This window comes from Bufo gargarizans, chromosome 2 (genome assembly GCF_014858855.1).
Source record: "Bufo gargarizans isolate SCDJY-AF-19 chromosome 2, ASM1485885v1, whole genome shotgun sequence".
NCBI lineage: Eukaryota > Metazoa > Chordata > Amphibia > Anura > Bufonidae > Bufo > Bufo gargarizans.
In genome coordinates this window covers 639,315,687-639,459,865 of record NC_058081.1, presented here as the reverse complement: position 1 = coordinate 639,459,865, position 144,179 = coordinate 639,315,687, and positions in this window count along the sequence as shown.

Here is a 144,179-nt window from a genome sequence, read left to right as displayed (position 1 = left end):
TTGTCTGAAATTAGCCTTCCTTCTGCATATTTTAACAAAACTGGTAAATAAACAATTGGGGCTCCCTAGAATGAATGAAGATCCTTGGGTCTCTCCAGAGCACCAGTCTCTTCATTTCTTCCCCGTCCCATCCACTCATATTACAGATTTCTGTGGTCTCCTGTAGGTCAGATCCATAGTGATCACACATGATTGGTCTGTCCTAAGACTGTCAATGTTTTTTTACAAGTAAACCCATTAAAGTGCTGCCTGACAAATACTTATAGTATCTCCACTTTGGCATAAAAATCTGAATTATATTCTAGCTGTGAGAAGAAAGTTAGAGCTGATCATTACTTAATTTATCCAAGCACTGTTTGCAATCCTCTAGAAAGACAAAGTTTTGGTTGCCCACACACTTCCAATAATAGGCCCTCCAACAGTGAAAGGAAAATCGCCACATGTTAAAACAGTACGAGAAGGAGAAATTAACAGCACGATGAAGGCAGGCTGAGCAGTCATACAAAACAAAGGAGGTAGGAATGGAAAGTAGATGTTATTAGTTTGGATGCACTAATTTACAGGGCATGACAGAGAATTAGTCATCTTGTAGCAGAATTGACAGAGGATATTAAAGCGACACGGTGTGATTAATCATACATTTGCCTGTTGCTAATTATACTTTTACTATACCAGCTAGAGTCATAGGAACTGTAGTATCTAACCCCTGGAAGTATTTGCAAATAGCAGGAATCAGCTGTATCTGAAACAATGTAGAGGTGGCATTAGGACCCAGCCCTGTTACCTGAGTGCTCTCACAGGGTCTTTGGTTGTATAAAAAAACACCAGTATTATAAATGGCACACCGGAGATTGGGTTCTTGTTACAGATTTTTCACCATTGTGCAGGAGATTCAAGTAATGCCTCTAATAAGTTAATTATCACAGTTTACTAGCTCCAGTAAGCTATTGTAACGGGCAGTGGGTATGGACCCACTGTACCAACTAACTGGTTTGACTTTGGGCTCTAAGGACGTTATGCTGACAGTCCCCTGGTTTACACCCTTTAACCCCTATACTGGGATCTGGAGACTAACTCTTGAGCTAGTCCCAGTGTAATTGGTGGATGGCTCACCGGGGTCAGAAACACTGGTGCAAAGCATTGAGGGGTAAGGCACTATTCATAGTCAAGAGACTGGCCTAAGTAATGTCAGGCTGCATACATACATATCTGAGAAACAAGTCCGAGGTCATGGCAAGTAGCAGTTGTCAATATGAGGAAAAGGCTAAGATCAGCGAAGGTGGCAGAGAATCAGAGTTCGTTTTCAGAATTTCGGAACATGGGCAGTCAGACAGAATAACACTCTAGGAACCTAAGCTCAGGCACCCTTGCAGTAGGGAAGGTGCCTAATAATGCCAGGGATAGTCAGCCATAGGCTGGGATACAATTTGGATGCGCGCATGTTGGCCCTATAGAAAAGTCCTAGATGCCCTTAACAGAGCATGCAGGCCGTGGCCTGCAGAAGATGCTGACTGGGACCATCACTGACTGACTGGAGAGGGAAAGAAAGTGGAACTGGGCTGCTGATAGCGTGAACGGGTTGCATGAGTGTGTAGCAGAGCACCTGTGCCCGCAAGGAGGACATGGACAGTGGAAAGTACGGGATTCCAGAGCCATCAATCATAAAATTGAAGATTTCTGCCCCCGTCTTTTTTTTGTTGGCACTTGACTCTAGTGACTTGGTTGAAGGGGGTTGGCTTTATGAATCTGTAGAATAGCGAATAGCTTATCCAGCTGGACAACCACTTCAAGGTGTAATTAAAGGGAATGTGTCACCTACAATATATGTTTTTTCTCCCAGTTAAAACCAGATAACAATGTTTTTTTGTAATCGGTTTTTATTTTCTGATTGTAGATTTTTAAATTCTTCATATTCATAGAGCTGCCATCTTGCTTGAGCTGTTGTTAAGAACATTTAGAGATACTGTATGCATTACAGCAGCCACCATGGGTCATAGACACAATAATCTGGAGGGGGCTCATAGACTTCTATTCTAGACATGCTCTGTGACCTGTGCAGAGGTCAGGAAGGAAAAGATAAGCTGTGATGTCACCTATTGTAAGTTGATCCTACTTGTAATGATAATAAAATGAGGATTTTAAGATATATAAATATAGATAGTTACTTACAAATGTCCCTGAAGTTTGAAAAACTTTTTGTTATAGTGACATATGAAAGGTTTTGTTTGGTAGTAGTGCTGAGACCCTCGCCGATTGTTAGAATGAGGAGAGAAAAGCACTTACATAGAGCGAGTCCCTCCTCGCTGCATGAGACCACTCAATAGAAAGTCTATGAACCCTTCTTAATTCCATCTCCTGCAGTAAGAAGTGAGAGCGTGCTATGTGAGTATATCTCTCTCTTTGTTCGAGGAATCGGTGGGGGCTTCAGCACTCAGACCTCCACTAATGAAAAAATATATATAAATCTTTTGGTGCACTGCTGTGAAATAGCATTTTTTTTTTTTTCCAAAGTACGTGAGACTTTAGGTACATAACGTCAGTACGATGTGTGATTAAAAGTTCTTCAACTTAAATACCTCATACTTCAAAATCGCTGCTTGCTGTGAGTGAATGGGAACATATTTGTTTAAATATATAGTAATGATGAGTTAATCGATTCTAAACAAATCAGATTCATTACAAACTTCACAAAAATGTGTCTGTCAAATGAATCCGAAGCTCTTCTGATTCACCTTGGACAAATTGCATAAAAACTGTGGCTGTTTCAATATTAATGTTCATGTTGGCGGGCATAACCATGAAGAAGAACGATGATCACATGATGTTGGGAGGAAGTGGGGGGAGAGCTTGCCCCTGATTGGCTCAGAGGCTGACATACTGCCTGATCAGCCAATCTGGGACACTATTCAACAAGCGGCCTTCATAGTGCCAGAGGCTGTGTGAGAGTGCGCGCGCTGCATTAGTGACGCGCAACAATGCTCATTTGATACTAAATACTATTTCTCCATTCACTCCTGATGAGTTGCTAGCAATAAAACGCGTTGAGTAGCTAGGAGATGTGTTACATGTAGTTTAGCCTGTGAAGGTTATCAAGGGAAATAGACCTTATAGGACATCATAGAAATAGATGCAAGTTGTGCACCTCAGACCAGTACTGGGATCAAGTGATGCAGAACCTACAGTGGGTCTTTACATAATACTCTGCATGCATGTGTGTGTCTGTTGGATGCTGAATTGCTGCTAAGTGGGTGGATAAGTGTGTCTACCAGACCCAGAATATACAGCTAAATAGATGTGGGCTGTGCAGCAAAGCATGCAGGAGAGTTTGTAGCCATTCCCTACTCTTGTTCTTGTTTTTAATTACCTTGGTGCGCAGATAGCCTTTTATATCAGTTTTTGCATATGAATAAAGTTTTTTTTGTTTTTGCAACGCTATCTACTTTATAGTTAATCTACTCCTTTTGATAAGCGTAAATTCACTATAATTTTTTAAGTTAATTAAGGTTATGTTAAAGCCATCACAGAACACAATTCTGCATTGTACTTGCAACCTAAGGATGTTGTGCTGTTTCTCTGTCTGACATAAGCCACTGATATATTGTGATAGAAACAGTATACAGTAACAGTAAGAAGATTATAGGGAGAGAATTTGGGGTATATTATTGAGTTTGATCAGGGAAAGAGAGTGAGGGAGTGAAAGACTGGTCTGATCAGGTGTATCTGCTGGCAGGCTACTGTCAGCTCTACTTATATGACAACTGTTCACATGGTGCGGTTCTGCACGGGGGCCACTGTGCTGTTTATCTGGCGGGTTGGTGGGCCTAGTACTAGGTATGGCATAGTCAGGCAGTAGGGATGCTGTTGGGCTGCTGGGTCCCGTCGCCTGCCGGATTGGCGCCAAAACCTTTGTGGTCGCCGTGCAGCGCCGCGCCAATTTTACAGTAGGACCCACTCATAGAGGCATCCTTGGCGTGTCGAGTGGGCTTATGCCTTTTGATGAAAATGTACATTAATGTCTCATTTAGCATGTAGCATAGGAGGCTGTACGCATGCACTATTTAGTGCTGTTTTCTGCAAAAGTAGCAGGGATGAGATCAAAGCATAGCAGCTGGATGTGCGATTTATTAATTTTCTTTTCTTTTTTACATATACTGTCAGCTTTACTTCTGGTAACTAATTCAACAGTACAGATTCTTGCAAAAACAGTTTTTTTACACTTCATAGCCGGAGGCAGTTTCTATTTACTGTTTGTAATTTGGGCACCTCAGTGCATTATAGCTGTATTACTGAATACATTCTACAATGCTACTAGAGATGAGCGAATCGAAGTTAACGAAGTGGAATTCGATCCGAATTTCTGAAAAAATTCAATTTACACCAAATTTCCTCATGCTTTGTGGCAATGAATCTCATTTTTTTCCTAAAATGGCTGCTGCACGCGTGAGGACATGGAGCAAAGAACTCTGGAAAGGCGGGATCACCCATAATGCCATGCATGCAGCGAATCAGCAGCCAGCCAGTCCTCTGATGTCAAAGCCCTAAAAATAGCCTCAGCCATTTTGGGTTCTGACATTTTCCAGTGTACTTAGTGGCCTATTTGCCGTTCAGCTGTGCAGTTATATGTTCTAAAACCCTTTTTGTCATGTATAAGTGGCAAAAGTAAAATATATTTGCCGTTCAGCGGTGCGGTTATATGTTCTAAAGCACTTTTTGTCATGTAATAGTGGCAAAATAAAAATATATTTGCCATTCAGTGGCGTAGTTATGGGATCTAAAGCCTTTAGTGGCGTGTATAAGTGGAAAAAAAAGGGCCTATTTGCCATTCAACAGTGCAGTTATATGTTCTAAAGCACATTTTGGCATGTATTAGTGGCAAAAGTAAAATATATTTGCCGTTCAGCGGTGCAGTTATATGTTCTAAAGCCTTTTGTGGCGTGTATTAGTGGCAAAAGTAAAATATATTTGCAGTTCAGCGGTGCAGTTATATGTTCTAAAGCCCTTTCTGTTGTGTATTAGTGGCAAAATAAAAATATATATGCAGTTCAGTGGTGCAGTTATATGTTCTAAATCCTTCTGTGGCGTGCATAAGTAGGAAATAAGGGCCTATTTGCCGTTCAGCGGTGCAGTTATATGTTCTAAAGCCCTTTTTGTTGTGTATTAATGGCAAAATAAAAATATATTTGCCGTTCAGTGGTGCAGTTATATAATCTAAAGACCTTTTTGTTGTGTATTAGTGGCAAAATAAAAATATATTTGCTGTTCAGCGGTGCAGTTATATATTCTAAAGGCCTTTTTTGTGTGTATTACTGTGGGAAAAAAGGGCTTATTAGCCATTGTGTGGTGAAGTGAGAAAATTACAGACTTTTTTGAAGTGTTTTAATTTCCTTTTTATTTATTTACTAGCAGAAGGACCCAGCTTCACACGGGCATATTTAATTTATTGTTTGTGTGTGTCGTTGAAAGATATCGACAGTATCCCCCATAACAGTGACCTTTACAGCACCCCACAGTCCCCCACGCCTTAACACTGACCCCCCCACACTGCCCTGCCTCTTTAAAATGGGACCTCCACAGTAGCCCTTTAATGCTAGGGCTGCGCGAAGACACGTGTCGCACGACATTTTGTCTCAACAATTTTTATAATGATAGGCTATGGTGTCGCTTTGCGACATGTGACATGCTGCGACTGCGACACGACAGTTGCCAAAAATCTATGCAAGATGGATTTTTCTGCAACTGCCACATCAGTCGCAGCATGTCACATGTTACAGTGCAACATCATAGACTGTCATTATAAAAATTGTTGTGCGACATTGGTGCGACATCAATGTCACGTGACACACGTAGCAGTGTAGTTGTGCCCTATATGTCGTGCGACACATGTCGTCGTGTAGCCCTAGCTTAAAGCTGACCTACAGCAGTGAAGAAAAATGGCTGGGTTGTTATGGATACCTGGATTAAAACTGTGTGTATGTGGAGACTAAGGGCCTGCAAGCTTCTATTGGCTGATAAGGGACATGTGACTGTGTGTATGGCAGTTGGGATATGAAGAGAAAGACTTGCAGGCTTGTATTGGCTAGTGCAGGTAATTTTTTGGGGAATATCTCAGAAATGGTACATTCTAGAGAGCTGTGACCCTCACAATATTTCTTTCCAGGTAGCAAGGGATAGGTATACCAAGTTTCGCTAAAATCGATGGTTTCGTTTTTGAGTGATCGTGGAACATACATATATACAAACATATATACGTTCTTCTTTATATGTATAGATTTGATCTAACAGTATGTCAGACAGTGAAGTGCCAGGCTCTGCACAGGGAAGTGGCAGAGGCCTAAATGTTTCTGATGCCGGCAGAGGTCGCAGCAGAGTAAGGGACCATTGCAGCAGGAGTCACTTCGAGAGGCCTGAGCTCCCAGGGTCAGCTAGCAGTCATGTCTTGACCAGCAACCCAGCAGTTATTGAATAGTTGACTCGATCTTCGACTTCATCGCAAATAACTTCAAACACTACCAGCCAGGAGTCGATGGGTTCATCAGACACAACCCTTAGTTGTCATGGCCCGGGAGCAAGCCCTGTGCCCTCACCTGTCCTCAATGTGCCTCTGTCATTTTCTGTTCCCTCAGCCAGAGAATTAATGTATGCTGTGGGCTCAGCTCCACTATACAGTGAGGAAGAGCTACTAGAAGACAGTCAGCAGCTACTGGCAAGCCAAGATGTGGATGAGACATAAGCCACTTCCTCCACTAGGACGGCAAGTAGTGATGAGGAGATTGGCGTGGGAGCTGGTGTTGCGAGCGTTCAGGCTCCTGACCCAGAGACGGTTGAGGAGGACATCAGTGAAATGCAGACAGTACTCGATGATGATGATGTAGCAGATCGCGCTTGGGTGTCGGGTGACGAAGGAGCTTTATCATCTGGAGAAGAGGGTGGTAGTTTGCCTGTGATGCAGTGGTGGAGCCAGAAAGTCGCTAGCGTGTCTGGGAGTCAGCATGGTGACAGCAGTGGGGGGATGGTAACCAAACTTGCCCGGGGTAGAACACACGATTCATAGGAGCCTAACTGCAGCGGAAGTAGCAGTGCACGGGTTCACAGAGGCAGCAGCTGTAGCAGTCAGTCAGTGCGTAGTGTTGGGGGTAAAATCACCTACTCGGCGGTGTGGCAGTTTTTTGTTAAGCTGCAAGAGGAGGTGAACATGGCCATTATTGTTGAGCGAGCATGATCGGCCGAATACCAGTTCGGCTAGAGAATCGCTATACTCTGCACATGGCGGTACTCAGCCGAGTACCGCATGTGCTCGAGCACAATGCTCAAGTCTCCTTTACCACACGTTTCACGGCTGCTAAGTTGCCAATGTTGGCTACTGGCATTACAGTGATTGGCTTGCCAAAACGCGTCATAGCACGCGATGACTCGTGTTCGGCTAATTCAGTAAGTCAGGGAGAGCTGAGCATAGGAAGGGACAGAGAGTGTAGGGAATGTAACTGAATTAAATTTTTCTACAAAAACGTTTCATAGACTCAAAAGTCCTTGTAAAAACTATTGTGTGTGACAGCAGCAATATATGTTTGTAGTGCAACCTGCGCTAAATTGCTCAGTGTTAGGGAGAGCTGTGCATAGAAAGGGACAAACAGTGTAGGGAGTGTAATAGGAAGAGACCCAAAAGTACTTTTAAGGACTATTGTGTGTGAAAGCAGCAATATATATTTTTAGCTCATTCTGTGCAAAATACTGTGTAATAGGCTGCTGCAGACAGTTAAATTATTTGCGCCACAACTCCTGTGTAAATTGTGTGCATCCCTAAAATATCAGTGTCATCCAGTGCATTTTTTCGTAGACGGTATCCCGTGTGGACACTTAAATTGTCCGTGCCACATCTCCTGTTTAAAGTGTGTGCATCCCTAAAACATCAGTGACATCCAGTAAAAATTTTCCGTAGACACTACAAACTGTGACATTTCCTGTGGTACCTGTCCTGTATAACGTTTCCTCATCAAAAATACCTTTGTACATTGTTTTGCACATACACTTCCAGATCCTACGCTACTGTACGTGTGACATACTTTCAAGTATATATTACATTTAAAATGAAGAAGGTGAGCAGTAAGGGACGGGGAAGTGGCAGTGATGCTGATGGTGCACGCAGAGGCTGTGGCCCTGGGCACAGAGAAACAGTGCCTGCTGCCAGAGCACAAGAAAAACTCCACTGGCCTACAGTAAAATTGTTATTCAGTGACCGCCTAATGTACCTCCAGCTACATAATCACTTGTTCTTTTCTGTTAGGTGACTGCCTTATTTTTTAGGGGCTTGTACTGGCCTACTGTAAAATTGTTATCCACTGACCGTCTAATATACCTCCAGCCACATAATCACTTGTTCTTTTCTGTCAGGTGAATGCCTAATTTTTGGAGCCTGTACTCCTCTGGCCTACAGTAAAATTGTTATTCAGTGACCGTTTATTATACCTCTAGCCACATAATCACTTGTTCTTTTCTGTCAGGTGAATGCTTAATTTTTGGGGCCTGTACTCCACTGGCCTGCAGTAAAATAGTTTTTCAGTTACCACCAAATGTACCTCCAGCCACATCATCACAAGTTCTTTTCTATCAGGTGAATGCCTAATTTTTGGGGCCTGTAGTGGCCTATAGTAAAATTGTTATCCAGTGACCGTCTAATATACCTCCAGCCATATAATCACTTGTTCTTTTCTGTCAGGTGAATGCCTAATTTTTGGAGCCTGTACTCCTCTGGCCTACAGTAAAATTGTTATTCAGTGACCGTCAAATATGCCTCCAGCCACATAATCACTTGTTCTTTTCTATCAGATGAATGCCTAATTTTTGGGGCCTATACTCCCGTGGCCTTAAATAAAATTTTCCTAAGCTTGAGCAGGGCTATTTTTAAGATGCATAAAAATGGCCCCTGATTAAAATACATACTTTTTGTGGGAATGTTTGCCATTAATCCACCTTTGGTATATCTGTCACAACCAGACAGCTGAGAAGCTCTGACAGAGGCATTTTAGAACCTCCTCCTTGAGTTTTCTTTGTTGTGGTATTCAGTTCCTCATCTCGTTAGCCTCTCTCAGCTGTCATGTAGTTGGACTGATTGCTTTCCTTTAAATTCCTCCCTATAATGCTTTACTGGGCGGCTTATACTTCTTCCTGGAGTGTGTGTGCATGCTGATCCTGTTTCCCAGTCTGCTACAAAGCTAAGTGCTGTACATTTATCTGTTATTTTCTGTTTGCTGGATCCCAGGTGACCCTGACTCCCTCCGTGTCTGGTGTAGGGAGCCGGTGGTCGTGTCCCACCTTTGGGATCTTTGCATAGGCTGAGCAGCCAGGGAAAGTGCTAGGTCTTGTGCAGGGGTCTCCCTTTTGGTTCCTTAGCTTTGGATCCAGTGAGTCATATATGCATGTTGCTTTGTCTTGTTTCCTGTACACCGTCCGTGACAATATCACTGTCCTAGTTGTGAGTATTTTTCAGGTTCGCCTGACAGTAAAGTGGGGCTCGCCGCGAATGCGCGGTTCGCAAACATTTTTTTTGGGCATTAACAATACTGATGGATTACTGACCAAATGCTGACCGAGTGAAGGCGAATGCCCCACAGACAGGATCCTTTTTTGGGGGGTTATTGGTCTGACGGGTCAGAGGAAGGGCAAAATAATCAGTGACATCAACACAAACTTACTGCTGACACTGTCTTCCCTCTGTTGGGGGGCTCTACTTGTATAAGCATTTAATAGAACAGGTTCTGTAGGCATCTAGGTGGAATCAGCTGACAACGGTGCAAAAGGAGTGCACTTCTTCTTGGCACTAACATTGACCTGTAAGGCTGAGTTCATACTTGAGTTATTTGGTCAGTTTTGGCCCCGGTGACTGCCCAAATAAGTGAAGTGTGCAGTGATTCTAAGAGTGACGCCTGTCATCTGCATGTCATATGGACTCACAGTATTATTTCACTACCACAGCAGACTCCCTATGCGTGTTACTGCAAGGCACAGTGTTCTACACCACTATAAAGACTCTCTGAAGTCAGGAAATAGTCATTTTTTTATCGCAATTAACCGCAAATAAATTCGGATCGTACCGAATGTTTTCAAAAAAAATTGTGAACTGCGAATCAAATTTTTAAAAGATTTGCTCTTCTCTAATATCTACAAAAGAAGAGGTAGATACAGCAAACACATTTTACATCAGTTACACAAATTATAACTGTGTTATTGAAGGCATTAGTGCATTAGAGTGAAATGTTTCACTGCAAAAAAATTGCATTGTCAAACCTGTGTTTAACCCTTATGATACCAGCAGTATACAGTGGTAATACACTAACAGCCAATGCATTAAAATACAGAAGTATTGTAATGCATTGTAAATGGGATCAGACCCCAAAAAGCTGAAGTCCCAAAGAGGGTCAAAAAAGAAAGTGAATAGAAAAGTGGAAAGTATAAAAATGAAAAAATATTTTAACCCCCCCCCCCCCCAAAAAAAAGGGGGAAATTAAAATGTATTAAAAATGTGTTCCTGAAAATGATGAGTTCAGGTGTCCAAAGTTGTATCCAGTGTTATCTTTAGAGGAAAATATTCCAAATGTCTGTGGAAAGTTTGGTTTAAAGTCAAAAGTCTGTTCCTGCAACCCAATCCTCACCAAACGAACATGAGTCTAGAACAGAAATCCAACCAACATTCACCTAAAAGTGAGGAATTCTATCTAATTTTCTATTTAAAACAACTATAATATCCCACCCAGAATTACACCTATCTCAATGAGACATACAAGCTAGATTTTCTTCCAGAAAGAAAAAAGAACCAAAATGTATCAAGAAAAAATTACCTTGCTTAGCTGACTGACTCTTTGTGGTGCTGTCTATCATTAGAGAGGGCAAAAAATATTCACGAGTGTTGTATGCCAGGCAACAGCGCTCTCGCTTTCTGGGAAGAACAGACACAAATTCACATATCTTAACTCTGCTGGAATTAGACAGTATATCCTCTCTTTTAGTTAGGGAAGCTAATTTGCTTTCCTTTGGGTTTCGGAAAAAGATATTAAAATTAGCTTTTCTTTTTTTTTTTTTTATATATATTTTATTTTCCAAAAAAAAATTAATGTACAACAGTCTTCCATTTCAATATAAAAGCGATAAAGTGAGAGTGCAGTAATGGTTTCATCTAAACCTGTACTAAGTTTCCATTTTAATTATTTATAAACCCCCCCTATCCCTCCCTCCACCCCCCCCCCTTTTTCTTTCCGCGGGGCTGCCATATCTGCATCTTTAACATTGTTATTGTTTCCAATTGCCAGTGACCCCCCCTTCTCCTCCACAAAACCGCCGTGCCCACATAGACTGTCATTAGTTTCCAGTTACCCCAGATCCGCCACCAGACTGCCTCCTTCCGTGCTGTTTGGGCTAGGGTGTGTTCATACTGCCTAACTCTGTTCATCCACTCCAACCACTCCTGAAAACTGGGGTATTTCATGGTGCCCCAATGTTTCACAATTATTATTTTGGCTAGTGCAATGCCCCGAAACCACAGTATCTGCTCTGTTTTATTTTCGTCTGTCTCTGGGAGTGTACCCAGGATGGCATAATCAATGCATGCCTGGTATTTCATTGGGGAATGGTCCTGCAGTTTCCGAAATATTTTTATCCAATATTCATTTATCCCTGGGCATTCCCACAACAGATGTTTATAATCTCCTCTGTCTTTGTTACATTTATAGCAGTTCTGTTTCCTATCTTTATAAATGGTATGCAATAATGCTGGTGTATAATAGAGACGGTGTATAATTTTCAAGAGAATCCATGCATGAGCGGGTGAGACGGTCGATCTTTTAATGTTTCTGTACACAGTATTCCAGATAATAGGTTCCCCTTTATGTAAGTCTCTTTCCCATTTAGCTTCACCCCTAAATGTGATCGTTTTTGTGTGTTCATATTTTAACTTAGCGTATATATGTGATATAGAAGTGTTAAATGTCATGTCTAGACAAAAATCTAAAAAAGTATTCCTTACTATCTTCAAATAATTCTTATTCTCCGTGTATTGTATAGCGTGACGTAATTGTTCATATCGAAATTTATCAATAAATCCTAATGTAATGTCTGGTAATATTTCATTTAAGGGCTTAATCAGTCCCTGATGAAAAAATTGTGCAATGAGATATATCCCATTTTTTTCCCAATATTCAACGTGACCTAGTTGCATAACTTGTGGTAAGTGTGCGTTCCCCCACAGTGGGGTGTACTGAACTGCCTCAGATACGCCCGCCATATCTCTAATTTGTTGCCAGATATACCCGAGCATTCTACAAAACGGATTTGTTATTGTTTTCTTCTTAAAAATACCGGTTTCAAGAATATGAAAAAGATCCGACCATGGTCTACAATGCTCCCCAAAAAGAAGACAGATGCATGTATTCCTCCGATTCCTAACACACCATCTCAGTTGGGCAGCTAAATAATATCCTTTTAAAAAAGGGATGGACATTCCACCCTCTTCTTTATACAGATACTGAATCTTAATTCTGACTCGTTTGCGGCCCCAAATCAGTTCATTAAAGAGGGTCTCTAGCTTGTTGAAAAACTTGTCTTCTATCGTGATTGGACTGGCGTTGAGAACATATAGTAACATTGGTAATAATGTCATTTTAATAAGCGCTATTCGGTTAATTTGTGATAGAGGGAGCTTTAGCCATGTTCAAATTTTTTCCCTAACTTTATCTATTATTGGGATTATATTTAGTTTCAAATAGTGTTCCAATTTGGTCCCTATCTGGATACCCAGGTACAGTAGGGAGTCTGCTGGGGTCAATATACTAACCCTGAAAATTGTGGCCCCGTGGAACCGGGCGTCTCAGTGGAAGAAATTTAGATTTTTCCCAGTTTATGTCGTATCCAGATAGTGATCCAAACTCATCCAGACTATCCATAACCCTGGGCAAGTTTATATACCCCTTTCCCAGATAGAGCAGCATATCGTCCGCATATAAACTGATTTTATCAGCTTCCCCCTCGCACCCGAAGCCAGATATTTCCTCATCTGTTCTAATTTTGCATGCAATTGGCTCCAGGAATAGCGAGAAGAGCAAAGGGGAAAGGGGGCAGCCCTGACGTGTTCCTCGGGTCAGGGGAAAGGGGGCAGAGTACTCACCATTAATTCGGACCCTCGATACCGGGTTTTGGTACAGAATGCGAACCCATCTGGAGAAATACTCGCCCATCCTCACCCGTGATAATACTTTCCAAAGGAAGGGCCACTCCACCCTGTCAAAGGCCTTAGCGGCATCAAGGGACAGGATGGAGCAGTCCCCCCCGTCCCCCGTCTGGATGTTCAAGAACGCCCGCCTTATATTGTCCTGTATATTTCTTTTGGGAATAAACCCGGTTTGATCTACATGGACAACTTTATGTATGACAGTTTTTAATCTGTTGGCTAACAATTTGGCAAGAATTTTATAATCTGTATTCAACAGAGAGATAGGGCGGTAGGAAGCAGCTAACAGCGGATCCTTCCCCTTTTTGGGGATCAATGTGATGGTGGCTTCCATCCATGAGGGGGGTAGGGAACCCATTGTCCAAGATTGATTTAGTACCTCCAACATTGGGGGAAGGATCGTTCCCTCATGTTGCCGATATACTTCGAATGGGAAACCGTCCGCCCCTGGGGATGTATTGCCCTTGATGGAGTGCAACGTGGTCTGTAGCTCGGTCAGTTGTATAGGTCTATTTAACCAGTCAATGTCTTGTTGGTCAAATTCAGGGATATCGATGTTATCCAGATATTGATCTATTTTTCCTCCCTGATTTTGGGACCCGGCTTGATATAATATAGAAAAGTACCTAGTGAATTCCTTTAGGATGTCATCAGGGTCTCGTAAGATGTTCCCTGCCTCTGTCCTAATTCCAGTAATATTGGAACCTCCCCTTTGATTTTTTACTATCATAGATAATAATCTGCTTGGCTTGCCGGACTCGCTAAAACTCCTCAACCCTGAAAAAAACATTTTGTTTTGTGCTTTTTTGTATAAATTTTGTTTGTATTCCTCCTGTACCTTTTTAAGTTGGAGTTGTTTTTCTATGGTATTTACAAAGATAATCTAATTCATTATCCGGTTGAGCCTCCCTTCTATTTCTTTTTGGGTTTGGGCGAAAAGATTTTTCTGTTTCCTGATTTCATGAGAATATATACCCCGGAGGTATGCCTTAAGCGAGTCCCAAACCATATGAATATGTGTTGAATTAACATTATCCCTCCAAAAGAGTTTTATTTCTTCATTAATCTTATCTAGATCCCTTATCAATGTCATCCAATGGGGGTTAAGTTTAAAAATTCTATTTTGGTTTGGTTTCTTAGGGCTGTCCAGTATTACCATGACCGGGCTATGGTCAGAGATGCCATGACATTCGTAATTCATTTTTTTAACCCTATTAATGAGCTTAAATTAACCCTATTAATGACCTAAAATTAGCTTTTCTAAATACAAAAACGCCAATCTTATCTCATGCCAGCCGAATTAAGATATGTGAATTGCATGTATTATTCTTAGAAACCAACAGTAGTGTCACCTGGCATACAATACTCATTATACATATTTTGGTCTCCCTAATTGGAACAGTTTCAATGGACTCCAGGAGAAATGGGACTACTTAAAATTGGCACAATTGAAGACAACAGATAATTGCATTAGTCTTGTTAGTAAAAGCAAAAAAAGGAAGAGATCACTGTGGCACTCAACTTAAGTGGCCAAAATCAAAAATCATTAAAAACAAAAAGATAGCATTTAGTAATTATAAAAAAAAAGTATGACAGACAAATTTATAAGATTAGGCAGAGAGAGGCCAAACAAGTTATAAGAGCTTCTAAAGCACAAGCAGAAGAGATATTGGCTCAGTCATTTAAAAAAGGCAATAAGACATTCTTCAGATACATAAATGAAAAAAGGAAACTAAAACAAGGAATTACCAAATTAAAAACAAAAGAAGGAAGGTATATGGAAGAAGATAAAGAACTAGCTGACTGCCTCAATGAATACTTCTGTTCAGTTTTTACAAAGGAAAATGAAGGAAAGGCACCTCAGTTAGGAAGGAATACTAATGAATCTTTTGATGCATGTGTCTTTACAGAGGAAGAGGTTCTAATTCAGCTGTCTAAAATGAATACAAATAAGTCACATGGGCCTTATGGGATACACCCAAAGCTATTAAAAAAGCTTAGTGGTGAACTAGCAAAACAGATTTAATTAACCAATCACTGGTAGCAGGAGTCGTCCCAAAAGATTGGAAATTAGCAAATGTTGTGCCCATTCACAAGAAAGGTGGTAGGGAGGAATCGGGCAACCATAGGCCAGTAAGCCTGACATCAATAGTGGTGAAATTAATGGAAACCATACTTAAGGAGAGGATTGTGGAACATCTAAAATCCCATGGATTGAAAGATGAAAAACAGCATGGGTTTACTTCAGGGAGATCATGTCAAACTAATCTTATTGATTTTTTTGATTGGGTGACTAAAATAATAGATGGCGGAGGTGCAGTAGACATCGCTTATCTAGACTTTAGTAAGGCTTTTGATACTGTTTGTACAAAAAAAGAGCAAGGATTTAACAAGGTAAAAAAAATCTCATTTTATTCAATATAAATCACATGATCATTACAGGTGAGACTCAAAAGGGACAGAACATGGAGACGGGGCCACAAAAGGGCTCTACAATGTGGAGAATCACAATGGGGGATAATGTGACCATATACAGCAGGTAACAGACAATTGACAGAAGATGTAAATATTTGAGTAGTTGCGGGTGCAATTGCTGTTCCCTAGTGTTGAACAACTACCTGACTCTTATTCACAGCGTCCAAACAATGGATGCTGTAGGGTATACTAGGACAGTGCAATACTACTCATAAAGATGGCATATAACAATAACTGCAAACCACTAGTCCCACCCTAATACAGATACCATGTTACCTACCCATGTTGCTGCTAAAAAGTGGTGACACGGTTCCCCCACTGCTTCAACCTCGACACGTGTTTCGCCACCTCCTGACGAAGCCTACGTGGCGAAACACGTGTCAAGTTTGAAGCAGTGGGGGAACCGTGTCACCACTTTGCACGCATAGTACCATAGTACCAGGCAGAGGCAGGCCACCCCGCAGGGGCCGCCGTGGTCGTGGTGCTGTGATTTCCACTGGCCCTGGAATAATGCCCAGTGTTCAGAGGCCACGTACCCTGAACCCCCAAAATTCGGAGGAAATAGTTGACTGGCTTACACAGGACACCCAATCTTCAACAGCTTCCGCTAAGAACCTTGACGCACCATCCTCCTCCAGCTCAGCTTTTGTCACCTGCTCTCAAGTTACCACTCTCCCGCCCGCTCACTTGATCCCTCAGAGGAGTTATTTACACATCAGTTGGATGAAATTAGTGATGCGCAACCATTATTGCCAGGGGATGTAGATAACAGGGATATGTCTCAGTCAGGCAGCATTACACACATGGACGTACAGTGTGATGATGATGATGATGTTGTACCCGCTGCTGCTTCCTTTGCTGAGGTATCAGATACAAGTGAAGTGGTTGATGATGACGATGTGTCCGTGGATGCCAGGTGGGTGCCTGCTCGAAGAGAAGAAGAGAGGGGGAAAGTTCAGAATGGGAGACAGAGAGAAGGAGGAGACGAGTTGGAAGCAGGGGGAGGTCGTCGCAAGGAGTTAGTGGCACAGTCAGACAGCATGTATCGGCACCTGGGGTCAGCCAGACAGCAAGCCAATCAACGCATGCTGTTGCCACCATCAGAATGCCGTCATTGCAAAGCTCAGCAGTGTGGCATTTTTTTTGTGTGTCTGCCTCTGACAACAGCGATGCCATTTGCAACCTGTGCCAAAAGAAACTGAGTCGTGGGAAATCCAACACCCACCTAGGTACAACTGCTTTGCGAAGGCACATGATCGCACATCACAAACACCTATGGGATCAACACATGATGACGAGTAGAAGCAGCACACAAGCTCAAAGCCACCATCCTCCTCCTGGTCCAGCATCTTCAGCCACATCAACCACTGCTGTCCTCCTTGCCCCCTCTCAACCACCCGTCACTCCAACTCTCACCTTCAGCAGTTCCATCTCATCTGCCCACAGTCAGGTGTCTGTAAAGGAAATGTTTGAGCGTAAGAAGCCAATGTCACAGAGTCACCCCCTTGCCCGGCGTCTGACAGCTGGCTTGACGGAACTCTTAGCCCGCCAGCTTTTACCATACCAGCTGGTGGAGTCTGAGGCCTTCAAAAAAGTTGTCGCTATTGGGACACCACAGTGGAAGGTACCCGAACAATTTTTTTTTTTAAATAAGGCAATCCCAAACCTCTACTCAGTGATTGAAAAGGAAGTCATGGGATCTCTGGCATACAGTGTAGGGGCAAGGGTCCATCTGACCAATGATACCTGGTCTGCAAAGCACGGTCAGGGCCGGTATATCACCTACACTGCGCATTGGGTCAACCTGCTGATGGCTGCCAAGCATGGAATGCGTGGCTCTGCAGCGGAGTTGGTGACACCACCATGACTTGCAGGCAGGCCTACTGCCACCTCCTCTACTCCTCCTACTCCATCCTCTTCCTTAACCTCCTCGGCTGAGTCCTCTTCTGCTGCGGCGTCTGGCTGCACATCAACTGAATCCCCCCAGCTCGTCAGGGGCTATTCCACATCCCGGATACGACAGTGTCACGCTGTCTTGGGGTTGACTTGCCTGAAAGCAGAGAGCCACTCCTGTCCGCCCTGAACGCACAGGTGGATCCGTGGCTGACCCCGCACCAACTGGAGATCGGCAAAGTGGTGTGTGACAATGGAAGCAATTTGTTGGCGGCATTGAATTTGGGCAAGTTGTCATATGTGCCGTGCATGGCACATGTGTTGAATCTCATCGTACAACGCTTTGTGTCTAAGTACCCAGGCTTACAGGACGTCCTCAAGCAGGCACGGAAGGTGTGTGGCCATTTCAGGCGTTCCTATATGGCCATGGCGCACTTTTCAGACATTCAGCGGCAAAACAACATGCCAGTGAGGCGCTTGATTTGCGACAGCCCGACACGTTGGAATTCAACACTCCTAATGTTCGACCGCCTGCTCCAACAAGAAAAAGCCGTCAACGAGTATTTGTATGACCGGGGTGCTAGGACAGCCTCTGCGGAGCTGTGAATTTTTTTGCAACGTTACTGGACGCTCATGCGCAATGCCTGTAGGCTCATGCGTCCTTTTGAGGAGGTGACAAACCTAGTCAGTCGCACCGAAGGCACCATCAGCAACCTCATCCCATTTGTTTTCTTCCTGGAGCGTGCCCTGCGAAGAGTGCTGGATCAGGCTGTAGATGAGCGTGAAGAGGAAGAGGAAGAGTTGTGGTCACCATCACCACCAGAAACAGCCTTGTCATCATCGCTTGCCGGACCTGTGGCAACGCTGCAAGAGGAGTATGAGGAAGAGGAGTCAGAGAAGGAATGTGGCTATGAGGAGGAGGAAGACCAACCACAGCAGGCATCCCAGGGTGCTCAATGTTGTCACCTATCTGGGACCCGTGGTGTTGTACGTGGCTGGGGGGAAGAACAGACCGTCAATGACATCAGTTAGGAGGAGGAACGGGAAATGAGTAGCTCGGCATCCAACCTTGTGCAAATGGGGTCTTTCAAGCTGTCATGTCTGTTGAGGGACACTTGTATAAAAAGGATGAAGGAGAACAACCTGTACTGGGTGGCCACGCTACTAGACCCCCGGTATAAGAAGAAAGTGGCGGAAATGTTACCAAATTACCGGAAGTCAGAAAGGATGCAGCAGTTCAAAACCAAAAAAAAAAAAAATGCTTTGCACAGCTTATAAGGGGGATGTCACAGCACAACGGGAATCTAACAGGGGAAGAGGGGAAAGTAATCCTCCTCCTACCATGACCATGGCGGCAAGGACAGGATGCTTTACAGATGTGTTGTTGATGGAGGACATGCAGAGCTTTTTTAGTCCTACACCCAATCTTGGTTTCCCCAATTGCTAGAGCTGACAGTCGACACACCCTTCCTCCTGTCTTGCTTTCTGGATCTCTTACGAGGACCGTCGGGGCTTCAGCATCCTCTCATACTGGACGGCTCTCTTCGGCTCCTAGCATGCAAAATTTCGGGAACTCCTGGGAAATCCGTGGAATTTCGGAGACGACTCCACGTTTTTTGGAGGACGCATGGGCTCCCGGCACAAGAAGATCTTATAGAGCAGCCTGGAGCTCTTGGTCTAACTGGTGCCTGGCTCGGAACTTGGATCCCTTTTTGGCTCCTGTAGCGGAGATTTTGCAGTTCCTTACTTCCTTGTTCGAAGAGGGCAAGGCATACCGCACAATTACCTTGTTCAGGTCTGCTATCTCCTCTGCTCACCAAGGTCTCGACGGGCTTCCGGCAGGCCGGCACCCCTTGGTGTGTCGTCTACTCCATGGTTCGCGCCTGGCTAGGCTCCCGAGGCCTCGGTTCTTCACAACCTGGGATGTGTCTTGCGTTTTGTCTCTTTTCTCTACCTGGCCATCCAACTCGGATCTCTCCTTGCGTCAGTTGTCGGCCAAGTTAGTTACACTCCTGTGTCTTATCTCTTGTAAGGGAGTATCCGATGTCCGGGCTCTGGACTGTGATACCCGTTCTTTCACTCCCGAGGACGTTACCTTCAATATAACTCGACGCACCAAGACGCACATCCGCGCAGTACATTATCCCGCTTTCCCTTCGGCCCCAGCGCTCTGTCCAGTACTCTGCCTCAAGGAGTATGAGGTTTGTACGTTAGTGCATCTCTCTCCCGCATCTCCCCAGCTTTTTCTTTCGTTCCATCAGCCCATCTCCCCTGTCACAAGCACTACGTTGGCTCGATGGGTTAAGTGGGTCCTTAGCAGGAGTGGACACATCAGTCTTCACCAGAGGAGTGGCGGCCACTTCTATGGCGGTAGCAGGTGCAAAACTGGAAGACGTCATGGGGTTGGCGGATTGGTCCAGAGTATCCACCTTCAGGGAATTCTACTTTCGACCTCCACAACATGCATTCTCATCTGTTATGGGTCAACTTTGAACTCGCAATAGGAGCCTCCGTGTCTTGAAATAAAAGTGCATGATTTTCCTATTCTATGACGTAAAGTCATGATTTTATGAAAGACATGGAGGCGAGTATTGTCCCACCCTTCTGCCCGCCTTGGCAGTCCTTTTTGTTTAAATATGTGATTTTATTTTGCCTTGACTAGTTGCATTGATAATGATCTTTATCTTCAGGGACGTTTGCCCCTTTTTTAGGTGTAATTCCGCATTTTCTGTCTTTTCTTGTTTTTCAGGGTAGAATCATCGGGATCATTAGGAGCTTAACAGCGTGGCTACAGTGCTGAGTTTGCCAGGCCGTGGCGGTGTTTCCAGTTCCGGAGAGTTCAGCGGTTCGTGCCGCATCGGATGAAGAGGAATGTTACGAATTTTTTCCTGTTATTGAGTTGGTGTCACCTCGCTAAGAAAGAGGAAGAACTTGAGGATGTTGGGTCTATTATACTGGCACAAAAAGGGGAGGGACATATTGCCATGGTTTCTTTTCTTTATGTCATGGTTTCTTTGCTGCTATTGGTGGACAGTAAAGAAATGGTTAAGCAATACTCGCCTTTGCGTCTTTCATAAAATCATGACTTTACGTCATAGAATAGGAAAATCATGCAATTATACACTTTATGTCACCAGATATATGTGTTCGTTCTCCATGATGAGTTTGTTTCTGATTTATATACTATGTACTACTATATACTGTGATCCTTGCATCCAGCCATATTATCCTGTTTAGCAAACAATGTGGCAGGGCCATTATCTCTAATAACTTTCTGATTAAAAATGTATATAACAGACTATTTTTGTGACACATCACCCAAGAGACACATCAATCCTCCCTTCCCCCTTCTTTAATCCAATGACATTTATAGCTATGACTAAATGCATGGTTGAGGGTGTAAACAAGCAGGCTGTTTGAAAACATACTGTGTCATCGTATTTGTTATACTTATTTTAAATTAAAAAACACTCCATAAATTGGGGACAGATGCCTACCACTGTTTATGCACACATTAGTATCAGAAAAGCAGTAGCTTGTTCTCAGCAAGCTTTCCAAAATTCTCCCTTTTCTGGAAGCAGCAGCAATGCATTGTGGAACTTCATGGTATTAGCGGGAGCAGCAGCTGCAATACACTATTGAACATGATGAACAGACAGATAACAGCAGTTGTATAATTAGGCCACCAATAAGTAGCTACAGTCAGCAATGGCACATCTATTCATTGTCATCTGACAGAAGTGTGTGTGGTAATCCTCACGGATCCATGTGTTTGATTCATTTTGGCACAGGTAATGTTGTGAACACTTGCTCAGGACAATATTGTTTGCTTGTCTTTGAAGACACCACTTGCAGTGCTGAAAAACATTTCTGAGATGACACTAGAGACTGGACAAGTGGACCAGTTCCAGCAATTGTTCCAATCTGCCTCCCCAGATGTCCATGAGGTCAGGGAACAGGTTATTTGCAGGAAAAAGTGCTTAGTCATTTAGAAAATGAGACAATTTGAAACATTTTTTTCTAATTGACAGCTGACCAGAAATAATAAGGCCTGCAGAATTAAAGTTTGATGAAGGCGCAAAACTGCACCACATTTAAAGAATGATGAGACAAGTTTTAAGTACACCTAGAAACAAATGTCATATTAAAGAATAAAATTTGGGTAAAATAGTGGAATTGTGCCACATTAGGAGAACGATAAGACAACTTTTATGGAAAGCTGGCATTCTGAGATCTCCTAGAACCATATTTTTTTCTGTAGTCTCTCACTTTTTCATAATTTTTTTCTCTAGTTTAGAAATGATTTGCTCATCTCTAATAATTACATAATTGCCCAAAGTCATCAGTCATGACTCTAGAAAGCCAACACCTTTGGCCAATACAATGGTCCTCATATTGCTTGTTTCCAGTGATACAGATACATAAGAAAAAGCATAAAGAGTATTTGCACTTTTGCAACATTTTTTATTACTTCACTGCATCTAAAATAAAGAATGAAATTTATTTGCAAGTAACATTTATTTTTTGTGCATACAGCTACTTTGCAAAACTCCATGGTTACAGATAAAAAATTAAAAACAACTGTGTATAGTCTGATCCTGTCATTGTACTCTATTTCATCTTCTCTTTAAAGGAGGTAACATGTAGCAGGCCCTTCTATCTTGGGTAGCAAAACCAGCACCACAATGATGGGTTTAATTTGATCTTTCCTAAGGGATATCCTCTTTTCTGTGCATTCCATTGTTGTAAATGAGTTCTCCACCTTTTTAACAAATATTGTCAGCCCCTCCCCTTCTTCATGCCAGACCCTGGTGGAGGAACCATACTTATTTTCTCCCTGCGGCTGCATTCCAGCTCATTTGGTCCACCGCTGAGTTAGCCGGGCTCTAATTCTCTCTTGTAAACTTCCAGCAGGGATTGACCAAAGGAGCTGGAACCCAGTGGCAAGTAATTATGCTTCCCTCCACATGTATGGTGGGGAGAAAGGAGAACACAAATTTGTTAAAGAGGTGGGAAAACTCCTTTAAGTGGTATACAAAAAAGAGAGTGCCCAAAGGAAAGAACAAACTGACCCAATCATTATGGTGCTTGTAACGTAACAAGTTTAAAGATTTGAGAAGGAATAAGCTTACGCAGGATTAGTGAATACATATATTTACTAAGTGATTAAATATAAGATAACACAAATAAATCCCATACAGAATAATAAAAAGTTAATAAACATCACCAAAACAGCCTAAATGAGGTGGAGACTCCGTTAATCATGCTATAACCCATGGTTGTCTACCATGTTATAACACATGAACTACACTCCAGGGTAGACAAGAGATAGGGCAAGTCATACTGTACCTATATCCTACCTAGGATGAAGTCTTCAATGGAGTCTCTTAAGTCTTCTCTGTTAAGGCTGGGGGATAGAATCAGCCCACTACAGCCGTCAGTCCCCCTTTCCTGACTCTTCTCTCTCAAGGATTCAGCCAACTTTCCTGAGACTTCAGGAAAGGGATTATGGCTAGGTCTACACGACGACATTTGTCGCGCGACAATTTTTATAATGATAGTCTATGGTGTCGCACTGCAACATGCGACATGCTGCGACTGCGATGCGACAGTCGTAAAAAATCCATTCAAAATGGATTTTTCTGCGACTGTCGCGTCGCAGTCACAGTCGCAGCATGTCGCATGTCGCATTGCGACACTATGGACTATAATTATAAAAAGTGTTGCGCGACAAATTTGCAGTGTAGTTGTGCCCTATCTGTCGTGAGACAAATGTTGTGGTGTAGACCTAGCCTATAACAGAGCTAAACAATCAGAATAGAAGGGTGATGGGACTATAAAATACAATCCGTTTGTCTATATCCCCAGCCACACCAACCCTTGTATAAAGGTAAGGCATTCTTCAAGATTCAACTTTATTAAACCTTCTTAAAGCTTTTTCTACTTTATACATACAGCAGATAATATTTAATATTTCTGATCAACATATATTCTCACAGATAAGAAATCAGAACTGTTTCAACAGAGATATGTTTCTAGCACCTTCATCTTTATATTCTTAGTGCCGGCCACACATCTTTTGGCACATTATTATAATACACCTAGCTACACTACACACAATACACTATTCTCATTCCACCCCAAACACTTCCTATACACTCACCTAAAGAATTATTAGGAACACCATACTAATACGGTGTTGGACCCCCTTTTGCTTTCAGAACTGCTCAGGTAGCCCGTGGCATTTAAACGATGGCCAATTGGCACTAAGGGGCCTAAAGTGTGCCCAGAAAACATCCCCCACACCATTACACCACCACCACCAGCCTGCACAGTGGTAACAAGGCATGATGGATACATGTTCTCATTCTGTTTAAGCCAAATTCGGACTCTACCATTTGAATGTCTCAACAGAAATCGAGACTCATCAGACCAGGCAACATTTTTCCAGTCTTCAACAGTCCAATGTTGGTGACCTCGTGCAAATTGTAGCCTCTTTTTCCTATTTTGTAGTGGAGATGAGTGGTACACGGTGGGGTCTTCTGCTGTTGTAGCCCACCCGCCTCAAGGTTGTGCGTGTTGTGGCTTCACAAATGCTTTGCTGCATACCTCGGTTGTAACAAGTGGTTATTTCAGTCAACGTTGCTCTTCTATCAGCTTGAATCAGTCGGCCCATTCTCCTCTGACCTCTAGCATCAACAAGGCATTTTCGCCCACAGGACTGCCGCATACTAGATGTTTTTACCTTTTCACACCATTCTTTGTAAACCCTATAAATGGTTGTGCGTGAAAATCCCAGTAACTGAGCAGATTGTGAAATACTCAGACCGGGCCGTTTGGCACCAACAACCATGCCACGCTCAAAAATGATTAAATCACCTTTCTTTCCCATTCTGACATTCAGTTTAGAGTTCAGGAGATTATCTTGACTAGTGTTGAGCGCGATTATTCGAATATCGATTTGTTTTTGCGAATATCGGCTCTTTGCTAATTCGCAAATATTTTGAATATAGTGCTATAAATTCGATATTTCGAATATTCGTTATTTTTTTTGTTATATTTTTCTCTTTCCCACTTCCCTAAAGTTGTTCTTACCTGTTCTTAGGATTCCTTGCTTCCTGGCTGCTCCAGTCAGTGCCCGTTGCCGCTTCTGCCGACTTCCGTGCTAATGGAGCGTCCCCATCACCATGGGAACGTCTCTATATACTAGAATGTACTGTCGGATTTGAGAATTGCGATTTCAACTTAACACTTCTATATTCCATATTCATTATTTCTAGCCTAATATGGAATACAGCAGTGCTAAGTTGAAATCGCCATGCGATTACTTAGAGTTATATTAATCGCATTGCGATTTCAACTTGGACCTGGTTTACTATGGTTGGCTTGGTAGAATTAGCAAATATGACGAATGTATTCATCATATTCCACAAAACAAATATAATGAATGTATTTATCATATTCCACAAAACTAAGATAACAAAGTATTCTCCATCTCCGTTTTAGCTACCTATTCATCAACTTCGCTAATTCTAGCAATCATATAGGAAAGTTTAATATAGAGACAGCTAAGTTTAATTCGCTATGCGATTATATTACTTTGCTTTTTAAAAAAATAAATAGAATAATTATAATAATTATCAGGTATTATAATTATTATATTTTTTTTTAAAAAGCAAAGTAATATAATCACATAGCGAATTAAACTTAGCTGTCTCTATAGTAAACTTTCCTATATGATTGCTAGAATTACCGAAGTTGATGAATAGGTAGCTAAAACAAAGATGGAGAATACTTCGTTATCTTCGTTTTGTGGAATATAACGAAAACATTCGTCACATTCGCTAATTCTACCAAGCCAACCATAGTAAACCAGGTCCAAGTTGTAACTCGAAGTAATAGCATGGCGATTTCAACTTACCGTATTTTTCGCCCCATAAGACGCACTTTTTCTTCCCCCAAAACGGGGGAGAAATGCCCCTGCGTCTTATGGGGCGAATGCTTACCAATTTACATCGCTGGCAGCGATGTTGGAGCGAGCGGGAACTCGGGGAGGGACTGGGAGGAGGATCTGGGGGCTGGCAATAGCGGCGGGGCGGTGCAGTCAGTGTAGTATCCCCGCCCCGCCGCTCCAGTATACTAAAATAAGAGGTCATATCCAAGTAATACTTATTAAACATGCCCCCTCAGTCCATGGGCGCGAACATGGGCGCGATCTGTGGATGGCACAGTTATGGTGGGCTGGGGAGGTCTGTGGATGGCACTGTTATGGGCTGGGGGGGTCTGTGGATGGCACTGTTATGGGCTGGGGGGGTCTGTGAATGGCACATATATAACAGTGCCACCCACAGATCCCCCAGCCCATAACAGTGCCATCCACAGATCCCCCTGTAACAGTGCCAGCCACAGATCCCCCCCCCCTGTAACAGTGCTAGCCACAGATCCCCCTGAAACAGTGCAAGCCACAGATGCCCCCCATAACAGTGTCTGTCATCCACAGATGCCCCCCATAACAGTGTCCGTCATCCACAGATGCCGCCCATAACAGTGTCCGTGATCCACAGATGCCCCCCATAACAGTGTCTGTCATCCACAGATCCCCCCATAACAGTGTCTGTCATCCACAGATCCCCCCCATAACAGTGTCTGTCATCCACAGATCCCCCCATAACAGTGTCTGTCATCCACAGATCCCCCCATAACAGTGTCTGTCATCCACAGATCCCCCCATAACAGTGTCTGTCATCCACAGATCCCCCCCATAACAGTGTCTGTCATCCACAGATCCCCCCCATAACAGTGTCTGTCATCCACAGATCCCCCCATAAAAGTGTCAGTCATCCACAGATCCCCAGTAATGGTGCCATCCACAGACCACCATTAGTTCCAAACCCACCAAACACACAGCACACCTTTTGGTTAAAAATATTTTTTTTCTTATTTTCCTACCCAAAAACCTAGGTGCGTCTTATGGGCTGGTGCGTCTTATAGGGCGAAAAATACAGTAGTAATGCTATATTCCATATTTGTTAATTCTAGCCTAATATGGAATATAGCAGTGCTAAGTTGAAATCGCAATTTGATTAATTCAAGTTATAATAATCGAATTGTGATTTCAACTTAGCACTGCTATATTCCATATTAGGCTAGAATTAACTAATATGGAATATAGCATTACTAAGTTGAAATCGCCATGCGATTACTTAGAGTTATATTAATCGCATTGCGATTTTAACTTGGACCTGGTTTACTATGGTTGGCTTGGTAGAATTAGCGAATATGACGAATGTATTCGTTATATTCCACAAAACGAAGATAACAAATTATTCTCCATCTTCGTTTTAGCTACCTATTCATCAACTTCGCTAATTCTAGCAATCATATAGGAAAGTTTACTATAGAGACAGCTAAGTTTAATTCGCTATGCGATTATATTACTTTGCTTTTTTTTTAAAAATAAATAGAATAATTATAATACCTGATAATTATTATAATTATTCTATTTATTTTTAAAAAAAGCAAAGTAATATAATCGCATAGCGAATTAAACTTAGCTGTCTCTATAGTAAACTTTCCTATATGATTGCTAGAATTAGCGAAGTTGATGAATAGGTAGCTAAAACGAAGATGGAGAATAATTTGTTATCTTCGTTTTGTGGAATATAACGAATACATTTGTCATATTCGCTAATTCTACCAAGCCAACCATAGTAAACCAGGTCCAAGTTGAAATCGCAATGCGATTAATATAACTCAAAGTAATCGCATGGCGATTTCAACTCAGCACTGCTATATTCCATATTAGGCTAGAATTAACGAATATGAAATATAGCAGTGTTAAGTTGAAATCGCAATTCGATTATTATAACTTGAATTAATCGCATTGCTATTTCAATAGGAGAGTAGCCTTTAAGTTAAAATCGCAATCCGCGATTATTTAAATCGCATATTAATCGCGATAACTAGAATAATGCCGAATATTCGATTTCGACGAATATAAAACGAATATTCTATTGAATATTTGCAAATTTCGTCGAAATCGAATATGGCACCTGCCGCTCATCACTAATCTTGACCAGGACCACAACCCTACATGCATTGAAGCAACTGCCATGTGATTGGTTGACTAGATAATCGCATTAATGAGAAATAGAACAGGTGTTCCTAATAATTCTTTAGGTTAATGTACATTATACACATTACATCAGCACGTCATAGGGATTGGTGGAAAACAGGGCAGGGGAAATAAGGGTTAATATAGGGGCAGATTGATGGTTCAGGGAAAGCAGGGATTACACATTACACATCGTTGGTGTTATAGGGAGGTAAGAGTTAATGATACTTAGCCAGCTCATTGTCCAGGGGATGATCCTTCCATGTCAGGGGGCTGCACGGCTCAACTGCCCTCCTGAGCGCAGTGCTGCTGGGGTATTTAAACCCTACAACGCTGGCTACCGTTTCCCGTGCTGCAGGCGTGCGCACGCACGCCTGCAGCCAGGTCCACGTAGGCTGGCGATATCACATCACCGCACCATCCCACGCATCATGGTGCACGCTTACAGGCGGGGAGATCCTTTGATCCTCCTGCCTGTAGAGATATTGCATACCCCTGGAGCTGTAATTACAGCACTGGAGGTATGCAGCACACAGGGGCAGGGGAGCTTTTTGTTCTCCTGTCCCTGTTATGCATAACATATCTGGCGTCCCTGTTATGCATATCTTGACATAATTGTCCAGTTGTCGCCCCCTCCTCATCTGGGGGGGGGGGGGGGGCACCTGGGACTGGGGTGGAAATTTTGCCCGCATTATAAATATATATATATATATATATATATATATATGTGCATGATAAAACCTGAGGCACAATGATATAAGCATATACATACAGTACAGACCAAAAGCTTGGACAACACCTTCTCATTCAAAGAGTTTTCTTTATTTTCATGACTATGAAAATTGTAGATTCACACTGAAGGCATCAAAACGATGAATTAACACATGTGGAATTATATACATAACAAAAAAGTGTGAAACAACTGAAAATATGTCATATTCTAGTTTCTTCAAAGTAGCCACCTTTTGCTTTGATTACTGCTTTGCACACTCTTGGCATTCTCTTGATGAACTTCAAGAGGTAGTCACCTGAAATGGTCTTCCAACAGTCTTGAAGGAGTTCCCAGAGATGCTTAGCACTTGTTGGCCCTTTTGCCTTCACTCTGCGGTCCAGCTCACCCCAAACCATCTCGATTGGGTTCAGGTCCGGTGACTGTGGAGGCCAGGTCATCTGGCGCAGCACCCCATCACTCTCCTTCATGGTCAAATAGCCCTTACACAGCCTGGAGGTGTGTTTGTGGTCATTGTCCTGTTGAAAAATAAATGAATACGGCTTTGCACACTCTTGGCATTCTCTTGATGAGAATGGGTTTAGTTGATGGTCCAACTAAACCCCATCAACCATAAGCATATTCACTTCCTCAAATCCCACTCTTCTGACACAAAGTGTAACATAACATGAATTCTAAAGATTTGAGAATAAGTAAGCTTAAGCAGGCTTAGTGAATAAATATATTTACTAAGTGATTAAATATAAGATAACACAAATAAATCTCATACAGATTAATAAAAAGTAAATAAACATCACTAGCCTAATTAGGGTGGAGACTCTGTCAGTCATGCTATAAACCCATGGCTGTCTACCACTTTATAACACATAACCGACACTCCAGGGTGTACAAGAGATATGGCAAGTCATACCTACATCCTACCTAGGATGAAGTCTTCAATGGAGTCTCCTGAGGGAATATGTGTCACAGAGTTTAACCCCTTAAGGACTCAGCCCTATTTCACCTTGAGGACTTGCCCATTTTTTGCAAATCTGACTAGTGTCACTTTAAGTGCTGATAACTTTAAAACGCTTTGACTTATCCAGGCCATTTTTCGTCACATATTGTACTTCATGACACAGGTAAAATGAAGTAAAAAAAAATCATTTTTATTTTAAAAAAATACCAAATTTGCCCAAAATCTGTACAAAAAATGCAAACTTTGCGAGGCTTACACAATAGAAACCATCCAAAAATAACCCCATTCTATAAACTACCCCTCAAGGTATTCAAAACTGATTTTACAAACTTTTTTAACCCTTTAGGTGTTCCACAAGAATTAAATGAAAATAGAGATAATTTCCATTTTTTTATCCCGTTACAAAGCAAGGGTTAACAGCCAAACCAAACTCAATATTTATGGCCCTGATTCTGTAGTTTACAGAAACACCCCATATGTGGTCGTAAACTGCTGTACGGGCACATGGCAGGGCACAGAAAGAAAGGAATGCCATACGGTTTTTGGAAGGCAGGTTTTGCCGGGCTGGTTTTTTTAACACCATGTCCCATTTGAAGCCTCCCTGATGCACCCCTAGAGTAGAAACTCCCAAAATGTGACCCCATTTTAGAAACTACGGGATAGGGTGGCAGTTTTGTTGGTACTATTTTAGAGTACATATGTTTTTGGTTGCTCTAAATTACACTTTTTGTGAGGCAAGGTAACAAGAAATAGCTGTTTTGGCACCGTTTTTATTTTTTTATATTTACAACATTCGTCTGACAGGTTAGATCATGTGATATTTTTATAGACCAGGTTGTCACGGACGTTGCTATACCTAATATGTATAAAAAAAATTTATTTATGTAAGTTTTACACAATGATTTCATTTTTGAAGAAAAAAAAAACATGTTTTAGTGTTTCCATAGTCTGAGAGCCATAATTCTTTCAGTTTTTGAGCGATTATCTTGGGTAGGGTATGATTTTTGCAGGATGAGATGACGGTTTTATTAGCACTATTTTGGGGTGCGTGTGACTTTTGATTGCTTACTATTACACTTTTTGTGATGTAAGGTGACAAAAAATGGCTTTTTTTTTTACAGCGCTTTTATTTTAATTTTTTTACGGTATTCACCTGAGGGGTTAGGTCATGTGATATTTTTATATAGCAAGTTATTATAGACGCTGCGATACCTAATATTTTATTTATGTAAGTTTTGCACAATAATATCATTTTGAAACAAAAAAAATAATCATGTTTAAGTGTCTCCATATTCTAAGAGCCATAGTTTTTTTCAGTTTTTGGGCGATTATCTTAGGTAGGGTCCCATTTTTTGCGGGATGAGATGACTGTTTTATTGGCACTATTTTGGGGTGCATATGACTTTTTGATCGCTTGCTATTAATTTTTTTTTGATCGTATAAGATTGACAAAAAATTGTTTATTTAACACAGTTTTTATTTTCAATTTGTTTACGGTGTTCATCTGTGGGGTTAGGTCATGTGATATTTTTATAGAGCCGGTCGATACGGACACGGTGATACCTAATATGCATACTTTTTTTATTTATATAAGTTTTACACAATAACAGCTTTTTTAAAACAAAAAAATTTTTGGTGTCTCCATATTCTGAGCCATAGTTTTTTTTTTTTTTGGATGATTGTCTAAGGTATGGGCTCATTTTTTGCTGGATGAGGTGATGGTTAGATTGGTACTATTTTGGTGGGCAAACACCTTTTTGATCGCTTGCTGTTGTACTTTTTGTGATGTAAGGTGACAATTTTTTTTTTATTTAGCACAGTTTTTATTTTTATTTTTTACGGTGTTCATCTAATTTTTTACGGTGTTCATATGAGGGGTTAGGTCATGTGAAATGTTTATAGAGCAGGTCGAGACGGACACGGCGATACCTAATATGTATACTTTTTTTCCCTACTATTTTTTACCAATTCATTTTAACTTTATTTGGGAAAATTATGTTTTTGTTTATTTTTACTTGAAACTTTACATTTTTTTGGGGGGAAAACTTTATTTTTTCAACTTTATTTTTTGTCCCACTTTGGTACTTGAACTTTTGGGGGTCTAATCCCCTTTACAATGCATTCCAATGCTTCTGTATTGGAATGCATTGGCTGTATGAGTAATACTGTGTGTATTACTCATACAGCTTCCGGCCTGTGAGATTCAGGGGGCTGGATCTCACAGACTCGTCACCAGAAGGCAGCGCTGATGCCTAAGGAAGGCATTGCGCTGCCTTCCATGCCATCGGGGCCCCCTACAGCCGCATGGGGATCCGATGGCACCGCCGATCGCCGCAAACCTCAGGTAAAGCCGCAAACCGCAGGTCTGAATTGATCTGCGGTTTGCTGCGATCGCCGATGCGGGGGGTCACACGACCCCCCGGCGTTGTGACAGGATGCCCGCTGAATAATTTCAGCGGACATCCTGTTCCGATTAACCCCCGCCACGCCGCAATGTAGTTTTAAAGTTAGGACGTACCGGTACGTCCTGGATCCTTAAGGTCTCGGCAAACATGGCAAACCGGTACGTCCTACGTCCTTAAGGGGTTAAACCTCTTAGCCCCTCCTCCAGTGTGCAGCACGCATGTCTCTGAGATCACTCAGGAATGTTGTGTTATCAGCACGATGGGGAATGGGTGTTATCTCTACCCCACTTCATTACAAGGAAACATAAATTATTACACAGAGTATTTGTCACGAGGGTGTCAAGAGCCACGCCTGACTCTGTTGTACCCGGGGTCAGGAGGTCGCAGCGGTTGGCTGCACGCTCTATGTAAGATAGGGATGTTTCCTTATTGTAGCTTTCTGGGTTTGCTTTGCGAACCCTTTTGGCTCACTCAGGGATCCGTAGCTCCTTCTCTCAGCTGTTCCTTGTCCAGCACTCCCAATCCTCCTTATATTCCCCTCTCACGCTTCTCTGGTTGCCAGATATAGAGCTTCCTGCCTGGACATCTATTCTGACCCACTGGAGCTGTGTTGCTGCGTTATCTGGTAGTTGATCCAGAACGCTACCCTCCGGATCCCTGTTGGACCTTTGTGGACAGTTGTTGTCGTCCACCTGGGTGTTTGTGTTTGTCTGTGTTTGTCTGTCCTCTCCCTGGTGTTTCCCTCTTAGTGTCAGTGGTGAGGACTAGCGATCCCACCAGGCCCGTTCATTATCTAGGGTTAATTTCAGGGAAAGCCAGGGTTTAGGCACGTGATCGCCGCACGGGTGAGGAACCCGTCTAGGGACGTCAGGGCAGTCAGGTGCCAGCCGCAAGGAGAGTTAGGGGTCACCACCTTTCCCTCTCCCTTGGGCAGGACTTTCCCTTTTTCCTCCCTGTGCGTGTTGCCGGTCATTACATTATATCTGGCCCTTATTTTTGTGTAGGTAAAAAAAATATTTTTTTTTTTTTTTACCTACTTAGAATCCAGTATGGATCAAATTGCTGCTCTGTCTGAACAATCTCATGGCCTGTCTTTGGAGGTGGCAGGATTGAAGGCGTCGGTCCTCCAGCAACAGCAGCAATTACAACAGACCGCAAGTCCAGCGGTTGCTACTGGTAACCAGGTTGTTGCGGAACCCAAGGTCCCTCTCCCTGACAGATTTTCTGGGGAAGGGACAAGTTTTTGATTTTCCAGTGAGGCCTGTAAATTATACTTTAAACTGCGCCCTTACTCCTCCGGTAATGAAGAACAGCGGGTGGGGGTTGTTATTTCCCTGCTGCAGGGGGACCCGCAGTCCTGGGCGTTCTCTTTACCTACTGATTCTCAGGCGTTTCGGTCAGTGGATGAGTTTTTCGGGGCCTTGGGTCTCATATATGACGACCCTGACCGAGTCGCACTGGCTGAATCAAATTACGGAGACTCCTACAAGGAGAGCGGCCGGTAGAGGAGTATTGCTCTGACTTCCGTAGATGGGCTACGGATACCCAATGGAACGACCCGGCTCTCAGGAGTCAGTTCTGCTCTGGGTTATCCGAAAGGGTTAAGGATGCGCTTGCATTGTATGAGACCCCCTTTTCCCTTGATGCAGTTATGTCCCTTTCTATCCGTATAGATAGACGTCTTAGGGACAGGTTGAAAAAACCGGAGCCATTGGTAACCCCTCCCAAGCAGCAGTTAGTCTGTACGGACTTAGACGAGCCAATGCAGCTAGGAGGAACTACTCGTCAGGTCCGTCCTCCTGAGGTTCGCCGTAGGCGTGGGGTTTGTTTTTTTTGTGGGGAGAGGGGTCATTTCATTAATGTCTGTCCTTCTTTCCTCAGAAACAAAAAAAACGTCGGAAAACTACTAACCCCAGGCTGTGTGGAGGATGTCAGCCGGGGGGTATACGTTTCCTCCATACGTACATCACAATTTGTGTTGCCAGCGGTTATTGTTTTTGGTGATAAGACAGAGACTATTTCTTTCTTTCTAGACAGTGGAGCAGGGGTAAATTTGATAGATGCCCATTTTGCCTGCACTATGGGTTTGTCTCTCTGTACACTACAGAGACCTATTCCCATATTTGCTATAGATTCTGCTCCTCTGTCTCAGAGAAATCTCACCCACATTGTTCATAACTTACACCTTCGGGTAGGGGACCACCATAACGAGATGCTCTCATGTTATGTTCTGGAGGGGCTTCCCACTCCGGTAGTGCTGGGCCTTCCCTGGTTGGTAGCGCACAATCCAGTGGTGGATTGGCAGGCCAGGGAGATATCGGAGTGGAGTGAGCCGTGCAGAGAAAATTGCTTAAATAGCAATTGCTTAGTCGCCTCCATAGCTACCCTACCTACTTTTGTTTCGGACTTTGAGGACGTTTTTTCTGAAAAGGGTTGTCAGAAGTTACCACCTCATCGTCCTTATGATTGCCCGGTTAACCTTATTCCTGGCGCAAAATTACCCAAGACCAGGTTATATAATCTTTCAGGTCCAGAGAGACAAGCCATGAAGGATTATATCTCCGAGAGTTTGGCTAAGGGACACATCAGACCCTCTTCTTCACCCGTGGCTGCAGGGTTTTTCTTCGTTAAAAAGAAAGATGGGGGCCTGCGTCCTTGCCTAGATTTTCGTGAATTAAATCGGATAACCATCCGAGACCCATACCCTCTTCCTCTCATTCCTGACCTGTTTAACCAGATTGCGGGTGCTAGGTGGTTCTCCAAACTCGATCTTAGGGGGGCCTACAATCTGATTCGTATTAAAGAGGGGGATGAGTGGAAAACAGCTTTTAACACCCCTGAGGGGCATTATGAAAATCTAGTTATGCCTTTCGGCCTGACCAATGCTCCTGCCGTCTTCCAACATTTCGTTAATGACATTTTTAGTCATCTAATCGGCAGGTTTGTGGTAATATACCTAGATGATATCTTAATTTATTCGTCTGATCTGAGAACACATGAGGAGCATGTCAGACAAGTACTACAGGTCCTACGGACGAATGAATTATATGCTAAAATTGAAAAATGTGTTTTTGCCGTTCAGGAGATACAATTCCTAGGTTATTATTTATCTGCGTCAGGTTTCCGTATGGATCCTAGGAAGGTCCAGGCAATTTTAGATTGGGATCTTCCTGAGAACCTCAAAGCATTACAACGGTTCTTGGGCTTCGCGAATTTCTATAGGAAATTCATTAAAAATTATTCGGTGATCGTAAAACCCCTTACTGACATGACTAGGAAGGGGACTGATTTTTCTAAATGGTCTGACGCCGCTAAAGTTGCTTTTTCCTCTCTAAAAGAGAGGTTTACCTCAGCACCTGTACTAGTCCAACCTGATGTCTCTCAGCCTTTTATTGTTGAAGTCGATGCATCAGAGGTGGGAGTGGGGGCTGTACTGTCTCAGGGTCCGTCTCCTGGCAAATGGCGTCCTTGTGCTTTCTTTTCTAAAAAACTATCTGCAGCAGAACAGAACTACGATATTGGCAATAGGGAACTGTTAGCTATTAAACTTGCGTTTGAGGAGTGGCGTCACTTCTTAGAGGGGGCAGTCCACCCCGTCACTGTGTTTACGGACCACAAAAATCTGCTGTACCTCGAATCAGCTAAGCGTCTCACCCCTAGACAGGCTAGGTGGTCGCTATTTTTTACCAGGTTTAACTTTGTGATTACCTATCGTCCTGGGGCAAAGAATACCAAGGCTGATGCACTATCTCGTTGTTTCCCTTGGAGGGGGTAATGTGAGTGATCCGGTGCCCATTCTTCAAAGAGGAGTGGTTGTCTCTGCGGTACACTCTGCTTTGGAGGGGAAGGTGTTAGAGGCCCAGGGGGACGCCCCGGTCTCTTGCCCCTCAGAGAAATTGTTTGTACCGTTGAACCTACGTCTCGAATTATTAAAGGAACATCATAATTCGGCACTTGCTGGGCACCCGGGTGGTAAAGCAACCTTGGAGCTATTGTCTCGTCGTTTTTGGTGGCCAAGGTTGCGTCAGGATGTATTGGATTTTGTGTCTTCTTGTTCTACCTGTGCGCGCGCAAAAGTTTCACATACACGTCCTGCAGGGTCTCTATTACCACTCGTCATTCCCAATAGACCATGGACACATCTGTCTATGGATTTTATCACTGACTTACCTTTGTCTGCAGGTAAAACAGTTATTTTGGTAGTAGTGGACAGGTTTAGCAAAATGGCACACTTCATTGCGTTACCCGCACTACCTAATGCTAAAACTCTTGCTCAGGTATTCGTCAGTGAGATCGTGAAGCTTCACGGGGTCCCCTCCGATGTTGTTTCGGATCGGGGAACCCAGTTTATTTCTAAATTTTGGAAAGCTTTTTGTTCCCGTTTGGGGGTTCACTTGTCCTTTTCCTCAGCTTTCCATCCTCAGTCGAATGGACAGACTGAGCGTACCAACCAAAACCTGGAGACATATCTAAGATGTTTTGTGTCTGAAAACCAAGAGTTGTGGTCGTCATATTTACCCTTAGCTGAGTTTGCCATAAATAATCGCCGTCAGGAATCCACTGGCAAGTCACCATTTCTTGGTGCATATGGTTTTCATCCCCAATTTTGTACTTTCAAAGAGGGGGGGTCTTCTGGGGTTCCCGAAGAGGAACGGTTTTCGTCATCTCTTTCATCGGTATGGCAGAAGGTGCAAGCTAACTTGAAAAATATGGGAGGTAAATACAAATGCATGGCTGATAAGAGACGGTCGCCAGGTCCGGACCTAGGAGTGAATGACTATGTGTGGTTATCTACTAGGAATATCAAATTGAAGGTTCCCTCTTGGAAACTGGGTCCTAGGTTTATTGGTCCGTACAAGATTGTAGCCATCATCAACCCCGTGGCTTTTCGCCTGGAGTTGCCTCAGACTTTTAAAATCCATAATGTCTTTCATAAGTCGTTACTCAAAAAATATGTTCCACCTCTAGAACCGTCACCGCTGCCACCCCCTCCTGTTGTCGTGGATGGTAATTTAGAATTTCAGATATCCAAAATTATTAATTCTCGTCGGGTCCGCCGCTCTCTCCAATATCTGGTGCACTGGAGAGGTTACGGTCCCGAGGAAAGAATGTGGGTTCCTGCGTCTGAGGTAAACGCCGACAGGCTAGTTCGGATTTTTCATGCCTCTCATCCTGAGAGACCTGGTCCTGAGTGTCCAGAGGCCCCTCGTAGAGAGGGGGGTACTGTCACGAGGGTGTCAAGAGCCACGCCTGACTCCGTTGTACCCGGGGTCAGGAGGTCGCAGCGGTTGGCTGCACGCTCTATGTAAGATAGGGATGTTTCCTTATTGTAGCTTTCTGGGTTTGCTTTGCGAACCCTTTTGGCTCACTCAGGGATCCGTAGCTCCTTCTCTCAGCTGTTCCTTGTCCAGCACTCCCAATCCTCCTTATATTCCCCTCTCACACTTCTCTGGTTGCCAGATATAGAGCTTCCTGCCTGGACATCTATTCTGACCCACTGGAGCTGTGTTGCTGCGTTCTCTGGTAGTTGATCCAGAACGCTACCCTCCGGATCCCTGTTGGACCTTTGTGGACAGTTGTTGTCGTCCACCTGGGTGTTTGTGTTTGTCTGTGTTTGTCTGTCCTCTCCCTGGTGTTTCCCTCTTAGTGTCAGTGGTGAGGACTAGCGATCCCACCGGCCCGTTCATTATCTAGGGTTCATTTCAGGGAAAGCCAGGGTTTAGGCACGTGATCGCCGCACAGGTGAGGAACCCGTCTAGGGACGTCAGGGCAGTCAGGTGCCAGCCGCAAGGAGAGTTAGGGGTCACCACCTTTCCCTCTCCCTTGGGCAGGACTTTCCCTTTTTCCTCCCTGTGCGTGTTGCCGGTCATTACAGTATTAAATAGAATTAAAAGGGACAGAACCAATCAGTACTTAAAAATATCCTTGCTATACTCTGACTTTTCTCCCCGGAGTTTAAACATAAAGCACTAAAAAGTGAACAGATTTGGTGGTTGAAAGGACTCCTGTTGGCCAAGATATCAATTCTTAAGAATTGGATGTCAGATAGGGCCCCTACAATACAAGTATGGGAAAGACTAATGCAAAGAGTCAAAGAATTTGAGCTTATTAAATACAAAGGCGAGAAACGCTGGACATAGTGGTAAGTTATACTACTGGAGCGGAACTGATTGTCAAATAACCCCAAAGTTAAATTCAATCGTCAATACGTTAATTACTTTACAGGTACCCACGTACAATCGATTAAATTGCTTAAATTGTATAAAAGGCAAATATGGAGTCATCCTTTAGTACATCACCTAAATGAGGGCGAGATGCGCCAGTTTTCTCCGTGACAGCCGTGGCCCGGCTCGGGGGGAAAGGGGGGGGGTGTTATACGGGAGGGGGGAGGGGGGGGAATAGAGCTGTGTATGGGAGAAGATAAATTAGTATTATTTTGTTGGGTACTCTATTTTTATATGTTAATGGCTTTAGTAGAGAAATGTGCCATATTTATATATCTTGTTTTGTAATTGGATCTATATCGGGAGATATGAAAGATGTGTATATGTTTTGTTTCTTTCTTCCCATATATTTGTATACTGTGTATCATTGGAAAGAAAAAAAATAATTGGAAAAAAAAAAAATATCCTTGCAATATAGTGTTGGTTTTGGTCACCTAGGACAGAAGGGCTTGTATTATGTTTCCCCCTCCTAGCTCTTTCCAGGATTCTTGGGCCACTCCCATCTTGACTTGTGTGCTGAGACTGCATTTGTTTAGAATGGATGCACAAAGTATATAACTTTTTGTTATATAGAAAATTGCCTATTTTTCCTGAAACTGGAATATGTTAAAATGAGCCTCACCTTTAATTCTAAATCCTAAATATTAACACATCAATTAAAAGCATTTTATATATTCCTAAATTATCTATAGAAGCAGAAAAAAAAATCATATTAGTCAATAAATGTCTTGACGCTCATAAATATTTCGACGAGTTTTCAGCCACCTTAGTTTAATTAATCCTCTGCATTTCCCTGTCTTGTTGGCTTCTCTTTTTGCAACATTTTTTTTTATTAAACAGCATTAAATAATCATCTTAATTATCTGAAAATATGTCCTTAAGCAAGCCATAAATAAGATCAATGCCCCTATTTGGTTTGCAAGTTATGAAGCCTTGGTAACTATCGTATTAGATAATACATTGTAATGAAATGGAAATTATTTGTATATTCAGCAAGTAGACTGTTTACCAGATTGGTCATCATCCAGAGCTAATAAACTGCCGCCCACAGAAGCAAAATATATCATATCCATGCATGGCTGACAGACGCCAGGCACAAAGAGATGAATATTTTATGGATTTTAATTTTACCATCTATAAGCCTGATGTTCCAAGCCTGTATGAGCGCTTTTGTCTTCAACTTCATAAATTTTGAAAGGTTTATCATTCTCAGATCTCAGCTCTGGTTCCATTTTCTATAATCTCATTTTATTAAGACTGTAGCTGCAACACAACCAGCGTTACTTACTTCTTTATTTGTATTTTCTTTCATTTCCTAGCCCCCTTTTTCCAGTCTCTTTCCATATCAGTCTAGTGCTAAGAACTGCCATAAAATGTTTCTGTCTTAAAATTAAGTCTGCTTATTTCATATGTGATGATGATAAGTACCATATTAGCACACTATAACACGTTGTAATGGATAATTTCATCCATCCCTCAACATGCAAATAAAACAATACTGATAGATAGATAGATAGATAGATAGATAGATAGATAGATAGATAGATAGATAGTGTTGAGCGAGCATGCTCGGCCAAATACCAGTTCGGCTCGAGCATCGCTATGCTTGGCACATGGCAGTACTCGGACGAGTACTGCATGTGCTCGAGCGCAATCCTCGAGTCTCCTTCCCGCACGTTTCGCGCCTGTTAAGCAGCCAATAAACATGCAGTTAAGTACTGCCCTCACTGTAATGCCAGTAGCCATGTTGGTGATTGGCTGGCTGGAAAGTGTCATCAGGTGCTATATAGTCAGGGAGAGCTGAGCATAGGAAGGGACAGAGAGTGTAGAGAGTGTAATTGAATTGAATTTTTCTACAAAAACATTTCAGAGACCTAAAAGTCCTTGCAAAGACTATTGTGTGTGACAGCAGCAATATATGTTTGTAGCGCAACCTGCATTAAATTGCTCAGTGTTAGGGAGAGCTGTGCATAGGAAGGGACAGACAGTGTAGGGAGTGTAATAGGAAGATTTTTATACAACTTAAAAGTCTTTTTAAGAGCTATTGTGTGATTCAGCAGCAATATATATTTTTTGCGCATCCTGCACAAAATGCCATGTAATAGGCCGCTGCAGACAGTTAAATTATTTGCACTACATCTCCTGTGTAAATTGTGCGCATCCGTAATATATCAGTGACAACCAGTGCACTTTTCTGTAGACAGTGTCCACTGCGGACAGTTATTATCGGCGCCACATCTCCTGTTTAAAGTGTGCGCATCCCTAAAATATCAGTGACATCCAGTGCACTTTTTCCATAGACATTGTCTGTCGGCTGCGGACAGTTACATTTTCAGTGCCACATCTTCTGTTTAAAGCGTGCACATCCCTAAAATACCAGTGACATTTAGTGCACTTTTTCTATACACGGTGTCCCCTGCGGACACTTAAATTATCCGCACCACATCTCCTGTTTAAACTATGCGCACCCGTAAAATATCAATGACATCTAGTGCACTTTTTCCGTAGATGGTGTCCCCTAAGGACAGTTAAATTATCTGTGCCACATCTCCTGTTTAATGTGTGCTCATCCCTAAAATATCAGTGACATCCAGTGCACTTTTTGTATAGACAATGTTGGCTGCGGACAGTTAAATTTTCCTCGCCACATCTTCTGTTTAAAGTGTGCATATCCCTAAAATACCAGTGACATTCAGTGTACTTTTTCTATCGATAGTGTCCCCTGCGGACAGTTAAATTATCCGCCCAACATCTCCTGTTTAAAGTGTGCACTTACCAAAAATATCAATGACATCTAGTACACTTTTTCCGTAGACAATGTCCGCTGCGGACAGTAAAATTATCCACGCCATATCTCCTGTTTAAAGTGTGCGCATCTTTAAAATATCAGTGACATCCAGTGCACTTTTTCTGTAGGCACTGCGTACTGTGACATATACCGTTGTAAATATTTTTGCACATACACTTTCAAATCCTACGCTACTGTACGTGTAACATATTTTCAAGTATATAGCACATTTAAAATGAAGAAAGCGAGCAGTAAGGGATGGGGAAGTGGCCATGATGCTGATGGTGCATGCAGAGGCCGTGGCCCTGGGAGCGGAGAAACAGTATCTGCTGTCAGAGCACAAGAAAAACAATCATCCAAGATACCTAGCTTCATGTCCCAGTTTGAAGGGTGGTGCAGGACACCACTCTTGAAGTCAGACCAGTGCGACCAGGTGGTCCATTGGATTGTAGCAGATAATGCTTCCATTCAGTTAAGTACCACCTTGTTCTCCACCAAGTCCAGTCTAAGTAGCCAGTAGTCTGGTCAACACAATCTTTACCCTGATCCTCTTTCCTCCCACCATTTACACTCTGGCCAAACAAGTGATCCCACACTTGGATATTCCGTGCACCTCTTTTGATCGCCATTACTTGATTTGGGCCTTTTGCCAAGCATGCTTGAAGATGGACTTGAGATCTTGTGCCCTGATTCTCAACCTCTTAAACATCCACAGTCACAGGAACATGACTGTGGGGAACGGCAGTTAGTGTTTAAGGAAATGGATGATGGTGAGACACAGTTGCCAATGAGTCAACCGCAATTACTGTCTCAAGAGGTTGATGAAGAGGATGAGACACAGTTGTCAATCACTGAGGGTGTGGTTAGGTAAACAAATCAGGAGGATGATCAGAGTGAGAAACTGGAAGAGGAGGTGGTGGACGATGACGTCACTGACCCAACCTGGGAAGGTGGAAAGCCGAGCGAGGACAGCAGTACAGAGGGGGAGGGATCTTCAGTACCGCAACAGGCTGGAAGAGGCAGTGGGGTGGCAAAAGGGAGAAGGTGGTCCACACCACACAGATCAGCAACTGTTCCACGGAGCACCCTTTGCGGAAATCTCCCTTGCCAAGGGGTAGATGTTCCTCAGTATGGTGCTTTTTAAGGAAACTGCAGACGACAAAAGAATAGTAGTTTGCAACCTGTGCCATATGAAAATGAGCCGGAGCATGAACACTAACAACCTCACCATTACCAGCATGATCCCCCACATGGCATCCAAGCACCGTAATAAGTGTAATAAGTGGGACGAACGCCTGGGTCTACAATCTGTGTCTGCGGGTCACACCACTCCCTCCTCTTCCCCTGTGTTACGTGCTGGCCAATCCCCTGTCGAAAGTGCAGGCCCGGATGCATCCCACCATCAGTGACCACATCCACTTCCGTGTCCCAAAGCAGCTTACAAATGTCCTTACCCCAGGCATTTGAATGCAAGCTAAAATTCCCAGCCACCCACCCATAGGCCATAGCACTAAATGTGCAACTATCCAAATTACTGGCCCTGAAAATGTTGTCATTTAGGCTTGTGGACACTGAGGCCTTCCGCAGCCTGATGTCAGCAGCTGTCCCTCATTACGCAGTGCCCAGCCACTACTATTTTTCACAGTGTGCCATGCCTGCATTACACCAACATGTGTCCGTAACATCACATGTCCCCTGACCAACGCAGTTACTGGGAAGGTACACTTAACCATGGACACATGGACAAGTGCATTCGGCCAGGGACGCTACATTTCCCTGACGGCACACTGGGTGAATGTTGTGGAGGCCGGGAGCGAGTCATACCCTGGGATTGCACAGGTGCAACTGACGCCAAGGATTGCGGGCCCCACGTCGATCAGGGTTGCCGCCAGCACCTACGTTAGTGGCTCCAACCCCCACTTCTCCTCCTCTGCCTCCATTTCCACCTCCAAATTATCCGCGTGTAGCACCAGTTAGTCATCAGTTGGTAGCTGGAAGCAGTGTAGCACTGCAGTGGGGAAGCGGCAACAGGCCCAGCTGAATCTGATATGCTTAGGGGACAAACAGCACACCACCACAGAGCTGTAGCAGGGCATAAGAGACCAGACTGAGCTGTGGCTCTCGCCACTCAACCTAGAACCAGGCATGGTTGTGTCTGATAATGGCCATAACTTGGTGGTGGCTTTGGAGCTCGGCAAGCTCACACACATCCCATGCCTAGCCCAAGTCTTAAACTTTGTGGTTCAGCGGTTTCTCAAAACCTACACCAATTTGTCTGAGCTACTGGTGAATGTGCGCCATGTGTGTGCACATTTCCGTAAGTCACCGACAGCTTCAGCCGGCCTGTCAACCCTGCAGCAGCGCTTGAAATTGCCAGCTCATCGGCTGTTGTGCGATGTGAGCATGCGCTGAAACTCAACGTTCCACATGTTGGCCAGGCTTTGTGAGCAGCAGAGGACAGTAGTGGAATACCAGCTGCAACATGGTTGTCGCCTTTCCAGTCAGCTTCCACTATTCACAAGCGAGGAGTGATCATGGATGTCTGACCTCTGTGAGGTTTTAAAAGACTTTGAGGAATCAACACAGATGGTGAACGTCGATAATGCTATTATCAGCGTAACCATCCCACTTCTATGTCTACTCAAACGCTCGCTGCTCACAATTAAGGCCGATGCTTTGCATGTGAAAGAGGTGGAAATGGGGGAAAACATTACACAGGGTGATAGCCAGACCACCCTCAGTTCGTCTTCTCAGCGCAAATTGAACGATGAAGAGGAGAAGGAGGAGGAGCAGGAGACTGTTGCCTCTTCTACAGTAGGGTACTACCCATGGAAGCTTAATTTCATCTATTCAGCATGGATGGGCATAAGAGATGGAAGAGGATGAGTAGATTGAGAGTGATCCTCCTGATGATGACAGCGAAGTCTTGCCTGTTGGTACTCTGGCACACATGGCTGACTTCATGTTAGGCTGCCTTTCCCGCGACCCGTGCATTATACGCATTGTAGACAACACGGATTACTGGTTGTTCATCCTTCCTGACCCCCTCTACAAAGAGATCTTCTCATCTCTCATTCCTCTGGTGCAGAGGACGAGCAAAACAGTGCAATACCAATAGATCCTTGAAAAATGTCTCCAAAAATTTCCATCTGACAACGCTGGCAGCAAAGTCCGTAGTTCCTTAGCCAACCGAGGAGGGGAGACAAGGGGAACACACAGCAGTTCCAAAAGAGGCAGGGCAACACTCTCCAAAGCCTGGGACAGTTTCATGACACCCCGCCAGCACCCTCACCCTGATGCGCGGCCTAGTGTCACAAGGAGGGAAAAACTTTGGAAGATGGTAAAGGAGTACATAGCAGTCCGTGTCAGTGTCCTCAATGATACCTCAGTGCCTTACAACTACTGGGTGTCCAAGCTGGACATGTGGCACGAACTGGCGCTCTACGCCTTGGAGGTGCTGGCCTGCCGTGCCGCCAGCATTTTGTCTGAGCGGGTATTTAGTGCTGCTGGTGGCATTATAACAGATTAACTAAAAATGCTGACAGGCTGACTCTTATAAAAATTAACAAGGCCTGGATTGACCATGACTTTTTGATTTCACCAGAGGAAAGCTGATGAACATAAAGACACTTTAAAAGTGTTGTTTATAATGTACTGAATACACTGTATTCCCATGCACCCCTTCGACCACAAACAAGGGTATATGGTTGAATCTTCTTTTTCTCATCCTCCTCTTCCATCATATCAACATGCTTATTTGTCACATATAATGCCCTGGTATATATACAGTACAGACCAAAAGTTTGGACACACCTGCTCATTCAAAGAGTTTTCTTTATTTTCATTATGAAAATTGTAGATTCACACTGAAGGCATCAAAACTATGAATTAACACATGTGGAATTATATACATAAAATAAAATATACACAAAAAAGTGTGAAACAACTGAAAATATGTCATATTCTAGGTTCTTCAAAGTAGCCACCTTTTGCTTTGATTACGGGCTTTGCACACTCTTGGCATTCTCTTGATGAGCTTCAAGAGGTAGTTACCTCAAATGGTTTTCATTTCACAGGTGTGCCCTGTCAGGTTTAGTAAGTGGGATTTCTTGCCTTATAAATGGGGTTGCATTGTGGAGAAGTCAGGTGGATACACAGCTGATAGTCCTACTGAATAGACTGTTAGAATTTGTATTATGGCAAGAAAAAAGCAGCTAAGTAAAGAAAAACGAGTGGCCATCAATACTTTAAGAAATGAAGGTCAGTCAGTCCAAAAAATTGGGAAAACTTTGAAAGTGTCCCCAAGTGCAGTCACAAAAACCATCAAGCGTTACAAAGAAACTGGCTCACATGCGGACCGCCCCAGGAAAGGAAGACCAAGAGTCACCTCTGCTGCGGAGGATAAGTTCATCCGAGTCACCAGCCTCAGAAATCGCAGGTTAACAGCAGCTCAGATTAGAGACCAGGTCAATGCCACACAGAGTTCTAGCAGCAGACACATCTCTAGAACAACTGTTAAGAGGAGACTGTGTGAATCAGGCCTTCATGGTAGAATATCTTCTAGGAAACCACTGCTAAGGACAGGCAACAAGCAGAAGAGACTTGTTTGGGCTAAAGAACACAAGGAATGGACATTAGACCAGTGGAAATTTGTGCTTTGGTCTGATGAGTCCAAATTTGAGATCTTTGGTTCCAACCACCGTGTCTTTGTGCGACGCAGAAAAGGTGAACGGATGGACTCTACATGCCTGGTTCCCACTGTGAAGCATGGAGGAGGAGGAGGTGTGATGGTGTGGGGGTGCTTTGCTGGTGACACTGTTGGGGATTTACAAGAATGGGATTTGAATTATCAAATATTAGGTCGCACTACTATGTGGGGTGCCCCGGGATGGGTGCTCTCAGCCAACAGATTCACCTTATCTATAAGCTACAACAATATTTCAAAGAAAGGGCTGGGCACTCTCTATATCTAGAGTCAATGGTACTTTATTATATAGAATTTATTTTATTTATTGAATAATCACTATGTTAAAACTTGATTGATAATCACAATGTTAAAACTTAATTAAATACACAGGTCTGGCCAGACAAAAAGTACCTACAAACAATTTTAAAACCACAGGGTAAACACAACACAATCTTGTTGACCAGTCTTAAAATTTTCGTATAAATTCGAATAAATAATCGCAGGAAAAAGTATTAATGAATCCCAAAATTCGATCCAATGTCCAACACCTTTTGCATATAATCGCGAGTTATCCAATTTTCGCTATGAGCTTGGTCGATTTCTTTAGTCAGCTCAATACAACCTCAGTACATGTCTGTCGATTATATTTAATCTTTAATCGCAAGTGCTTATTCCGTCTATGATTATTTTGTCTACTCACGTAACAGGTATACGTAGGCGGCTCCGATCCGCAATCAGAATAAGATCTTCCGCTACTGCTTACAAATGTGAGTATCGACTTTGGCATGGAACAATAATATGCGATGTATCCAAAGATTTCAAAGGGATTTCAACAGATTGTCCTTTAGTTAAACTATGTAAGTTTTTCACTTACTGGCGCCAGTAGTTTCTTTATAATCCACGGCTCTGCAGATGCATACGGTATACCCTCAGTGGATTTCTTCCAAAGGGGTTTAAAGCTGCAAAGGTTGATGGTCCTTCTGTTGAATTGGGGGGGGGGGTCCAGTACCAGACGCGTTTTGGGGCTCTTAGTGGCCCTTTCCTCAGTGGTTGTTCCATGCTAAAGTCGATACTCACATTTGTAAGCAGTAGCGGAAGATCTTATTCGGACTGCGGATTGGAACCGCCTACGTATACCTGTTACGTGAGTAGACAAAAATAATCATAGACGGAATAAGCACTTGCGATTAAAGATTAAATATAATCGACAGACATGTACTAAGGTTGTATTGAGCTGACTAAAGAAATCGACCAAGCTCATAGCGAAAATTGGATAACTCGCGATTATATGCAAATGGTGTTGGACATTGGATTCATTAATACTTTTTTCCTGCGATTATTTATTTGAATTTTCACTTGAAAATGTATACGAAAATTTAAAGACTGGTCAACAAGATAACCATTGTGTTGTATTTACCCTGTGGTTTCAAAATTGTTTGTAGGTACTTTTTAGTCTGGCCAGACCTGTGTATTTAATTAAGTTTTAACATTGTGATTATCAATCAAGTTTTAACATTGTGATTATTATATAGAATTTATTTTATTTATTGAATAAAGTACCATTGACTCTAGATATAGAGAGTGCCCAGCCCTTTCTTTGACATACTGTTGGGGATTTATTCAAAATTGAAGGCATACTGAACCAGCATGGCTACCACAGCATCTTGCAGCGGCATGCTATTACATCCGGTTTGCGTTTAGTTGGACCATCATTTATTTTTCAACAGGACAATCACCCCAAGCACACCTCCAGGCTGTGTAAGGGCTATTTGACCATGAAGGAGAGTGATGGGGTGCTGCGCCAGATGACCTGGCCTCCACAGTCACCGGGCCTGAACCCAATCGAGATGGTTTGGGGTGAGCTGGACTGCAGAGTGAAGGCAAAAGGGCAAACAAGTGCTAAGCATCTCTGGGAACTCCTTCAAGACTGTTGGAAGACGATTTCAGGTGACTACCTCTTGAAGCTCATCAAGAGAATGCCAAGAGTGTGCAAAGCAGTAATCAAAGCAAAAGGTGGCTACTTTGAAGAACCTAGAATATGACATATTTTCAGTTGTTTCACACTTTTTTGTTATGTATATAATTCCACATGTGTTAATTAATAGTTTTGATGCCTTCAGTGCGAATCTACAATTTTCATAGTCATGAAAATAAAGAAAACTCTTTGAATGAGAAGGTGTGTCCAAACTTTTGGTCTGTACTGTATATATATGCGCTTTACATATGATGTTTTACAGGGTCAGTTCACATGCAGGCCCTCGCATATAATTTTCTAGAGGGTGAGCTGTCTAGCAGGCCCTCACCTATAATCTTTTTCAGGGTCAGCTCACCTTCAGGCTCTCGAATAAAATTTTTTAGAGGGTCAGCTCACCAGCATGCCTTCATCTACAATCTTTTACTGGGTCAGCTCACCAGCAGGCCCGCACCTCAAATCTTTTACAGGGTCAGCTCACCTGAAGGCATTCGCATTACATTTTTTAGAGGGTCGGCTCATCTGCAGTCCCGCACATAAAATCTTTTACAGGGTCAGCTCACCATCAGGCCGGCACTTCAAATCTTTCACAGGGTCAGCTCACCAGCAGACCTGCACTTCAAATCTTTTGCAGGGTCAGCTCACCTGAAGGCCCTCGCATAAGTTTTACAGGGTCAGCTCACCTGAAGACCCTCGCATATAATTTTTAGAGGGTCAGCTCACCAGCAGGCCTGAATCCAAAATTGTTAACAGGGTCAGCTCACCAGCAGGCCCTCGCATATAATCTTTTACAGGGTCAGATCACCAGCAGTCCTTCACCTACAATCTTTTACAGGGTCACCTGCAGGCCCTCACCTAATTATACCTAATAAGTAATTTGCGCGCATGCTGCCTTGCTTGGATGTGGTACCCATAACTTTTTCTCAGGCTCCCTCTCCGGAATCGAACCATGATTCCACTGTTGCCTATGGTCTACATGGTTTGGGCTGAAAACAACATCGAAAGTTGATAGGCCAGACATCCAAATGGATCGTTGCCATCACGGGGATGTGCAATCATCCCCAGTTTATCTAGAGTCACCAAAGCTGCAGCAGGCCCTTGCCAATAATGTTTTAGAAGGTCAGATCAGCAGGCCCTTGCCCCAAATGTTTTTGACGGTCACCAGCAGGCCATCAATCATATTTTTTCAGGGCTGTGTATGATGCCCTCCTTTATGTGTAACAAAGGGTGTATTTGAGTGCCTGTTACGTAATTTTTGGCAGCCCTTTCACTTAATGCATAGGCTTTATGAGTGTAGGAGTCCCACTACATGAACAATTGTACCAAAATGTGAATGAGGCCTTCCCTTATGTGATAGACAGGTTGTATCAGAGTGCCTCTTCCTTGTAATTTTTGGCAGCACTTGCACTTTATATACAAAGAGCAGCCAATCAACAAGCGTTTAACTGTGTGACCTTAGAAGCCATCACAGCCATGCCTACTAATGGCATGGCTGTGATTGGCCAGTGTAGCATGTGACGCACCCTCTATATAAGCTGGAGTCACGTAGCGCTGCACGTCACTCTGCTGTTACTAGTTTAAGGAGAGGATGCTGCTGGTAATTTCAGGTAGAGAATATGACAGAATCTGTGATCAGAACTCCAATTGAACTCAGCAATCTACATAGATTTAGTTGTGTGGATGCAGTGCACAATCTTTTTACCCTGCCCTGAGCCCATTGACAGAAAAAATTACTTTTATCCATTTGTTAGGTGGGCGGCGGTTGCCATTTTATGCAAGCTCAGTGAATTAGCATGGAATCTGAGCTTTTGTGACATTCAAATCCAAGCTTGAAATACTGCACTAATAATCTGGTTTTTAAAAAACACCCTTTTTTTGGCAATCTACAACATCTGGTGCATTTGCAGGAATAGTCAGTGTGCAATTTAAGCTACAAATACAGCCATAATTTTCTGGGTTTTTACAAACACCCTTTTTTGGCAAAATACACAATTTTACAGCCCTTGTTGCATCAGCACATGTGAAATGCAAACGTTATATACAGCTTTCATATTCTGTTAGTAAAAAAAAACAAAAAACTTTTTGGACAATATACAACATAGAAACATAGAATGTGTCAGCAGATAAGAACCATTTGGCCCATCTGGTCTGCCCAATATACTGAATACTATGCAATTTAAAAAAACTGCCTTTTTTTTGGCAATCTACAGCATCTGGTGCATTTGCAGGATTAGTCAGTGTGCAAATTAAGCTAGAAATACAGCCATCATTTTTTGGGGGTTTTAAAAACACCCTTTTTGTGCAAAATACTTAATATTGCAGCCCTTGTTGCATCTGTGATTGTTAAAACAAGTTTTACATTTTTTTAAATTATTTTCTGGCTTTGAAAAAACACCGATTTTTGGCAATATCCAACATCTGGTGCCTTTGCAGGATTAGCCAGTGTGCAATATAAGCTAGACATTCAGCCATACACCCTTTTTTTGCAAAATACACAATTTTACAGCCCTTGCAGCATCAGCACGTATGAAATTCAAGGGTTATATACTGCTGTCATATTCAGTTATTAAACAAACACTTGTTTTGGGCAAAAAACTTTAATTGCAGCCTAGTCTACATCTATACGTGTGAGATACACCCTTTACATACTGTGGTTCTATTCAGTTATTTTAAAAACAACCATTTTGGGCAGAAAACTTAAATTCCGGCCTAGTCTGGATCAGGACGTGTGAGATAAACCCTTTAGATACTGTGGTTCTATTAAGTTATTTGAAAAACAGCCATTTTGGGCAAAAAACTTAAATTCCGGGCTAGTCTGGATCAGTACGTGTGAGATACACCCTTTAGATACTGTGGTTCTATTCAGTTATTTGAAAAACAACCATTTTGGGCAAAAAACTTAAATTCCGGCCTAGTCTGGATCAGGACGTGTGAGATACACCCTTTAGATACTGTGGTTATATTATTCTATTAATAAAACACCCTTTTTGGGCAAAATACACAATTTTACAGCCCTTGCTGCATCCAAACGTGTGAAATTCAAGGTTTATCTACTGCTGTCATATTCTGTTATTAAACAAACACCAATTTTAGGCCAAAAACTTAATTTTTGCAGCCTTTGCTGCATATGTCATTGTGAGATTCACCCTTTAGATACTGTGGTTCTATTCAGTTATTTGAAAAACAGCCATTTTGTGCAAAAAAATTAAATTCCGGCCTAGTCTGGATCAGGTCGTGTGAGATACACCCTTTAGATACTGTGGTTATATTCTTCTATTAATACAACACAATTTTGGGGCAAAAAACTTTAATTACGGCCTAGTCTGCATTTGTACGTGTGAGATACAACCTTTACATACTGTTGTTCTATTCTGCTATTATTAAACACCCATTTAGGGCAAGATCCTAAATTTGAGAAATATTAGGAGAGCATCAAATAAGGGACGTGGCCCAGGTCGTGGAGCTGCTGGTGGAGCTCCTGTTGCAGGGAGAGGATGTGTTTGATCTGTGCCAGCTACACGCACAAATGAAACCCCTTCCTCAGGTGCGAGTAGGCGACAAAACCTGCAGCGATATTTGGTCGGGCCTAATGCAGCTCTACGAATGGTTAGGCCAGAACAAGTACAGGCAATAGTAGATTGGGTTGCTGACAGTGCCTCCAGTTCCTTCACATTGTCTCCCACAAGTCTCCTGCTGAAAGATCAGAGTTGGCACCTGCAGCCGATGTCCATCAGTCTTTCACATCGCAACCTTGCAAATCAGCCAATCAGTCTGAGCACCAAGTCAGGCAGCAGTCCCTTCTGCTTTTTGATGAATCTTTTAGCAGGGTTTCCCAGGGCCATCCACCTATCCCTGCCCCAGAAATGGAATGGATTGAGTGCTCCGATGCCCAACTACTTATTTTTCAAGATAAGATCATGGGAGGACCATGGCAGTAAGTCTCGGAAGATGATGAAACACAGGTGCCAACTGCTGGGGCTTTTGAAAGTGTGCAGACTGACAAGGAGGGCAGGGGTGAAGACTGGGTGGAAGATGATGTAGAGGACGATGAGGTCCTCGAACCCACATAGAATCACGGTCATGCGAGTGACCTGTGTAGTTCGGTGAAAGAGGCGGTGGTCGGACAGAGCCACCAGCACAACAGAAGAGGGAGCAGGGTGCAAAAACAGAGCGGCCGTTCCCTAGACAGTACGCCCACTGCAGCAAGAGACCGAGCACACCAAAGCCAGCTCCAAGGAGTTCCCTGGCATGGTAGTTCTTCAGACAATGTGCTGACGACAAGACACGAGTGGTTTGCAATCAGAGCCTGAAGCGAGGCATAAACGTTCTCAACCTGAGCACAACCTGCATGACCAGTCATTTAAGTGCAAAGCACGAGCTGCAGTGGAGTAGACACCTCAAAAAACAATAAAGGCCTTAGGCCCCTCCTGCTTCCTCTTCTGCTGCAGTCTCAGCCTCTTTATCCACCTCTGGAGTGACAGTGCCACCTGCCACCCCGCAAACAGAGGATCTGCCAGCAACAGCACCACCTGGGTCACCAAGCATCTCCACAATGTCCCACGGAAGCGTTCAGCTCTCCATTTCCCAAATACTGGAGAGGAAGAGGAAGTACCCCCTACCCACCCACGATCCCTAGTCCTGAATGCCTGCCTTTCTAAATTACTGGCCTTTGAAATGCTGTCATTTTGTCTGGTGGAGATAGAGAGTTTTAAAGGACTTATCGCGGTGGCTGTCCCACAGTACATCGTGCCCAGCCGCCACTACTTTTCCAGGCAAGCCATCTATTCCCTGCACGACCAAGTGAGGGACAAAATCAGGTGTGCACTGCGCAATGCCATCTGTGGCAAGGTGCACCTGACTACGGATATGTGGACCAGTAAGCACAGTAAGGGACGTTATAGCTTCATAACAGCACACTGGGTAAATGCAGTGGTGGTTGGGCCTGAGGCGGATAGCAGTTTGGTGCATGTCCTTCCAGCACCAAGGATTGCAGGGTGTTTCAGTTTGTCTCCTGTTGCTTCCTCCTCCTACTCCGCTTCCTCATCCTCTAACGGCTCCTCATCCGGTCAGCATAACACCTTCACCACCAACTTCAGCACAGCCAGGGGTAAATGACAGCAGGCAGTTTTAAAACGTATCTGTTTGGGGGACAAACCCCACACCACGCAGGAGCTGTGGACGGGCCTTGAACAACACACCGATGAGTGGTTGGTGCTATTGAGCCTCAAGCCCGGCGTGGTGGTGTGCGATAATGGGCGAAATCTCGTAGCAGCTCTGGGACTAGCCAGTTTGACGCACATCCCTTGCCTGGCATATGTGCTGAATTTGGTGGTGCAGAGATTCCTTGAAAATTACCCTGATATGTCAGAGCTGCTGCATAAAGTGCGGGCCGTCTGTGGGCGCTTCTGGCGTTCTCACCCTGCTGCTGCTCGCCTGTCATTGCTGCAGCGTAACTTTGGCCTTCCCACTCACCGCCTCATATGCGACATGCCCACAAGGTGGAACTCTACCTTGCACATGCTGGCCAGACTGTGCAAGCCGCAGCAGGCGATAGTGGAGTTTCAGCTGCAGCACGCACGGGTGAGTCGCTCTGCAGAACAGCACCACTTCACCACCAATGACTGGGCCTCCATGCGAGATCTGTGTTCCTTGTTGCGCTGTTTCGAGTACTCCACCAACATGGCCAGTGCCGATAACACTGTTCTCAGTGTTACTATCCCACTTCTATGCCTCCTTGAAAAAACGCTGCTGGCGATGATGGAAGAGGATGTGGCACAGGCGAAGGAGGAAGAGGGATCATTTCGTAGGGTTTCTGGCCAGTCATTCCCAAGTGGCTCCAAGGGTGGGTTCCTGCACCCACAAACGCCAGGTACACAATTGTCCAGCCAGGGCACAGTTCTGGAGGATGATGAGGTAGAGGATGAGGAGATGGAGGAGGAGGAACCATGTTCACAGCATGCTGGCACCCAGACCAGCTCATGGCCATCACTGCTGCATGGCCGGGGGAATACAGAGGACACAGACGATACACCTCCCACAGAGGACAGTTTTTTGTTGCCTCTGGGCAGCCTGGCACACATGAGCAATTACATGCTGCAGTGTCTCCGCATCGACCACGAATTGCCCACATTCTAACTTGTGCTGATTACTGGGTGGACACGCTGCTGGATCCCCTTTACAAAGACAACGTACCGTCCTTAATTCCCTCACTGGAGAGTGATCGTAAGATGCGCGAGTACTAGCGCACGCTGGTAGACGCGCTGCTGGTGGCATTTCCACCTGACAGCGAGGGCACTGTGGAAGCACAAGGCGAAGGAAGAGGTCGCCAACGTAACTGCCAGCACCTCAGAAGGCAGGGTTAGCACGGCCGAAATGTGGAAAAGCTTTGTCAGCACCCCACAACAACCAGCACCACTAGCTGATATGGAACGTCTTAGCAGGAGGCAGCATTTCACCAATATCGTGGAGCAGTATGTGTGCACACGCCTACACGTACTAAATGATGGGTCTGCCCCCTTCAACTTCTGGGTCTCCAAATTGGGCACATGGCCTGAGCTTGCCCTTTACGCCTTGGAGGTTCTGTCCTGCCCTGCAGCTAGTGTATTATCTGAATGTGTGGTTAGCAAGGCAGAGGGCGTCATCACAGACAAGTGCAGCCGCCTGTCCACAGCCAATGTGGACAAGCTCACGTTCATTAAAATAAACCAGGCATGGATCCCACAGGACTTGTCCGTACCTTGTGCAGAATAGACATATATGCTGGCTTTAACCAGACATTGTTATACTACAGCGCAATTGCTCATTCTTGTATTTTGGATATTTCACACTCTTTTGGAGTGTACCCTAATAAAAATAAATAATAATTAAACCAAAAACTATTGTTGGCTGCCTCGTCCTCCTCCACCGCTGCTTCCACCTACACCGCTACATCCACCGCTCCCTCAAACTCCTACTCCAAACGGACCTCCACCTCATAAGACAAGTTTTTATTTTTTATTTGTAACGACTACTTTGTCTGTTACATTTTCGGGTGAAATTCACCAGTTTTTTGATGTGATGTACTACTGCTATACCTAGTAGACAGGTTTAAAAAAAATCACTAATTTGTCTGTCACATCTTTGGATGAAATTCACCAATTTTTGGGTGTAATATACCTCTCCTCTACCTAGTTGACAGCCTAATAAATTTCACTAATTTTTCTTTTACATTTTTGGGTGAAATTCACCAATTTTTGGGTGTGATGTACCACTGCTATACCTAGTAGACAGGTTAAAAAAAATGCTAATTTGTCTGTTACAATTTCAGGTTATATTCACAAATTTTTGAGTGTGATGTACTACTGCTATACCGAGTAGACAGGTAAAAAATAAAAATAAAAAATCACTAATTTGTCTGTTACATTTCCAGGTGAAATTCACCAATTTTTGAGTGTAATATACCCCTTCTCTACCTAGTTGACAGCTTAATAAATTTCACAAATTTTTCTTTTACATTTTCAGGTGAAATTCACCAATTTTAGACCCCTGCTCTACCAAGTAGACAGATTAATAAATTTCAATAATTTTTCTGTTACATTCTTGGGTTGACATTTTACAATTTTGGACGTGAATAAACCCCTGCTCTGCATAGGGAATAAAATTTCAGAAATTCTTCTTTAATTGATGCGCTCCACATCCTTTCATTCAATGCTTAAACTTTAACAAGTTGTCCCACATTTGCACTTCAATAATTTGTCACACATTTGCTCTTCAATAATTTCTCACACATTTGCTCCTCAATAATTTGTCACACATTTGCGCTTCAATAATTTGTCCCACATTTGCGCTTTACAAATTTGTTCCACATTTGCGCTTCAATAATTTGTCCCACATTTGTGCTTTAATAACTTTTCCCATTATTCCGCTTGATCCCCAAAAAATTTAATCCATTGATCTCCCTTGGATGTGGTCTCTCTTTCTCACGGGGTGGAACCATGAATAGCCAATAACCGTGATAAACATGGTAGGCTCAGAAAAGAACATCGAAAGTTGAGGGAGAAGATATCCAAATGGATGGTGGACATCACGGGGGCACCTCTGCATAGGTGAGAGGAACATAAATTTCAAAAAATCGTCTGTTGCATTGTCAGGTGACATTTTACAAATTTTGCTGGATAGAAACCCCTGCTCTGCATAGGTGACAGGGAATAAAATTTCAGAAATTCTTCTTTAATTCATGCGCGCCACGCTTAAACTTTAACAAGTTGTCCCACATTTGCGCTTCAATAATTTGTCCCACATTTGCGCTTTAATAATTTGTCCCACATTTGCGCTTCAATAATATGTCCCACATTTGCGCTTTAAGAGCTTTTCCCACCCACATTTTCACTCGATAAAATATTTTTTTTATCCATTTATCTCCCTTGGATGTGTTCTCTCTTTCTCACGCTCCCTCTCCGGTGTGGAACCCTGATTCACCGATAACCGCGATCAACATGGTAGGCTCAGAAAAGAACATCAAAAGTTGATAGAGAAGATATCCAAATGGATGGTGGACGTCACAGGGATGTGCGATCAGGCAGAAGTTATCTAGAGTGAACAAAGCGGCAGCAGGGCCTCTCCTGGCTAACATTCCCTGTAATGTTTTATTAATCATTTCAATAACAGGGCATCTTAAGAGTCCTGTATTGTTATTTATCGTCACTACCTCCCGGGAGTGGGTAACTGCCGCGCACCTCCTCCTTTCCTTCAATTCTTCAGTTTTAACAGCTTTTCCCACATTTTCGCTCGATCACAATTAAATTCCATGCATTGATCTCCCTTGGATGTGGTCTCTCTTTTCAGGCTCCCTCTCCAGGGTGAACCCTGATTCGCCGCTAACTGTGATCAACATGGTAGGCATAGAAAAGAACATCGAAAGTTGATAGAGCAGATATCCAATTGGATCGTGAACATCACGTGGACGTGCCACATGGTGGGGCAGTATATTTGCAGACGCCTACACGAACTGACTGATGGTTCTGCCCCCTGCAACTTCTGGGTCTCCAAATTGGCCACATGGCCTGAGCTTTCCCTTTTTCGCCTTGCAGGTGCTGGCCTGCCCTGCAGCCAGTGTATTGTCTGAAAGCGTGTTTAGCACGACTGGAGGGGGTTATCACAGGTTATATTTCCCAATGTTTTGGGGTGTACCCGAATTTAAAAAAAGAAAAAAAAAATGTAAACAAAAAAGCTGTTTAGGCTACCTCCTCCTGCTCCACCGCCACATCCACAGCCTTCTCAACCTCCTACTCCATATGGACCTCGTCCTCCTAGATCAGGATTATTTTTAATCATTTTTAATTTTTATTAATTGTTATTTGAAGTCATATTCTTATTCGCATTTGTTTGCAGAGCACTTGCCATGCCCTTAAGCATATTTTGCTGGCATTTGCAGCCCTCTAGTCCTTTCCATGACATTTTTAGAGCCATTTTAGTGCTCAAAAGTTCGGGTCCCCATTGACTTCAATGGGGTTCGGGTTCGGGGTCAAATTTGGGTCCTAAACTCAAGAGGATGCAATTGCGGACAAGAATAGGCATATTCTATTAGTGCCGGCGATGTGCTATCCGCAAAATGCAGAACGCACATTGCCGTGTCCATGTTTTGCGGATCCGCATAACACGCTACGGACGTGTGAATGGAGCCTTAGGCCTTATTCACATGACAGTATAGATTTTTCAGTGTTTTGCGGTCCATTTTTAACGGATCCGTTGTTCTGTTTTTTGTTTCCGTTGTGTTTCTGTTTCGTTTTTCCGTATGTGATATACAGTATACATTAATTACATAGAAAGAATTGGGCTGGGCATAACATTTTTAAACATTTTTTAAAAAACCTCCTCCTTCTCGGCTTCCTCCTCCTCTTCTTCCACCTGCTCATCCAGTCAGCCACACACCTTCACCACCAACTTCAGCACAGCCCGGGGTAAACGTCAGCAGGCCATTCTGAAACTCATATGTTTGGGGGACAGGCCCCACACCGCACAGGAGTTGTGGCGGGGTATAGAACAACAGACCGACGAGTGGTTGCTGCCGGTGAGCCTCAAGCCCGGCCTGGTGGTGTGTGATAATGGGCGAAATCTCGTTGCAGCTCTGGGACTAGCCAATTTGACGCACATCCCTTGCTTGGCGCATGTGCTGAATTTGGTGGTGCAGAAGTTCATTCACAACTACCCCGACATGTCAGAGCTGCTGCATAAAGTGCGGGCCGTCTGTTCGCGCTTCCGGCGTTCACATCCTGCTGCTGCTCGCCTGTCTGCGCTACAGCGTAACTTCGGCCTTCCCGCTCACCGCCTCATATGCGACGTGCCCACCAGGTGGAACTCCACCTTGCACATGCTGGACAGACTGTGCGAGCAGCAGCAGGCCATAGTGGAGTTTCAGCTGCAGCACGCACGGGTCAGTCGCACTACAGAACAGCACCACTTCACCACCAATGACTGGGCCTCCATGCGAGACCTGTGTGCCCTGTTGCGCTGTTTCGAGTACTCCACCAACATGGCCAGTGGCGATGACACCGTTATCAGCGTTACAATACCACTTCTATGTCTCCTTGAGAAAACACTTAGGGCGATGATGGAAGAGGAGGTGGCCCAGGAGGAGGAGGAGGAGGAGGAGGAAGAGGGGTCATTTTTAGCACTTTCAGGCCAGTCTCTTCGAAGTGACTCAGAGGGAGGTTTTTGGCAACAGCAGAGGCCAGGTACAAATGTGGCCAGCCAGGGCCCACTACTGGAGGACGAGGAGGACGAGGATGAGGAGGAGGTGGAGGAGGATGAGGATGAAGCATGGTCACAGCGGGGTGGCACCCAACGCAGCTCGGGTCCATCACTGGTGCGTGGCTGGGGGGAAAGGCAGGACGATGACGATACGCCTCCCACAGAGGACAGCTTGTCCTTATCCCTGGGCAGCCTGGCACACATGAGCGACTACATGCTGCAGTGCCTGCGCAACGACAGCAGAGTTGCCCACATTTTAACCTGTGCGGACTACTGGGTTGCCACCCTGCTGGATCCACGCTACAAAGACAATGTGCCCACCTTACTTCCTGCACTGGAGCGTGATAGGAAGATGCGCGAGTACAAGCGCACGTTGGTAGACGCGCTACTGAGAGCATTCCCAAATGTCACAGGGGAACAAGTGGAAGCCCAAGGCCAAGGCAGAGGAGGAGCAAGAGGTCGCCAAGGCAGCTGTGTCACGGCCAGCTCCTCTGAGGGCAGGGTTAGCATGGCAGAGATGTGGAAAACTTTTGTCAACACGCCACAGCTAACTGCACCACCACCTGATACGCAACGTGTTAGCAGGAGGCAACATTTCACTAACATGGTGGAACAGTACGTGTGCACACCCCTCCACGTACTGACTGATGGTTCGGCCCCATTCAACTTCTGGGTCTCTAAATTGTCCACGTGGCCAGAGCTAGCCTTTTATGCCTTGGAGGTGCTGGCCTGCCCGGCAGCCAGCGTTTTGTCTGAACGTGTATTCAGCACGGCAGGGGGCGTCATTACAGACAAACGCAGCCGCCTGTCTACAGCCAATGTGGACAAGCTGACGTTCATAAAAATGAACCAGGCATGGATCCCACAGGACCTGTCCGTCCCTTGTCCAGATTAGACATTAACTACCTCCCCATAACCATATATTATTGGACTCCAGGGCACTTCCTCATTCAATCCTATTTTTATTTTCATTTTACCATTATATTGCGATGCTACCCAAAGTTGAATGAACCTCTCCTCTGCCTGTGTGCTAGGCCTAAATATATGCCAATGGACTGTTGCAGTGGTGGCTGACATGAAGCCTGATTCTCTGCTATGACATGCAGACTAATTCTCTGCTGACATGAAGCCAGATTGTCTGTTACGGGACCTCCCTCCTCTGCCTGGGTGCTGGGCCTAAATTTATGACAATGGACTGTTGCAGTGGTGGCTGACGTGAAGCCTCATTCTCTGCTATGACATGCAGACTGATTCTCTGCTGACATGAAGCCAGATTGTCTGTTACGGGACCTCTCTCCTCTGCCTGTGTGCTAGGCCTAAATATATGCCAATGGACTGTTGCAGTGGTGGCTGACGTGAAGCCTGATTCTCTGCTATGACATGCAGACTGATTCTCTGCTGACATGAAGCCAGATCCTCTGTTACGGGACCTCTCTCCTCTGCCTGTGTGTGTGCTGGGCCTAAATATATGCCAATGGACTGTTGCAGTGGTGGCTGACGTGAAGCCTCATTCTCTGCTATGACATGCAGACTAATTCTCTGCTGACATGAAGACAGATTCTCTGTTACGGGACCTCCCTCCTCTGCCTGGGTGCTGGGCCTAAATATATGCCAATGGACTGTTGCAGTGGTGGGTGACGTGAAGCCTCATTCTCTGCTATGACATGCAGACTAATTCTCTGCTGACATGAAGCCAGATTGTCTGTTACGGGACCTCTCTCCTCTGCCTGTGTGTGTGCTGGGCCTAAATATATGCCAATGGACTGTTGCAGTGGTGGCTGACGTGAAGCCTCATTCTCTGCTATGACATGCAGACTAATTCTCTGCTGACATGAAGACAGATTCTCTGTTACGGGACCTCTCTCCTCTGCCTGTGTGTGTGCTGGGCCTAAATATATGCCAATGGACTGTTGCAGTGGTGGCTGACGTGAAGCCTCATTCTCTGCTATGACATGCAGACTAATTCTCTGCTGACATGAAGACAGATTCTCTGTTACGGGACCTCCCTCCTCTGCCTGGGTGCTGGGCCTAAATATATGCCAATGGACTGTTGCAGTGGTGGCTGACGTGAAGCCTCATTCTCTGCTATGACATGCAGACTGATTCTCTGCTGACATGAAGCCAGATCGTCTGTTACGGGACCTCTCTGCTCTGCCTGTGTGCTAGGCCTAAATATATGCCAATGGACTGTTGCAGTGGTGGGTGACGTGAAGCCTCATTCTCTGCTATGACATGCAGACTGATTCTCTGCTGTCATGAAGCCAGATTGTCTGTTACGGGACCTCTCTGCTCTGCCTGTGTGCTAGGCCTAAATATATGCCAATGGACTGTTGCAGTGGTGGGTGACGTGAAGCCTCATTCTCTGCTATGACATGCAGACTGATTCTCTGCTGTCATGAAGCCAGATTGTCTGTTACGGGACCTCTCTGCTCTGCCTGTGTGCTAGGCCTAAATATATGCCAATGGACTGTTGCAGTGGTGGGTGACGTGAAGCCTCATTCTCTGCTATGACATGCAGACTGATTCTCTGCTGACATGAAGCCAGATTGTCTGTTACGGGACCTCTCTCCTCTGCCTGTGTGCTAGGCCTAAATATATGCCAATGGACTGTTGCAGTGGTGGCTGACGTGAAGCCTCATTCTCTGCTATGACATGCAGACTAATTCTCTGCTGACATGAAGCCAGATTGTCTGTTACGGGACCTCTCTCCTCTGCCTGTGTGTGTGCTGGGCCTAAATATATGCCAATGGACTGTTGCAGTGGTGGCTGACGTGAAGCCTCATTCTCTGCTATGACATGCAGACTAATTCTCTGCTGACATGAAGACAGATTCTCTGTTACGGGACCTCCCTCCTCTGCCTGGGTGCTGGGCCTAAATATATGCCAATGGACTGTTGCAGTGGTGGCTGACGTGAAGCCTCATTCTCTGCTATGACATGCAGACTGATTCTCTGCTGACATGAAGCCAGATCGTCTGTTACGGGACCTCTCTGCTCTGCCTGTGTGCTAGGCCTAAATATATGCCAATGGACTGTTGCAGTGGTGGGTGACGTGAAGCCTCATTCTCTGCTATGACATGCAGACTGATTCTCTGCTGTCATGAAGCCAGATTGTCTGTTACGGGACCTCTCTGCTCTGCCTGTGTGCTAGGCCTAAATATATGCCAATGGACTGTTGCAGTGGTGGGTGACGTGAAGCCTCATTCTCTGCTATGACATGCAGACTGATTCTCTGCTGTCATGAAGCCAGATTGTCTGTTACGGGACCTCTCTGCTCTGCCTGTGTGCTAGGCCTAAATATATGCCAATGGACTGTTGCAGTGGTGGGTGACGTGAAGCCTCATTCTCTGCTATGACATGCAGACTGATTCTCTGCTGACATGAAGCCAGATTGTCTGTTACGGGACCTCTCTCCTCTGCCTGTGTGCTAGGCCTAAATATATGCCAATGGACTGTTGCAGTGGTGGCTGACGTGAAGCCTCATTCTCTGCTATGACATGCAGACTAATTCTCTGCTGACATGAAGCCAGATTGTCTGTTACGGGACCTCTCTCCTCTGCCTGGGTGCTGGGCCTAAATTTATGACAATGGACTGTTGCAGTGGTGGCTGACGTGAAGCCTGATTCTCTGCTATGACATGCAGACTGATTCTCTGCTGACATGAAGCCAGATCCTCTGTTACGGGACCTCTCTCCTCTGCCTGTGTGTGTGCTGGGCCTAAATATATGCCAATGGACTGTTGCAGTGGTGGCTGACGTGAAGCCTCATTCTCTGCTATGACATGCAGACTGATTCTCTGCTGACATGAAGCCAGATTCTCTGTTACGGGACCTCTCTCCTCTGCCTGTGTGTGTGCTGGGCCTAAATATATGCCAATGGACTGTTGCAGTGGTGGCTGACGTGAAGCCTCATTCTCTGCTATGACATGCAGACTAATTCTCTGCTGACATGAAGACAGATTCTCTGTTACGGGACCTCCCTCCTCTGCCTGGGTGCTGGGCCTAAATATATGCCAATGGACTGTTGCAGTGGTGGCTGACGTGAAGCCTCATTCTCTGCTATGTCATGCAGACTAATTCTCTGCTGACATGAAGACAGATTCTCTGTTACGGGACCTCTCTCCTCTGCCTGGGTGCCGGGGCCTAAATATCTGAGAATGGACTGTTCCAGTGGTGGGTGACGGGAAGCCAGATTCTCTGCTATGGAACCTCTCTCCAATTGATTTTGGTTAATTTTTATTTATTTAATTTTTAATTTAATTCATTTCCCTATCCACATTTGTTTGCAGGGGATTTACCTACATGTTGCTGCCTTTTGCAGCCCTCTAGCTCTTTCCTGGGCTGTTTTACAGCCTTTTTAGTGCCGAAAAGTTCGGGTCCCCATTGACTTCAATGGGGTTCGGGTTCGGGACGAAGTTCGGATCGGGTTCGGATCCCGAACCCGAACATTTCCGGGATGTTCGGCCGAACTTCTCGAACCCGAACATCCAGGTGTTCGCTCAACTCTACTGTAAACCGAAAAAAAAGATCGTCATGTGAAAGAGGCCTTAGGGCTCATGCACATGAACATATTTTCTTTCCGCTTCCGTTCCGTTTTTTTTTTGCGGACCCATGCAGAACCATTCACTTCAATGGGGCTGTAGAAAATACTTAAGTTACTCCGTGTGCATTCCATTTCCGTTTGTCCGCATAGCAGTTTCCACAAAAAAGTAGTGCATGTCCTATTATTGTCCGCAAATCACGGTCCGAGGCCCCATTCAAGTCATTTGGTCTGTAAAAAATACAGAACACACACGGAACACATCTGTATGTCATTCGTATTTTCCGAATCCATACTGTAGAAATGCTGTGCCCTGCCCATATTGTTCATGTCTTTGGTGATTAATAAGTTACTGTTTCTGTTTCCGATCCGCAAAAAACGGATCAAATACGAAAACCATACGGATATGTTTTGTGGAATAACAGGACTTAAATCAGAGAAAAAAAACTCAAATGCGGACAAACGGATCAGTGAAAAAAGGACCGCAAAACAACAACGGTCGTGTGCATGCGCCCTTAGATACATGGCCAACCAAGACAACAAAGGAATAAAAATAGATAAGAGTGGGAGGCTGACGGCATGCTCGTTTCTAACTCACAATGCAGTAGAAATCGAACAAATTATGCTTTGTATTCAAATCCATTTCCGCTTTTCTCTAGAAAAATGTGAGTAGTAAATAAAGATCCACTACAATAGATTTAAAGTTCAGGAAAAGTCAGATTACCTCTGTTTTCTTGTATCTAACAATTATATTCATTCACTGTTATTTTATCTGCAAAAACATAAATGTTTCTGTAAAAGAAGATGTTTCAAGGGCAAATGAAAATGGCTGCATTATGTGAGGAATGAATTAAGGTTTTCCTGAATTATCGGCTAATTGCACTCATCTTTGTCTCTCAATCTTTGTTTTTGCATATATTTGTGGATGTGTACGTTCATAACATAAGAGAGGGCACATGCATGCTGGGACTTGTTAGATAAATGCTTACCAAGGCTGCATTCATATAGCTACAGTATATCTAAATATTGTCCGTTATCTATTGTCTGCTATCAATATGCAACTTTCTAGTAGTCTCGTTGGTTAAATCATTTCTAAATGGATGCTAAGGCCTGGCTGTGGTACTGCAGTTGGGCTTGTAGGAATACACCACTGACATGATAGCGCCACCTATAGGGCTATATTTATATTGGAATGAGCCTTAGGCCTCTTTCACACTACAGTATGTTGAATTCAGTGTTTTGCGTTCCGTTTTTCACGGATCCGTTGTTCCGTTTTTTGCTTCCGTTGTGGTTCCGTTTCCGTTCCGTTGTTCCGTTCCGTTTTTCAGTATGGCAAATACAGTATACAGTAATTTCATATAAAAAATTGGGCTGGGCATAACATTTTCAATAGATGGTTCCACAAAAAACGGAACGGAAACGGAAGACATACGGATGCATTTCCGTATGTGTTCCGTTTTTTTTGCGGACCCATTGACTTGAATGGAGCCACGGACTGTGATTTGCGGCCAAATATAGGACATGTTCTATCTTTTCAACGGAACGGAAAAACGGAAATACGGAAACGGAATGCATACGGAACACATTCTGTTTTTTTGCGGAACCATTGAAATGAATGGTTCCGTATACGGACCGTATACGGAACGCAAAAAACGGACCGTATACGGAACGCAAAATACTGTAGTGTGAAAGAGGCCTTAATCTTAAAAGTTATCTCTTATTACTAAAGGTGGTCCTACATATTAAATATTTGCGAACTTACTATCTGTTCTGCTGACTGCTATATTTTTACAGAATTCACTATAAGCATGCACATTAGGCATAGCAGAGCATTCATGTTTATTTTATTGTGTAGCGGGAATATGCAGCTGCCAGACATCCCTGGCAGCATGTAAGCGGGTCAGCTCTTACAAGATGTTTTCATCCCATGAGCGGTATAAGTGTTTCCCCACTCAAGGACGGCAGACACAGCTGCAATGTGAAACAGCTTTATTTAATCCATGTGGGGAAAAAAGCTTGGTGGTTAGGGTATAGCCACACATTCAGGTTTCTGCATGTAGTTCTGGAAACCAAAATCAGGAGTGGATCATAAAAGGAGAGAAAGTATAAAGGACAGATACAACTTTTTCGCTTTGTTGAATTCACTCCTGCTTTTGACCTCCAAAACTGCATGCAGAAATGTGACTGTGTGGCCGAACCCTTATTTTATTTTCACAAGAGGCAACTGACTTAATGGTTAGAATAGCCTGTGTTTGAGGGTGATGGCCTGGTTAGAAACAACACATGTAATGAACACACAGCAACAGATTTATTAATGAAAAAGCACCAGAATTCTACTGTGCATCACATTGCTACAAACAGTGGGCGTGGACCCACTGTGCCAACTAACTAGTCTGACTTAGGGATAAACCCATGGGCATTGTCCTGGTGGTTACCTGGTTTTTACCCTTTAAACCCTATACAAGGATCTGGCCTTCGCTGCAGGGAACCAACCAGGCTGCTACTTCCAGAAGTAGTGCTGGTGTAGTTGACGGATGACCTACAGGGTTAGAGACAACGGTGTGAAGCACCAATGGATCAGGTAGTACTTGTACTCAGGAAACAAGCTGAGGTTGGGACAGGCATAGTATGTGCATATCTGTAGGTGAAGTCCAAGGTCTGGGCAGGTAGCAATGAGAAAAAGCATAGAACAGGCTAGGGTCAGAGCATGCAGTGGAGTATCATAGACATATAACAGGCAGAAGTTTGGTACACAGGTAATAAGACTAAATATCACACCTTCCCATGTCAACTAAAAACCTAGGAACCTTAAATTCAGTCACCCTTTCCCTGGGGAGGGTGCCTTATGTACCCATGAACATTCAGACATTGACTGGGGAAACAGCCAATGCATACCCTATAGAACAGACCAGGAGATCTTACAGTAACACACAGGCCACAACCTGCTGGAACTATTTAGGAACTATCTAAGATGCCAGTTGCCAGGGGCGCCACCAGCACAGAGAGTGTAAAGCATGGCAAGTCATGCAGGAGCAGTGGGCAGCGGCAGGCATGGGCCATCAGCACCATACATATTTGTTTTAGATACCTTTGTGCTGCTTCTAAAAAGGGCTCATTGCTTTTCAGATAAATCAGTTGGACTTATCTGGAAAGGAGCAAGGCTTAAAGCGATCAAACTGGGGAATGGACAGGACACATATAGTGATCTCCTTTTCATCTTATCCCCAGATCTGCCAATTCTCTGGCTCCTCTTCTGTCATACATGATGGTAACGCAGTTTTTTAGACAACCTGATGTACAATGTGCCTTTAGTAGTCCAAGACACTTCCTGGTAATCCAGCTCTGCTTTTTGATTGGCCACCCAGCCTATATGAGCATTGCTGGCTAATCTGAGAGCAGCAGGAAGTGCCTTAGACTATCAAATGCACAGTATGCACTAGGTGGTCTGAGGAGCGGTGCAGCCATATTGGATGACAGTAGAGGAGCTAGCTAAAAATATAAAAAGGAGGTCACCAGGTAAATGTTCTGTCCATTTCCCTGTTAATGATTTTTTTCTATTGAATCAGAGAGTTGGTTTAAATTGTGACACTATGAGGCAAAATTGCACTAGTAAATAGAGAGTGTTATATCCAAATTGTTACCAAACATATTAAAAACCTGCAGGAATGTACTCAGCAGCAAAGTTTTTGTCCTAATCTGTCACATGATGAGAGACGGGCCTTTAAGGCATTGATGTCTAATGGAGACATCACTATCAAACCAGCCGACAAGGAGGGATCTGTGGTGATCATGGACACGGAGGGTTATATCCGGGAGATACGTAGACAGCTAAGTGATGGGGAGGTCTATGTTGAACTTCAACATGATTCCAAATGGGAGCTAGCCAGAGAAGTGGCGAACATTCTCAATACAGCAGTTGCACATGGAATCATTGATTTAGAGCTATGCCAGTTCCTCAAGATACCTTTCCCCATCACTCCGCTCATCTACGTTTTCCCCAAAATTCATAAACAGCTGATAGACCCCCCTGGCAGACCCATTGTGTCTGGCAGGGGATCCATTTTTAGCAACATTGCCATATTTCTTGACAAACTACTCCGTGCCCATGCTACTCAGCTCCCTCCTATGTCAGGGATACGGGACATTTTTTTAAGTAAGCTCAGCAGTATTAGTTTACCTACGCATTTCTATCTGGTAAGCTTTGATGTGGTGTCTCTATACACGTCTATTATGCATGACTATGGATTAAATGTCGTTAATGTGGCCCTGGCCGGCACGGGACTCACTAGTGATGCACGCCGCTTTGTCCTCGACCTCTTTGACTTGGTCCTCAAGAGGAACTACTTCCTCTTTGGCAACACCTATTATCAACAGTCACGCGGTGTGGCCATGAGGTCCAACGTCGCACCAACTTATGCCAACATTTTCATGGTGGAGGTCGAGGACAAATTGGTTTATGCGTCCCAGTATCGCCAAAATGGGTCCTGTGCTGGTGGCGCTACATCAACAACATTTTTATGATTTGGAGTGGCTCTATGGAGGATTTGAATGATTTTCACCAACACCTCAATCATGGAGTACCCGGGTTACAATTCACTGTGATTTGCTCGGCTGAGGAGTTGCAGTTTCTTGACGTCAGGGTATACCTAGAAGGAGGTCTACTAAAAACAGATCTGTTTAAAAAAATCTACAGACAGGAACAATTTACTAAGATACGACAGTAACCACCCAGCCGCTTGTTGGACGCCTTACCGTGGAGCAAGATGCTACGTGTGAGACGACTGGTTTCAGATGACAATGTGTTCACCAAACCTATTGATGAAATGTGCAATAAATTCGCCCAGAGAAAATATCCATCCAGACTGTTACACAGATCGAGGGCGCGGATCTCCTTGGCTGACAGGGTGTCCACTGTTCAGGTTCCCTCTAGGAACAAAAACAGGGGACGTATCCCATTTGTATCCACCTACGGTAACCACAGTGGGGATATTGCGCAGATCTTGAGAAAGGACTGGCATATCCTACACAGTGGCCTTCCTTCAATTAGTGAATTTGATAAACCACCATTGATGGCATAAAAAAGTGGAACCAATTTACATGACAAGTTGATCCACACAGATACAGGTGAAGTTAGCAAAGGCGGGCAGACATTTTTGAAACCCCAACATATGGGTAATTTCCCTTGTTTGGGATGCTGCAACTGTGGCAATATGCTGAAAGGCAATACCTTTGTTCACCCTTATAGTGGTAAGAAATTCAACATCAGAGAGTATTATACATGCCGCTTCAAGTACGTCGTCTACATGATCGTCTGCCCATGCATTTTAATCTATGTGGGCGAGACGACCATGGAGGTGAGGGAACGTATTAACAAACACAAAAGCACCATAAGGAAAAAAATGTTAGACAAGCCAGTGGCAAAACATTTCGCTGACTGTGGACACTCTGTCAGCCAACTGAGATTCCGGGTCATTGACTCGATGCCGATTCCCAAGAGAGGAGGTGACAGGGAACGTATGTTAAAGAAAAAAGAGCTGAAATGGATCTTTACCTTACAAGATGGCTCCCTGTATATAGCCCTCTGGTGTCCATATTATGTACCAGTGCTATATGGCTTGGTCAGGTTTCGACATATGGGGGATTGGTGACATTAATTTGCTGCCTCTGCCGTGTGTAGTCCTGGCCTAGTTACATATGGGACATATTTGCACCGTCTCTATGTTGTTTTTTATATATATAATTGTGGTTTACAGCAATGATTTGGTGCATCTTATTTTTTGTGGTGCTCTAGGACCTGTTGCGTGTCAGTCGACCGTCACATGGTCAATGATGCATCGGACATGTGACCCTGAATACTGATTTTCATTGGTCTACATGCAATGCTTGCTGGCTGAGGAAGCCAGCAGAGCCTGGCGATACGCGTTGGGCTTCTCTTTTCCTGACCACTACGCATACCCCCACTATGCTACTTCAATGATAACTATCACAGTCTTCCATTCTCGTTGATGGATCTCATGCACTTTAAATTGTAATATATTTACCTATGTGGGGGCATGTTTATGGCTTTGTGGTGAGCCAGGGTGGCGTGTGTACATGATTGGTCCACATAGCCCTGATTTATTGTATACAATGATTTTAAGCTACCTTTTGTCGTGTCTGTTGTCTTGAATAAATTTGATATATATTTTTAGATGTGCGGCTCCCATATCGGTATTCTTTTTCTTTGAACCAAATAACAAACTACACGTTGCCACAAGCAACGAGTCTGCACGGCAACCTCATCACGGTCAAACACTAAATTGACCATGACAGGCCCGCGATACACCTGCTTCCACCAAAAAATAATAAATTAAGGGGTTTTATATTCCTGCTTCTGCCAAATATTAATTAAGGGGTTCTATATACCTGCTTTCACAAAATAGAGATTGAGGGGTGCGTTATACCTGCTTCCACAAAATACTGATTAAGGGGTTTTCATATACATACTTCCACAAAATACTGGTTGAGGGGTGTGATATACCTGCTTTCACAAAATACTGATTAAGGGGTTCTATATACCTTTTTTCCCAAAATTCTGATTGAGGGGTGCGATATACCTGCTTCCACCAAATATTGATTAAGGGGTTCTATATACCTGCTTCCACAAAATACTGATATGCTTGATAGGCTGCTCCAGCAACAACGTGCTGTTAATGACTACAGTACCTGTACGAAGTATGCAATAAGACAGATTCTGGGCAGCTTGGTTTCTTTTCACCGTGCCAGTGGCTGTTCATACGCAACGCATACAGACTTCTGCTGCCATTTGATGAGATCACCAAACTGGTCAGTCGCAGCCAGGGCAACATCAGTGACATTTTACCTTCCACCTTGTTTCTGGAGCGTTCATTGTATTGTGTCATTGATCAAGCTGTTGAGGAGCATGAGCAGAAAGATGAGGAAGTTGCAATACTGAATGAATTCCCAGGGGGGCTACTCCACCTGAGACAAGTCAGCAGGAATGTGAAGATTAATCAGAGTAGGATGGTGGCTGGGGGGGGGGAGGAGGAGGAGGAAGAAGAGCAGGCTTTGAGAGGGACTTTAAACTTTTCGGGGATCACTGGTGTTGTCCGTGGCTGGGCGGAGGAGACCGAGGACGACATTCTCCTGGGCAATGATCAGGAGCCAGGGCGCTCCACCGCTTCCAATTTAATGCAAATGGGGGCCTTCATGCTTCCGGTGTTTGAAGAATGGATCCCTGTATAAAAAGCATAAAGGGCAAGGACCAGTACTGGGTGGCAATGTACTTAGACCCCAGAACAAACACAAAATGGCGGACATGTTATCAGCATCAAAGAAGGCTGTCAGAATGCAGCATTTCCAGGCATTTCTGCGAGAGATGCTGCATTCTGCTGTTGCGGGGCTGGCAGAGGAATTTCCACCCACAGCGAAACAGGTGCGGGTACCAATCCTACCGCGGCTGCAAGAAGAGGGCGGTTTGAAGATGTGTTGTTCACTTCGGATATGAAATCATTCTTGCAACCCATCGACAGCCGCCCTCAGGATCCAGCCTCAGGGAACGCCTAGTGGACAGGTGTCAGACGATGTGAACACTCTGAGAAGTGAGGAACCCCTGGACTACAGGGTGTGCAGGCTTGACCTGTGGCCAGAGCTGGCACAATTTGCCATGGAACTCTTGCCCCTCGTCGAGTGTCCTGTCCGAAAGGACATTCAGTGCAGCAAGGGGATCGTGACCGATAAGTGCACTCGCCTAACTTACGACAGTGTGGACTACCTCACATTTCTAAAAATGAATGAGGCATGGATCTCGGAGGAATTCAACACCTGTGACGACCATGGGTAATTGAATTTCCTCGTGCCAGCCCACACATATACACCACCACACAGAACAAAGAATGGTCCTTGTCTTATGTATATACAGCGGCATATAAGTTATTTTCTGTCAGGTAAATGCCTAATTTTTGGGTTCTCTGCTCCAGTGGCCTACACTAATATTGTTATCCAGTGACCGCCTATTATACCTCCAGCCACATAATCACTTGTTCTTTTCTGTCAGGTGAATGCCTAACTTTTGGGGCCTGTACTTCACTGGCCTACAGTAAAATTGTTATCCAGTGACCATCTAATATACCTCCAGCCACATAATCACTTGTTCTTTTCTGTCAGGTGAATGCCTAATTTTGGGGGCCTCTACTTCACTGGCCTACAGTAAAATTGCTCTTCAGTGACAGCCTAATGTACCTCCAGCCGCTTAATCACTTGTTCTTTTCTGTACGGTGAATGCATAATTTTTGGTGCCTGTACTCCACTAGCCTACAGTAAAATGGTTATTCAGTGACCGCCTAATATACCTCCAGCCACATAATCACTTTTTCTTTTCTGTCAGGTGAATGCCTAATTTTTGGGGCCTGTACTCACGTAGCCTAAAATAAACATTTTCTAGGCTCCAGCAGAGCACATTTCTGAGAGTTTTCCTTTAAGACGCATAAAAATGGCCCCTGATTAAAATACATATTTTTTGTGGGAATTTTTGCCATTGATCCCCCTCTTGTATGTCTCTGTCCATGTTGTGGGACTATTTGTGCACTTCTAGTAAGTATTTGGTGGCTGCAAATATGACCTGAAGGTTTTTCAGGTTCGCCTGCCATTAAAGTGAATGGGGCCTGCCTCGAACTCGCGGTTAACGAGCATTTGATCGCGAACGTGCGTTCACGAAATGTCCCGACCGATGTTTGTCTATCACTACTAGTAAATTTGCCTCACTGTCTCCTTAAAAGTCTACAGGCTGACTGTCTGCTTCAAGATTGCCCTTTCCTTTGGCAATATACTTCAAATATTGCACCCAGCTTAAATTTGAATTTTATGCTAGCTATTGCCTTCTCCCAGTCACTGGCATCTCTTTTTTATTCCCTAGACAGCTACCCATTCTAGTCTCTACCCTCTTCTCCTCTTACAGTAGTTTAAAGAAGGGTCGCCTTTTTGGCAACAGGCTAGAAACTACAGTAGTTTAATAATATTTGGATGGTGGCAAAGTGTAGGTTATAGTCTAGATCAGCAGGGGTCTGAGCCATTTATACCACGGGTGCATAACCTGAAGACTGGGGGACACAAACAGTCAGCGTTGGTACTCTGTTTGACCCCCACCCTTCTGATCACAATATAAGTTTGTCTTTGGTAACTGCTAACTTGTATTTTTCATGTCAAAGAAAGATGTGTGGCATATCTCTTCAGAACAGAAACAGCTAACTACTTATGGTCCACTGTGTAGCTGTCCCTGGGAGCTCCATATATTGGCAGAAAGGGGATTTCCTGATTTCTATGTGATACTCCAACATTCATTGTAGTTTCTATGATAAATTAAACATGTCAAATTCAGCAACTGACAAGCTACAACGGGCAAAGCTTTCTGGAGAAACTGGAGAGCAAGGAACACCCTTATCTCATTATAGGTGAGAGTCCTGGAAGTACAACTGGCACCTTTTAGATATTTTTGGCTTTTAACATTGATATTCCATAAATGTCTCACATGGTAGTACTGATTTTGTGGAGTTTTTAGTACACCTTATTAAGAGATGCAAGTCTCATATAATTTAGGTGCATCTCTGGACCTTCGTGCACCAGATAATCAAATATTTGTAAAATTTTGGCCTAAATTCCCAAATTAAAGCAATTTTGCTTGTTTGTGGTTGGTTACGCCCCTTTTCATTAAGCTCTTCCAGTGCCTCACCCACTTTTCAGAAAAACGCCAACTGTGGTGTAAAAGCTCAAAAAGTCATACATCTTTGCTTGAAATTGTGCATTTTTTATGTCAGATGAATGGCATATAACTTTTAGTTGGGCAGGGGTTTTCTAGGAGTAGAATACTGATGACCTATTTTCAGGATAAGTCCTCAAAATCTGTTTAGTAGTGGTCTGTCTCTCAGCTCCCCGACAAACAGCTGCTTGAAGAGGCCACAGCACTCCGGTCTCTTCATAGGCCGGTTATGTCACATTCATTTGTCACTTGGCCTATATGCAGCTCAGTGAATAGGCCTGGGCTGCCATACCAAGGGCTGTTATATACTGTAAAGTATGACACTGTGCTTGCTGAGCTGTGAGGAGGCTACAGTGCTTACCAGAGCGCCACAGCCTCTTCAAACAGCTGATCGGTGGTCATGCTGAGTGGTGAACTCCTACGATTAGATATTGATGACCTACTCTGAGGATAGGTCATCAAAATTCTACTCCCGGAAAACCCATTTAACTGAAGAGTCAAACTAATGTAAAATCTAAAATTATAGATCATAATATCATGAAAGTATTCTGGAATGACAAGCTACACTCTTCCATTATTTCCCCTGTCTTGTCTTTTTTTCTAATGTCATCAGTGTCAGCCTGGTCTACTTGACTCAATTGATGCTTGCCATTTGAGAAAAATATAGTAAGCCTGTGCGTCAGTAGTCACTGAAAGCAAAGGCCTTGTTCAATTAAAATATGAAGCAGCTACTCACGTAGATAGAACAGAAAGAGAGCATAATTGTAGATATCAGAAGGCAATTATAAAAATATCTGCATCCATTTCAATCTATCAAGTGACCAGAAAGATTAGGCAGAATGGTGTGTAGAGCGGAGACCATAAACCACCTGCATGTCAATTAAATAAAATTGAGATGGAGTAAAGACATATTATTTAGGCTCTTGCGTAAGGTACAACACGCACTGATTTCACGCCGGGCCGTCTTGTTGACCGAGCTGAGGTGACAACAATTTTGTAACCTGAGAAATTAATTAAGTTTTTTACTGTGCAAAAGAAAATTCAAATAGCATTTTTTTTTGTTTGCCCCTAATAAAATCAATACAATTCATAGAACTGTCTTTTATTAATCTGGACTTTCAATAAGTGAAGACAGCCAACAAGAAAGACACTGATATAGCAGTTTTAATGTGCAGCAAGCCCCTGAGCTGCCGTAGCAGAGGATGTGTAACGCCCCAGAGTGGCATTACCACTTCTGCACCCTGCTACTATCTCTAATGGGCTAGCAAACATCATCTTATGTATTTTGTTAAGGTCCTATAAACTGTGCATTTCTAATGTTTGTAACTGTTATGTTCCCATGTAATGTGCCTGGTTCACGGCAGAGCTGCAGTTAGGTAGAATGGAGCATCCCATTCCATTCTAACCCCCCCTTCCCCGGAGAGAAGTGGGCTAGTTCTACTTCCTGCAGGAAGGGTGGTTCCCAGTTTCTAGTCAGTCTAGCTTACCCCCTGCTAAGGTGTGCAGGGAGTATATCTCTGCTGTATGTACCCAAGCCAGCCAGAGCATCCTCTGCTCTGCTGGCCATGAAGGCCAAAGCTTAGAGCCTCATGAGCCAGGAAGAAAGTTCTCTTGCCTAATTTAGAGACAAACCATACAAAGATAAGTGCAGCAAGCAAGAAGAAGCAAAGTCATACAGTCATGTAAAATATAAGAGTGAAACTGGATCGCACATCCTCAATACTATGCTTTTATCTAATAACTGCTTCTCAGCATAATTAACATTGTTTCTCAGTGCAATTTATAGTATACCTACCCCTATGTTGCATACTGTACATGAGGCATTGGTATACAATTTGATAAAAAAAAAAATAGGCCCACTCACCGCGACAAGGTTGCCTCCTCGAGTGGGAACCTACTCTAAATTTGGTGCGGCGCTGTGCGGCGACCACCGGCGCTGCAGCACTGCACCAATATGCAGCGGGACCCAGCAGCCAAACAACGCCCCCACTGTCTGGCAGAGCCACCCTGGGACTGGGCCCCACCAACCCACCAGCACAGCACCAGAGCAACAATGGCTGCCGCACAGCACCACACTATATGAACAGTTGTCAAAGCTCACCTTATCACATGCTCTCAGGAACTCCATATGAGAGGTGGTAAGAATTTATACACCCTTATGCAGTCTCCAAATGGGGAGGAGTGCTGATACAAGAGGGGGAAAAAGCAAAGATTCTAAAAAACGTGTAAAATATAAGAGTGAAACTGGATCGCACATCCTCAATACCATGCTTTTATCTAATAACTGCTTCTCAGCATAATTAACATCGCTTCTCAGCACAATTTATCATATACCTACCCCTATGTTGCATGCTGTTCATGAGGCATTATTATACAATTTGATCAAAAAGCATAGGCGCACTCACCACGACAAGGTTGCCTCTTTGAATGGGATCCTACTCTATCCTGATCAAATTGTATACCAATGCCTCATGTACAGTATGCAACATAGGGGTAGGTATACTATAAATTGCACTGAGAAACAATGTTAATTATGCTGAGAAGCAGTTATTAGATAAAAGCATAGTATTGAGGATGTGCGATCCAGTTTCACTCATATTTTAAAAGTCATACAGTCAGCCTTGTCAGTACAGAAGAGCCAGAGAGAAACAGATTTTAGAGAGTTGAGTTTGCCTGCCAGTTTCATGCTAAAGCCTGCTGGGACCAAGAGAAGATCTGTAAACAGTTTTGGAGAACGTTTATGCAAAGTAAAGCTGCTGTTCAACTACACACTAGGTCTGGAAGTAATTTTTTAAAATGCCTCAATTATTCCTCCTATTTATTGCTTCAGAGCCAAAACCTGAGGTCCAGCCATATCCAGGTAGGAGCACAGTGACACACTTAAAAAGACCACACTACATTCCTACATCTGGGATACGTTTTTATATAGAGGGGCCTAGGGGGAGGCGCCCGTTGCAGATTGGAGTAGTAGTGGCCATGATGATGATGTGTCATGATGTACCCCCCAGGCTGTTGCTCCCTGGGGTTGTGAACAGTTATGAGCGGCAGAGGCAGTATTCGAATTTGCGATATTTCGCAAATATTTGGTAGAATATCCATCATATATTCGCAAATTTGCAAATTCAAGATAATTTTTTTGATTGGCAATGTAATATTTGCATAATGCACATGAAATAAAGGCGTGGGTCACTATAGCTACATTTTTCAAGCTGCTAGAATTTTCTTGAGACTGGAGAAAATGGTTGACACGGCAGAACATTACAATGGCTTTATATGCAGATAGAGTGCTCCAATATATTTGGATTGCAAAATTAGCACTAATGATGCAACTACTTTGGAGCAATACGTGCAACTTCACATTTTAACAGGTCTGACTACTTATTATTGATTGGTGCGCTAAGTATTGTTGTGAACTTGTGACATCATAGCACTATCTATGTATGTATGTATGTAGCACATACATACATACATACAGCACTATGATCCGACCCTTTTTGCATATGCAAATAAAGTGGGGACATGGTGTCATGACCCCTAGTTATTTGTGTGTACAAGTATTATAGCATGTGCATGTTCTTACCTGGTAGCAGATGCGAATGGTGCAGTCTGGAATCCTAAGAAAGGAGACTCTTCATCTTGATTGGAGGGCGTATCAACAGACGATCTCGAGGACACCTATAAAAGAAATGATTTGTCAGTTGCTGCGCACTCACATACATAAGTGGCAGCAGTTAATCCAGACCCATGCTTATAGAGTAGAATGGAAGATCTGCTCAAGCAACTTATAACAAAGGCAGAAGCTCAAGGAGGAGAAACCTGGCTTAAAAGATACCTCCAGGAAGATCATTCATGTGAAGATCCCAATCTGTTAGCTTCTCATCCGGTCTGTGCTTCCTATTTTTCTAGGAGCGCAGAGCCGGCACTTAGAGATGACGTCGCAGCTGCGCATACTTTCAGCGTAGCTCCAACTGTTCCCCCTCCTACAAAAAGATCCAGGAAAGAAAGAAGAAATTATTTTCCACCACAACTTCAGGTAAAACGCAGTAATATAAATTATTCTGTGCCACACAGCTCGAGAAGCAAGGAGAAGAAACAGAACACTTACCAACGGTCGTCTTCAGCAACAGCCAGGACACAAGAAACTGTCAATCAACCTCGGGATACTACAAGTATACAGGATGGTGAGAATTACGATGTATCAACACAAATTAATGAAGTTATTTTACAAGATACTGATTTAACTAATAGGAATTATTCCTTGAATACTGACACTTTCAGTTTTGATAAAGTTCAGTTATTTAAGGACTTTATTTCATTTATCTCTCAAACAGAGAACACTCTAAATGCAAATCCTGTCTGGTCTTCTCCAGAAACATCCGTAAAATAAAACATGCCCTGCCAGATATCACCCCTAGGTTTCCATTTATCCTTCCAAACAAAATACATTTTTGGGAAAAGAGTACCGTATTTTTCACCCCATAAGACGCACCCCCCCCTCCCCAAAATGGGGGAAAAATGCCCTTGCGTCTTATGGTGGCGAATGCTGAAATTTTTTACATCGCAGGCTGCGATGTATGAGCGAGCGGGGAGGGACTGGGAGGAGGAGCTGGGGGCTGGCAATTGCGGCCCCCGCTCTAGTGCTGCACTATACAAATATAAAATGTCTCATTAAATTAAAAGTGATTAAACATGCCCCCCCTCCCCACTTTTAATATTACCATACACCCTAACAGCTTCTGTAGAATGCAGGCAGGCAGGCCGGTCTGGCGGCAGCGTAACTCCCTGATGTCACGTGCCTGCACCGCCTTCTTTATAACTGAAGCAGGCAGCGCAGGCACGTGACGTCAGTGAGTGACGCACCGGCCGTCCGGCCTGCCTGCCTGCGTTGTACAGAAGCTGTTAGGATGTACAGTAATATAAGGAGTGATGGGGCATGTTTAATCACTTTTTATTGAATGAGACATTTTATATTTGTATACTGCAGCACTGGAGCGGTGTGGGTGGGGGGAGATCTGCTGATGACAGTTTTATGGGGGACATCTGTGGATGGCCCTGGTAAGGGCTGGGGGGTCTGTGGATGGCACTGTTATGGAGTGGGGGGTCTGTGGATGGCACATATATAACAGTGCCACCCACAGATCCCCCATAATAGTGCCACCCATAGATCCCCCATAACAGTGCCACCCATAGATCCCCATAACAGTGCCAGCCACAGATCCCCCCTATAACAGTGTGAGCCACAGATCCCCCCTGTAACAGTGTCAACCACAGATTCCCCCCTGTAACAGTGTCAGCCACAGATCCCCCCTGTAACAGTGTCAACCACAGATCCCCCCTGTAACAGTGTCCGTCACAGATCCCCCCATAACAGTGTCCGTCACAGATCCCCCATAACAGTGCGTCATCCACAGATCCCCCTATAACAGTGCGTCATCCACAGATCCCCCCATAACAGTGTGTCATCCACAGAGCCCCCATAACAGTGCCATTCCTAAATCCCCCTTAACAGTGTCCATTACAGATCCCCCATAATAGTGCCATCCACAGGTACCCAGTAATAGTGCCATCCACAGACCACCATTAGTTCCAAACCCACCAAAAGCACACCTTTTGGTTAAAAATATTTTTTTCTTATTTTTCACCCAAAAAACTTAGGTGCATCTTATGGACAGGTGTGTCTTATAGGGCGAAAAATACGGTATATATCAATATATTTTCTCTTCTTCCCTCTTCTAAAGAAATAGCAAAACTTGAAAAAAAAGAAATGGAAGAAAGAAAAAGAAGCCAAAATAAATCCCTTTTAAACTGGCTGCATTTATGCGACAGTTATGGGCAAAAAACAACCGTCACTTGTAGCTGATTATTCCACCATTTACATAGTATATTAGAAGTCTAAAAAAATATTGGTGGATCTTCTTGGATTACATATGACGAATCCTACCGCCCAAAATTATCTGTATATCTCGAATTGAATTGGGGATCCAAAGATGTAGGCCTTTGGATTAATCTTATGCTGCCCTAAAGGTCAAATTTTTGTCCCAACAATTTCACAAAAAAGGTATTTGTTTTGCCTTCAATGAATCTATCTGCAGATGGCAAAAGAACTAGACACAAGCACGAGTGCACTTTTTGCACTAGTAACCACCCAGCATCCAAATGTTTTAAAAAACATGGACAGCATCATTCAAACAAAGAACCCAATAGAGGAGGTGACTCCAATGATTCTGCCAAGACTCATTCATTTTTTAGGATCTACCCAGGCAAAATAAAAGCGCAAACATTAATTAAAGGATTCACTCACGGCTTCTACGTACCTACTTTTTCTGGGTCAGGACGTTCATTTGTTGAAAATTGTAAATCTGTTAATGTTAATAAAAATGTGGCCAGCCCCTTTTCTCATCCACCTTTTGATAATTTTAGATTATCTCCGTTAGCTTTAGTCCCAAAAAAGGAGTAAAATACTTACCGACTTATACACAATTTATCTTATCCAAAAGATGGATCCTTAAATGATTTAGTTGATACAAATTCTTCTTTGGTACATTATTTTTCTTTCGACCATGCCCTATCTTTACTTATAAAAGCCAGAAAAAATGCGCTTATGTCAAAAACAGACATTAAATCAGCATTTAGACTAATACCAATTACCCCTTCTGGTTATAATTTGAAGGTAAATTTTATTACGATAGAGCACTTCCCATGGGTTTTACATTATCATGCTACTATTTTGAAGCTTTTTCAACCTTTCTGCATTGGATGTTTGAAAAACATACCAACGGAGGTTATACAATCCATTATTTGGATGACTTTTTATACATTTTAAAAGATAAATCAGACGATTGTATTAATTTACTCAATGCATTTTAAAAATTTCTGATTATTTTAAAATCCCTCTAGCAGAAGAAAAAAACTGTTTATCCTACAAGAAATATAAAATTTTTGGGTATAGAGATTGATTCCAATCGAATGGAGTTCAAAATCCCTGAGGATAAAAAAAATTCTAGGATTTTGCTACACAATCTATTGAAGTCCAATAAAACTACACTGAAATATTTACAATCTGCTTTGGGATCTTTAAATTTTATATCTAGAGTTATTCCAATGGGTAGGATATTTTCAAAGCGGATATTTGAAGCTACTGCAGAAAAGAAACACCCATGCAACCATGTTTGTTTAGCTAAGCTAGAGGCTATGTTTCTTGGAGGATTTTAATGGTAGATCCATATGGCAACAGGATTTCATTGATTCCGACTCACTACAGCTATTTACAGACACAGCTGCATCAATAGGTCATGGTGCAATTTTTAGAAAACAGGGGTCTGCAGACAAAAATGCCCGAATGATTGGTTATATTCATTTTTGGGAACTTTTTCCAGTTTTAGTATCCTTAACGATCTGGCAAAGTGAATTCAGTAACAAAAACATCTTATTTTTTTCTGGTAATTAATGTATTAAGACAAATAGTCTTAATATGTTTAAAAAATAATATATGGATTAAAGCTAACTATTTGGAGGGAAGATCAAATATAATTGCTGACTCTTTATCTCACCAGAATTTTACATTATTCCAACAACTAGTACCGGATGCCGAGAAGGAAGAAATCCCATGCCCACAAAATCTATAGAAATTGATACAAAATGTATCAACGGTCTAATTAGAAATGCACTTGCTCCTTCTACATGGGCTGGTTATTCAGCCTCATGGCATACAGTCAGGTCCATAAATATTGGGACATCGACACAATTCTAATATTTTTGGCTCTATGCACCACCACATTGGATTCGAAATGAAACAAACAAGATGTGCTTTAACTGCAGATTGTCAGCTTTAATTTGAGGGTATTTACATTCAAATCAGGTGTATGGTGTAGGAATTACAACAGTTTGCATATGGGCCTCCCACTTGTTAAGGGACCAAAAGTAATAAGACAATTGGCTTCTCAGCTGTTCCATGGCCAGGTGTGTGTTATTCCCTCGTTATCCCAATTACAACGAGCAGATAAAAGGTCCAGAGTTCATTTCAAGTGTGCTATTTGCATTTGGAATCTGTTGCTGTCAACTCTCAAGATATGATCCAAAGAGCTGTCACTATCAGTAAAGCAATCCATCATTAAGCTGCAAAAACACAACAAACCCATCAGAGAGATAGCAAAACATTAGGCGTGGCCAAAACAACTGTTTGGAACATTCTTATAAAGAAGGAAAGCACCGGTGAGCTCAGCAACACCAAAAGACCCGGAAGACCACGGAAAACAACTGTGGTCGATGACCAAAGAATTCTTTCCCTGGTGAAGAAAACACCCTTTACAACAGTTGGCCAGATCAAGAACACTCTCCAGGAGGTAGGTGTATGTGTGTCAAAGTCAACAATCAAGAGAAGACTTCACCAGAGTGAATACAGAGGGTTCACCACAAGATGTAAACCATTGGTGAGCCTCAAAAACAGGAAGGCCAGATTAGAGTTTGCTAAACAACATCTAAAAAAGCCTTCACAGTTCTGGAACAACATCTTATGTAAAGATGAGACCAAGATCAACTTGTTCCAGAGTGATGGGAAGAGAAGAGTATGGAGAAGGAAAGGAATTGCTCATGATCCTAAGCATACCACCTCATCAGTGAAGCATGGTGGTGGTAGTGTCATGGAGTGGGCCTGTATGGCTGCCAATGGAACTGGTTCTCTTGTATTTATGGCTGATGTGACTGCTGACAAAAGCAGCAGGATGAATTCTGAAGTGTTTCAGGCAATATTATCTGCTCATATTCAGCCAAATGCTTCAGAACTCATTGGATGGCTCTTCACAGTGCAGATGCACAATGACTTACAGCATACTGCAAAAGCAACCAAAGAATTTTTTAAGGGAAAGAAGTGGAATGTCAAGCAATGGCCAAGTCAATCACCTGACCTGAATCCGATTGAGCATGCATTTCACTTGATGAAGACAGAACTGAAGGAAAAATGCACCAAGAACAAGCAGTTGCAGTAGAGGCCTGGCAGAGCATCACCAGGGATGAAACCCAGAGTCTGGTGATGTCTATGCGTTCCAGACTTCAGGCTGTAAGTGACTGCAAAGTATTTGCAACCAAGTATTAAAAAGTGAAAGTTTGATTTATGATTATTATTCTGTCCCATTACTTTTGGTTCCTCAACAAGTGGGAGGCACATATGCAAACTGTTGCAGTTCCTATAGCGTTCACCTGATTTGGATGTAAATACCCTCAAATTAAAGCTGACAGTCTGCAGTTAAAGCACATCTTGTTTGTTTCATTTCAAGTCCATTGTGGTGGTGTATAGAGCCAAAAATTTTAGAATTGCATCGATGTGCCAATATTTATGCACCTGACTGTATGTAGAGTAATTTTTGTTCATCCTATAATTTTAAGGAGATGGATGATACATTGTTTCCTATTATCCTTTTTATTCAGAACCTTTTTAAAACAGGAAAAAAAAGGAATATATATTCAAATTTTTTTATCTGGTAGATCTTTTTTAAAATAATTACTTAATATCCCTTCCTTTACGTCAAATTTTCTTATAAAACGAATTATCAAAGGATCTAAAAGAATTAACCCAGTTAAAATTTGAAGAAGACCATTATCTTTACAAATGTCACAAAAATTTATTGAATACTTACCGACCATCCTTATGAAACATCACGGTTTAAAGCTGCCTTTTTAATTTCATTTGCTTGGTGAGCTTCGTATTAGTGAATTTACTGCTGCAAATAGGTCATCAGAAGCACCCTTACTAATTGATGACATTCTTATTTATTCAAAAATAATTATTTTTTTCTTAAAAAGATCCAAAACTGATCAATAAGCAAAAGGTATATGTTTTAGTCTGAAGGATCTTAAATATTCAATGATATGTCCCTTTCTGGCATTAAAAGATTGGCTAAGTAAAAGGACTTAACTTCCGGGGCCACTTTTTATACATTCAGATAATACCCCATTAACCAGATTCCAGTTTAATTTTATACTTTCTAAATGCAAAAAACACTTTAATTTGCATACAGAAAAAATATCAGCACAATTCTTTAGAATTGGAGCCGCTAAGCTTGCTTACAAACTTGGACTTAAAGAGAATACCATAAAAAAGATTGGTAGATGGAACTCTAATAGATATAGGTTATACATTAGGCCTGATTTATTGTTTTAATCTCTTTTTCAGAATTAAAGGTTATATGGAGTATTGGAGACAAAATCATCACTTCGGCTAGTAATCTTTCAAGGATGAAATTCAAATCTGATAACAGGTTTCGGTAGTAATGTGATTATATTCTGGAGAGGCATTTTAGACCTTCATTTAAAAAACACTTATTTTATTTGTCTATCTTTGGCCAACCTCTAGCCAGTTCCTAATTTGATAATTTTACATGTTGGATTAAATCATTTGGGCAGAGTTTGTACACATCTATTCATAAATGAATTAAAAGATACCTTATTTAAAATTTGTATACTTTTCCCACATCACAAACTGTCTTTCTCCGAAATTGTACCCAAATGGGATTGGAACTCAAAAAGCGTGAGTTTTATGGAAATATACAAACCGGATTCCAAAAAAGTTGGGACACTATACAAATCGTGAATAAAAACTGAATGCAATGATGTGGAGGTGCCAACTTCTAATATTTTATTCAGAATAGAACATAAATCACGGAACAAAAGTTTAAACTGAGAAAATGTACCATTTAAGGGAAAAATATGTTGAATCAGAATTTCATGGTGTCAACAAATCCCAAAAAAGTTGGGACAAGGCCATTTTCACCACTGTGTGGCATCTCCCCTTCTTCTTACAACACTCAACAGACGTCTGGGGACCGAGGAGACCAGTTTCTCAAGTTTAGAAGTAGGAATGCTCTCCCATTCTTGTCTAATACAGGCCTCTAACTGTTCAATCGTCTTGGGCCTTCTTTGTTGCACCTTCCTCTTTATGATGCGCCAAATGTTCTCTATAGGTGAAAGATCTGGACTGCAGACTGGCCATTTCAGCACCCGGATCCTTCTCCTACGCAGCCATGATGTTGTGATTTATGCAGAATGTGGTCTGGCATTATCTTGTTGAAAAATGCAGGGTCTTCCCTGAAAGAGATGACGTCTGGATGGGAGCATATGTTGTTCTAGAACCTGAATATATTTTTCTGCATTGATGGTGCCTTTCCAGACATGCAAACTGCCCATGCCACACGCACTCATGCAACCCCATACCATCAGAGATGCAGGCTTTTGAACTGAGCGTTAATAACAACTTGGGTTGTCCTTGTCCTCTTTGGTCTGGATGACATGGCGTCCCAGATTTCCAAAAAGAACTTTGAATCGTGACTCGTCTGACCACAGAACAGTCTTCCATTTTGCCACACTCCATTTTAAATGATCCCTGGCCCAGTGAAAACGCCTGAGCTTGTGGATCTTGCTTAGAAATGGCTTCTTCTTTGCACTGTAGATTTTCAGCTGGCAACGGCAGATGGCACGGTGGATTGTGTTCACTGACAATGGTTTCTGGAAGTATTCCTGAGCCCATTCTGTGATTTCCTTTACAGTAGCATTCCTGTTTGTGGTGCAGTGTCGTTTAAGGGCCCGGAGATCATGGGCATCCAGTATGGTTTTACGGCCTTGACCCTTACGCACAGAGATTGTTCCAGATTCTCTGAATCTTCGGATGATGTTATGCACAATTGATGATGATAGATGCAAAGTCTTTGCAATTTTTCACTGGGTAACACCTTTCTTATATTGCTCCACTATCTTTCTGCGCAACATTGTGGGAATTGGTGATCCTCTACCCATTTTGGCTTCTGAGAGACACTGCCACTCTGAGAAGCTCTTTTTATACCCAATCATGTTGCCAATTGTCCTGATTAGTGTTAATTGGTCTTCCAGCTCTTCGTTATGCTCAAATTTACTTTTTCCAGCCTCTTATTGCTACTTGTCCCAACATTTTTGGGATTTGTTGACACCGTGAAAATTTGAATCAACTTATTTTTCCTTTAAAATGATACATTTACTCGGATTAAACGTTTGATCTGTCATCTACGTTCTATTACAAATAAAATATTGACCTTTGCCATCTCCACATCATTGCATTCAGTTTTTATTCACAATTTGTTTAGTGTCCCAACTTTTTGGGAATCCGGTATTTATGTATCAATAAGAATATGGAAAAATTAATGGCGGCTAACAAATTAACTGTTCGGAATTAGAAGGATTTGTATTGGATTTCTACAATTCATCAAAACAGTGATTATCTGACATAGGCTTGAGCATTTTCAATGTAGGACTACAGCACTTGATTGAAAGAGGCTAAGGTGTTTGTTAGCCATGTAGCTCTGCTATATGGCAGTTTAGGGGTAATAGTCACTCTTTGAGTGGACTAAGTGAATATTAATTAATTGGTTTGGTTTAAATTGGAAAAGTAATTTAGTATTGTTTACTATTGTTAATTTAAAGTAATATTAAGACACCGTGGCCTTTTTTATCCATTAATAAAACAATACTTTAAGAGTTGTTGTTTATTTATGAATTTAATATAATTGAGGTTTTGGAATGGATTATATGACACCATGTACAGTTGCAAGAAAAAGTATCTGAACCCTTTGGAATGATATGGATTTCTGCACAAATTGGTCATAAAATGTGATCTGATCTTCATCTAAGTCACAACAATAGACAATCACAGTCTGCTTAAACTAATAACACACAAATAATTAAATGTTACCATGTTTTCTATTGAACACACCATGTAAACATTCACAGTGCAGATGGAAAAAGTATGTAAACCCTTGGATTTAATAATTGGTTGAACCTCCTTTGGCAGCAATAACTAACCAAACATTTCCTGTAGTTGCAGATCAGACGTGCACAACGGTCAGAAGTAATTCTTGACCATTCCTCTTTACAGAAATGTTTCAGTTCAGCAATATTCTTGGGATGTCTGGTGTGAATCGCTTTCTTGAGGTCATGCCACAGCATCTCAATCGGGTTGAGGACAGGACTCTGACTGGGCCACTCCAGAAGGCATATTTTCTTCTGTTTAAGCCATTCTGTTGTTTATTTACTTCTATGCTTTTGGTCGTTGTCCTGTTGCAACAACCATCTTCTATTGAGCTTCAGCTGGTGGCGAGATGGCCTTAAGTTCTCCTGCAAAATGTCTTGATAAACTTGGGACTTCATTTTTCCTTCGATGATACCAATCTGTCCAGGCCCTGACGCAGCAAAGCAGACCCAAACCATGATGCCCCCACCACCATACTTCACAGTTGGGATGAGGTTTTGATGTTGGTGTGCTGTGCCTCTTTTTCTCCACACATAGTGTTGTGTGTTTCTTCCAAACAACTCAACTTTGGTTTCATCTGTCCACAGAATATGTTGCCAGTACTGCTGTGGAACATCCAGGTGCTCTTGTGCAAACTGTAAACGTGCAGCAATGTTTTTTTTGGACAGCAGTGACTTCTGCTGTGGTATTCTCCCATGAAATCCATTCTTGTTTAGTGTTTTACGTATCGTAGAGTCGCTAATAGGGATGTTAGCATATGTCAGAGACTTTTGTAAGTCTTTAACTGACACTTTAGGATTTTTCTTCACCTCATTAAGCAGTCTGCGCTGTGCTCTTGCAGTCATCTTTACAGGACAGCCACTCCTAGGGAGAGTAGCAGCAGTGCTGAACTTTCTCCATTTATAGACAATTTGTCTTACCGTGGACTGATAAACAGCAAGGCTTTTGGAGATACTTTTATAACCCTTTCCAGCTTTATGCAAGTCAACAATTCTTATTTGTAGGTCTTCTGAGAGCTCTTTTGTGCAAGGCATCATTCACATCAGGCAATGTTTCTTGTGAAAAGCAAACCCAGAACTGGAGTGTGTTTTTTATAGGGCAGGGCAGCTGTAACCAACACCTCCAATCTCATCTCATTGATTGGACTCCAGTTGGCTGACACCTCACTCCAATTAGCTCTTGGAGATGTCATTAGTCTAGGGGTTCACATACTTTTTCCACCTGCACTGTGAATGTTTAATTCTTTGTGTGTGTGATTGTCTTGTGTGACTGTGATTGTCTATTGTGACTTAGATGAAGATCAGATCACATTTTATGACCAATTTGTAAAGAAATCCAGACCATTCCAAAGGGTTCTCATACTTTTTCTTGCAACTGTATGTAGCATGTATGTATGGACAGCAAAACCATCTCCTACTAACTATCTGTAACATCAACATGCAACAAGAAGAAATGGGAGTGAGACAAAACATTTTTTGAGCATTCAATTTAATGATAACAACGAATAAACTGAAAAAGGCTGTTTTTCAGCTGATCAAAAGTTTAGGACCACACCTCCAAAAAAATAACTAAACCCCCCCCAAAACAGAAATCCAACTTCCAAACATGAGCTCAGTAATGAGTAGCTCCACCGTTATTGTTTATCACTTCAAAAATTCATTTTGCCATGCTTGATACAAACGTTTCCATGAGTTGAGTGGGAACATTTCTCCAAGTGGTGAAGACGGCCGCATGAAGGCCATCTACTGTCTGGAACTGTTGTCCATTTTTGTAAACTTCCCTTGCCATCCGTCCCCAAAGTTTCTCAATTGGATTTAGATAAGGGGAACTCGCAGGATGGGCCAAAAGCATGATGTTATTCTCCAGGAAGAAGTCCCTTGTCCTGCGGGCATTGTGTACTGTAGCGTTGTTCTGTTGAAAAACGCAGTCGTTACCACACAGGCGAGGGCCCTCAGTCATGAAGAATGCTCTCTGCAACATCTGGCCGTTTGACGCCCCTGCACTTCCTGAAGCTCCATTGTTCCACTGAAGGAAAAAGCACACCAGACCATTATGGCGCCCCCTCCACTGCGGCGCGTAGAAAACATCTCAGGTGGGATCTGCTTGTCATGCCAGTAACGTTGGAAACTATCAGGACCATCAAGGTTACATTTTTTCTCATCAGAGAATAAAACTTTCTTCCATCTTTGAATGTCCCATGTTTGGTGCTCTCTTGCAAAGTCAAAACGAGCATTTCTGTGGCGTTCAAAGAGACAAGGTCTTTGAAGACATTTTTTGTTTTTGAAGCCCTTCGGTCTCAGATGCCGTCTGATGATTATGGGGCTGCAGTCAGCACCAGTAAGGGCCTTAACTTGGGTCTTGACAGACAGCCAATTGGATCCTCTGGCTCAGTGCTGATGACATTTTTGGGGTCTTCCACTTGACTTTGTTGTTCCATAACCCTCAGGCTCATTTAAGAAATTCCAAATGACTGTCTTACTGCGTCCCCCCTCAGTAGCGATAGCACGCTGTGAGAGACTCTGCTAATACAGTTCAACAACCCGACCATGTTCAAAAAGGGAGAGTTTTTTTTCCTTTGCCATCACAACGTTGACTACCTGACAGAAAATGACAATGAATCCACATCTTTGCACAGATTTGGCCTTTTAAAGGCATGTGTTCCTAAAATTTTGATCAGCTGAAAAACAGCCGGTTTCAGTTTAATCGTTATTTTCAATTAATTGAATACTCAAAATATGTTTTGTCTCACTCTCATTTCTTCTTGTTGCATGTTGAAGCTCTACTTGGAATCTTGTTAAGATCCAACAAAATATGATTTTTTTGCCATTTTTCAAGTGGTCTTAAACTTTTGATCAGGACTGTATAAGCTAACTAAGTAACTATCTAATGTAATGACACAGGAAAGCAGAGAGCACAGCAATAACACTGCTGTCTCTCTCAGATCTGCAAAATACTGCATACAAGGGCTGCTGGGGAGGTTCTTATATAGTATGGGGTAGGCAACTTTCTTATTGGTTACTAGGTATATTGCTAAGCTAAGACAAAGACATTGCAGCCTTCTCATTGGCCCACAAGCAAGAAGGGAGGTTACTGATGAAAAAAACTAAACTAAAATATTCGAAATTACGAATATATATCACTATATTCTAAATATTTACGAATTCTCTAAGTGCCGATATTTCTGATTAATATTCTCTATTCGAATATACGCGCCCACCACTATTCCTTTAGGGTATTCCCTGTAGCTAGGGCTAATGCTAATTGCCTAATGGTAATTTTTATGTTAAATGTCCATGTGGTTGCAAGGCCGGGCTTGTAATGGAAATGCAATGGCCAGTGTACCGTATGTTGTTAGGAGAGTCAGTAACCAGACCAGATTTTACTCAACAAAAGTCTTTCTTTTCTGGGTACCTTGCTGACAAAAATGTTGTAGCTCTTGAATTCACTAATCTGGGGTGTATCAGGTGACTTATTTTCTTTCACCAAAGCAGCATCAAAGTCTGTAATGCTTTATGCTATTTATCTTGCTGACTCTCTCACTGTAGCCCTAAAAATTCTCCAACATCTTCTCTCTCTCTCTCTCTGTTTCTCTCTGATGGTAGCAGATAAAGCATTAAAGTTGATTGCTCGAGAAGAGGAGCATGTGCTGTTTGCTCCTGCATCCTCCAGGCCTGTCCTCACACATGCCATGCCTAGCACAACTACAGTCTTCTCGAGACTGGGCCAGGATAGTTAACTTTATCTCGAGTTGAAGACATCACATAGCCGTGTATAACATAACAGTACATTATATTACCAAACAATTGCAGATACAGTACCTCTGTCCAATGAGGTAATGCACACTTGCCTATTGAAAGGCAAGCCGTCCTTGGGTTGATGCTTGGATCCATCTGTTGCAATATGGTACTGATCTAGCAGTCTGAAGACTGTTTGTCCAGGTTTAGATGGTACGGGTCTGATGAAGTTCAGCAGGAAACAACCTCTTCACAGTAAACATGGGAGGAATTTATTAAACCTTGTACACAATTTTTCTGGGGTGTGAAACATAGAAAACTTGACGCAAGCCCCAGTTGTGCAAACATTCACAACTTTCTGGTCATTTTACACTGCACTAGCCACTTTTCAAAAAAGTGGGTAGAGTGAAGCAAGGAGTGGACCGTGCAGGCCAGTCCTAAGTGGGCCAGCTATTTTTTTAGAATTTGTGCCAGGAAACTCTTATAAATTACACTTGAATTCTACACCAGCTCCTCACCGGAGTAGATTTCAGTTCTGGTGTATGGGCAACTGGAGATGTGCAACAATTAGTAAGAGACATGCACATCTGACAAGACCAGTATAGAAAACACTGGTCTTAAAGTGGTTTATCAACACCTTTTTCTCAGTATAGGTCATCAATATCTGATTAGTGGTGGTTCAACTCTTGGCACCCCAGCCAATCAGCTGATAAAGGGGCTGTGATGTTCTGGGGGAGAGCTGTAGTCTATTCCTAGGCCAGTGACATCATGAGTCACATGGTCTATGTGCAGCTCATCCTCATTCAAGTGAATGGACCTGAGATGCAATACCAAGTTCAGCTGTACAATATGTACACATAATCGATGGTGCTGCGCTTGGTATGCTATGTGATAACCGCAGTGCTCACTGGAACACCACAATCTCTTCAAACAGCTCATATGTAGTGATGCCAGATTGATCAGATATTAATAACATATCCTGAGGAAATCCTATAATAAGTACCCCCCAAAGGTGTCTATTTCCCTGGTTTCTTCTACACTATTTTTTTGGGTTGTTTCAAGCATGTGAGCCCTTGGAAACAAAGTTTATTTCGGCATCTGCCACCCTGGCTTCACTACCATCAGCTTTAAGAATGTAGAGTGTGTTTACCCAGATTGCCATGGGCACCCCAAACCTAGCGCTCCTGTTGTTCTCTCAGGTTTGACTGATGACAAAAACCCTACTAATTTTAGACCTATTTCATGAAAACTCCTTAATCCTAAATGATGACATGCACAACTACCCCCTCCAATTAGAGGGGTTGTCCAATCTCGCCTTTTCCATGGCCCAAGAAGACTGAGCTTGCAGAGTGGGCTGGTTTCCTTAACTGTTTCTTTAAATGCCTTTGTAGTGAATGGGAGTTATGCAAAGTATATCAGAAAGGACAACCTTTCTTCAAGCTACCTCTAAAAGAAAGAAGTATTGAATTTATCCGTATAGTAAAGATAACACACGCTTATGATTTTTTACTTTACTGCTTGTGGTCTGGGTTTATTCATTCTGGCGCCCGCCACACTTCTGAGATGGACTGGCTATCAATTGAGGGTCTGTACTCTGCAACTAGGAACTGCAGAAAGTTTGAGTAATTGCAAGCCTGCGGTCAATTTGGGAAGATTTCATAATAATTTAGAGAGAGACTTAGATGCACTGTCTACCCCTGATACAAAACCTTCTGGAGTATTACTACCTTGTGAACTACTTGAAACAGTGCCTACTGCTTATGTTTGTACTGTAACTCTCATCGTCTATTTAGTAAAGAGAGACTTTGTTTATTCTAACTAAGCAGGCCTGGTCCGTGACTCTACCATCCTTCTGCCCCTACTCTTCTCCTCCTTCCTTGCACCCTGCCTCCACCAGGAAATATTAAATGGGTTGTCATATCACATTCTTTCAGGGCTGAGACTGAATAACCCACAGCAACAGTCAACCAGGAGACAAAATTACTAGAGTTGAGCGAACACCTGGATGTTCGGGTTCGAGAAGTTCGGCCGAACATCCCGGAAATGTTCGGGTTCGGGATCCGAACCCGATCCGAACTTCGTCCCGAACCCGAACCCCATTGAAGTCAATGGGGACCCGAACTTTTCGGCACTAAAAAGGCTGTAAAACAGCCCAGGAAAGAGCTAGAGGGCTGCAAAAGGCAGCAACATGTAGGTAAATCCCCTGCAAACAAATGTGGATAGGGAAATGAATTAAATTAAAAATTAAATAAATAAAAATTAACCAAAATCAATTGGAGAGAGGTTCCATAGCAGAGAATCTGGCTTCCCGTCACCCACCACTGGAACAGTCCATTCTCAGATATTTAGGCCCCGGCACCCAGGCAGAGGAGAGAGGTCCCGTAACAGAGAATCTGTCTTCATGTCAGCAGAGAATTAGTCTGCATGTCATAGCAGAGAATGAGGCTTCACGTCAGCCACCACTGCAACAGTCCATTGGCATATATTTAGGCCCAGCACCCAGGCAGAGGAGGGAGGTCCCGTAACAGAGAATCTGTCTTCATGTCAGCAGAGAATTAGTCTGCATGTCATAGCAGAGAATGAGGCTTCACGTCAGCCACCACTGCAACAGTCCATTGGCATATATTTAGGCCCAGCACACACACAGGCAGAGGAGAGAGGTCCCGTAACAGAGAATCTGGCTTCATGTCAGCAGAGAATCAGTCTGCATGTCATAGCAGAGAATGAGGCTTCACGTCAGCCACCACTGCAACAGTCCATTGGCATATATTTAGGCCCAGCACACACACAGGCAGAGGAGAGAGGTCCCGTAACAGAGGATCTGGCTTCATGTCAGCAGAGAATCAGTCTGCATGTCATAGCAGAGAATCAGGCTTCACGTCAGCCACCACTGCAACAGTCCATTGTCATAAATTTAGGCCCAGCACCCAGGCAGAGGAGAGAGGTCCCGTAACAGACAATCTGGCTTCATGTCAGCAGAGAATTAGTCTGCATGTCATAGCAGAGAATGAGGCTTCACGTCAGCCACCACTGCAACAGTCCATTGGCATATATTTAGGCCTAGCACACAGGCAGAGGAGAGAGGTCCCATAACAGACAATCTGGCTTCATGTCAGCAGAGAATCAGTCTGCATGTCATAGCAGAGAATGAGGCTTCACGTCACCCACCACTGCAACAGTCCATTGGCATATATTTAGGCCTAGCACACAGGCAGAGCAGAGAGGTCCCGTAACAGACAATCTGGCTTCATGACAGCAGAGAATCAGTCTGCATGTCATAGCAGAGAATGAGGCTTCACGTCACCCACCACTGCAACAGTCCATTGGCATATATTTAGGCCTAGCACACAGGCAGAGCAGAGAGGTCCCGTAACAGACAATCTGGCTTCATGACAGCAGAGAATCAGTCTGCATGTCATAGCAGAGAATGAGGCTTCACGTCACCCACCACTGCAACAGTCCATTGGCATATATTTAGGCCTAGCACACAGGCAGAGCAGAGAGGTCCCGTAACAGACGATCTGGCTTCATGTCAGCAGAGAATCAGTCTGCATGTCATAGCAGAGAATGAGGCTTCACGTCAGCCACCACTGCAACAGTCCATTGGCATATATTTAGGCCCAGCACCCAGGCAGAGGAGGGAGGTCCCGTAACAGAGAATCTGTCTTCATGTCAGCAGAGAATTAGTCTGCATGTCATAGCAGAGAATGAGGCTTCACGTCAGCCACCACTGCAACAGTCCATTGGCATATATTTAGGCCCAGCACACACACAGGCAGAGGAGAGAGGTCCCGTAACAGAGAATCTGTCTTCATGTCAGCAGAGAATTAGTCTGCATGTCATAGCAGAGAATCAGGCTTCACGTCACCCACCACTGCAACAGTCCATTGGCATATATTTAGGCCCAGCACCCAGGCAGAGGAGGGAGGTCCCGTAACAGAGAATCTGTCTTCATGTCAGCAGAGAATTAGTCTGCATGTCATAGCAGAGAATGAGGCTTCACGTCAGCCACCACTGCAACAGTCCATTGGCATATATTTAGGCCCAGCACACACACAGGCAGAGGAGAGAGGTCCCGTAACAGACAATCTGGCTTCATGTCAGCAGAGAATTAGTCTGCATGTCATAGCAGAGAATGAGGCTTCACGTCACCCACCACTGCAACAGTCCATTGGCATATATTTAGGCCCAGCACCCAGGCAGAGGAGGGAGGTCCCGTAACAGAGAATCTGTCTTCATGTCAGCAGAGAATTAGTCTGCATGTCATAGCAGAGAATGAGGCTTCACGTCACCCACCACTGCAACAGTCCATTGGCATATATTTAGGCCTAGCACACAGGCAGAGCAGAGAGGTCCCGTAACAGACAATCTGGCTTCATGACAGCAGAGAATCAGTCTGCATGTCATAGCAGAGAATGAGGCTTCACGTCACCCACCACTGCAACAGTCCATTGGCATATATTTAGGCCTAGCACACAGGCAGAGCAGAGAGGTCCCGTAACAGACGATCTGGCTTCATGTCAGCAGAGAATCAGTCTGCATGTCATAGCAGAGAATGAGGCTTCACGTCAGCCACCACTGCAACAGTCCATTGGCATATATTTAGGCCCAGCACCCAGGCAGAGGAGGGAGGTCCCGTAACAGAGAATCTGTCTTCATGTCAGCAGAGAATTAGTCTGCATGTCATAGCAGAGAATGAGGCTTCACGTCAGCCACCACTGCAACAGTCCATTGGCATATATTTAGGCCCAGCACACACACAGGCAGAGGAGAGAGGTCCCGTAACAGAGAATCTGTCTTCATGTCAGCAGAGAATTAGTCTGCATGTCATAGCAGAGAATCAGGCTTCACGTCACCCACCACTGCAACAGTCCATTGGCATATATTTAGGCCCAGCACCCAGGCAGAGGAGGGAGGTCCCGTAACAGAGAATCTGTCTTCATGTCAGCAGAGAATTAGTCTGCATGTCATAGCAGAGAATGAGGCTTCACGTCAGCCACCACTGCAACAGTCCATTGGCATATATTTAGGCCCAGCACACACACAGGCAGAGGAGAGAGGTCCCGTAACAGAGAATCTGTCTTCATGTCAGCAGAGAATTAGTCTGCATGTCATAGCAGAGAATGAGGCTTCACGTCAGCCACCACTGCAACAGTCCATTGGCATATATTTAGGCCCAGCACACACACAGGCAGAGGAGAGAGGTCCCGTAACAGACAATCTGGCTTCATGTCAGCAGAGAATTAGTCTGCATGTCATAGCAGAGAATGAGGCTTCACGTCACCCACCACTGCAACAGTCCATTGGCATATATTTAGGCCCAGCACCCAGGCAGAGGAGGGAGGTCCCGTAACAGAGAATCTGTCTTCATGTCAGCAGAGAATTAGTCTGCATGTCATAGCAGAGAATGAGGCTTCACGTCAGCCACCACTGCAACAGTCCATTGGCATATATTTAGGCCCAGCACACACACAGGCAGAGGAGAGAGGTCCCGTAACAGAGGATCTGGCTTCATGTCAGCAGAGAATCAGTCTGCATGTCATAGCAGAGAATCAGGCTTCACGTCAGCCACCACTGCAACAGTCCATTGGCATATATTTAGGCCTAGCACACAGGCAGAGGAGAGAGGTCCCGTAACAGACAATCTGGCTTCATGTCAGCAGAGAATCAGTCTGCATGTCATAGCAGAGAATGAGGCTTCACGTCAGCCACCACTGCAACAGTCCATTGTCATAAATTTAGGCCCAGCACCCAGGCAGAGGAGGGAGGTCCCGTAACAGACAATCTGGCTTCATGTCAGCAGAGAATTAGTCTGCATGTCATAGCAGAGAATCAGGCTTCATGTCAGCCACCACTGCAACAGTCCATTGGCATATATTTAGGCCTAGCACACAGGCAGAGGAGAGGTTCATTCAACTTTGGGTAGCATCGCAATATAATGGTAAAATGAAAATAAAAATAGGATTGAATGAGGAAGTGCCCTGGAGTCCAATAATATATGGTTATGGGGAGGTAGTTAATGTCTAATCTGGACAAGGGACGGACAGGTCCTGTGGGATCCATGCCTGGTTCATTTTTATGAACGTCAGCTTGTCCACATTGGCTGTAGACAGGCGGCTGCGTTTGTCTGTAATGACGCCCCCTGCCGTGCTGAATACACGTTCAGACAAAACGCTGGCTGCCGGGCAGGCCAGCACCTCCAAGGCATAAAAGGCTAGCTCTGGCCACGTGGACAATTTAGAGACCCAGAAGTTGAATGGGGCCGAACCATCAGTCAGTACGTGGAGGGGTGTGCACACGTACTGTTCCACCATGTTAGTGAAATGTTGCCTCCTGCTAACACGTTGCGTATCAGGTGGTGGTGCAGTTAGCTGTGGCGTGTTGACAAAAGTTTTCCACATCTCTGCCATGCTAACCCTGCCCTCAGAGGAGCTGGCCGTGACACAGCTGCCTTGGCGACCTCTTGCTCCTCCTCTGCCTTGGCCTTGGGCTTCCACTTGTTCCCCTGTGACATTTGGGAATGCTCTCAGTAGCGCGTCTACCAACGTGCGCTTGTACTCGCGCATCTTCCTATCACGCTCCAGTGCAGGAAGTAAGGTGGGCACATTGTCTTTGTAGCGTGGATCCAGCAGGGTGGCAACCCAGTAGTCCGCACAGGTTAAAATGTGGGCAACTCTGCTTTCGTTGCGCAGGCACTGCAGCATGTAGTCGCTCATGTGTGCCAGGCTGCCCAGGGATAAGGACAAGCTGTCCTCTGTGGGAGGCGTATCGTCATCGTCCTGCCTTTCCCCCCAGCCACGCACCAGTGATGGACCCGAGCTGCGTTGGGTGCCACCCCGCTGTGACCATGCTTCATCCTCATCCTCCTCCACCTCCTCCTCATCCTCGTCCTCCTCGTCCTCCAGTAGTGGGCCCTGGCTGGCCACATTTGTACCTGGCCTCTGCTGTTGCCAAAAACCTCCCTCTGAGTCACTTCGAAGAGACTGGCCTGAAAGTGCTAAAAATGACCCCTCTTCCTCCTCCTCCTCCTCCTCCTCCTGGGCCACCTCCTCTTCCATCATCGCCCTAAGTGTTTTCTCAAGGAGACATAGAAGTGGTATTGTAACGCTGATAACGGTGTCATCGCCACTGGCCATGTTGGTGGAGTACTCGAAACAGCGCAACAGGGCACACAGGTCTCGCATGGAGGCCCAGTCATTGGTGGTGAAGTGGTGCTGTTCTGTAGTGCGACTGACCCGTGCGTGCTGCAGCTGAAACTCCACTATGGCCTGCTGCTGCTCGCACAGTCTGTCCAGCATGTGCAAGGTGGAGTTCCACCTGGTGGGCACGTCGCATATGAGGCGGTGAGCGGGAAGGCCGAAGTTACGCTGTAGCGCAGACAGGCGAGCAGCAGCAGGATGTGAACGCCGGAAGCGCGAACAGACGGCCCGCACTTTATGCAGCAGCTCTGACATGTCGGGGTAGTTGTGAATGAACTTCTGCACCACCAAATTCAGCACATGCGCCAAGCAAGGGATGTGCGTCAAATTGGCTAGTCCCAGAGCTGCAACGAGATTTCGCCCATTATCACACACCACCAGGCCGGGCTTGAGGCTCACCGGCAGCAACCACTCGTCGGTCTGTTGTTCTATACCCCGCCACAACTCCTGTGCGGTGTGGGGCCTGTCCCCCAAACATATGAGTTTCAGAATGGCCTGCTGACGTTTACCCCGGGCTGTGCTGAAGTTGGTGGTGAAGGTGTGTGGCTGACTGGATGAGCAGGTGGAAGAAGAGGAGGAGGAAGCCGAGAAGGAGGAGGTGGCAACAGGAGGCAAAGAATGTTGCCCTGCGATCCTTGGCGGCGGAAGGACGTGCGCCAAACAGCTCTCCGCCTGGGGCCCAGCTGCCACTACATTTACCCAGTGTGCAGTTAGGGAGATATAGCGTCCCTGGCCGTGCTTACTGGTCCACGTATCTGTGGTTAGGTGGACCTTGCCACAGATGGCGTTGCGCAGTGCACACTTGATTTTATCGGATACTTGGTTGTGCAGGGAAGGCACGGCTCTCTTGGAGAAGTAGTGCCGGCTGGGAACAACATACTGTGGGACAGCAAGCGACATGAGCTGTTTGAAGCTGTCTGTGTCCACCAGCCTAAATGACAGCATTTCATAGGCCAGTAGTTTAGAAATGCTGGCATTCAGGGCCAGGGATCGAGGGTGGCTAGGTGGGAATTTACACTTTCTATCAAATGTTTGTGAGATGGAGAGCTGAACGCTGGCGTGTGACATGGTTGAGACGCTTGGTGACGGAGGTGGTGGTGGTGGTGTTGGTGGTACATCCCCTGTTTGCTGGGCGGCAGGTGCCAACGTTCCTCCAGAGGCGGAGGAAGAGGCCGAGGCGGCAGCAGCAGAATAGGCCGAGGCGGCAGCAGCAGAAGAGGTAGCAGGGGGAGCCTGAGTGACTTCCTTGGTTTTAAGGTGTTTACTCCACTGCAGTTCATGCTTTGCATGCAGGTGCCTGGTCATGCAGGTTGTGCTCAGGTTCAGAACGTTAATGCCTCGCTTCAGGCTCTGATGGCACAGCGTGCAAACCACTCGGGTCTTGTCGTCAGCACATTGTTTGAAGAAGTGCCATGCCAGGGAACTCCTTGAAGCTGCCTTTGGGGTGCTCGGTCCCAGATGGCGGCGGTCAGTAGCAGGCGGAGTCTCTTGGCGGCGGGTGTTCTGCTTTTGCCCACTGCTCCCTCTTTTGCTACGCTGTTGGCTCGGTCTCACCACTGCCTCTTCCTCTGAACTGTGAAAGTCAGTGGCACGACCTTCATTCCATGTGGGGTCTAGGACCTCATCGTCCCCTGCATCGTCTTCCACCCAGTCTTGATCCCTGACCTCCTGTTCAGTCTGCACACTGCAGAAAGACGCAGCAGTTGGCACCTGTGTTTCGTCATCATCAGAGACATGCTGAGGTGGTATTCCCATGTCCTCATCATCAGGAAACATAAGTGGTTGTGCGTCAGTGCATTCTATGTCTTTCACCGCTGGGGAAGGGCTAGGTGGATGCCCTTGGGAAACCCTGCCAGCGGAGTCTTCAAACAGCATAAGAGACTGCTGCATAACTTGAGGCTGAGACAGTTTCCCTGGTATGCATGGGGGTGATGTGACAGACTGATGGGGTTGGTTTTCAGGCGCCATCTGTGCGCTTTCTGCAGAAGACTGGGTGGGAGATAATGTGAACGTGCTGGATCCACTGTCGGCCACCCAATTGACTAATGCCTGTACCTGCTCAGGCCTTACCATCCTTAGAACGGCATTGGGCCCCACCATATATCGCTGTAAATTCTGGCGGCTACTGGGACCTGAGGTAGTTGGTACACTAGGACGTGTGGATGTGGCAGAACGGCCACGTCCTCTCCCAGCACCAGAGGGTCCACTAACACCACCACGACCATGTCCACGTCCGCGTCCCTTACTAGATGTTTTTCTCATTGTTATGGTTCACCACAACAACAAATATATTATTTGGCCCAATGTATTGTATTCAAATTCAGCGGGATATAAATTTGAGGCCTAGTATTTAGGCGCTGGGTGACCGGTATGGATTTAGTGACAGAATTAGACTTGGAAATGCACAGAAGCGTGTGTGTGAAGTTATTCTGAATGACCCTATGTGCACCTTCAATATGATCTACCCTTTTAGGGATAGATTTCAAATAGCTCTGATATAGCAGAAACGACTAAATTATGAAATTGCTAAATTGGGAATTGTATTTCAACCCAGAACAAAAAATGTGCTTTGACGGACACTAAATAACTTTCCCAGCCACAACAGGACAGCGGTAACGAGAGATTTAGCGGGATATAAATTTGAGGCCTAGTATTTAGGCGCTGGGTGACAGGTATGGGTTTAGTGACAGAATTAGATTTGGAAATGCACAGTAGCGGGTGTGTGAAGTTATTCTGAATGACCCTATGTGCACCTTGAATATTATATACCCTTTTAGGGATAGATTTCAAATAGCTCTGATATAGCAGAAACCACTAAATTATGAAATTGCTAAATTGGGAATTGTATTTCAACCCAGAACAAGAAATGTGCTTGAACGGACACTAAATAACTCGCCCAGCTACAGCACTAGGGACAGATTTAGCTGGATATAAATTTGAGGCCTAGTATTTAGGCGCTGGGTGACCGGTATGGATTTAGTGACAGAATTAGACTTGGAAATGCACAGAAGCGTGTGTGTGAAGTTATTCTGAATGACCCTATGTGCACCTTGAATATTATATACCCTTTTAGGGATAGATTTCAAATAGCTCTGATATAGCAGAAACCACTAAATTATGAAATTGCTAAATTGGGAATTGTATTTCAACCCAGAACAAAAAATGTGCTTTGACGGACACTAAATAACTTTCCCAGCCACAACAGGACAGCGTTAACGAGAGATTTAGCAGGATATAAATTTGAGGCCTAGTATTTAGGCGCTGGGTGACAGGTATGGGTTTAGTGACAGAATTAGACTTGGAAATACACAGTAGCGGGTGTGTGTGAAGTTATTCTGAATGACCCAATGTGCACCTTGAATATTATATACCCTTTTAGGGATAGATTTCAAATAGCTCTGATATAGCAGAAACCACTAAATTATGAAATTGTTAAATTGGGAATTGTATTTAAACCCAGAACAAAAAATGTGCTTTGACGGACACTAAATAACTTTCCCAGCCACAACAGGACAGCGTTAACGAGAGATTTAGCAGGATATAAATTTGAGGCCTAGTATTTAGGCGCTGGGTGACAGGTATGGGTTTAGTGACAGAATTAGACTTAGAAATACACAGTAGCGGGTGTGTGTGAAGTTATTCTGAATGACCCAATGTGCACCTTGAATATTATATACCCTTTTAGGGATAGATTTCAAATAGCTCTGATATAGCAGAAACCACTAAATTATGAAATTGCTAAATTGGGAATTGTATTTCAACCCAGAACAAGAAATGTGCTTGAACGGACACTAAATAACTCGCCCAGCTACAGCACTAAGGACAGATTTAGCGGGATATAAATTTGAGGCCTAGTATTTAGGCGCTGGGTGACAGGTATGGGTTTAGTGCCAGAATTAGACTTGGAAATACACAGTAGCGGGTGTGTGTGAAGTTATTCTGAATGACCCAATGTGCACCTTGAATATTATATACCCTTTTAGGGATAGATTTCAAATAGCTCTGATATAGCAGAAACCACTAAATTATGAAATTGCTAAATTGGGAATTGTATTTCAACCCAGAACAAGAAATGTGCTTGAACGGACACTAAATAACTCGCCCAGCTACAGCACTAAGGACAGATTTAGCGGGATATAAATTTGAGGCCTAGTATTTAGGCGCTGGGTGACAGGTATGGGTTTAGTGCCAGAATTAGACTTGGAAATACACAGTAGCGGGTGTGTGTGAAGTTATTCTGAATGACCCAATGTGCACCTTGAATATTATATACCCTTTTAGGGATAGATTTCAAATAGCTCTGATATAGCAGAAACCACTAAATTATGAAATTGCTAAATTGGGAATTGTATTTCAACCCAGAACAAGAAATGTGCTTGAACGGACACTAAATAACTCGCCCAGCTACAGCACTAAGGACAGATTTAGCGGGATATAAATTTGAGGCCTAGTATTTAGGCGCTGGGTGACAGGTATGGGTTTAGTGCCAGAATTAGACTTGGAAATACACAGTAGCGGGTGTGTGTGAAGTTATTCTGAATGACCCAATGTGCACCTTGAATATTATATACCCTTTTAGGGATAGATTTCAAATAGCTCTGATATAGCAGAAACCACTAAATTATGAAATTGCTAAATTGGGAATTGTATTTCAACCCAGAACAAGAAATGTGCTTGAACGGACACTAAATAACTCGCCCAGCTACAGCACTAAGGACAGATTTAGCGGGATATAAATTTGAGGCCTAGTATTTAGGCGCTGGGTGACAGGTATGGGTTTAGTGCCAGAATTAGACTTGGAAATACACAGTAGCGGGTGTGTGTGAAGTTATTCTGAATGACCCAATGTGCACCTTGAATATTATATACCCTTTTAGGGATAGATTTCAAATAGCTCTGATATAGCAGAAACCACTAAATTATGAAATTGCTAAATTGGGAATTGTATTTCAACCCAGAACAAGAAATGTGCTTGAACGGACACTAAATAACTCGCCCAGCTACAGCACTAGGGACAGATTTAGCTGGATATAAATTTGAGGCCTAGTATTTAGGCGCTGCGTGACAGGTATGGGTTTAGTGACAGAATTAGACTTGGAAATACACAGTAGCGGGTGTGTGTGAAGTTATTCTGAATGACCCAATGTGCACCTTGAATATTATATACCCTTTTAGGGATAGATTTCAAATAGTTCTGATATAGCAGAAACCACTAAATTATGAAATTGCTAAATTGGGAATTGTATTTCAACCCAGAACAAGAAATGTGCTTGAACGGACACTAAATAACTCGCCCAGCTACAGCACTAGGGACAGATTTAGCTGGATATAAATTTGAGGCCTAGTATTTAGGCGCTGGGTGACCGGTATGGATTTAGTGACAGAATTAGACTGGGATATGGCCAAAAAATAAACAGACTATTGCTGGTTAAATGCACTTGGTGTGACAGCTTCACCCTGATGTAGGCTTTAGCCAAAAAACAACCACACCATTGAGGGTTAAATGCACTTGGTGACAGGCGCAGCTTGCCCCTGATTTAGTATATGGCCAAAAAATGAACAGACTATTGCTGGTTAAATGCACTTGGTGTGACAGCTTCACCCTGATGTAGGCTTTAGCCAAAAAACAACCACACCATTGAGGGTTAAATGCACTTGGTGACAGGCGCAGCTTGCCCCTGATTTTGTATATGGCCAAAAAATGAACAGACTATTGCTGGTTAAATGCACTTGGTGTGACAGCTTCACCCTGATGTAGGCTTTAGCCAAAAAACAACCACACCATTGAGGGTTAAATGCACTTGGTCGCAGCTTGTGCTGGCGCACCACAAGACACAAAATGGCCGCCGATCACCCCAGAAAAATGTGACTGACAAACGGTCTGTGCAGCCTAAAAACAGTGAGCAATTGAGGATCAGCAGCTCAATGATCCACAGCTGCAGATCGATCAGTTAATCAAGTCCTTTGGAGGAGTTAATCTGCCTAATCTCGCCCTACTGTCGCAGCCGCAACCTCTCCCTACGCTAATCAGAGCAGAGTGACGGGCGGCGCTATGTGACTCCAGCTTAAATAGAGGCTGGGTCACATGGTGCTCTGGCCAATCACAGCCATGCCAATAGTAGGCATGGCTGTGATGGCCTCTTGGGGCAAGTAGTATGACGCTTGTTGATTGGCTGCTTTGCAGCCTTTCAAAAAGCGCCAAGAAAGCGTCACAAAAGCGCGAAGAAAGCGACGAACACCGAACCCGAACCCGGACTTTTACGAAAATGTATAAAACTATACAGTTCGAGTTCGCTCATCCCTAAAAATTACCCATATGGACAAGCAACAGCAGAGTAGCGTGCCGCGCTAGGCTGTTTGAGTAGTTCCAATTCACTGTTATAGGACTTATGGAAAGAGTAGAGAAGCTCTATAATTTCCGGGTCACTCGTATACATTATACTTACCTGCTACCTGGCACTCGCCTTGCTCCAGATCCCTGCATGGCCACCGCTGCATCTCCCCGTCATGCAGATGAAAACATCCAGCGACGGGGGAGCAGCCAATAGCAGGCCACGATGGGGACGAACCTCTCTAGTATCATGGGTGACACTAGGGGGGCTCATGCAGGGATCCGGAGTGGCACAACCAGGGAGCAGGTAAGTATAATGTATACGAGTGGCCCGGGCATTGGGGGAGGGGTCATTATAGACACACCATGAAAGGTCGATATGGGGCAACTGCTTTAATGTATAAGTAGGCACAGTTAACTTCAAGGAAAAGCTGAATTTTAAATCCCCCTCCCTAATTTACACTAATACGTGCCTCCATTCTGCATATTGAACCTAAAGATGTTTTATTGTGCTATTCTTAAAGAGTAAGAGCAGTCTAGAATTCTGAAGTAAACATTGTTTTGCCTCCAGATTCTCATATTACCTCCATATCAGGTTTATCAAGAACTTTAGTAAACTTTGAAGGTTGTTTGTCTCTGCTGTTCATAAATTAGCGAGTTATTTAGGAGGAATATATTGTATAGATTTAGTTTATTAAAGCCAAACTACATTTGTAAGATAAATGATAAAGCTTCTTTAATCTTCATTTTTAATCTTGCACTGGTAAACTAGGGCATACATTCCGGCTTGGGAACCAAATAAAAAATGCTCTCAGCCTTTCATCCTTTAAAAGCAAACAAACAAAATAAAATAGATCAATAAAGAAAGATTTCAAAAAGTTAATAACTTTAGATATAATTGCACACACTGCGCAGCAGAACCGCTAAGAAACTGCTGAACTGGGGTACACAATCTAAAAATAAAAACTGTGATACAGCGTTCTCCCTATATTAAAAGTAGCTACAAACACCCCCCCCCCCCCCCCCCCCCCCGCTGGAAAGCTCCCCATAGAGATATGATCAGTCCAAGTTACCTTATCAATGACTTCACATTCCACAGGATCCTCAATCTTTTATAGCACAGTGTAGGGTTGTTACAGGTACGGGTCTAATATCTAGAGTTATGATTCGTGCCCCGTCCAGTGGTGCGGCTTTGTCAATGCAAAGTTGAGGTTCGTGCTCACACGAAGCAGGAGTGACGTCACCAGTGATGGTCAGTTTGCAGTGTTCGCCAGTGAACACATGCAGGCTGCCATCTTTAGTAAGGTAGACTCACCTGTCTGGCGATGCACAGGTAAGCCCTTACCTTACTAAAGATGGCAGCCTGTCTACCTTACTAAAGATGGCAGCCTGCATGTGTTCGCTGGCGAACACTGCGAACTGACCATTACTGGACGTCACTTCTGTAACCACAAATAGTCACAGGTACCACTATGCTTCTTAACGCGTTTCGGATAGATCGCTATCCTTTGTCAGGAAAACTGGTAGGTGTTACTAGATACTCCCCTTTATCTATGCCTACTATTACCTTCACTGATTTAACCTATTGTTTGCTGCTTCCTAATATATTATGATCTTTCTGATGCCTATTGCTGTGGACCTATTGCTGTGCTCTCAATCAAATGCAAATAATTTTATTTTCATGTTTACACCAGATGGGGCTAATGTGTCCATATTAAAAATCCATTTTGTTTCCAATCTCGACATAACTTTGATGAAGTCTCCACTTTTTATATATTTTTTTTTACTACATCTATCCTGCAGAATGTGGATCCTATACATTTTCCTTGATGTTTCTCCCTGTAATGGTGCGATAATGGGTGCCCTTCAAACTTTCTTTCATATGATGATGTACCAAGTGTTTCTGAAAAACGTATCCGGTTTCCCGGTCTGTGCATGCACAGACCTTTAAATCTGTGAAAAAGATAAATATTGGATCCGTTTTTCCGGATGACACTGGAGATACGGATCCAGTATTGCAATGCATTTGTCATATGGATCCACATCCAGATCCGGAAACAAATGATATCCGGATCAGGCAGGCAGTACCGGCAACGGAACAACCTACCGGATTCTTCTAATGCTAGTGTGAAAGTACCCTTATATCGCTTCTCTGGCTTTCTTTTTATTTTGATGTTCTCTTTGTGTAGTTCCCTGGAGCAGGGACACTCTGAAGTCTGAACATTTGTGGACATTTGCCTGTTCCCCTTTGCAAAGTTATAAACTTCTTACTTTGTCACTTGAAAGGGTTAACGTGCACTGTTTAATACTATGTAAATGCATTTTATATGGGTGTTATGATATCTCTTGTTCATTTGCACTGTATTTGCGAGGCTCTGTGGAAAGGGTTAATGAATGCTGAAAGATTTTTGGGACTTTCAATAAGAAGCTAATAATTTTCCACAGCTGTGATAGTCTTTAAAGAGGATCATGTTTTTGAGGGAAAAAGCCAGACATTGTTTACCACCAAAACCAGACAGACTGACCTTCTGAATGTCTCATTTAGCTCTGTTGTTATGTCTGGAACTTGTTTTTGTCTGGAAATTGTGTGATTGCCATTCTGTATCATTGAAGCTCTAAGGTAAGTCTATGACATATGGAAAGTGTTGCAATGTATCTGTTTGTGCTGATCTTCTTCACTCCACCGCTCCCACTTGAAGGTTCCAGTCTAGCTAGAGATGGTATATAAGGGGAGCAGTCAGAGGCCCTAGTTTTATGCAGTTCATGGCCAGTGCTTGGAGGGGAAAACTCTGCCATTCTGCATGAGTGACCTGAACAAGACACTGAGATGAGGACCCTGAGCCACAAACCAAGGAGCCACCTGGACTACTGAGCTACAGACCGTGGGCCTCTGACCAGTATACCAACCTTCTAAGAGAGAGAGGGACAGCTAGCTTAGGCCTTTCCTCAGCGTCAAACCCTTCTTCTGCCAGGGAGGAGACTGGAGAAGCCAGCCCTATGCCTTGCTTGTATTGTTTTGCACCTGAAGTCCTCCAGTAAAGAATGCACATTGGTTAACTTCAGACCCTGACTCTCTGGACTTATTTCCCATTAGGGTGCACTACACCTTACCTACCCTTCTGGAGAGCAGCAACACGTGGCGACAACTTGACGGTGTCCCAGGGACTCATCGTATCATTGGGGCCACTCCAAACCCAGCCACTGCATTTGCCCCTGGTACTTCTACTAGTGGTGAACACAGAGCTTATGCCCCTTTCAATGAGTTGTGTGACATTTTTTTTTTATAAAGTTGAAAGATTTTTATAATAATTTTAAAAAGACAAACTTCACCTTACCCAATTTAGCAAACTTTTATTTTGGAAAAAGTGGAACAGGTAAGCCTCAGATTCCCCTTATATAATACATAATAAAACTACCTGCCAGCAGCCACCATTAGATAAAGCGCAGTGCAAAGGAATGAAATTTAAAGTTACCACTGAAATTAATGCAAACTGCAAAATTATCAGTGCACTTAGTTCCCCCAATTGCTGGCTGCAGAAAAATTTGCTGCTCTGGCCCTCTTATTCACTGGGACACATAGCAGTCGTGTGGTCTTCCTTCATACTAGGTATGCCACTAATAGTGTTGATCACAAATAATCGAATTGCGAATTTTAATCACGAATATTGCAAAATATATTCGTAATTGTGAATATTCGATTTTTGTGAAAATACCAGTTCATGCAAATTTATATGCGAAAATTTGTATGCGAATTTTATGCGAAATCAAGAAAATAATGCCTGAAGAACATGAATTCGAGAATATATGGCGAATATTTGCCCAAATATTCGCGAAATATTGCGAATTTGAATATTGCCCCTGCCGCTCACCACTAGCCACTAACTGCTCACCTCCTGTAGCTAACTTCTGCCTGTTACTAGACTACATTTGCTACTGCTACATTGTTGCCATCAATCCAAGGCTACCTTAGGTGAGTATAACCTGGGAATTCACTGTAAAAATGTACATCCCTTCTTATCGGGTACACCCAAGTTTATCCAGTGCTGGATTAAAGTTTAGGGGATCAAAAGATACACCAGCATTCTAGCAAAAGAGCTGACACCTCTGGGGGCTAATCTCCTTCAATAAAATGGTTTTGTGGTTAAAATTCAACTTGCCCAATCCTTCTTTCCCCAATATCATCTGACAAAGGTTAAAATCACCTTGTTTCAATTTCATATATCAAAGCAAAAAGAGTGGCTTGTTCTGAGTGAGCCTGGAAAAATTATCCCTTTCAATTGTGAGCAGCACCAGTACAGTGTGGATGTGGAATGGGTAGGGTAATAGAGGAATGTGGCTGCAACAATAGAGTCAGCAGCATGGAACAGACAAGGCAGTGGATTTATGTGTATTGCTGTGTAGGGGCAGTAGTAGTAATATTGGAGTAAAATGTGCTAATGGTAGTAAAACCAGCAATCCAAATTATTGGATCGCTGCAAGCATGTGTGTCTATGGATCAATACTCACATTAATATATAGATAGAAGACATGACTCCTCAACAAATTAATTATATTATATTTCATATATAAAATTGGTGTATATTCCATAGCAGCAAAAACCATTAATGTGCAAATATGCAGTTTCCACATACTTATCAGTCTATATATGGAGACCGTTCATTCAGAGATGAAGGATTATAGTGCTTGGACTTGAGAAAGGGGACTTGTTCCCCGAAACATCACCGAACATCCGAGCATGCTATTCCTCCACCTCTGAATGAATTATCTCCGTACACGGACTGATTAGTATTTGGATCCTGCATCTTTGCACATTTATGTTTTTTGCTGCTATAGTGTATATACTGCTATGGAATATATGCCAATTTTGGATATTAAATATAATTGAATGCATTCATTGAAGAGTCGTGTCTTCTGTCTATATATTGTGGTAATGGACCTTGCAGTCGGGTAATGGAATTGGCAGTGGGGATTAACAGCACTGAATAGCAGCCCTGATAGTTGTGGCAGCAGTAGCCATACAGTATGCAACATGATGGAAGGTAGGCAGACAGTGGCAGTAGCATGAAGGTAAAAGCAACAGCCGTACAGTACTGAACATTATTGTAGTCAGGCGGACAGCTACAGTGGTATGATAGCAGCAGCAGCAATACGGTATGGAACATAATAGTAGGCAGACAGTGGAAAAGGAATGATGGTGTAACGGACGTTCCCGTGACAGGTGGCAGGAGATCTGTGAGACTGGCAACACGTGGTTTGATCTGACATGTTTTCCTTTTGGCCACAGCTTCTTTCCCCAGGTTTGGCTATTGTGGTAATTTTACCTTCCCTATTTATTATTGTTTTTCCCACTATGCATTGCGGTTTATAGCTTCTGTCAGACTTGTGGTTAACTTCATTGAAGATAAGTGTTTCCTTTCCCTTTTGTATTTTGTTTTTGTTTGTGTGTGATGCCTTTCCCTGTTGTTTTTGTTATTAGGCTTGAGTGAGACTCCTTTTCATCCTTCCCTTTGGAGAAACAGGTAGACTCAGTCCTGACATTAGTTCCAGGGTCCTATAGGGTGAGATAGGATTCTAGGTATCCAGCAAATGAACTTGCCTACCTTAGGGGCCTGCTCATACTGGTAGTCTGTCAGGACTGGAGTTAGGGTTTTCTCTAGGAAGTCTCCATCTACCTTCCTTAGTTTCCAGGCCTTATTCCGGTATCCCCTTTCCCTCCTATACTCGGTGTGGTGTTTTCCTCCAACACACAAGCGTGACAGATGGTGGCAGCAGCAGCCATAAGGTACAAACATGATAGCAGGTAGGCAGACAGTGGCATGAGTGGACACCGGCAGCAAGGGCAGATCTATTTATTGACCTTAGCTGGAGTAATGTGAAAATCTTCACAGATCCATGCCTAAATCATTTTTATAAAAGTGATGTACACTAGTGGAGAACAACTTTATCTATTTGCGTGTCACAATGCCCACTGGCTTGCTGAAAACCCACTGACTCTGGAGGCTGGGCAAGAGAGAACAGAAAGAGAATACTGGTCCAGTTTGGGCCATTGTTCCCAGTCTGCCTGCCCAGAAGTCCAGGGCACATGATATGCAATGGAGAAAGGCCAGAGCCCGGGTCAGACTGAACCTGTGTGTTAAGGCGGTAATTCTATGTTAGCTGATTTGCATCAGCCTATTGCGGCAACAATTGTTCATCATGTTAATGATAGTGAACTGGCTGTAGTATCTTTTCCTGCTTTTGATAGCAGAAACTATGAAGGATTATGCCTTTGCAGGGGCATAGAGGGGCCTCCCAGTCAGACTGCATCAGTACCGCCATTTTTTAACAGTCCGTGCAAAACTGGAGCCTGCAATGCATCATGCCACTGCCACTAATGCCTGAGGGTCAGTTCTGTGTACTCACTTTCCACACGTTTGAAATTCTAAAGCTTCAAAAACAAGCATTAGTGGCAGTGGTATGATTAACTGTGAGAAAGTGTTACTGTTGATACAATGATTACTTACATCTATGCTGCAACCCCCCCCCCCCCCCCCCCCCCAAAAAAAAAAAATCAAATTTCAACCATGTGGAAAGTGAACACATGTAAACTGACTATTGAGAGGCAATAGTAGCATGATTGCAGACTGCAGCAGCAGCCATACAGAATGGGATAACAGGCAGACAGACAACAACAGTGGCATGATGGGTCACCACCAGCAAGGCGAGATGGGTGAGGTCTATACACCGGAATCAGTCGGAGGAGTGTAAAAAAATCCTCATGAATCCAGGCTTGGTTAATTTGACAAAAATTATGTTTTGGACACTTGTGGAGTACAACTTGGTCCATTTGAGTGTACCCTTGCCCCTGGAGGGGGGCCTCCCTTTCATACATGCTGGCCTCAGCATTCTGCTCACCATAAGCTGTGGCAAGCTGCATGCACAGTGTTTCCTGTTAGTATTTTAATTTTTCCTCCTTTTCTGTCAGAGCAAAACATTCCCCCATTTTCCCTTGGAAGCAAGGGTCTACAAGCATGGCTATCTGGTAATCATCAGACTTCTTGATTACAATGATAAGCCTAGTCAAGCCAGCAATACAGGTGGTCATTTTGTCCACCGTGCCCGAAGAGCCACTCCTTTCCGGCTTCGCCCCCTACTAAGATGATTGGGTGTGTTGGCCCCTTCCATCCTCATCATCGTCCTCTTGCTCCTCCACTTCCTCTTGCAGTGGCAGCTCGTCATCCTCATACTCCTCATCCTCATATTCGGCATCCTCCTCCTCCATAGCAGATTCCCTTTGTGTGTCCCCAACAGCAATAGGGAGGACAGCAAGATGTGTCAGCTGCTCTTCTTCTGCTGTGGTACCCTGCTGCATGAGTATTTATATAAGGATGATGTTGTTTATGCTGCAGTTGTCCCTGCTGACAAACTTTGTGACCTCTTTGAAAGGCTTCAGCACCCGACAGGCGTCTCGGATGAGTTGCCACTGTCTAACCTCGAAGCAACACATGCTCCCTGCTGCTGAGGTTGTCTGATGCATGACAAAATTGTTCTCAGCTTTCCACTGGTCATACAGACGCTCAAGCATGCTCAATGTCAAATTCCAGCATGCTTGATTCGTGTGACAGGGAGATGCAGCATCAGCCGTGTGGGCATCAGAAGTGATATGGGCCGGGGAGTTGGGAAAGTATAATCAGTATGAGGGGCCCAGGCATTTTGAGGGGCATTATAGGGTTGGATAGCCCCTTTAAGTTTACGCAACGTCGGATTGATAGGTTTGTAGAGTTGTTTCTGGCCACACATTCCATTATGGCTAATAGTAGAGTGGAGGAGGAAGAGTCTGAACAGGAGAAGAGGAAAGGGATGATGACGATGTAAAAGACACTGTACTGCTCATGGATGCTGCCTGGTTGTCTCAAGCTGGACCAGGATAAGGAGGGAACTCCTGCTGTGGTGGATGGCTGCCACCTCTGTTTGCTCACGGAATGGAGTCATGGCACTTCATGTGGTTTAATAGAGCTGTAGTGCATACATTTGGGTTTGTCTGTCCACATTTCCTCTTGCACAGCTTGTACAAAGCAATGCTCTTGTTTTCAGCAGCATGGAGAAAAAATGCCAGATAGGAGATACTCACACAGGGATAGAGGCAGCCGAGTTGGTCTTAGCTCTGGCATGTTTTGGGCCTAACCCACCCACTGCATCAGCGGCATCAGCAAATCCAGAAGCAGGAGTGACCTTGGCTGTTATTTGGGAGGTATGTGGCCTCTGCTGTTTATTTCTGCCACCATCACTCTCCTCTGATGTTGCCTCCTCCTCAGCACCCTGATCTGGATCCCAGGTTTTGTCCAGCACGTACCGTATTTTTCGCCCTATAAGAGGCACTCCCCCCCCCCCAAAAGTGGGGGGGAAATAGCAGTGCGTCTTATGGGGCGAATGCTGCTGATTTTGCTGAATTTGCCGATGCCGTGCGGCGGGTGTATCAGGTGTGAAGGAGGAGGGGCTGGGGGCCGGCATCTGCTTTTATAATGACAGCGGGGCCCGTGCAGTGACTGTATTCTACTACACAGGCCCCGCTCACTGTATAATCGTATCAGTAATAGCTAATTGTTATGTATATAATCGGGTAATCAGCGCCTGTATACTTACAACTACAAGCGCTCGGTAGGTAGCAGAGAGGAGGGAGGAGGCAGGCCTGGAGAACGGGCGCTGGCAGCGTGAGTCACTATGTCACGCGTCTGCGCCGCCCACTTTATGAATGAAGTAGGCGGCGTGGGCGCATGACGTAGTGACTCACGCTGCCAGCGCCCGTCCTCCCGGCCTCCCTCCTCCCTCCTCTCTGCTACCGAGCACTTGTAGTTGTAAGTATACAGGCGCTGATTACCCGATTATATACATAACAATTAACTATTACAGATACGATTATATACAGTGAGCGAGGCCCGTGTAGTAGAATACAGTTACTGCACGGGGTAGGCAACTTTCCTATTGGTTGCTAGTGATATTGCTAAGTTTAGACAAAGACATTGCAGTCTTCTCATTGGCCCACAAGTGAGAAGGGAGATTACTGATAGGAGGTTACTAAAAAAAAATCTAGAAAATTCGAAATTACGAATATACCGTATATCACTATATTCTAAATATTCACAAATTCTCGAAGTGAATATTTGTGCCCCACACTAATTATATTGTTTATTTACTATACAAGGTGGACTCCCCAATAACATTAAAATTAGAAAGCTTATTCACTCCAATTTGAAAATCAAGGCCTAATAGAATTGCTTATCTGTTAAACAAGGTGGACACCCCAATAACAGCAAAATTAGAAAGCTTATTCACCCCAATTTGAGAATCAATGCCTAATTGAATTGCTTATCTATTAAACAAGGTGTATAGCCCAAAAACAGTAGAACTTGTCCTAACTGAATTGCTTATCTATTAAACAAGGTTGGCATCCCAATAACAGTAAAGTTAGACAGTTTAGTCACCCCAATTTGAGAATCAAGGCCTAAAAGAAGACACTATTTAATTAGATAGCTCCTCTCCTATGGATCCCTTCAGCTTCAGATTATAGTCCCTGCACTGTCTTTGCAGTATCCCTTTGCTCTTCCTATGCTCTCCTTACAGTGTGTAAAAACTCTCCCTACGATCTCCCTACACTGTCCCTGCTCTCTCGCTATTCAATATTTTCCAAATAAAAGCTTTTAGCAAAATTGTCTGTAGCTCTTGCCATATCTTTCCCTATGCTTAGCTCACAGTGAAATGGTGGAGACTGTGCGAGATAAGACTTTTAAAGGGCTGTGACATCACATTGGCTGGCTAGCTGCTGACTGGCTGTTTGCGCCACATTATGGCTGATCTCTCATTCCCAAGTGTATTACTTTCACTTTGTAAAATGTGTAGCTGCCATTTTAGGGAAAAAAGTGATTTGTGAAGAAATTCAAATTTACCTAAACTTCGTATTGAATTCCACATTGAATGTTTTGATTCGCTCATGGCTACTTTTCAGTTTCCACACAGTCACAATAGATATTATTATTTTTTTGCACAGTACTTTGAATTTATTTAAAGAGGACCTTTCACAGGTGTTGACATTACAATATAAGTATCTTGCACCGTAGTACATTATTAGTACAGGTCATCGCTGTAATTTTATTTTCAGCTCGATTGCTCTGTTGCCCCGCTGTGTCGTCGCCCCCCCCCCCCCCCCGTTCTGGTTCTGCGCCCTGTATACTAATAGATAGCATTGGTATAGGGAGGAGAAGACACCAGATTTTCTCAGCAAGATGACGTGAAGATGACTTCAGAGTCCGACAATGTGCCATGGAACAATAGGTCATAGTGCTCCTCCTGGTCCTCCTCCTTGCATCCCCAAAAAAGGCTTTCAGTGGAGTTCTCCCAGTGTTTCCTAGAGGGATGCCTTTCTATTTCCTAAGAAGTGGCAAGAATACTCCACCACACCCTACAGCTGGCAGTCAAGAGAGTCTCCCTGTTCATGATTTTTGTGACAGCAGTCAGTGTTTGTACTGCCCTGAGAAGGAGGTGGAGGAGGAGGTTGCAGACCCAAGACTTAGCCGTGTTAGTGGTGGTAATAATAGTGGCCACCGTAGCTTTGCTATTGGCATTAAGGCACCAACAGTGGCAGTCAAGGAAGAGCAGGAGAGGGGGACCAAAGAATCCACCATGATATCCCACAGTCTGATAGAAGCAAAGGGAGGGTAAGAACTCCAATGATGATTACCGTATTTTTCGCCCTATAAGACGCACCGGCCCATAAGACGCACCTAGGTTTTTGAGGAGGAAAATAGTGACTCACGCTGCCAGCGCCCATCCTCCCGGTCTGCCTCCTCCCTCCTCTCTGCTACCGAGCGCTTGTAGTTGTAAGTATACAGGCGCTGATTACCCGATTATATACATAACAATTAACTATTACAGATACGATTATATACAGTGAGCGGGGCCCGTGTAGTAGAATACAGTCACTGCACGGGCCCCATTATAAAAGCAGATGCGACCCCCACCCCCTGTATGGAGGGTCATTCACTACAGGGACACTGTTATGGAGGGGATCTGTGGATGACACATAGCATAAGATGCTATATATGTGTCATCCACAGATCCCCCCCATAACTGTCATATACAGATCCCCATAACAGTGCCATCCAGAGACCCCAATAAGAGCCACCCACAGATCTCCCATAAGTGTCACCCACAGATCCCCCATAACAGTGCACCATCCACAGATTCCCCCATAACAGAGCACCATCCACAGACCACAATTAGTTCAAAACCCACCAAAAGCACACCTTTTGGTTCAAAATATATATTTTCTTATTTTCCTCCTCAAAAACCTAGGTGTGTCTTATGGGCCGGTGCGTCTTATAGGGCAAAAAATACGGTATATTCGTAATTTTGAATTTTCTAGATTTTTTTTGTAACCTCCTATCAGTAATCTCCCTTCTCACTTGTGGGCCAATGAGAAGGCTGCAATGTCTTTGTCTAAACTTAGCAACATCACTAGCAACCAATAGGAAAGTTGCCTACCCCTTACTATATAAGAACCACCCCAGCAGCCCTTGTATGCAATATTTTGCAGATCTGAGAGAGACAGCAGTGTTATTGCTGTGCTCTCTGCTTTAAGGTGTTATTACATTAGATAGTTAGTTAATTAGCATATATATATATTACTGATAGTTAATGGGAGCTAGTCAGTGTAGGATATAGTGATTATGGTTGAGAACTGTAAAGTTTGGGTTCGTACCGAACTTTATGATTTTTGGACCCCGAACCCGAACATTTCTGTAAAAGTTTGGGTTCGGTGTTGGGCGATTTCTTAGCACTTTTTGAAAGGCTGCAGAGCGTTTAACTGTCTGACCTTAGAAGCCATCACAGCCATGCACGTCACTCACTTACTAGTGTAGGGAGAGGATGCTGCTAGTGATTTTTAGGGAGAGAATAGGAGAGAATCTTTGTTCAGAACTGGAATCTAACTCAGTGATCTACATACATTTAGTTGTGTGGGTGCAGGGCACAATCTTTTTACCCTGCACTGAGCCCAGTGACAGAAAAAAATAACTTGTATCCGTCTGTTAGTTAGGTGGGCGGCGGCAGTGCCAATTTTATTCAAGCTCAGTGCACCAGCACTGCATCTGAGTTTTTGTGACATTGAAATCCAAGTTTGAAATACTGTACTAATAATCTGGTAATAAAAAAAATCACAGTTTTTTGGCAATATACAACATCTGGTGCATTTGCAGGATTAGTCAGTGTGCAATTTAAGCTAGAAATACAGCCATAATTTTCTGGGTTTTTAAAAACACCCTTTTTTGGCAAAATCCACTATTTTACAGATCTGCACGTGTGAAATTCAAATTTAATATACACAGCTTTCATATTCTGTTACTAAAAAAAACACACTTTTTGGCAATATACCACATCTGGATTAGTCAGTGTGCAATTTAAGCTAGAAATACAGCCATAATTTTCTAGGTTTTAAAAAACACCCTTTTTGGCAAAATCCACTATTTTGCAGCTCTTGCAGCATCAGCACGTGTGAAATTCAAGGGTTATATACAGCTTTCATATTCAGTCATTAAACAAACACCCGTTTTGGGCAAAAAAGTTTATTTTGCAGCCTTTGCTGCATATGTCATTGTGAGATACACCCTTTACATACTGTGGTTCTATTCAGTTATTTGAAATACAGCCATTTTGGTCAACAAACTTTAATCGCGGCCTAGTCTGTATCAGGACGTGTCAGAGACACCCTTTACATACTGTGGTTCTATTCAGTTATTAAACAAACACCCATTCAGGGCAAGATCCTAAATTTGAGAAATATGAGGAGCGCATCTAATAAGGGACGTGGCCCAGGTTGTGGTGCTGCTGGTGGAGCTCCTGTTGCAGGGAGAGGACGTGGTCGATCTGTGCCAGCTACACTTACAAGTGAAACCCCTTCCTCGGGTGCGAGTAGGTGACAGAACCTGCAGCGGTATTTAGTCAGGTCTGATGCGGCTCTACGAATGGTGAGGCCTGAACAAGTACAGGCAATAGTAGATTGGGTTACTGACAGCGCCTCCAGTTCCTTCACATTGTTTCCAACCCAGTCTCCTGCTGAAAGATCAGAGTTGGCACCTGCAGCCAATGTCCATCAGTCTTTCACATCACCCCCTTGCAAATCAGCCAAGCAGTCTGAGCCCTCTGAGCAGTCTCTTCTGCTTTTTGATGACTCTGTTAGCAGGGTTTCCCAGGGCCATTCACCTATCCCTGCCCCAGAAGTGGAAGAGATTGAGTGCACCGATGCCCAACCACTTATGTTTCAAGATTAGTACATGGGAGGTCATCACAGCACGTCTCGGATGATGACGAAACACAGGTGCCAACTGCTGGGGCCTTTGAAAGTGTAAAGGGCAGGGGTGAAGACTGGGTGCAATCAGAGCCTGAAGCGAGGCATAAACGTTCTCAACCTGAACACAACCTGCATGACCAGGCATTTAAGTGCTAAGAATGAGCTGCAGTGGAGTAGACCCCTCAATAACCAAGAAAGGTCTCTGGCTCTTCCTGCTTCCTCTTCTGCTGCAGTCTCGGCCTCTTCATCCACCTCTGGAGTGACAGTGCCACCTGCCCCGCAAACAGAGGATCTTCCAGCAACACCACCACCTGGGTCACCAAGCATCTCCACAATGTCCCACGGAAGCATTAGGCTCTCCATCTCCCAAACACTGGAGTGGAAGAGGAAGTACCCCCCTACACCCGCGATCCCTGGCCCTGAATGCCAGCATTTAAAAATACTGTCCTTTGAAATGCTGTCATTCCATCTGGTGGCGACAAAAGTTTTAAAAGCCTTATGGTGGTGGCTGTCCCACAGTACGTTGTGCCCAGCCGCCTCTACTTTTCCAGGTGTGCCGTCCCTTTCCTGCACAACCAAGTGGGGGACAAAATCAGGTGTGCACTGCACAACGCCCTTTGTGGCAAAGTCCACCTAACTTTGGAAAAGTGGACCAGTAAGCACGGTCACTGACGTTATAGCTCGATAACAGCATGCTGAGTAAATGCAGCGGCGGCTGGGCCTGAGGCAGATAGCAGTTTGGCGCATGTCCTTCCACCACCAAGGATTGGAGGGCCCTTCAGTTTGACTCCTATTGCTTCCTCCTCCTACTCCGTTGCTTTCTCCTCCTACTCCGCTTCCTCATCCTCTACCAACTCCTCATTCGGTCAGTGTAACATCTTCACCACCAACTTCAGCACAGCCGGGGTAAACGACAGCAGGCAGTGTTAAAACTTGTCTGTTTGGGGGACAAACCCCACACTGCGCAGAAGCTGTGTACGGGCCTTGAACAACAGACCGATGTGCTGAATTTGGTGGTGCAGAGATTCCTTAAAAATTACCCGATATGTCAGAGCTGCTGCATAAAGTGTGGGCTGTCTGTGCACGCTTTCGGCGTTCTCACCCTGCTGCTGCTTGCCTGTCAGCGCTGCAGTGTAACTTCGGCCTTCCCGCTCACCGCCACAAATGCGACGTGCCCACCAGGTGGAACTCCACCTTGCACATGCTGACCAGACTGTGTGAGCAGCAGCAGGCGATAGTGGAGTTTCAGCTGCAGCACACACGGGGCAGTCTCTCTGCTGAACAGCACCACTTAACAACCAATGACTAGGCCTCCATGCGAGACCTGTGTTCCTTATTGCGCTGTTTCGAGTACTCCACCAACATGGCCAATAACGCCATTCTAAGCGTTACTATCCCACTTCTATGCCTCCTTGAAAAAACGCTGCGGGCGATGATGGAAGAAGATGTGGCACAGGAGGAGGAAGAGGGATCATTTCATAGGGTTTCCGGCCAGTCATTCACAAGTGGCTCCGAAGGTGGGTTCCTGCACCCACAAACGCCAGGTACACAATTGTCCAGTCATGGCACAGTTCTGGAGGATGAAGAAGTGGAGGATGAAGAGGAGGAGATGGAGGAGGAGGAGGAACCTTGTTCACAGCAGGGTGGCACCCAGACCAGCTCATGGCCATCACTGGTGCGTGGTTGGGGGGATACAGAGGACACAGACTATACACCTCCCACAGAGGACAGCTTTTTGTTGCCTCTGGGCAGCCTGGCACACATGAGCGATTACATGCTGCAGTGTCTACGCAACGACCGCCGAGTTGCCCACATTCTAACTTGTGCTGATTACTGAGTGGCCACGCTGCTGGATCTCTGTAACAAGGCGAACATACCATCCTTAATTCACTCACTGGAGCGTGATCGTAAGATGCGCGAGTACAAGCGCATGCTGGTAGACGCGCTGCTGGTGCTATTCCCACCTGACAGCGGGGGCACAGTGGAAGCACAAGGCGAAGGCAGAGGAAGAGGTCGCCAACACAGCTGGGGCACCGCCAGCACCTCAGAAGGGAGGGTTAGCATGGCCAAAATCTGGAAAAGCTTTGTCAGCACGCCACAACAACCAGCACCACCAGCTGATATGGAACGTCTTAACAGGAGGCAGCATTTCACCAACATGGTAGAACAGTATGTGTGCACACGCCTACACGCACTGAATGACGGGTCTGCCGCGTTCAACTTCTGTGTCTCCAAATTGGGCACATGGCCTGAGCTTGCCCTTTACGCCTTGGAGGTGCTGGCCTGCCCTGCAGCCAGTGTATTATCTGAACATGTGTTTAGCACAGCAGGGGGCGTCACAGACAAGCGCAGCCGGCTGTCCATAGCCAATGTGGAAAAGTTCATGTTCATTAAAATGAACCAGGCATGGATCCCACAGGACTTGTCTGTACAGTACCTTGTGCAGAATAGACATGTATTCCAGCCTTAACCAGCCATTGTTATACTGCAGCGCAATTGCTCATTCTTTTATTTTGGATATTTGACACTCTTTTGACGTGTACCCTAATAAAAAATTATAATAATAAATTAAAACCAAAAACCATTGTTGGCTACCTCGTCCTCCACCGCCGCTTCCACCTACACAGCTACGTCGACTGCCTCCTCAAACTCCTACTCCCTATGGAACTCCACCTCATAAATCAATATTTTTTTAATTTATTTTTACGTATTTTATTTTATGTAATTTCACTACTTTGTTACATTTTCCAGTGCTATTCACCAATTTTTGGGTGTGATGTGCCACTACTATACCTACTAGACAGGTAAACAAAAATAAAAAAATTGTCAGTTACAGTTTCGGGTGAAATTCAGATTTTTGGGTGTGGTGTACCACTGCTATACCTAGTAGACTGGTAAAACAATAAAATAAATGGTCTATTATATTTTTGGGTGGAATTCACCAATTTCTGTGTGTGATGTGCCACTGCTATACCTAGTAGACATGTTAAACAAAAATAAAAATGTGTCTGGTACATTTTCAGGTGAAATTCACCTATTTTTGGGTGTGATGTACCACTGCTATACCTAGTAGACAGGTACAAATTTTTGGGTGTAATATATCTCTACCTAGTTGACAGCTTAATAAATTTCAATAATTTTTATTTTACATTTTCGGGTGTCAATAAGCAATTTTTTCTGTCATAGACCCCTGCTCTACCAAGCCTGTCTAGACAGGTTAATAAATTTCAGTAATTTTTCTGTTACATTCTTTGGTTGAGATTTAACAATTTTGGACGTAAATAAACCTCTGCTCTTCTTGGGTGACAGGGAATACAATTTCAGAAATTCTTCTTTAATTAATGCGCGCCACCTCCTTTCATTCAATGCCTAAACTTTAACAAGTTGTCCCACATTTGCGCTTCAGTAATTTGTCCTACATTTGCGCCTCAGTAACTTTTCCCATATGTCCACTCCATCCCCAAAAAAATGTAATCCATTTATCTCCCTTGGATGTGTTCTCTCATTCTCACGCTCCCTCTCCGGCGTGGAACCCTGATTCGCCGATAACTGTGATCAACATGGTAGGCTCAGAAAAGAACATAGAAAGTTGATAGAGAAGATATCCAAATGGATGGTGGATGTCACTGGGGCACCTCTGCATAGGTGACAGGAACATAAATTTAAAAAAATCGTCTGTTACATTGTCAGGTGACATTTTTCAAATTTTGCCGGATAGAAACCCCTGCTCTGAATAGTTGACAGGGAATAAAATTTAAGAAATTCTTCCTTAATTGATGCTCGCCACATCCTTTTAATGAATGCTTAAACTTAAAAAAGTTGTCCCACATTTACGCTTTAATACTTTGTCCCATATTTCCGCTCTATCATTTTTAATTTGAAACAATTAATCCTCCCTTGGATGTGGTGTCTCTTTCTCACGCTCCCTCTCCGGTGTGGAACCCTGATTCGCCGATAACCATGTTCAACCTGGTAGGCTCAGAAAAGAACATCGAAAGTTGATAGAGAAGACAACCAAATGGATGGTGGACGTCACAGGGACGTGCGATCAGGCATAAGTTAGCTGGAGTCAACAAAGCGGTAGCAGGGCCTCTCCTGGCTAATGTTTACAAATCAAAAATACCACAGTGACATCCCCTATAATGTTTTATTAATCATTCCAATAACAGAGCATCTTAAGAGTCCTGTATTTTTATTTATCGTCACTACCTCCACAAGTTGGGCGTGGGTAATTTCCGCATGCCCCCTCCTTAACCGCCTCCGGACCGCCTAACGCAGGATCGCGTTCCAGAGGCGGCAGCTCTGCGCACAGTCATGCATATACGCGTCATCTCGCGAGACGCGAGATTTCCTGTGAACGCGCGAACACAGGCACGTGCGTTCACAGGATTGAAAGGTAAGCAAGTGGATCTCCAGCCTGCCAGCGGCGATCGTTCGCTGGCGATGCAATTTTTTTAACCCCTAACAGGTATATTAGACGCTGTTTTGATAACAGCGTCTAATATACCTGCTACCTGGTCCTCTGGTGGTCCCTTTTGCTTGGATCGACCACAAGAGGACACAGGCAGCTCAGTAATAAGTAGCACCAAACACCACTACACTACACCCCCCCGTCACTTATTAACCCCTTATTAACCCCTGATCACCCCTGATCACCCCATATAGACTCCCTGATCAACCCCCCTGTCATTGATCACCCCCTGTCATTGATCACCCCCTTGTAAGGCTCAATTCAGACGTCTGTATGATTTTTACGGATCCACGGATACAGGGATCGGATCCGCAAAACAAATACGGATGTTTGAATGGAGCCTTACTGGGGGGTGATCAATGACAGGGGGGTGATCACGCCATATAGACTCCCTGATCACCCCCCTGTCATTGATCACCCCCTGTAAGGCTCCATTCAGACGTCCGTATGATTTTTACGGATCCACGGATACATGGATCGGATCCGCAAAACACATACGGACGTCTGAATGGAGCCTTACAGGGGGGTGATCAATGACAGGGGGGTGATCACCCATATAGACTCCCTGATCACCCCCCTGTCATTGATCACCCCCCTGTAAGGCTCCATTCAGACATTTTTTTGGCCCAAGTTAGCGGAATTTTTTTTGGGGGGGTTTTGTTTTTTTCTTTCAAAGTCTCATATTCCAATAACTTGTGTCAAAAAATAAAATCTCACATGAACTCACCATACCCCTCACGGAATCCAAATGCGTACAATTTTTTAGACATTTATATTCCAGACTTCTTCTCACGCTTTAGGGCCCCTAAAATGCCAGGGCAGTATAAATACCCCACATGTGACCCCATTTCGGAAAGAAGACACCCCAAGGTATTCCGGGAGAGGCATATTGAGTCCATGAAAGATTGAAATTTTTGCCCCAAGTTAGCGGAAAGGGAGACTTTGTGAGAAAATACAAAAAAATCGATTTCCGCTAACTTGTGCCAAAAAAAAATAATTCTATGAACTCGCCATGCCACTCGTTGGGGTGTCTTCTTTCCAAAATGGGGTCACATGTGGGGTATTTATACCGCCCTGACATTTTAGGGGCCCGAAAGCATGAGAAGAAGTCTGGGATCCAAATGTCTAAAAATGCCCTCCTAAAATGAATTTGGGCCCTTTGCGCATCTAGGCTGCAAAAAAGTGTCACACATGTGGTATCGCCGTACTCAGGAGAAGTTGGGGAATGTGTTTTGGGGTGTAATTTTACATATACCCATGCTTGGTGAGATAAATATCTTGGTCAAATGCCAACTTTGTATAAAAAAAATGGGAAAAGTTGTCTTTTGCCAAGATATTTCTCTCACCCAGCATGGGTATATGTAAAATGACACCCCAAAACACATTCCCCAACTTCTCCTGAGTACGGCGATACCACATGTGTGACACTTTTTTGCAGCCTAGGTGGGCAAAGGGGCACACATTCCAAAGAGCACCTTTCGGATTTCACCGGTCAGTTTTTACAGATTTTGATTTCAAACGACTTTGCACGCATTTGGGCCCCTAAAATGCCAGGGCAGTATAACTACCCCACAAGTGACCCCATTTTGGAAAGAAGACACCCCAAGGTATTTCTTGATGGGCATAGTCAGTTCATGGAAGTTTTTATTTTTTGTCACAAGTTAGTGGAATATGAGACTTTGTAAGAAAGAAAAATCATCATTTTCCGCTAACTTGTGACAAAAAATAAAAAGTTCTATGAAATCACTATGCCCATCAGTGAATACCTTAGGGTTTCTACTTTCCAAAATGGGGTCATTTGTGGGGTGTTTGTACTTTCTGGCCATTGAAGAACCTCAGGAAACATGACAGGTGCTCAGAAAGTCAGAGCTGCTTCAAAAAGCTGAAATTCACATTTTTGTACCATAGTTTGTAAACGCTATAACTTTTACCCAAACCAGTTTTTTTTTTACCCAAACATTTTATCAAAGACATGTAGAACAATAAATTTAGTGAAAAATGTATATATGGTTGTCGTTTTTTTTTGCAAGATTTTACAACTGAAAAATGTCATTTTTTTGCAAAAAAATCATTACATTTCGATTAATAACAAAAAAAGTAAAAATGTCAGCAGCAATGAAATACCACCAAATGAAAGCTCTATTAGTGAGAAGAAAAGGAGGTAAAATTCATTTGGGTGGTAAGTTGCATGACCGAGCAATAAACAGTGAAAATAGTGTAGTGCAGAAGTGTAAAAAGTGGCCTGGTCATTAAGGGTGTTTCAGCTAGGGGGGTTGAAGTGGTTAACTTGGAAGCTTATGCTTTAATACTTTGTCCCATATTTTCTCTCAATTACATTTAATTTCATCCATTGACCTCTCTTGCATGTGGTATCCTTTTCTCAGGCTCCCTCTCCGGCCTGGAACCCTGATTCTTTCCACCCGTGATCACCATGGTAGGCGCTTAAAAGAACATCGAAAGTTGATAGAGCAGATATCAAATTGGATCGTGAACATCACGGGGACGTGCGATATGGTGGGGCAGTAAGTGTGCACACGCCTACACGAACTGACTGACAGGGGTCACCCCCTACAACTTCTGGGTCTCCAAATTGGGCACATGGCTTGAGCTTGCCCTTTACCCCTTTGAGGTGCTGTCCTGCCCTGCAGCCAGTGTATTGTCTGAACATGTGCTTAGCATGACTGGAGGGGGATATCACAGTCATGTTTGGGGTGTACCCTAATTTTAAAAAAAAATTTCAAACCAAAAAGCAGCGTAGGCTACCTCCTACTCCTCCACCGCCGCTTCCACATCCACAGCCTCCTCAACCTCCCACTCCATATTTTTACGTATTTTATGTTATTTAAAGGTATTTCCTTATCCACATTTGTTGGAAGAGCACTTGCCATGCTCTTAACCACATTTTGATGCCATTTGCAGCCCTCTAGCCCTTTTCATGAAATGTTTACAGCCATTTTAGTGCTTGAAAGTTCGGGTCCCCATTGACTACAATGGGGTTTGGGTTCAGGGTCAAGTTCCGGTCAAGTTTGGGTCCCAAACTCGATCTTTTTTGTCAAGTTCGGCCAAACCCATCGAACCAGAACATACAGGTGTCCGCTCAAATCTAATAGTGATATAGTGTAGCTGATAGGTTCTGCTGTCCTTACATACATACATAAATGCATACATAGTGCTGTGATGTCACAAGTTAACAACACTACTTAGTGCACCAATCACTAATAAGTAGTCAGACCTGTTAAAATGTGAAGTTGCATGTATTGCTCCAAAATATTCACATCATTAGTGGAGCACTCTATCTGCATATAAAGCTATTGTAATGTTCTGCTGTGCCAACCATTTTCTCCAGTCTCAGGAAACTTCTAGCAGCTTGAAAAATGCAGCTATAGTAACCCACGCCTGTATTTCACGCGTATTACGCGAATATTACATTGGCAATTTTTTGCAATCAAGAAAATAATCGCGAATTTGCGAATATATGACAAATATTCTACCAAATATTTGCAAAGTATCGCAAATTCAAATATTGCCCTTGCCGATCATCACTAAATTTAATTTGGCATTGATACTCAAATTGGAGTGAATAAGCTTTCTAATTTTAATGTTATTAGGGTGTCCACTTTGTTTAGTAAATAAGCAATTCAATTTGACCTTTATTCTTAAATTGGGGTGAATAACCTGTCTACTTCAACTGTTATTGGGGTGTCCATATTGTTTAATATATAAAATTATGCTTTGATTCTCAAAGTGGAGTGAATAATTTGTCTTCTATTACAGTTATTGGGGTGTCCACCTTGTTTAACAGATAAACAATTCTATTAAGCCTTAATTCTCAAATTGGGGTAAATAAGCTGCCTAATTTTACTGTTATTTGGGTGTCCACCTTTTTTTTATAACTAAGCAATTCAATTAGACCTTGATTCTTAAATTGGGGTGAATAACCTGTCATGTTTTAATGTTATTGGGGAGTCCACAATGTTTAATAGATGAGCAATTCTATTATGCCTTAAATCTCAAATTGGGGTGAATAAGCTGTCTAATTTCTATTGTTATTGGGGTGTCCACCATATTTAATAGATAAATAATTCTATTAAGCCTTGACCCTCAAATTAGGGTGAAAAGACTGTCTTGTTCTACTGTAAGAGGGGTGTCCACCTTGTTTATTATATAGGCAATTCTATCATGACTTTATTTTCAAATAGGAGTGAATAACCTGCCTACTTCTACTGTTTAGGGTGCCCACCTTGTTTATTAGATACAAATTATTCTTAAATTGGGGTGAATAACCTGTCATGTTCTTCTGTTAGTGGGTGTCTAAATTTATATTAAATAACATATTTTACATATATAGTTAGTGTTACAGTACAGTATATTTAACAGACAGTTCCCAGGTCCCTCAAAAAGAACGGACCGTAGCAAATACAGTGGATATAAAAAGTCTACACCCCCCTGTTAAAATGTCAGGTTTCTGAGATGTAAAAAAATGAGACAAACATAAATCATTTCAGAACTTTATCCACCTTGAATGTGACCTATAAACTGTACAACTCAATTGAAAAACAAACTGAAATATTTTAGGTGAAGGGAAGAAAACAAAAAAAAACTAAAATGATGTGGTTGCATAAGTGTGCACAGCCACTTATAACTGGGGATGTAGCTGTGTTTAGGATTAAGCAATCACATTCTAAATAATGTTAAATAGGAGTCAGCATACACCTGCCATCATTTAAAGTGCCTCTGATTAACCACAAATAAAGTTCAGCTGCTCTAGTCGGTCTTTCCTAAAATGTTCTTAATCGCATCCCACAGCAAAAGCCATAGTCCACAGAGAACTTCCAAAATATCAGATGGATCTCATTGTTAAAAGGTATCATTCAGGAGAAGGGTACAAAATAATTTCCAAGGCATTAGATATACCATGGAACACAGTAAAGACAGTCATCGTCAAGTGGAGAAAATATGACACAACAATGACATTACCAATAACTGTACGTCCCTCCAAAATTGATAAAAAGACGAGAAGAATACTGGTCTGGGAGGCTACCAAGAGGCCTACGGCAACATTAAAAGAGCTGCAGGAATATCTGGCAAATACTGACTATGTGGTACATGTGACAACAATCTCCCATATTCTATATATGTCTGGGCTATGGGGTAGAGTGGCAAGAGGAAAGCCTTTTCTTACAAAGAAAAACATCCAAGACAGGCTACATTTTGCAAAAACACATCATCTGAAGTCTTCCAAAAGCATGTGAGAAAAGGTGTTATGGTCTGATGAAATTAAGGTTGAACTTTTTGGCTATAATTCCAAAAGATATGTTTGGCGCAAAAACAACACTGCACATCACCAAAAGAACACCATACCCACAGTGAAGCATGGTGGTGGCAGCATCATGCTTTGGGGCTGTTTTTCTTCAACTGGAACTGGGGCCTTAGTTAAGCTAGAGGGAATTATGAACAGTTCCAAATACCAGTCAATATTGGCACAAAGCCTTCAGGCTTCTGCTAGAAAGCTGAACATAAAGAGTAACTTCATCTTTCAGCATGACAACGACCCAAAGCATACATCTAAATCAACAAAGGAATGCCTTTACCAGAAGAAGATTAAAGTTTTGGAATGGCCCAGCCAGAGCCCAAACCTTAATCTGATTGAAAATCTGTGCGGTGATCTGAAGAGGGCTGTGTACAGGAGATGCCCTCGCAATCTAACAGATTTGGAGTGTTTTTGCAAAAAAGAGTGGGCAAATCTTGCCAAGTCAAAATGTGCCATGCTGATAGACTCATACCCAAAAAGACTGAGCGCTGTAATAAAATCAAAAGGTGCTTCAACAAAGTATTAGTTTAAGGGTGTGCACACTTATGCGACTATATTATTTTATTTTTATATATTTTCTTCCCTCTACCTAAAAGATTTCAGTTTGTTTTTCAATTGAGTTGAACATTTTATAGGTCACATTAAAGGTGGCAAAAGTTCTGAAATGATTTATCTTTGTCTATTTTTTTTTTACATCACAGAAACCTGACATTTTAGCAGGGGTGTGTAGACTTTTTATATCCACTTTTTGTTGCTGGAGCCGGCAGAAGTAGCAGCAGATAAAGGTGGGATGGTAACAGCAGCCATGGCAACAGGCCAGAGCTGCCACTCTCATCCAGCAGTCGTGTTTTGGTGACCAATCCTGCTCTCCTGAATGGTTGTCTCGGTCTTCAATATCATCTCTACTGAGCTCAGACACCTACAGCAAGGAGTCGGTGGGTTCCTCTGACACCACACTTAGTTGGCATGTCCCATGAACAAGCTCTGTGCTTTCAGCTTTTCTGAACTTGCCTCTTTCCTTTGCTGCTCCTTCCGCCAGACAAGTAATGTATGCCGCTGGCTCTGCTCCGCTTTTCAGCCAGCCTACCTGTCCGGAACCAACTAATGGTGCTCGGTTTAATAGAGGCAGAGGCAGGTAGTTTGCATGGAGTGGTGGGGGTAATACTTGCTAGTGTAGGATTTTTTCAAGTCACTTGAGAAAGTCAGTGTGGCCATATGTACAATTTGTGGACAGAAGATGAAGCACAGCTAGGGTGCCAACATTGGCACTATGACCCTGCGTCAACACATGGAGCATCACCATAAATTGGCCTGGGAAAACCGTGGAGCTAATGTAGTTGTACAGTGGCCCACAGCTCTTTTCCTGTAGTCAAGGCTCCACTAACTCAGCAGAAGGTAGCTGTGTTTCCTTCCCATCATCTACTGGTCATGATGCTCCTCCTCTTACTTCACGCATTTCATCAGAAAATGATCACCAAGGCGATTGCAAAGAAACAACAGCATGCGTACACTCATCCAGTGGGGCAGAAGCTGGATGGGCTCCTGGACATGTTGCTGATACTACAGTCCCTTCAATTTCCATGTGGTGGACTCTGCACATTGCAGAGAACTGATAGCTTGTGCTGAGCTAAGGGGGAGAGCCCCAAGCCCCATTACTTCTCTATAAAATTGGTACCAGCTCTTCATAAGTAAGGACAGCAGAAGTTGAGCCTGTCAGTGTCTGGTATAGTTCATAGCAGTGCTGATGTGTGGAGCTATAACTATGGTCAAAGACAATACATGTCCTTTATGGCACACTGATACGCCAGCAACTTAACCAGGTAATGACAATGCCATCTCCGCGTTTTCATGCTCTGATTCGGGCGTCAATTTCATCCTTTGCTTCCTCCATCTTGTCTTCAGCCTTCACTGTAGGCACAGTTCAGAGTGGTCCTCCAGCATGTGTGTATATATTCACCCCCTTAGTTAGAAAGCCCATAAAAAACTCTGGTGCAACCAATCACCTTCAGAAGTCACATAATTAGTGAAAAGATGTCCACCTGTGTGCAATGTAAGTGTCACCTGATTGTCATTACATATACATTGAAAGGCCCCAGAGGCTTCAACACCTAAGCAAGATGCACCACTAACCAAACACTGCCATGAAGACCAAGGAACTCTCCAAAAAAGTCAGGGTTAGGTTCTAAAAATGTATCTAAATCTTTGATGATCCCCAGGAGCACCATCAAATCTATCATAACCAAATGGAAAGAACATGGCACAACAGCTACTTGGAGCTGTGATTGCCGCAAAAGATGGCTCTACAAAGTATTGACTTTAGGGGGGTGAATAGTTATGTCCATCGACTTTTTCTGTTATTTTGTCCTATTTGTTGTTTGCTTCACAATAATAATAAAATTAAAAATAAAAATATTCAAAGTTGTGGGCATGTTCTGTAAATTAAATTATGCAAATCCTTAAACAATCCATGTTAATTCCAGTGTAGTGGGACCGCGCTGCTCCTCATTCACACACAGATTGTTTTTCCACAAATGCAGGTATTCACTTTATCTGGCCCAAGACAGACAGCCTTCAGTTGGATCGCAGTGTACTTCTATGCAGATTGAAACTCAGCATATCTATGCTGGCTCATCATAGGCTCCTCTGCAAGATGTCATAAACCGCACAATAGTGAGAGTACCTCCGGCACAGTTGAAAAATTCTGCTTTATTATACTCACAGAAGTAAAATGATTTATCTGCATATCAATATAGCAATGTTCTTTACGCACAGCTCAACCCGGGTTTCACATATAGCTTCATCAGGGGCGAGGATTCTTCGACGTTAGCCAATGGCAACTCATGCGTGACACATGATGTTTGCTTAGGCCCTTTAAGGAGGCCATGACTACGGATGAATGATGTCATTCTACTCCTTTACGTTCTGGAGCAGGTGCTGATAAATCTGGCTGGCCAGGGTACAAGAGACGTGGCACCTACATCTCACGGCCACCTGAGCACTGTGGGGGCTGAACTGGCAGAGGATGACAAGGAGTAGGACATTAACACCCAGAAATAGTATAGAGAAATAGGTGGTTTATCTGCCCAGCAACAGGAGAGGAACGGGAGGAGCTTGAGGAGCTAGAGGGTGATGAGGAAGACCAGGCAGAGGACCCTGACACACCGTGGCAGTATGCAGTGGAGATGGAGGCAGGGAGTCCCTCCAAATCCCTTGCGCAAATGGCTAGATGCAAGCTGAGTTGCTTGCATAGTGACAGCCATATTATCACCATTCAGGGATGGGTACTCGCTCTCTACCATGTTAGATCGGCACTACTGCTTCAAAATGGGGGCCTTTTTTCCACCTTTTGAAAGGATTGATGAATTCAACTACTATTGAGATATCCTATGTAGTTGGTTAGTCGCTGCCTATGTATGCCATCACCTATCGTCACAAAGGTCTGACAGGGGGACCCTCTGCGTTCATGTTCCACTGCCATGACTGCTGGAGGAGGGGTGGGGGGCAGGGGCAGCAACACTTCCATCAGCAGCAACTTGAGTCTCAAGTCTGTGATGGGCATGTTTCTTTACCCCCTACTGAAGAAACTCGCCAGCAGCAGAACATATAGCAGAACCTTGGTCAGCATCTGGTGGCATACTTGGAGTGCACCCTGTCACCCCAGATCCAAGATCCTCTGGTCTACTCGGCAGCCAAACTTGAATTATGACCACAACTGGCTGAGTTTGCCCTGAACAAGCTTAGTGTGGCATCAGAGTGTTTAGTGCGGCAGCGGCATAGTTATCCCAAAGAGATCTTGCCTTTCAACACAAAATGTTGAGAGATTAACCTTTATAATGATGAATCAGGTGTGGATCAAACAGAATTCGTATGACAGCACACCATTACACATGCAAACAATAGAACTAGGTATTATTCTGGATTAAAGTGGTACTATACCTATTATATATGAAAATGGAAGCTCTTTGGGAACATTTTTGATCAAATGTGTGTTGGATTCATCTACCGGCATCAAGGTGGCTTCTACAGATGGATACCTATCACTAACAGAACTGCCTTTAAAGGGGTTGTCCGGGTCCAGAGCTGAACCCGGACATACCCTTATTTTCACCCTGGCAGCCCCCCTGAGCCTAGCATCGGAGCATCTCATGCTCCGATGCGCTCCAGTGCCCTGTGCTAGATCGCGCAGGGCACGGGCTCTTTTGTTTTCAAATACACACTGCCGGGCGGTAACTTCCGCCCAGCGGTGTGTTCGATGACATCACCGGCTCTGAGGGGCGGGCTTTAGCTCTGCCCTAGCCGTTTTACTGGCTAGGGCAGAGCCAAATCCCGCCCATCAGTGCCGGTGACGTCACCGGGGTTCCTGTCAGCCCCATAGAGAACCCCGGTACGTCACCGGAACTCAGAAAAATGCCTTTACCCTGTGCAATTTAGCGCAGGGCAAAGGAGAGCATCGGAGCATGAACTGCTCTTATGCTCCTGTCAGGGGGGCTGCCTGGGTGAAAATGGAGGTATGTCCAGGTTCAGCTCTGAACCTGGACAACCCCTTTAACTAGGCTTAACCTAAGCCTACGATGTTCAGGGTGGTGTAGGAACCAGCTATATTTATACTCTGCTCAGATTCTCTGGGCAGATGGGCGGGGAGTGATCAATCTAAAGGAGGGAGCTAGCCTCCAAACATACTGCAAGAAATTTTACACTAGCACACCATTACACATACAAACAATAGAATTTTCTTTCCCCATTTTACGGTTAAGTATATTATAAAATAGCTTACAAAAGATTTAAACTTATCTAAAAATGTACTTTTAATGATACTATTAAAACCACATAAACATAGCTCTATATTCAAAAAATATGTATAAAGCACATATCTGGCATCAAATAACTCAATTTAGGTTCTTTTAGGGTAAATTGATAAACTATGGGGCTTATATCAATACTTTATCAAGCCCATCATACACCGTGATCAGAGTAAGGAGATAAATGTAGATTCCTTTTCATGGATCTCTTTTCTTTGCTCATTGACAGTTTTTTGTATTTTTTTTTCGTTTCAGTAGGATTTTTGAGGAAAAGCGGGGTTAATTTGTGAGGTCGGGTCAGCTGTCCCTGATTTCTCCCTTGCACTACCCCTGCCTACAAGCAGTCCTAATAATCAGCAATTCGCTCATACCGTATGTGGGCCCCATCATAAAATAGAATACCAAAAACAACAAACGTAAACCAAAACGTATGTTAAAAAAGCAAGGCGAAATGTACAGTACGTCAGGGGAAACCTTATTCCTTCTTGGTTTTGGGTTAGTATGCATTGGACTATGCCTATGTGATTGTTTAAATGTGATTTGTCTATACTTGGAGCAGCATTTTGGTTGGGTTTTAGAGCTGGCTCTCTGAAAGGATTGAGTTTTGATTGTAAATCCCAGCCATGTTTTGCAGCTAATGATAGGAGATGATATTGTATTTTGTACTTTATAATATTGGGACATAGTGATGAGCAGCAGGGGCAATATTCAAATTTGCGATATTTTGCAAATATTTTGTAGAATATTTGTCATATATTCGCGATTTTGAGATTATATTCCTGATTGCAAAAAATCGGCAATGCATTATTCGCATAATGCGAGCGAAATACACACGTGGGTCACTTATGCTACATTTTTCAAGCTGGTAACAAACACCAATTTGAGAGCACACATATTCAAAATATCATATTTATTTTATTATATACCATAATTACATTATAGAAACAATAAAACCCATAAGGGACAGATTATGCAGGAGAGAAAATGGAACCAATGTGTGTACACTGAAATGGTAAGGACACAAAGGCAATAACATCAAATTATAACCATCATGGTTAAGTAACAAACACTGCCCAAATCCTACACCCACCCAGCATCCATCAATAACAAACTCAGAGGGCACAATGCCTAGCTGTGTAATAGAGACAGGTGCCTGCACCCCCAGCCGGGAATGCTAACAACAAGTCCCTAACACACTATTACTCTTGAGTAGCCTAATAGCATACACATACATGGACACAACTGTGAGGATTGGATCTCATCTTGAGAGTTGACAGCAACCAGTGGCGTATCTAGCTTTCAAAATTTGGGGGGGCACACTGGGGGCCAGGACAAAAGTAGGGGGGACAGCTATAACAACGATACATTTACACAAGTACGCTTCGAAATGCTGCGATACTTTACCCAATACCTAAAACCGCAACAGGGAAGAAAAGTCCAGCTGTCTGTGGATGACACTTTTATAGAGAGGGGGATCTGTGGATGACACTGCTATGGGGGGGATCTTTGGATGCCACATACCGTGTATAGCATCTTATGCTATATGTGTCATCCACAGATCCACCCCATGACAGTGTCATCCCCATTTCCCCCTCCATAACAGTGTCATCCACAGATCCCCCTCCCCGCCTCTCACAGGAGTGTACATTTGACATTTCTAAACCGTAATCCATATCCTGCAGTAACTTTAACTTTAAATCAGGATTAAGCGGCCGCTCATCTCTACTAGTACCTTAACCTTACACCACTCAGCTAGCTTCGGTAACAGGGCCAGGCTACAGCCTACAGGTACTGCCTGTTAGTTGTTATCGAGCAAGCGCTGATTTCTGCAGGTCAAAGGATACGGATTACAGTTTAGAAGAAATGTACACTCCTGTGAGCGGTCCAGACCAGTGGCGGATCCAGAGCCTGGTCTCGGGAGGGGCACTTCCAGATTATTTTCTGTCCGCCGCCACAGAACAAGGGTGCTTATAGAACAGACTCCACAGTGTAGCGGTATACTGTATACTGTGTGGCACAGTGTAGCGGTATACTGTATATCGTGGGGCACAGTGTAGAGGTATACTGTATATCGTGGGGCACAGTGTAGAGGTATACTGTATATCGTGGGGCACAGTGTAGAGGTATACTGTGTGGCACAGTGTAGAGGTATACTGTGTGGCACAGTGTAGAGGTATACTGTGTGGCACAGTGTAGAGGTATACTGTGTGGCACAGTGTAGAGGTATACTGTGTGGCACAGTGTAGAGGTATACTGTGTGGCACAGTGTAGAGGTATACTGTGTGGCACAGTGTAGAGGTATACTGTGTGGAACAGTGTAGAGGTATACTGTGTGGCACAGTGTAGAGGTATACTGTGTGGCACAGTGTAGAGGTATACTGTGTGGCACAGTGTAGAGGTATACTGTGTGGCACAGTGTAGAGGTATACTGTGTGGCACAGTGTAGAGGTATACTGTATATTGTGTGGCACAGTGTAGCGGTATACTGTATATTGTGTGGCACAGTGTAGGCTATATGTCTATAACATAAACATATTTCACATGAACACTTACAGTTACTTGGCTTGGCCCTTGGGGATCTCGGACGCCACTTCCACACTTTGTCCGGGGGCTCGGCGGAGCTGATGTTGTGTTTTATCCTAATGAGAAAGATTTCATAATAAGGATTTGGAGAAGGGGCAGAGGGATAGCAGAGCAGGGAGAGGCTGGTGCTGCTACTAATAAAGCCCACCATTATGCCCCCCAGTAGAAATAATTCTCCTTATAATGTGACAATGCAAAAAATACCCCCTTATGCCCCCAGTTGAGCTAATGTCCCCCATAATGTGCCAGTATAAAATACCCCTATATAGTGCCCCCAGTAAATGCCCCCATAGTGCTCCTCTCCCCCTTCCTCCTAGTGCCCCCCATAATGTACCAGTATAAAATGCCCCAGTAGATGCCCTCAGTGTCCCCCACAATTTTGCAAGTATAAATTACCCCTTCTTAGTGCCCCCGTAGAGGACTCCATAGTACTCCTCTCCCCCCTTCCCCATAGTACCCACCTTAATGTGTCCCAGTATAAAATGCTACTGTACAGAGCCCCCCATATAAAACACCCCTTCTTTGTGTTGCCTCAGTAGATGCCCCTATAGTGCCCACCAATAATGTGCCAGTAAAGAGCCCCCAATTACGTGCCAGTAATAAGCCCCCCCATCATGTGCCAGTAATAAGCCCCCCATCATGTGCCAGTAATAAGCCCCCCATTACGTGCCAGTAATAAGCCCCCCATTACGTGCCAGTAATCATGTGCCATTATTAAGTCCCCCCCAATCATGTGCCATTATTAAGTCCCCCCCATCATGTGCCATTATTAAGTTCCCCCCCATCATGTGCCATTATTAAGTCCCCCCCCATCATGTGCCATTATTAAGTCCCCCCCCCATCATGTGGCATTATTAAGTCCCCCCCCATCATGTGGCATTATTAAGTCCCCCCCCATCATGTGCCATTATTAAGTCCCCCCCCATCATGTGCCATTATTAAGTCCCCCCCCATCATGTGCCATTATTAAGTCCCCCCCAATCATGTGCCATTATTAAGTCCCCCCCCATCATGTGCCATTATTAAGTCCCCCCCATCATGTGCCATTATTAAGTCCCCCCCCATCATGTGCCATTATTAAGTCCCCCCCATCATGTGCCATTATTAAGTCCCCCCCATCATGTGCCATTATTAAGTCCCCCCCATCATGTGCCATTATTAAGTCCCCCCCATCATGTGCCATTATTAAGTCCCCCCCCCATCATGTGCCATTATTAAGTCCCCCCCATCATGTGCCATTATTAAGTCCCCCCCATCATGTGCCATTATTAAGTCCCCCCCATCATGTGCCATTATTAAGTCCCCCCCCATCATGTGCCATTATTAAGTCCCCCCCATCATGTGCCATTATTAAGTCCCCCCCATCATGTGCCATTATTAAGTCCCCCCCATCATGTGCCATTATTAAGTCCCCCCCATCATGTGCCATTATTAAGTCCCCCCCATCATGTGCCATTATTAAGTCCCCCCATCATGTGCCATTATTAAGTCCCCCCCCTTCAGTATCACTATTGTAAAAAAAATAAAAAAAAATAAAAAAAAAATAAAAGAACACTTATACTTACCTCAGTGTCAGCGATGCGATGCAAGCCTCTTCTGGCCTGTGTCCCACGCTGTATGGCTAAGGCAGCGCAATGACGTCATCGCGCCGCCTGCGCCGGCCTCTGATAGGCTGCCGGCCTAGTGCCTGCAGCCTATCAGAGCAAGGGGAAGGGACACGCCACTCCCTCCCCTGCACCGCCGCTGGCACAGGCAGTAGTAAGGAGATGAGCGCAATGGAAGCGCTCATCTCCCTGTGCCCGGCGGCGGCTCACTTGGGGGGGGGCGCATTTTAGTTGGGGGGGCACATGGGGGGGCCGAGCATGATGTAGGGGGGGCCGTGGCCCCCTCTGGCCCCCCCTGGCGACGCCACTGACAGCAACAGATTCTAAAAGCAAATAGCAGACTTGAAATGAACCCTGGACCTTTTATCTGCTCATTGTAATTGAGATAATGAGGGAATAACACACACCTGGCCATGGAACAGCTGAGAAGCCAATTGTCCCATTACTTTTAGTCTCTTAACATGTGGGAGGCACATATGCAAACTGTTGTAATTCCTACACCGTTCACCTGATTTGGATGTAAATACCCTCAAATTAAAGCTGGCAGTCTGCGAGTTAGCTGACGTCTTGCAAACAAAAATCCTTAGTGGGAATAAGTAGTCCTGTATTTTGCTACTGCTGAGTGTCCGGACTCGATTACTGCAAATGATAGCAGATAAGGTGCTAGTTTGCATTTTATAAAAAGATGCACGTGTCATTCTCCTAGGTAGGTTGCGGTTTAGTATATCCAATATTACGGCATTACATACCCGATATTGGAGTCGCTGCTGTGTATGTTATCCCAAGCTATTCGAACAGACGCCGGCGTGTCACGTGATCTGTAATGGGATTCTAGCTTGTGTCTCACAGCAAAGTATCGCGGGAACTGATGCTGAAGGTTGGATAAGAAAGTTTTATTCTATTTGGAGCGCTCCAGTCATTCGAAAATCTTTAACAGATTTTTGTGGTCGTCCGTGTAGATGCCTCTTTATTTAGTCCGGTAGGGTTCGGGTTCTCAGTAGGGATGAGCGAACTCGAACTGTATAGTTCGGGTTCGTACCGAATTTTGGGGTGTCCGTGACACGGACCCGAACCCGGACATTTTCGTAAAAGTCCGGGTTCGGGTTCGGTGTTCGTTGCTTTCTTGGCGCTTTTTGTGATGCTTTCTTGGCGCTTTTTGAAAGGCTGCAAAGCAGCCAATCAACAAGCGTCATACTACTTGCCCCAAGAGGCCATCACAGCCATGCCTACTATTGGCATGGCTGTGATTGGCCAGAGCACCATGTGACCCAGCCTCTATTTAAGCTGGAGTCACATAGCGCCGCCCGTCACTCTGCTCTGATTAGCGTAGGGAGAGGTTGCGGCTGCGACAGTAGGGCGAGATTAGGCAGATTAACTCCTCCAAAGGACTTGATTATTGATCGATCTGCAGCTATGGGTCATTGAGCTGCTGATACTCAATTGCTCACTGTTTTTAGGCTGCCCAGACCGTTTGTCAGTCACTTTTTTCTGGGGTGATCGGCGGCCATTTTGTGTCTTGTGGTGCGCCAGCACAAGCTGCGACCAAGTGCATTTAACCCTCAATGGTGTGGTTGTTTTTTGGCTAAAGCCTACATCAGGGTGAAGCTGTCACACCAAGTGCATTTAACCAGCAATAGTCTGTTTATTTTTTGGCCATATACTACATCAGGGGCAAGCTGCGCCTGTCAACAAGTGCATTTAACCCTCAATGGTGTGGTTGTTTTTTGGCTAAAGCCTACATCAGGGTGAAGCTGTCACACCAAGTGCATTTAACCAGCAATAGTCTGTTTATTTTTTGGCCATATACTACATCAGGGGCAAGCTGCGCCTGTCACCAAGTGCATTTAACCCTCAATGGTGTGGTTGTTTTTTGGCTAAAGCCTACATCAGGGTGAAGCTGTCACACCAAGTGCATTTAACCAGCAATAGTCTGTTTATTTTTTGGCCATATACTACATCAGGGGCAAGCTGCGCCTGTCACCAAGTGCATTTAACCCTCAATGGTGTGGTTGTTTTTTGGCTAAAGCCTACATCAGGGTGAAGCTGTCACACCAAGTGCATTTAACCAGCAATAGTCTGTTTATTTTTTGGCCATATACTACATCAGGGGCAAGCTGCGCCCGTCACCAAGTGCATTTAACCCTCAGTAGTGTGGTTGGTCAAGCTGTCACACCAAGTGCATTTAACCAGCAATAGTGTGGTTATTTTTTGGCCATATCCCAGTCTAATTCTGTCACTAAATCCATACCAGTCACCCAGCGCCTAAATACTAGGCCTCAAATTTATATCCCGCTAAATCTGTCGTTACTGCTGTACTGTTCTGGCTGGGCAAGTTATTTAGTGTCCGTCAAAGCAAATTTTTTGTTCTGGGTTGAAATACAATTCCCAATATAGCAATTTCCTAATTTAGTGGTTTCTGCTGTATCAGAGCTATTTGAAATCTATCCCTAAAAGGGTATATAATATTCAAGGTGCACATAGGGTCATTCAGAATAACTTCACACACACGCTACTGTGCATTTCCAAGTCTAATTCCGTCAGTAAATCTATACCTGTCACCCAGCGCCTAAATACTAGGCCTCAAATTTATATCCCGCTAAATCTGTCGTTACTGCTGTACTGTTCTGGCTGGGCAAATTATTTAGTGTCCGTCAAAGCACATTTTTTGTTCTGGGTTGAAATACAATTCCCAATTTAGCAATTTCCTAATTTAGTGGTTTCTGCTGTATCAGAGCTATTTGAAATCTATCCCTAAAAGGGTATATAATATTCAAGGTGCACATAGGGTCATTCAGAATAACTTCACACACACGCTACTGTGCATTTCCAAGTCTAATTCCGTCAGTAAATCTATACCTGTCACCCAGCACCTAAAAACTAGGCCTCAAATTTATATCCCTCTAAATCTGTCGTTACTGCTGTACTGTTCTGGCTGGGCAAGTTATTTTGTGTCCGTCAAAGCACATTTTTTGTTCTGGGTTGAAATACAATTCCCAATTTAGCAATTTCCTAATTTAGTGGTTTCTGCTGTATCAGAGCTATTTGAAATCTATCCCTAAAAGGGTATATAATATTCAAGTTGCACATAGGGTCATTCAGAATAACTTCACACACACGCTACTGTGCATTTCCAAGTCTAATTCCGTCAGTAAATCTATACCTGTCACCCAGCGCCTAAATACTAGGCCTCAAATTTATATCCCGCTAAATCTGTCGTTACTGCTGTACTGTTCTGGCTGGGCAAGTTATTTAGTGTCCGTCAAAGCACATCTTTTGTTCTGGGTTGAAATACAATTCTCAATTTAGCAATTTCCTAATTTAGTGGTTTCTGCTGTATCAGAGCTATTTGAAATCTATCCCTAAAAGGGTATATAATATTCAAGGTGCACATAGGGTCATTCAGAATAACTTCACACACACGCTACTGTGCATTTCCAAGTCTAATTCTGTCAGTAAATCTATACCTGTCACCCAGCGCCTAAATACTAGGCCTCAAATTTATATCCCGCTAAATCTGTCGTTACTGGTGTACTGTTCTGGCTGGGCAAGTTATTTAGTGTCCGTCAAAGCACATTTTTTGTTCTGGGTTGAAATACAATTCCCAATTTAGCAATTTCATAATTTAGTGGTTTCTGCTATATCAGAGCTATTTGAAATCTATCCCTAAAAGGGTATATAATATTCAAGGTGCACATAGGGTCATTCAGAATAACTTCACACACACGCTACTGTGCATTTCCAAGTCTAATTCTGTCACTAAATCCATACCGGTCACCCAGCGCCTAAATACTAGGCCTCAAATTTATATCCCGCTGAATTTGAATACAATACATTGGGCCAAATAATATTTTTGTTGTTGTGGTGAACCATAACAATGAGGAAAACATCTAGTAAGGGACGCGGACGTGGACATGGTCGTGGTGGTGTTAGTGGACCCTCTGGTGCTGGGAGAGGACGTGGCCGTTCTGCCACATCCACACGTCCTAGTGTACCAACTACCTCAGGTCCCAGTAGCCGCCAGAATTTACAGCGATATATGGTGGGGCCCAATGCCGTTCTAAGGATGGTAAGGCCTGAGCAGGTACAGGCATTACTCAATTGGGTGGCCGACAGTGGATCCAGCACGTTCACATTATCTCCCACCCAGTCTTCTGCAGAAAGCGCACAGATGGCCCCTGAAAACCAACCCCATCAGTCTGTCACATCACCCCCATGCATATCAGGGAAACTGTCTGAGCCTCAAGTTATGCAGCAGTCTCTTATGCTGTTTGAAGACTCTGCTGGCAGGGTTTCCCAAGGGCATCCACCTAGCCCTTCCCCAGCGGTGGAAGACATAGACTACACTGACGCACAACCACTTATGTTTCCTGATGATGAGGACATGGGAATACCACCTCAGCATGTCTCTGATGATGACGAAACACAGGTGCCAACTGCTGCGTCTTTCTGCAGTGTGCAGACTGAACAGGAGGTCAGGGATCAAGACTGGGTGGAAGACGATGCAGGGGACGATGAGGTCCTAGACCCCACATGGAATGAAGGTCGTGCCACTGACTTTCACAGTTCGGAGGAAGAGGCAGTGGTGAGACCGAGCCAACAGCGTAGCAAAAGAGGGAGCAGTGGGCAAAAGCAGAAGACCCGCCGCCAAGAGAATCCGCCTGCTACTGACCGCCGCCATCTGGGACCGAGCACCCCAAAGGCAGCTTCAAGGAGTTCCCTGGCATGGCACTTCTTCAAACAATGTGCTGACGACAAGACCCGAGTGGTTTGCACACTGTGCCATCAGAGCCTGAAGCGAGGCATTAACGTTCTGAACCTTAGCACAAACTGCATTACCAGACACCTGCATGCAAAGCATGAACTGCAGTGAAGTAAACACCTTAAAAACAAGGAAGTCGCTCAGGCTCCCCCTGCTACCTCTTCTGCTGCTGCCGCCTCGGCCTCTTCTGCTGCTGCCGCCTCGGCCTCTTCTGCTGCTGCCGCCTCGGCCTCTTCCTCCGCCTCTGGAGGAACGTTGGCACCTGCCGCCCAGCAAACAGGGGATGTACCACCAACACCACCACCACCTCCGTCACCAAGCGTCTCAACCATGTCACACGGCAGCGTTCAGCTCTCAATCTCACAAACATTTGAGAGAAAGCGTAAATTCCCACCTAGCCACCCTCGATCCCTGGCCCTGAATGCCAGCATTTCTAAACTACTGGCCTATGAAATGCTGTCATTTAGGCTGATGGACACAGACAGCTTCAAACAGCTCATGTCGCTTGCTGTCCCACAGTATGTTGTTCCCAGCTGCCACTACTTCTCCAAGAGAGCCGTGCCTTCCCTGCACAACCAAGTATCCGATAAAATCAAGTGTGCACTGCGCAACGCCATCTGTAGCAAGGTCCACCTAACCACAGATACGTGGACCAGTAAGCACGGCCAGGGACGCTATATCTCCCTAACTGCACACTGGGTAAATGTAGTGGCAGCTGGGCCCCAGGCGGAGAGCTGTTTGGCGAGCTGTTTTTCCACCGCCAAGGATCGCAGGGCAACATTCTTTGCCTCCTGTTGCCACCTCCTCCTTCTCGGCTTCCTCCTCCTCTTCTTCCACCTGCTCATCCAGTCAGCCACACACCTTCACCACCAACTTCAGCACAGCCCGGGGTAAACGTCAGCAGGCCATTCTGAAACTCATATGTTTGGGGGACAGGCCCCACACCGCACAGGAGTTGTGGCGGGGTATAGAACAACAGACCGACGAGTGGTTGCTGCCGGTGAGCCTCAAGCCCGGCCTGGTGGTGTGCGATAATGGGCGAAATCTCGTTGCAGCTCTGTGACTAGCCGGTTTGACGCACATCCCTTGCCTGGCGCATGTGCTGAATTTGGTGGTGCAGAAGTTCATTCACAACTACCCCGACATGTCAGAGCTGCTGCATAAAGTGCGGGCCGTCTGTTCACGCTTCCGGCGTTCACATCCTGCCGCTGCTCGCCTGTCTGCGCTACAGCGTAACTTCGGCCTTCCCGCTCACCGCCTTATATGCGACGTGCCCACCAGGTGGAACTCCACCCTGCACATGCTAGACAGACTGTGCGAGCAGCAGCAGGCCATAGTGGAGTTTCAGCTGCAGCACGCACGGGTCAGTCACACTGTGGAACAGCACCACTTCACCACCAATGACTGGGCCTCCATGCGAGACCTGTGTGCCCTGTTGCGCTGTTTCGAGTACTCCACCAACATGGCCAGTGGCGATGACGCCATTATCAGCGTTACAATACCACTTCTATGTCTCCTTGAGAAAACACTTAGGGCGATGATGGAAGAGGAGGTGGCCCAGGAAGAGGAGGAGGAGGAAGAGGGGTCATTTTTAGCACTTTCAGGCCAGTCTCTTCGAAGTGACTCAGAGGGAGGTTTTTTGCAACAGCAGAGGCCAGGTACAAATGTGGCCAGCCAGGGCCCACTACTGGAGGACGAGGAGGACGAGGATGAGGATGAGGTGGAGGAGGATGAGGATGAGGATGAAGCATGGTCACAGCGGGGTGGCACCCAACGCAGCTCGGGCCCATCACTGGTGCGTGGCTGGGGGGAAAGGCAGGACGATGACGATACGCCTCCCACAGAGGACAGCTTGTCCTTACCCCTGGGCAGTCTGGCACACATGAGCGACTACATGCTGCAGTGCCTGCGCAACGACAGCAGAGTTGCCCACATTTTAACGTGTGCGGACTACTGAATTGCCACCTAGCTGGATCCACGCTACAAAGACAATGTGCCCACCTTACTTCCTGCACTGGAGCATGATAGGAAGATGCGCGAGAACAAGCGCACGTTGGTAGACGCGCTACTTAGAGCATTCCCAAATGTCACAGGGGAACAAGTGGAAGCCCAAGGCCAAGGCAGAGGAGGAGCAAGAGGTCGCCAAGGCAGCTGTGTCACGGCCAGCTCCTCTGAGGGCAGGGTTAGCATGGCAGAGATGTGGAAAAGTTTTGTCAACACGCCACAGCTAACTGCACCACCACCTGATACGCAACGTGTTAGCAGGAGGCAACATTTCACTAACATGGTGGAACAGTACGTGTGCACACCCCTCCACGTACTGACTGATGGTTTGGCCCCATTCAACTTCTGGGTCTCTAAATTGTCCACGTGGCCAGAGCTAGCCTTTTATGCCTTGGAGGTGCTGGCCTGCCCGGCGGCCAGCGTTTTGTCTGAACGTGTATTCAGCACGACAGGGGGCGTCATTACAGACAAACGCAGCCGCCTGTCTACAGCCAATGTGGACAAGCTGACGTTCATAAAAATGAACCAGGCATGGATCCCACAGGTCCTGTCCGTCCCTTGTCCAGATTAGACATTAACTACCTCCCCTTAACCATATATTATTGTACTCCAGGGCACTTCCTCATTCAATCCTATTTTTATTTTCATTTTACCATTATATTGCGAGGCTACCCAAAGTTGAATGAACCTCTCCTCTGTCTGGGTGCCGGGGCCTAAATATATACCAATGGACTGTTTCAATGTTGGGTGACGTGAAGCCTGATTCTCTGCTATGACATGCAGACTAATTCTCTGCTGACATGAAGCCAGATCCTCTGTTACGGGACCTCTCTCCTCTGCCTGGGTGCTGGGCCTAAATATCTGACAATGTACTGTTGCAGTGGTGGCTGACGTGAAGCCTGATTTTCTGCTATGACATGCAGACTAATTCTCTGCTGACATGAAGCCAGATCCTCTGTTAGGGGACCTCTCTCCTCTGCCTGGGTGCTGGGCCTAAATTTATGAAAATGGACTGTTGCATTGGTGGCTGACGTGAAGCCTGATTCTCTGCTATGATATGAAGACTGATTCTCTGCTGACATGAAGCCAGATTGTCTGTTACGGGACCTCTCTCCTCTGCCTGGGTGCTGGGCCTAAATATCTGACAATGGACTGTTGCATTGGTGGCTGACGTGAAGCCTGATTCTCTGCTATGATATGAAGACTGATTCTCTGCTGACATGAAGCCAGATTGTCTGTTACGGGACCTCTCTCCTCTGCCTGGGTGCTGGGCCTAAATATCTGACAATGGACTGTTGCATTGGTGGCTGACGTGAAGCCTGATTCTCTGCTATGATATGAAGAATAATTTTCTGCTGACATGAAGCCAGATTGTCTGTTACGGTACCTCTCTCCTCTGCCTGGGTGCTGGGCCTTAATATCTGACAATGGACTGTTTCATTGGTGGCTGATGTGAAGCCTGATTCTCTGCTATGAAATGAAGACTGATTCTCTGCTGACATGAAGCCAGATTGTCTGTTACGGGACCTCTCTCTTCTGCCTGCGTGCTGGGCCTAAATTTATGAAAATGGACTGTTGCAGTGGTGGGTGACGTGAAGCCTGATTCTCTGCTATGATATGAAGACTGATTCTCTGCTGACATGAAGCCAGATTGTCTGTTACGGGACCTCTCTCCTCTGCCTGGGTGCTGGGCCTAAATATCTGACAATGGACTGTTGCATTGGTGGCTGACGTGAAGCCTGATTCTCTGCTATGACATGAAGACTGATTCTCTGCTGACATGAAGCCAGAATGTCTGTTACGGGACCTCTTTCCTCTGCCTGGGTGCTGGGCCTAAATTTATGAAAATGGACTGTTGCAGTGGTGGGTGACATGAAGCCTGATTCTCTGCTATGACATGAAGACTGATTCTCTGCTGACATGAAGCCAGATTGTCTGTTACGGGACCTCTCTCCTCTGCCTGGGTGCTGGGCTTAAATTTATGAAAATGGACTGTTGCAGTGGTGGGTGACGTGAAGCCTGATTCTCTGCTATGACATGAAGACTGATTCTCTGCTGACATGAAGCCAGATTGTCTCTTACGGGACCTCTCTCCTCTGCCTGGGTGCTGGGCCTAAATTTATGAAAATGGACTGTTACAGTGGTGGATGACGTGAAGCCTGATTCTCTGCTATGACATGAAGACTGATTCTCTGCTGACATGAAGCCAGATTGTCTGTTACGGGACCTCTCTCCTCTGCCTGGGTGCTGGGCCTAAATACCTGACAATGGACTGTTGCATTGGTGGCTAACGTGAAGCCTGATTCTCTGCTATGATATGAAGACTGATTCTCTGCTGACATGAAGCCAGATTGTCTGTTACGGGACCTCTCTCCTCTGCCTGGGTGCTGGTGTAGTGTCCCACTAGGTAGGGGTGGGCACTACACAAGGGTCAATTGGTGTGCGCGTTACTCCTACTCACAAGGAACAGAAATGTAATGTTTAATTGTGCATTTAATGTATGTTTTAATGTGTTGTTATATGCAATATACCCCTGTATGATGCAACAGCAGGCCTAGTTGGGTGTAGTTAGACATCCCAGACACTAGAGGGAGATAGGGAGCCCCTAGTATAAATGTCCAGGCCCAGACAGGGAGAGTTAGTGCAGAGTCAGGAGTCTGAGAAGACAGAGGTTAAGAAGCCTGCTCCTGACATGCAGCTGGATAGCCCTGGCTGCTAGTGATGTCCAGGAGGCTAGTGAGAAGCTCCAGCCTGCCTGAGAACAAGGGAGCCTTAGTTAGCTCTGAAGACACCCCAGTTGCAGGACCCAACCTCC